General features: G+C 41.5%; 1 protein-coding gene and 1 long non-coding RNA gene across 2 annotated transcripts; one reads left to right on the top strand and one right to left on the bottom strand.

Annotated features, from left to right (window-relative positions):
* Positions 1-9,557: 9,557 nt before the first annotated feature.
* LOC144039066 (uncharacterized) lies at positions 9,558-11,239 on the bottom strand. Its single transcript, XR_013289336.1, has 2 exons — positions 11,161-11,239; positions 9,558-10,960 (listed from the first exon to the last, which is right to left on the bottom strand). It is a non-coding gene; the product is annotated as an uncharacterized LOC144039066 (long non-coding RNA).
* Positions 11,240-40,811: 29,572 nt separating this feature from the next.
* On the top strand, positions 40,812-141,338 carry LOC144043858 (myosin-7-like). The gene is made up of 44 exons (XM_077557937.1): positions 40,812-40,895; positions 41,860-42,003; positions 42,085-42,241; positions 46,325-46,352; positions 56,192-56,285; positions 56,398-56,490; positions 56,959-57,022; positions 58,728-58,826; positions 62,550-62,653; positions 65,715-65,853; positions 76,002-76,120; positions 76,195-76,344; positions 77,531-77,701; positions 90,271-90,450; positions 90,532-90,664; positions 96,405-96,481; positions 97,610-97,697; positions 99,141-99,258; positions 99,336-99,459; positions 99,522-99,658; positions 101,356-101,526; positions 101,595-101,679; positions 105,180-105,422; positions 105,497-105,673; positions 106,405-106,550; positions 106,621-106,711; positions 106,777-106,934; positions 107,000-107,231; positions 107,311-107,437; positions 110,594-110,712; positions 110,793-110,989; positions 112,088-112,271; positions 113,810-113,975; positions 114,050-114,174; positions 114,252-114,367; positions 116,715-116,901; positions 116,995-117,204; positions 117,946-118,071; positions 118,147-118,237; positions 118,322-118,401; positions 124,280-124,384; positions 139,317-139,412; positions 139,487-139,636; positions 140,664-141,338. Exons 1-44 carry the CDS (start codon positions 40,812-40,814, stop codon positions 140,673-140,675), a joined length of 5,697 nt encoding a protein of 1,898 aa, XP_077414063.1. The 3' UTR covers positions 140,676-141,338.
* The last annotated feature ends 2,841 nt before the right edge of the window (positions 141,339-144,179 follow it).

Raw genomic sequence — 144,179 nt, 5'->3', positions numbered from 1 at the left:
ATATATATATATATATATATATATATATATAAAATAAATAATTTGTGTGTGTGTGCATTGTAAGGAGCGTTGCGTATGATTCTTACTGCTTTTTCCTGGAGTACCATCTAAGGATGTAGGCGGCTTATATAGGTATTCCCCCAAATTTCAGCACAATAGGTCAAGTAAGGCAGGATCAGTGCGCAATAAATTATTTGAAGGGTCCTCTGATTTAACATATTTTGGGCTCTAACTAGAATAGATACTTTAAGCTTTCTAGTTGTGTTGTTGTTGTTGACTTATATGAGTATTCCATGTTAACAAGTGGATTGTTATTCCCAAAACCTTGTGATCTCTAACACGTTTGATATTCACATTGCTGACTTAAATGTTTGTTTCTTTAGGTCCTTGTTTACCAAATAAATTGTGTCTTGTTAAGATTTACTGACAGCTTGTTTGCATTAAACCATTGTTGCAGCTTGCACAATTCTTCGTTTACATTTTGCCTATCATTAAAAAGTGTATCCAAGATTTTTTGACAATTGTGGTAATATTGAAATTCTAAATGCGGTAACATTTTGATCTGACCTAAGCCTCCTATAAAATGTCTGTGTTTGACTTATGTTGTTACTGTGATGCCATACATAGTTAGTGAAAATCGGGAGGTGATCAGTAATATCATTAATCAGTAGACCACTCTGAGTCTCATTTAGCATGACATCGGTGAATATGTCATCTACTAGGGTGGCACTGTGGGTTGTAATTCTAGTCAGTTGTGTGATTAATGGGTGAAGCCCTAATGAGGGCATTGTATTAATGAAATCTTCCATATGTGCATTTTTGTTAGGGTTTAGCAAATCAATATTTATGTCACCACAGAGAAAGCCATGCTTGTTGCTAATTCTGGACAGTATTTTCTCTAAACATTCAGTGAAAAGTCCAACCTTGGAGTCCGGTGCATGGTAGATACAACTTATAATTATACTTTTACTTTTTGACAGAGAAAATTCAATCGTTCCATTCCATAAGATTTTCAACCTTAGTCGACATATTGTTTAATATATCAAACTTGATGTTGTTGTCGACAAACAGGGCGACTCCTCCTCCACCTTTGCCAGTTCTGTTTGTGCATACCATATTGTATCCTTGGAGATCGAAGTCGGAGCCTTTGTTATCTTTCATCCATGTTTCAGAAACAGCTATAATGTTGAATTTCTTGTCAAACGTTTGTATATAATCGCTGATGTGTTCAAAGTTATTGTAAAGGCTCCTGCTGTTGAAATGGATTAAAGAGAGTTTACCATCCAAATTGAATAATTTGTTGTATTGGTCTTCAGTGTAGTATTTTCATTTGTTCGATTTGTTGTTGTATTTTTATTTTTTTTAAATCAGGATCAAATATTCCATTTGGATCATCGAAAGAACAATCCTCCAATTGATCATCTAGATTCGGATGTGATGAGAGTATAGAGTATAGAGTCAGTTGATTGGGCCATATTTAATTTCCATAAGCTACCATTTCTTCTACGCTATTGTGTTTTAATGAGGATTTTGCAGTTTGCGGTCCAGGTCGTCACAATTTTCAGTTGATGTGCCTTTCTTGCTATTTCAGCATTCTTTTTGGTCAGGTTTTTATAAAAAAAAAAAATCTGTTTACCTTTGAGGCGAGACCCCTGTATAAGAAGTGCAATCTTGTTCTTCCTGTCGGTGAGCTTCATGAGGACCATTGGTAGTTTTCTCCCTCCAGATGGAAGCGGGTAGCACTGTTGAATGTGCTGCGATTCCCAATTCTTGCAGTTTGGCAATCACCTATTGTTTAACAGTTTTGTTGTCAGGATTCAGATCACAATCCTCCTCACTTCTTCGGGCCGCAGCTTGTGCGCGGCCAAACTTTAATCCCGGTGATGATGAGATCGTTGGTGCGTGCATTTTGATCAAGCCCTTGTGCTAGTTTCTCCAAGTCTGCAATGCGCCGATCTTTGTCTTTTATCGCCTTCAGTAGTTCCTGATTCTCAATCCGCAGCTTTTGGATTTCCTTCAGAAGGTCTCGATTTTGTTTTTGGATCAATTCCAGCATCTACATACTCATTTCGGATATGGTGCTCTCCAATTTTTGGATAGAAGACTTTAAGTCCTCCATCTCGCCCGCTCTTTTCCCACTAGGCATGTCCATCCATCCATTTTCTTGGCCGCTTTTCCTCACAAGGGTCGCGGGGGTGCTGGAGCCTATCCCAGCTGGCTTCGGGCAGTAGGCGGGGTACACCCTGAACTGGTTGCCAGCCAATCGCAGGGCACACAGAGACGAACAACCACACTCACAATCACACCTAGGGACAATTTAGAGTGTTCAATTAACCTGCCATGCATGTCTTTGGAATGTGGGAGGAAACCGGAGTACCCGGTGAAAACCCACGCAAGCACGGGGAGAACATGCAAACTCCACCCAGGAAGGCCGAAGCCCGGACTCGATCTCACGTCCTCTGCACTGGGAGGCGGACGTGCTAACCAGTCAGCCACCGTGCTCCACTAGGCATGTAAAAAAACAAAACAATGGAGTTGTTATTTTCAGCTGGCGCCGTGGGAGTGAACTCGCGGAATGATAAAATGCGTCCTACCTCTATCAGCCAGGAAGCGAAAAGCTTTGGACTAGAAGTCATTAAAAAAAATATATATATATATATCGTCTAAAATATATTTGCTGTATATTTTATTTTAGAAAACATAAGGGGAATTTTTTTTTTTAATTTAACCCACCCTAGGTGACCGCCTAGTTCGCCTATGCCGAGGGCTAGGCATGGGGAAGAAATAGTGCACTACACAAATAAACTTCTATTTAATTAACTAATTAAGCTGCTATTTTCTCAAATGCATTTGACCGTGCACATGAAGAAAATGTAGATGTTTTACATCCAACCTTAGTATTAGAAACAGGTAGTTAGTTGGTTTGGCGTAGTATCCACGAGGTACATAATTAACTTATTCCACCATTCCGGTATCAAATACTGCCCCTAATAGAACAAAAACTCATCAAAATTATGTCTATTCAAACTAAAAATAATCAAGGAATGACAAATAGAGGAGATGCTATAAAATTTGAAATATTCCGTTAACATTGACAGAAGGTACGTCAATCCATCAATGACATTTTAATGGTGAATTACTTGTTGACGGATGCCCAATACGAATGACAGACACCCATTTCGCTGAGGAAAGACAAATTGTGGATTCAAGATTACAATGTGGTTCGGCTTGAAATATTGGCGGATTGACGATGTCGAAAGGGCGTCCCGACTGTTGACGATTGCCAAATGACAGACGAGTTAAAATTCATTGATATGTCCACCTCTGAAAATCATTATAAACTAATATGTCAGGGTAAACAATTAGACAAAGAAGGCAGCAGCAGAAGAAAAGACTACTAAAACTAATGAATACTCAAATATTTTACTGAGGTTTTCTTTGTGATTTTTGAGAAATATTTTCTTTCATAATATTTGTGATTTTCAACACTTATTAACCACACTGAGATGCTATTTAACCTCATGTATGACATGGTCATCGATGTCAGTGATTTAAAAATAAATATTGGAAATCAGTGATTAAAAAATTGAAAAAGAATTACTTTAAAGTTTGACTCTAATAATTTATGGCATTATTTTAACTGAGTGTGCACGCACCCCTTTTCCCGAATTTTTGAAATGAAATTAAATGAATATCATACAGTTAGGTGTACTATTTTTAGAGATCTTAACTGTTTAAAAAGTTAATTTTTTTAATGATTCATTACATTTTGTTGACAATGTGGGGTTCTATAGCTTAGAAATGTCCAGCATTGGTGGGGTTTCAACTGATTTATCATTATATTTGGTTACTCTACTATGTATTTATCGAGTTTCAAGGCATTCAAGCCTTTGGTGGGTGCAAGAGGGCTACAAATCACGGACCATTTTGGACCTACTACTTCAGGCCACTGGCTGGAAAAAACCTAATACTATCCCACATCAATTTTGAGTCCACAGATCATGTGACCTGGAAGCTATTGAGCCCAAATTCAATTTTTTACGTATAAAACTTGAAATGTGACAGGCCCAGCACTACTCTCCAACACTGATTTTGAGTAAATTGATTGCATGACCTGGAACCTATTGAGCTAAAATGCAAATTTTCCATATAAAAATTCATAGAAAATATTGACAAGTGTGAAATTGAAATACAAGAGGTGTATCTCATGCGGGACACCCAGCTATTACTATACTTTACTCTCCCACATTGATTTTGAGCCCACAGGTCACATAACCTGGAAGCTATTGAGCTACAATGCTATTTTTTATGTATAACAATTTATAAAAAATATTGAAAGATGTGATTTTAAAAAGAGGGGTATCTCATGCAGGAGGCCCAGTACTAATGTCCCACACCAAATTTGAGTTCACAGGTCACATGACCTGGAAGCTATTGAGCTAAAGTACTTTTTTTTTTAAACTCTATTAACATTCATAGAAAATACAGTATTGAGAAGAAAAAAAGCGAAGTATCTCATGCGGGAGGCCCAGCAATACTATCCCACAATGATTTAAAGTAAATTGGTCACATGACCTGAAAGCTATCGAGCTGAAATGCAAATTTTTATGTATAAAAATTCATAGAAAATATTGAGAGAAATTTAATTGAAAAACAAAAAGCTTATTTCATGCGGCATTCCTAGTACTTTTTATCCCACCATGATTTCGAGTCGATAGGTCACAAAAAAAGGATTCGATTCCCAGGCCACTTTTTCTCCAATTCTGAACCCTGCCGAACTCTGGCGAAATGCAACTCAGTGAGATAGGGGCTTAAGAAAGCATGTAAGTAAATCGTTTTACAAACATGTAACATGAGCAGATCAGGAAACATGTCAATTTTCCTCACTCCGTATAGTTGCAAATGATTATGGTTAAATTATAACCCGCCTTCAGATTTTAGCAAAGAAAAAAACACCAAGTTGAGTTACACTGCTTGCAGACTAGTTTGTAGTTATAGTTACTTAGGTAGTATTATGTTCTATATGGCAACTTGTTACACATCACTACCTTCTAAAAATCAGAAGCTATCTAATTTCAAACACGTTTGGTTCTGCAACCCACAGATTGATTCTGACTGCTTTAAGTAGTCTCATGGGGGAGAGGCAGGGGCAAGATGGTATTCGTATGCTTGGTGGCATAGTGCCACTTGTTAATTATCGGCCCCCAAAGAGACCTGAAGCACTGGACCTAAAGAAAAACACCATGCCCCTGAGATGGTTGCTGGCCAGATTTGACTCTTCCCTGTTAAGCGCAGGAAAAGCCAAAGTCAGGGTTGGCAGATCAGTCTCTCCCCAACCAGTATCCTCACCATCACAAGACCACCACCACCACCAAAGGAGAAATGGTGATTGACTGCGGTGTGAGAACAGATGTCCATCCAGGGAAAAGCGACAAAGGTGCAGGCAGGCACTTCACAGAACACAAATGCATCTCTGCACCACCACCAAAGGAGAAATGGTGATTGACTGCGGTGTGAGAACAGATGTCCATCCAGGGAAAAGCGACAAAGGTGCAGGCACTTCACAGAACACAAATGCATCTCTGCCTTAACAAGGACAGCAACTGTTTTCATGCTTACCACATGGCATTGGGAAAAAAAAATCATTATGAGAAAAGAAAAAAAAGAGGCAGTTGTGCTTGTTGTTGTTTCTATGTGCCAGTTTCTATGCTTGCTGCTTTACATGAAATAAAGTTACAGAGAAAAGGTAGCAGAATGTGGTGGCCATGGCTCAGAGTGTAGAGACGTTTGACGGCCTGTTTTTTGGCATTACTACTTACACATTTTTCATCCAATTCACGTCATTCCAATTTCAAACTATTCCCAATATTCGGGCCATGGGCACTTTCATTTTTTTCATTCCCAAGATGTACCTTACCCTCAATTCCCCACTTTTATCCACTCATTCTTAATGGGAGATTCTGCATTTCACATTTACTTTCACATTTTTCATCCGATTCACTTCATTCCAACTTCAATATATTGCACCAATTCACGCCATGAGCTCTTTCATCTTTTTCAGTTCCAAATTTCACACTTTACCCACAATTCCCTATTTTATACCCTACTATTCCACAGTCATTCCCAATAGCAGATTCAACATTACACATCTACATCCTTTCAAAGTAACATTCAAAACATTTAACTCATTCATTTCACTTAAAGGATGAATATTCCCTATTTTATTCTTCACACCTTACTTTGTACCCTACTTCATATTTCACACCTTACCCCTTTCTGTTTTTTCCACTACAACTTCTACATTTATTTATCTATTCAAACCGTTCCAACTTTCAACTGTTCAGCTTTTACCTGCCGACGGCACTGACCACACATGCGACATTTCCCGCCACTGCCCCCTCCAATCATCTTGGCCAACTGATCAAGTACGCCCAGGATTCTCGCCCCCTCACCTGCCCGGGGTGGCGGCCATCTTGGCCAATTAATTAGTTATTCGCAGGATTCTCAATTTTTGTGAAGTGAAACTGAAAGTGAAAATAACTACAATTTCTGTAATGTCCCAAATGGTATCATTCATTGTATTATTTTTTATTTTTTTGAAAGGACATCTATTGAGGTATAGGTAAAGGGGAAAGCTTGAGAGGGTGCATAATACGCAAAGAAAATAATTTGACTTACGGATCCTGCCTCTAAGGCACATGTGTCAAGATCAGGTCATCGAGGGCCAGAGTTCTGCATGTTCTCGAGGTGTCTCTACTCCAACACACCTGATTCAATGATCAGGATCATTATCAGGCTTCTGTTGATAAGCTTAAATATGAATCAGCTGTGTTGAATGTGGGAAACCTTGAAAACATGCAGGACTCAGGCCTTCGAGGACTGAACTTTGACACCACTCCTCTAAGGCATCAGCTCTACCAAGTAGACATTTCATGAGATCTAAAATTATAAATAATAGTCGCAGCGTGGATCAGTTGTAGAGTGGTGCAATTTTTAACCCAATATCAGTTTTTGGCTATGTTTTAAAAGATTAATCTATTTTTTTTGTCATTAACAGTTAAAAACTATACTTTAATTAAAGGGAAAAAAAAACTTTTTACGAGAAAGTAAATTTGTTATTTCACAGTATTTTTCTGACGCCCCAGCTGCCGGAAAAAGCCCGTTGTTTTTTTACGATTAAAAAAACATGTATTTATTTTTTTTACAGTGAAGCAATAGTGGGAAATGGTCATGGCAGTGTGATGTGGAAGGACAACTTGTTCAAAGTGGACAAAATAAGAGGTGTAAAAAAAACAACATAAGAGTGAAAATGTGTGATATTTAAGAGGTGCCCTCTGGCTGTGGTGGCTGTGGCAATTACAACATATGACGGAATCAAGCACAAGAAAGCACTCACTATTGAATCCAGCTTTTAATAATCACACTTAATGTCTGTCGAGCAGCCATTTTGAGTTGTGCGATTGTGTTTAGCTATAGGTTGAAACTTTTATTGACAGGTGGGGAGGGATTGAGGGGACTAACTTGTGGCTCCACTGGTGTCTCTCATTCGCCTAAAATAAGTTTATGGCATTGTTTGGAGTACACTGTGCATGTGTGTGCGCAACTCATTTGCAGTATCATGTCAGTATTATCTGTGTAAAGCTTTCTCTTGCATGTTTTGCGGATAAGTAAATAGGTGGTAATGAACCAAGATAAAGCCCCAACGAAACAAAAGCTCTGTCCACCTAAGTTAAATATGTGACACGTTCTTCTAATAATAATGCATCAGATTTAAATAGCGCTTTTCTATTTAATGAAATAGTCAAAGACACTTTACAATGGAACGGATACATTATTTGTGCACTTACACATCCACACTGTGGTGCCGGTAAGCTACTAAAGTAGCCACAGCTGCCCTGGTGCAGGCTGACAGAAGCGAAGCTGCCAGTGTGCGCCTACAGCCTCTCCGGCTACCACCAAACATTCGCACCTTCCATATATACACCAGTGTGAGTAGCACTGGAGGCAATGTGTGTGAAGTGCTTTGCCCAAGGACCAGGGTTATTATAGTTTGGGAATTTTTCATTTTAGTTAGTTTTTATTTTATTTTGAGTTTTGTTTTTTAAATTGAGTTAGTTTTAATTAGTTTCAGGGTGAGTCAGTTAGTTATTAGTTTTAGTTATTTCATAAATGTTTAGTTTTAGTTAGTTTCAGTATTGTTTTTTTTTTTTTAAGTGTGTATTACTACTTGTGCGCAATATTTAAAAACACCATGGGAGCAACGTCATCTGAAGGTGCTTTTCTATTGGCTGCTGCTAGAGGACGTCATTTTTGTGTGACACACTTTCAAATGTCCTTATTCTGGTGAATTTAAAAATAAATCATCCCCAAAGGCTCATGCATGAAATGGATTAATAGAGACTAAAACAAAGGACATTTTTGCTAAACATAAAATGTAGTTTGTTAGTTTTAGTTTTTTAAAAAGCATTTATTCAAAAGCATTTATTCAGTTTTTATTTTATTTCGTTAACCAATTCGTTTTTTGAATTTTAGTTATATTTTTTCGTTAGTTTTAGTTAACTAAAATAACCTTGCCAAGGACACAACACATGACTTGAGAGCAGGGCTCGAACAGCCAACCTTCTGGTTACTGATCTAGCGTATCTACACCCTAAGCCACGGCCGCCACACTTTCTCATTCACTTCCTGTTTCATATCAAGCCCTAGTCCAGTATCCCTTTCAGGATTCTAGACTACCGGTCAATCGGGAAATATTCTGTTCCAACTGTGGCCATCATAAGTGTTTGAGTGTACAACCAATCATATAAAAAAAACAATTCACATGCTAGGAGTGCTGCTCTCACTGAGTGGCAAATGCTTGGGAACATGGTTTTGCCTGGATTCAAAAAAAGGTTGCAAACAATTTTACTTGTGGTAAACATTTTTTTTCTTGCCAATCCATTGCTTCGCCAACAGTGGCAAGTGTTTGAAAACCAGTAATTTGTAAAACAAGTTGCCAAAGTTGTTGTTTCGTTTTGCCAATGCTACAGACCAAGTAACCATGGTTTCAATATATGTGGACTTGTAACAAGTTTGAGCAATGCTAGTCTATTGCAATGGGTGTGTGTCGTATGTCATGTTTGGGTTCTGTTTTTCCTTGTGTGTGTCTCCCTTGGTCTTGTTAAGTGTAATCCTGCCCTTCCTCGTGTCAACCAATCAGTGCCCTCAGCCACTTGTGTCTTGCCCCAGGTGTGTCTTGTTGTGTCATTAGCGTGTGTGTATTTAGTCTCCTGTCTCCCCTCTGTCTGTGTCGGTTCATTGTCATTTCCCTCCCGTCATGCTACCAGTTTTTGCCTTGTTGTCCTTGTTTCCTGTTTTTTTTTTTTTTTTTTTTTTTTGCCATTTGGAGTTCGCTTTTGTACATCACCTTTGCCTCCTTGCCCGGCTTCCCTGCGACTGGATCCTCCACCAAACTTTGCCTTCTTGACATCGTAACTTAACTGGGCTTTATCAGATAATTGTAGATTTGGCTACAAGAGGGCAGAGACAGTAAATAAAGACCAGATTCAAAAGGTTGATTCAGGTGGACAATGTATTGACAAATTGTGATGAAGATAAACAAAATAAGCCAAAAAATAATTATTACAGAATTGCAGTCATTACAGGTTCACACAATGTGCTAGTGTTGCACGGGATACCGGTGCCTTTACCGTACCTCGATTATTTGGGCGGGGAAAACGACTCAGCATCCCCAAAAATTTTGAGCACCGGCACTTCAAAAAATAAATACAAGACAGCCCGCCAACGCTATTTTAAAAGGAGAGTACACATCCGCGCATGGCGGCCTGTCTACTGATATGCGGAAAATGCCTTAAGCGGCACCCCGCTTTCAGCTTGTGTGCGAGAGGGCTCAGGAAGATGGCTTCACACACTCAACACTGACAAGCTCACTGGCCGTGCACTCCTTGTTGAGAAGCATATCGAGCCAATTAAGGCTTCACGCACTGTAGACTGCAAGCACTCGTGCTAATTAAGTGTAGCGCTTGCTGGCCGTCCACTCCTCATTGATAAGTACAATGCTCAAAGTGTCTATGGAACTTTCTTACATGGCCGACAGCCACGGCAAGCTAACTGACATTTTGTAACAAGAGCAAATGTTTTTTCGCGGAGAAGCAGAAAACCCCCCCAATAACCACTCCTGGCCCTGCAGTGGAATCAAGGTGCGCTCAATGAACAGGCACACAGTAGAAAAATCACAGCTATGCATAGAAAACGCCCAGAGCGACAGGTAGTTACACTTCCCTAAAAAAAATAAGTCGAGTGTGAATTATTCTGTTCCCAGTTTGTAGTATTTGATTACACATTCGGCTAATGGGAGCGTAATGGAGAAGAGCAGAGGCATGCACAATCAAGCAACATTACATTAAGTTATGGGAGAAGTGCCACTGTATTACCAATATTTAAAACGGATAACAACAAATGCAGTCAAATACAGTACTTCAAGAATATGGCATGCAATGTAAAAGCAGATGCATACATAAATTAACATGTATAAATCCTAATATTTTGAATTAATAAAAAATAAAAGTAATTTTGCTGCTTTTGTCAAGGTACCGTTTCAGTACTGGTATCGAGGTATTTTAAGCAGGTATAGTATCAAAGTCAAAACTTTGGTATCGTGACAACAGTACAATGTGCACAATCACAGTCAACAAAATCATGAGTTTCTCCCTCGACCAGCAAGTTCTCTCGCGGTGAGCCTTTGGCTTGTGAGTTGCTTTCATTGCTGTACCAATGTGCAGATATCCAGAGAGGAAGGTTGAGTTATGGCAGCGCTCAATGTGAGAGAGAAGAAACAGGTTAAGGAGCCTCCTACCAGACCCTGTCCCCACGTCAATCATTGACTGACAGAGGGTGTTCTTGGGCTCCTGTCCTATATTCGTAGCCCACCATCAATGGAGTTGGCGTCAAGACACCTGGCCTGAATGAATCAAACAACTCCATCACAGTCATGATCTAACATTAGGCTAGCATTAGCATTCAAATCTATAACCTTCAGATCTTACATTTCAAAACATAAAAGGTTACACACGCGCACGCACAAATCCACAGACCATGTGTATCCTGGCAACACATTCTTTCATTAGCAAAAGTTAGCATTAGCAATAGCACAATGCTCACCAGTAGTGATGGGTCAAATGACACGGAAGCGCCGGCGCGTGTATCGCGCGCACAGAGGGGAAACCCCGTGTCGGCGCGCGTATCCCTTTAAGAAAAATCACATGACCAATCCAGTTCCTGTATCGCTTAGCTGCAAAGCGCCAAATTGTGTTTATAAACAAGCAAATGTGTCAAGTCGTTTGTGGGTTTTGTTGTATGGAGAGAATACTTCGGTTTGAGATTTGCATTGTAGTTTGTGTTTCGTTGGTTTTTGATATGGCATCATCTACTGAGAACATGGATCAACCGAGAAAGCAAAAGTTTTCTCCCGTATGGGATCATTTTGATCTTATTACTATTATATCAGCGAACAACACACAACGAACACAGGATCCGTTGCAGTACTGGCAAACTCAAAGACTGAATTACCCGAATCTTTACAAACTTGCGATGAAATGTTTATGTACTCCGTCATCGTCGGTACCGTGTGAAAGGGTTTCCTCTAAAGCAGGAGAAATTGTCTCAAAGAGACGAAATCGCCTCGGGCCAAACATGCTAAAGAAGCTGATGTTTCTTAATAAAAATGTGTAAATTAACCACGTCTGTCTCCACAGTCTTTATTGAAGTTGCCTGCAATGCTTTTTTAAATCCAGCAGATGTCACTATTAAGTGATACACTAACACCGTGTCAACACAGTTTAGGGATAGTGCCACACACCCCATGAGGCCTCATCTGCCCATCACTACTCACCAGTTCAGTGGATGTTAGAAAAATGCATAAACGGGTCTCAAACATAAATTGGTCTGGTTGGAAATGTCATGAAAGAACAGTTTAGGTACCAGAAAACCAAACGTGCTGCTGCTGCTGCTGCTGCTGCTGCTGCAAGTTATCTAAAGTCATGTCGGGGATGTGGTGAAGTGGGCGTGGCCAACCAGTCCCGCAAATAGCATGCACGCAAAGCAGAGACGAAGGGATTGAAGAAGCAGCAGATGTAGACTTTAGTGCGCCCGCCTGCTTAATTCCTGACCGTTGCATGCCATTTATGACCGGCCTGTGAACGAGTGCCCACCAATCAGCTGTGGCTGCAGTGGCGACCATGTGCCGAGGTGACCTTCGCCACTGGGTTAAAAAGTCAGATGATGCTCCTCACCATCCTCACTCTGCCAACGCTTGCACTTCATTTGCCACAGCACCCTGAGTACGCCGCCAACATCGTCGTCATCATCACCTTCATCTTGAACCTTTTGACCTGAACAGCAGCTTGAGGGTAAACATTTTTATGCCACTTACATACAACTTCTTAGGTAATGTAATATCGGTGGTTATAATAGTGGTGGTGTTTGATAGTGTTATGTTTTTGCAAAGCTTTGTTTATCAAATTAGTAGAAACATGTGTAAAAGCATTTCTTTTTGTTACAACATAGTGGAGACTTAAAGACAAATAGTGGCATAATAACCTGTGTAAAAATGACTCATGTAACAAAGTATGAGTGCCTATTAATATAATGTAGCGGTAAGTAAACGGTGTTGGGGGCTGCTCCTGTATAAAAGTGGTCTATTGAAGTAGTAACAACTGGTGTAATGATACAGTAAAAAAATGTGTAACAAAGTAGCAGCAACTCCAACCAGAGCTGGACACTTCAGTTAATCATCAATTCTTGTCGATGGCGATGCCCACCTTTCGTCAAGTGCTTCCGCATATTCTGCGAATGCCTCGCAAAAATACATGGAATGAGATGGACCATCTGTACTCACCTTGTTCGACGGACATAAACGTGCTTTATTCGGTGCTCAATCTGTGTATTTTTTTTAGGCTTCGTGTCATTGTTCACTCGCCGAAAGGTGGGCGTCGTTATCGACGGGAAGTAACGATTAACGGAAGTGTCCATCTCTGGTAATAACGATAGTGGTGTATGGAGGACCAAAAGTGCCAAAATTAAAAATAAATAAATGACTAAAAGTGAAAATAAAAACAGAAATAAAAAATGTAATTGAAAAATTAAATACAGAAAATAAATAAAAATATAAAGAAATATATATCTACCCATAAATAGATAAATAAAACTAAAAATAAATGCAAAAATTAAAAACGACTTGAGATTAAAAAATAAATATAAAAATAAATTTAGAAAATAAATACAAAAATAAATACATAAATAGAATTAAATATCAATCGGTAAATAAAAATGCTCTGCTCTCACATTTATTATTTCATGCTGCACACGCTCTGTCAGGTCAAAATGTTATTCAAATGAGGGGGCGATCCTAAGCGTGTCTTGGGTTGGACTCCACTGTTTTTGTTTTTGAATCTCGTTTTTTATTTATTTATGGATATATTTTATTTGTTATTTTCATTTATATTTATTTTTTGAATAATAGCTTTTATATCCATTTTCATTTTCACTTTTAGTCATTTATTCATTTATTTATTTTGGCAGTTTTGGTTCCTCATACTGGTGGTGTCTACATGCGTAAAGTTGTAGCAATGACTTGTGTAACAAAGTATTGTTAGTGGTGTGATAAAACCATATAATAAACTATTTAACAGCTCTCAAATTACGTTGTTTTTCATTGTTCCCCGCTCTGTTATTTTAATTAACTGTGATGTTAATGATATGGCATTTGTGTCACTTTTTTCTTCATTTTTTTCTTCTTTTTTTGGCTTTAAGGCTTCTTGCTAATGTATATATGGCTATTTACCCAGTCTGTAAACAAATTGTTACCAGTAAAATATGCATTGTTGCTGATTCTCCTACACAACTGAGAAACCAAGGCCACTTTTAAACTTATCAGTCACCAGCAGTTTGAGCTCTGTTGATTGTGGTTTGTATTTGTGTCAATCTATTCAAGCAACAGGAGAATTCCTCACCTCATCCTGCTGAAATCCCAACTAGAGCCCGCTTAAGACACCTAAAAAAAGAGAATGGCTTAGCATGTTGCTGGTTTGCATTCTCAGTGTGGCCTCATGGCTGCCACACAAAAGATGAAGCTGAGGTCAGCTGTCAGTGCTGTTGCTAAGCCATCTTATCCCAGTATCAAACCCTGATAGTGTCAGCATGCTAATTCTAGCCTCTTTCACATGGAATTCATTCAGCATTCACCAATGAAAACACAATAAATAACAGATATTGTTATTATTGATTTATTGCCTTGACACATTCAGTGAGGATCAAACGTTTAGGCACCCCAAGTAAACATTTGTATTATTGTGCATAAACAAGTGAAAACCCATGTTTGACTCCACGATACCTCCAGAAAGATCTGGCGGACACTGGAGTTGTGCTACACTATTCCAATAAAAAGAGATACTTGTACAAATATGGTCTTCCTAGAAGAGTCATGCGCGGAAAAGCAAATCTACGTCTTCGCCACAAAATTCGCAAATTAACATATACACAAGCCTGATTAAATTTGGAAACAAGTTCAACAAACAACTTCTTTTTCTTGGCTTATTTATGCACAGTATACATTTTTACCAACACGGCAACAATTGGAGAGTTAGAATTTCAGTGTTAAATTTTGGGGAGGTGATTTTTCACTAACAGAAGAGACTTTTTTTGAAAATTGGACTGTTAAAATTTGTGTCTTATCATTTCAGTTATACCATGAAGCCCAAAAAAAATACACATCCTTAGTCTTTGTATTTTCTCATAATCATAATAGTAATAATAATCATCAAAGTAATAATCATAAAAGTATTTGCCGTCAATGACGGGCCAATGTTACGTTAAATTAAATTATAACGCCATCCATGTCATGTGGCTATATAGCACAGTGGTTAGGGCCTCCGACTGGGCTTACAAGGTACCCTGTTTTCGATTCCGTCATGACAATCCTTTTTAAGCGTCAACTTTTAGGAAGGTCTGAGAAGAGTTATTGTCTATTCCTTTAGTGTTAACTAACTCTGCCAAGTGAGTTAAACATGAGTGAAATATTGTAGTGTGAAATAAATATGTTTACTTTATAAGGGTTTAACTCTAGAAAGCAAGGAGCTATATTAACTCAGAAAAAGTGTTCAAATAACTCTGTGGGAGTCAATTAGCACTAGCCTTTTTGCTGTATGGGGTGCCCAAACTTTCGATCTCCAATGTATACGAAAATGACAATATAAATAGTGTACTTAAGTAGTATGAAGTAACAGATATCACTTTACGGGTCCTTAGATGTCTCGCTTCTTGGATCTGAAGGACTTTGGAGAGGCTGCTCGATATCTTCGCCTCACCAACCTTGAACAACTGGCAGCCATAGCCCAGGCCTATGATGGTAATATTACACTCTCACGCAGTGTTACAAAATAATTGACAACCGCCGCAACTAAAGCAATTTCTTCAGCGAAGATGTCAAGTACAAATATGACAATTGCTAAAACGACAGAGTAAGTTGATATGACACCTTCATCACAACCATGACAACTACAGTAATGCAATATTCGACGATTTTCAACAACTCTATATTCTCAACTCAATATTATTAACTTAACTAACATTGTATTATTATATATTAGAGCTGTCAAACGACGTCACAGCCCTCATAGGAATGCCCCCTTCCGGACGGTGGACGGCAAAAGAACCACTTGCACAAGTGTTTGTGTGTGTCAGAAGAATTCAGATGCACAATCAAGCGACGGGATTGATGATGGGATATTGCCTTTTTCCCCCCTTTTTTTTTAAGGTGGCACTTTTTTTTTTAAAGATCGCGCCATGCGATCTACCAATACTACCTTCGATGCATTGACCACCCCTGCTCTAAAGTTGCTAGCCAAACACAATTTCCACCAGCCAATTTTTTTGCTATGCTACTCCAGACTTCCTCATACAAAACCACAGTTCTTCTCTGGGCACCCTGTTGTAAGCTTTCTCCAGATCTACAAAGACATAATGCAGCTCCTTCTGACATTCTCTGTACTTCTGTATCAACATCCTCAAAGCAAATACTGCATCTGTGGTACTATTTTTTGGCATGAAACCATACTGCTGCTCACAAATGTTCACCTCTGCCCTCAGTCTAGCTTTAACTACTCTTTCCCATAGCATCATTGTGTGGCTCATTAGCTTTATTCCTCTGTAGTTGCCACAACTCTACACGTCTCCCTTGTTCTTAAAAATGGGTACCAGCACACTTCTCCATTCCTCAGGCATCTTCTCACTATCTAAGATCCTGTTGAACAACCCAGTCATAAATTCTACTGCTACCTCTCCTAGACACTTCCATACCTCCACAGGTATATCATCAGGACCAAGTGCCTTTCCGCACTTCATCCTCTTCAATGCCCTTCTACTCTTCGTTCTCTCTCATTTCCTCATTCATCAAGTCTTCAAAGTACTCTTTCTATCTTCACTTCACAATATATAAATTGCAATATTTTATTCAGAATAGAACATAGAGAACAGGTCAAAAATTTAAACTGAGAAAATGTATCATTTCAAGGAAAAGTTTCTCAAGTTTAGAAATAGGAATGCTGTCCCATTCTTGTCTAATACGCGTCTCTCTAACTGTTCAACTGTCTTGGGCTTTCTTTGTTGCACCTTCCCCTTTATGATGCGCCAAACATGCTCTATAAGTGAAAGAAGTGGACTGCAGGCTGAAAGTGAACATGCCTGGATAGGAGCAAATGTTGTTCTCGAATCTGAATATACCTTTCCGTGCTGAAAACAACTTGGGTTGTCCTTGTCCTCTTTAGTCAGTATGATATAGCGCCCCAGTTTTCCACAAAGAACTTCGAATCGTGATTCGTCTGACTACACTCCATTTTAAATAACCCCTGGCCCAGAGAAACGCCTGCGCTTCTTGGTCTGCTTTAGAAATGGCTTCTTCTTTGTACTGTAGAGTTTCGCCTGGCATCGGCAGCTGGCACGGTGCATTGTGTTCACCCACAATGTTTTTTTTTGGGAAGTATTGCTGAGCCCTTTCTGTGATTTCCTTTACAGTAAGCATTCCTGTTTGCGATGCAGTGCCGTTTAAGGGCCTCTCCGAGAAGCTCTTTTTATACTCCAATCAAGTTGCCAATGGACCTCATTAGTGGTAACTGGTTTTCCAGCTGTTTTTTATAAGTTCAATTGACTTTTCCAGCCTTTTCTTGCTAACTTTTTTTAGATTTGTTGGCACCATGAAATTTACAATCAACATATTTTTCCCTTAAAATTATACATTTTCTCAGTTTAAACTTTTGACCTGTCATCTATGTTCTATTCTGAACAAAATATTGAAATTTGGCACTTCCGCATAATTGCATTCAGTTTTTATTCACAATTTGTATAGTGTCCTAACCTTTTTGGAATTGGGTTTGTGTGTGTATGTACAGTATATCAGTGACGTGCAGTGAACTCTAGGTTTGGGTAGGTAGGCAGTCGCAAATTGAGACGCACACACCAATTACAAATTTGTTTGTCGGCAGGCGAGTGTACAACGTATCCGATGGTGACCATAATATCATTTCCAAAAAACGAGGACACTCAGACTGACCTCGAGATCCTTGATACTCAGATACAAGATGACATACATTCAAACCATTTTAACACATGCCTCCTCTGTATGGGTAGAAAATAGAACCAAAAAAAACATTACTCTCTTTTGAAGTCTTACATTTTTTGCTCCGAAATCATTTTATTTATTTTTTTCACTTCGAGCAGGGTTTGTACCTATCGCCTCTGGTGCGGCAGCTCAACATTTGCCTCTCAGCTAAAGTTCTGGGCCACCATCACAGCCAGTGCGCGGTTTGCCAGCCACGGTAAACGTGTCAGTGCACTCCGCCTCCCATTTGCCGCACAACGAAAAACGGACAATTTCAAACCCGCCCGGACGCCCGGAAAGAATGTAATAGAGTGAATATCTCCCTGTAAAACAGCCTAATTCCTCACAAAATCATTCTAGCAATAGCAATGCCAAACATCATGTAAAGTGTAACAGCGAGTTAATCGAAGCACATCCACAAAGACCTTTTGTACCATTCTTTGTAAAAAGTATGAATAATTCTCTGTCCTTTACCTTACTGAAGATCCGGTAGCTAAGGCGTTGGTCTCTCATCCTTCAAAAGTTTATGTTTTTCCCTCAGAAGAAAGGCGTGAAAATAGTTTTCTATTCTCCAGAGTGGCGTTGTCTTACTGCCTTGCTGTACACTAAGTGTGTTTTGAAATCATGAATGCACTGTAATAACGTACATTCGACGTAAAAAGGCTGCGTAGCGATCTGCCTTTTTGTGTAAAGACCTTTTCTACTGGGAAACTGAGTATGCATGCGCGAACACACATCGGTACGCAGACAGGGCTGGGAAAAGCACAGTACCGGTGTGCCTTCAGGAGGATAATTTTTGCAGCATTTTTGCCTGCAGGCCAGATAAGTGTTGAGTCATTTTTAATTGAGGTATGAAAATCACCAAATGTTGACCATTTTTAACCTATAGGTAGTGTAGGCTTTCTGAAATGAAAGAAATAATTCAAATAAATAGAAAAAGCCAAATGGTTTCAACTTTCACTTCAGCCTGGGGGTTGGCTATTATTATATGTTAGAGCTGCCACCATTAAAATGAAAGTTTTACCCAAAATAAACTATTTTTTCTCAATGATTCCATTTAAACCTACGGCTAAATGGTTCCAGTTGTTGGACCCAGCCGTAACAAAATTTTACTGGAATAAAAAAAAAGCAAAGATTAGTCTATCTACTCTTCAGAAAAGTAAATCCAAAGGTGGTCTAGAGGCACCAAATTTTATGTACTACTATATAGCTAACCAGCTACAATATATCGTTCTATGGGCACAACCCAACAGAGACACTAACTGTTGGTTGGAACTAGAACAGAAGGATTGTAATAACCTCAGACTTCGAGATCTACTCTTTATTACAACATCGATTAAGCGTCATAATTGTTTTAAAAACCCAATGATTTCCGCCACCGTGACTGCCTGGTGGAAGGCACTAGAATTGACAAAAGCCCAAGTGGAGCCCTGTGGACTTTCTCCCCTATGGCATAACCCCGACTTTCAACTTAACAACCAACCATTTCATTTAGCTGTGTGGGAGCAGAAAGGAATTACACATCTCCACCATCTCTTCTCAGATAATATGTTTATATCATATACATCCTTGCTCCAAAAATACAATATAAAAAACGGAAATTTTTTACATTATCTACAAGTTAAAAATATGATAAAGAAAAAAATTCCAACACTTCGGGGTACGCTCCAACCGCCTGTTTTAGCTAAAGATATTAACAAGCTTTCTCCGACAACAACAAAAAAACTTTCAAAAATATATAAGTTACTTTCATATACTGATAAAATGTCTTTACCCATCTCGAAATGGGAGACAGACTTCTCTATAGCACCGGAACCTGACTTTTGGATTCAAGTTTGTGAAAACGCATTTAAAATGACAAAACACACAAATTTACAACTTATCCAATATAAAATTATTCACAGAACATACATTACTCAATATATGATGAAGAAAATGGGACTCTCAGACTCCGACATTTGTCTCCAATGCTTACAAAACACTACAGACACTTATGTTCATGCTTTATGGTTATGTACTCCGGTTATGTATTTCTGGACTAAAGTCTTAGAAAAACTTTCCGCTATTTTGGACTGTAGGATACCTTTATCTCCAAACTTGTGTTTGCTAGGTGACCTAACAACAACTGACTTACCACATAAACAATTTCAATCTACACTTGTAGCCCTTACTATCGCTAAAAAAACAATTCTTGTTAACTGGAAAAATAAACAAACTTTGAATATCGACCAATGGTCTAACCTCCTCATAAATCACATTTTAATGGAAAAAATATCTGCCTCAAATAAAAACCAAATATCAAAATTTATAGAAACATGGTCTACGTATATAGAATTTTTTAACCTAATTCTGGTTACTTAATTCTGTCTGTTAGCGAGAGCCACTACATCGTGATAACTTACATTGATGTTTCTGCATTTGGCAATTTATTATTATATTATATTATTAGTATGGGATTTTTTTTAATGGGCTTTAGGTGAACTGATGAATACACACGCTCGCACGCACGCACGCACACACACACGCACATACACATTCTCACCCACATACCAAAAAAATATATATACTGTATATATATATATATATATATATATATATATATATATATATATATATGTGTGTATATGTATATATATATATGTATATATATTTAAAAAAAAAAGTAGTAGATTTCATGGCTCAATGGGCAATAATAACTTTTAATTAATAAAATAACAGTCACTATGTCGTTCCACGTCACGTCCATTCAACAGTCATTTCCTTCCGCCGTCCCTCATAGGACAGTCATATAGGTTTAATTTGATTTTATTGTGTCGTTGAGTACACATAGTTCACCATATAAACTCAGCACTGATTTACGTAACATAATTGTCATTGATTGTCGTATTAATGGTATTACAGTTCCAACTGCAGTTATAATGCAGTAATCATGACAAAACGTTATTGTTATTATAAGTTTTATAATAAAATTGCATGAGGAAAATATAGGGGTAACTGCCTGTATACAGACACAAATATTAATAAATAAAAATGTCATTGTTACCACCATTTGGACCAGCATCATAATACAATAACATAGTGGAGATGAGTGTTCTTAAAAATGAGATAGAAGATTTATTCCTAAAAAAATCTAGTATTTATTATTGTAGGCCACTGCAACAAACACTGAATGCTTGAATGTAGGAAAATAAGTGTTAGTGTGATGATTACATTCGAATGTATTGAAAAATATTGAACAAAAATTATACTCAAATAAATGTTCAAAAGACAACATTGCCTAAACATTAAAGAACCTTAAAATAAGGCTAGTATTAGCACAGATACCTGGTACTCGCCCATCAATACTTACAAGTGTTGCATTTTATTAGGCACATGCATGTCAAAATAGCATTTTAAAAGACTGATACTTACTAATTTGGCCTGTAACATGTCGGCGCATTACATATGCAAAAATGTTGATCGCTGTTTTCCAAAATAAAAGCAGATATTTGCAAATATGCAAATTATGAGATTTAGATCATTTTAAATTAAACAAGATATCCAAATAATTATTGGAGTATCAAAATAATTATAAATGAATTTGGCAGTTGACTGGTTGTCAAGTAATCAAATAATCGTTGCACCAAATCGAACCGAATCAAATCATAATCCTACTGAACCCAATCGTTTCATTTTAAAAATCGAACCGTCCTTGTATCGGATCACACCGCATGCATCAAGATGCGTATCGAATCGTCTGGATGAGATTTACATCCCTAATATATATATATATATAGTATATAGTATAGTATATAGTATGTATATATATATATATATATATATATACTGTATATATATATATATATATATATACTGTATATATATATATATTCATGCAGTTAACAATTTATCAGTTTAGAACTGGCATTAACATTAACAAACAGCCTTCTTTAATGCATCAATGCCATTATCATACAAAAACTGTTGCGCAACTGTTTGATTGATGCTAATGATGACAAGCCAAGAGAGATGCTTCTGTCACATAGTGGACCTCAGCTACGTTTTATAATAAGCTGAATAACACACTAGAAATTATTTAAAAATTGATATCACATGTAGCTTACAAAATTTCATGTCAACGTATGTTAGAAGTTATTTAACTTGGCAAGTAATTCCACATCCACCAGTGTCTGTGTTGTCTTGAAAACATCCATCCATCCATTTTCTTAACCGCTTGTCCTCACAAGGGTCACGGGGGTTGCTGGAGCCTATCTCAGCTGGTTTTGGGTAGTAGGCGGGGTACACCCTGAACTGATTGCCAGCAGGTATTGAAAACACTACACACTAAACTAGGTTGCCTATGGGTGAAATTAGTTCCATCACACGATACCTCAATTCTAATAGTTGCTAGTTCAGCCAAACTAAATACCAAATGAAATCATCTTTTGTGGCTTAGCAAGAGGCTAGTAAATTAGGGTGACCAATATTCCCATTTCCCCAAAAAAGAGGACACTTGCTGACCTTGAAATTGTGGTACCAGTCACAGTTACACAGTGTACTTCACTTCCTTTTAGTTATGCAATGCCAACCGGACATTTTCATGAATTTATAAACCCCCGGGCGCCCGAACAGGACGTAAGAACATGGTCTGTCCTCCTAAATTTCCTCCCAAAAGAGGTGATTTGGTCACCCTAAATAAATAGCCAATAGCCAACTGTAACTCTCATCATGCACTCATAGAAATAGGCCTACCTTTTCTGTTTCTCCTCCCTTTTCTTTTTATAAACTTTTTTTGGGCACCTGATGGCTTCTTTTCCATTGTACTTTTGATCCATCATCTTCATTCAGTCTATAGTCGAGACTCTCAACATCATAGCTTGGCAACGCCGTCCGTTCATCCGCCAGAGTCATGTGACGTAAGTCTATCCCACTGACCTGAATATATGACCCGAATATATGACTGGATAGCCGATAGCCCATACACGCCCGTGCAAGCCGTTAAAGTCACAAGGCGGCCATCTTGTTCATACAATCTCGCGAGCAGACTACTGTATGAACTATACGGTATAAATACAGATGAGACATATACAACTCGTAGGCAGTTAGTATAAGGCCTGGGGCGGGGGGTTTGTGGCGGGGTGGTCACTATTTTTTAACAAGTAAAAAAATATAATTAATAAGTGGACTGTGGACGGTATGTGCTGCTTTGAAAACCCCCTTTTTCTTTTATCGCTCAGTTACTTAGACCCCAATATTAGATTTGACAGAGGCATATTTTGTTGAATTATAGTTTTAATTCATTAAATAAAAAAAATATACAAGTTTCCTCCTGTAAACATCATTAAGCATATAATTTATACATGCATTTAAGGCAAGTTAATATAGCCGCAAGGGGGCACAAGCCAGTGTCTTCTTGTGCCGGTCCCAAGCCCAAATACAGAGGGTTGTGTCAGGAAGGGCATCCGACGTAAAACTTTGGCCAAATCAAACATGCAAATCAAATACTATATATGACTTCCATACCGGATCGGTCGAGGCCCAGGTTAACAACGACCGCCATCGGTGTTGTTGACCTACAGGGTGCCGGTGGAACCTGGACTACTGTTGGTCGAAGAAGGAGAGGAGGATGCTGTGTTTGTAGGAAGAAAGAGAAGAGGAACACCAAGAGTCTGGGACTGAGAGCAGGGACTTTGAATGTTGGAACTATGATCGAACAATCTTTTCTAACTTTATTTTGACTTGACTGTAAATGAGTAATGGTCTCCAAACTAGGTGGATAAAATTACTTTTGGCGCATGTAGATATGACTTGTGCTAATATCATCACCATTCTCAAGATTCAATGATGTGTGCGGCGCCTGCAAATCTGCGTGAACTATTGTGCCCTAGCTGGACTATAAGTGATCCTGCGTTAAAATGCTTACATTAACCAGTATAGATTCATTAGAATAATTGCATAGTAGATCACATATTATTAATAAATGGCACAATACATTTGTTAAAACGTTGATTATTGATTAGCATACATGTCATTATGAATTAGCATTGATAATTGATTGATTGATTGTAATGACAAGTTATACCACTTAAACTTCAGGACTGTGCAGTGTGCAATGTATGTGTATATGTAAAGCGTCCAACAATTGCCTCCCTTATAACTTGCAAATTTGTTTCCAGGCCAGGGAATCGAAATATGATTTGAGAGGGAAACATGTATTTGTACAAAGTTGTATTAGAACTACACAAAAATTATTTTCGATCTCCTATACTGGTGTAAAACAATGGAATAATTTGGATTCTGGAGTAACTAACACAGGGACATTGGCTGGCTTTAGCTATACTGATGAAAATTTATAATTGTTGGCTATGATGACATGTGCATGCAAGGTCAAAATCTGGGTGAAAGCCCTGAACTGTAAACAAGGCTTGGTGTTTCTGGAAAAAAAATATATAAACATGGCTGAATGTGATATCTATGAACAAGGACAGATAGTCATTTGGGAACTGATACACCACTTGCGAATAGCAGCTGTTCTGACTACTGAAAAATTGACAACAAACTATACCAACAAACTGTACATCAATGTGGAACTAGTGAACTGGTCTTTAACTGCTCTTGACCAGAGCTTCTCTACGATGAGATCTGGACCTGGTCAACGCTCATGTTTGGGTGGAACAAAAATATTAAGGAATAGTAATTGTATTTTTAAAAAATCTGCTAATTTACTCTTTGCAATGGTGCGAGTAGAAGAAAATTGTAGTTATGTAGAGGGGCAAACCACCATTTAGGGGCAGTGTGGAGCCCTGCATATGCCAAGATTATTTGGAGTGTGTTTTGAGTGTGTTTTAACCACATTGTAAGAGCCATCTTATGTTATGAAGTAAATAATAATTATGTTTACCAAATAATTATTAACGGTTGCTGTACTACTCAAGTATAAAAGTAAATCATACCTGGTATATTGAGTCGCGTCCTCATGTCTTGTCATAGTTTGGCTTTCATCACTTTGTCGACTTGACATACTCTTTAACGGTAATATCATACAATGCCAGCTTCTCTTGAACCATAGAGACAAAGTCATCTTCTGGATCTCAGACATTGTACGTTCAAATGCGGAGGGTAATGATGTACAAAATGAGCGAAATGGTCCAGGATTTGCATCGCTTACTGTTTATCCACATTTTTCACTTCTTCATTTTTCTTGCCCTGTGCGCTGATTCGCAAGCTAACAGCCAATCAGAGTGATCAAACGTCATACCGAGCCGACGCCGATTCAACATGTCAAATCCGCAGAAAACGCCCCCAGACGCTAGCCAATGGAACCCAATGTTAATACAGTGATTTATACATTAATCAGATGGCGCATATCGACACCCGGATTCTTTCTGACTTCCGACGTCGGATTGGCGTATCGAGGCCTTGTCTCTTCTTAATCGCTGTCATGCCCGCAGTACTCTCCTCTCTCATCATTGCGGCATGGGACCGATGCCAGCCTCCCAAATCGCCCTCAACCCATCATCTTCCCATTACAATGACGACTATAAATCGACATTTACTGTACTTTTATGACACTCAACTACATCTACTGACTACATCAACTACTACTGTAGCCTACTACAACACTTAAGGGTGGACTACATTTACAATATTCTAACTACTACAATTACAGAACATAAAATTACTAATAATAATGTAGAGATGGCAACACAAACTATAACTACAACACTTCACATATACTACAAAAAATAAATAAAGGAAATGTAAGCAACAACAACTTTGAAGTCCTCACCAAAGATTATCAGAAACATCAAGTACAAACACCACAACAACTACATAATCCTGCGTGTTGTGCAGGCACAAAGCGTTTTTGGATGCTCGATGAAGTAGAAGCGTATGTTGAAGTGGAGGTCCGAGAACGGAATGGAGACAAAACTACTGTGGAGACAAAAGACGGACGGGTGAGTTACCTCAGATTTATTCATGTGTTTAATAATGGACAGTAGATATAGGATATTAATGAAAATGTTCATGTAAATATGCCAGATTATTAGCCATACCCTAGTTTCCATCTCTCATACCTTGTTTTAATGTTGCCAGGTTGAAATCCCTAGTTTTTAGGAAAAATGTGTTTAAAGTTTGGGTCCTTGCATCTTTCATAGGCAGGGATAGGCAAGTTCGGTCCTAGAGAGCCGCAGTCCTGCGTGTTTTCGGTGTCTCCTGCCTCCAACCCAGGTGTTTCAAATCATCAGCTCATAATTATGTTCTGCAGGAGCCTCTCAGCTGTGTTCGAGGAGGGAGACATAAAAATCATGCAGGATTGTGGCTCTCTAGGACCGAACTTGCCAACCAGTACCTTAGGAAAAAGATATTGATGCCAAATTTTCAGGAACTGTTAAAAGATCACTGGAAAGTCTATTCCAATCACACATAAGGACATTATCTGAGATTTTAACCCTTTAAAAGTTTAGGAAGTTTGACCTCTCCACAGATAAAATCAGCCTCAACTTTGAATTCAACTCAACTTTATTTATAAAACACTTTAAAACAAGCATTGCTGTTTACAAAGTGCTGTACATGGAACAGAAATCAGCCATGCAGTAAATATAAGTAAAAGGAGAACAAAACACACATTACAAGTATATAAAGTGTAAAGCAATACATGAATAAAAACAAGTAGGTAAGTGAATAAATAAACACATAAAATAAGCATTGAATTCATAACACACAATACGGAGACACCACAAAGCGCTGAGACAAAGCTAAGTCTCATGGTGAGCCAAAAGCCAAAGAATACAATGTGTGTTTTAAAAGTAGATAGAGCAGGAGATTGCCTAATATTTTGCGGAAGGTCGTTCCAAAGGGAGGGACCGGCAACTGCAAAGGCTCGATCCCCTCTAAGCTTCCCCTTTGTCCTTGGTACCTCCAGTTATGTCTGGTCTGCTGACCTGAGGCACCGGGCAGGTGCTTAGAGGTGCAGGAGCTCAGTGAGGTAAGGTGGGGCAAGACCATTTAGAGATTTACAAAGAAATAAAAGAATCTTAAATTGGACTCTAAATTGCATGGGCAGCCAATGAAGAGAAACCAGGATAGGGGTTATGTGCACCCTCTTTCGGGCACCAGTTAGGAGACGAGCAGCAGCATTTTGGACCAGCTGGAGACGCTTGAGGGAGGACTGGCTGATTCCAAGATACAATGCTTTACAGTAATCCAGCCGAGATGTAACGAAGGCATGGATTACTGTTTCTAAGTGCTGCTGAGATAGAAGTGTCTTTACCAGTGGTGTGGTGGTCCCTGGACAAGTGGATATACTCTAAATTGTACTTACTTTTTTTTATCGCTTCTAGAGAAACATCCTGTTTTAGAAACGGTGACATGTGAGGGAAAAGCCATAATTTATAATTACGCACAAATTACAATAGTAAAATGATCATGAATGAATTAGGAGCAGTTTGTAATGTAAAATGTATTTATTGTGAGGTAAACATGAATAATATGTTATCTACTATAAAATTAAATTACATCATATAAGTTAGTTAGGGCTATATTACTTTAAGTTATTGTATACAGTACACAACAACTTGGTTAACGTTACTTAGACTAAAAATAAGGTAAGGGGGGAGGGGCTTCATAGACATTGAGATAATCTCTGATTCTGGCATTTATTACAGTTTCATTCATCTAACATTGCAGTCTGGCATAACAGTCTTTGCACACTGGGTTAATTATACAATTACTGAAATAATTACAGGGGTTCCCTACTTCAGTGGTTCTCAAATCAGGGTACATGTACCCCTGTGGGTATGTGAAAGCACATCAGGGGACACATTAAAAATATATTTAAAAAGTATCATACATGCAAGAAATCCTCTTGGTTTATTCAATTTTTTTTTCCAGTTTCTGCTTTTATTTAAAGTTAACTTAATTATTTGTTTTGAAAACAAACCTGATCCAAAAGGAGGACTTATGTTGATAATTATTGCACAATTATGTATTTATTATTAAGACAATTATTTATTTTATTCTTTTTTTTGACCAATACTTAGTGGGACTGTGGCCAAAGTTAAAACCAGTTCCCAAATTAAAACCAGACACATGATGGCACAGCACTGTTTTGTTCATCTAAAATGCTGTTTTGTGGTACTAGGCTGAAAAGATATTTTGCATGTGGTACATCACTGAAAAAAGGTTGAGAACCACTGCCCTACATGATCCTAATCTAGCTACCTTAGGGCTAAAATTGTCAGTAAGGTGGGGGCTTTAGGACCCAGATGCGGGAAGGCAGGGCAAGGAGGGAGAGGTGCAGTCCAAAAAGACGTTTTAATATCTAATCAAAAAAAACCTAACTTCAAAATACAAAATAAACTGAACTAACAAAACAACTAAGGCGAGACTAACAACATGACATGGATCCCGATCAGGCGAAGAGGTCAGCGTGACGTGGCGAAAGACTTACGACAGTTGCAACAGCAAAAATGAACCGACACAGACAGGGGGGAGACAACCGACTAAATACACCAACACTAATGACATGACAAGACACACCTGGCTGAGGGCACTGATTGGATGACACATGAGGGTAATGGGGAAAGGTGGACACAATCAGGGTTGATACAGACACCACACGAGGAAGGGCAAGTGACCAGAAACGAGAGGAGTCAGACTTTTCACAATAAAACAGGAAATGACAAGACAAGGGGAAAACATGACAGGGAGTAAACAAGACTGAAAATAAACATGACAGAACCCCTCCGTCGAGGGACGGCTTCCAGACGTCCCTTAAAAAGTTCAAAAACAGGGCGGGCGGAGGGGGCGCAGAGGCGGGAACCTGACACATCCCTCCAGTCTAGTCCGGGGGACGTCCCGGACGCCAGACGAGGGGAGCCCGGCGGCGCCGATCTGGAGGGCGCACCGGACGCCACACCGGAATAGGACGGCCGTGGGATGAACATCTCCTGTCCACCCCCATGGGCCTGACGCCGCCATGGAAGAAGCGAAGAGACCCCGCACGAGAGCGGCCGAAGCCAGGAGGCCCGGGGCTGCAGAGGCGAGGACGCCCGGGGTCCTGAGGCTGCCGTGGAGGCGCGAGGACTTGAGGCTGCCGTGGAGGCGGCCGACGAGGCGCGAAGACTTGAGGCTGCCGTGGAGGCGGCCGACGAGGCGCGAAGACTCGAGGCTGCCGTGGAGTCCGGGGGCTGGCACGGAGGCGCGAAGACTCGAGGCTGCTGTGGAGTCCGGGGGCTGGCACGGAGCCCGGGGGCTGGCACGGAGCACGGGGGCTGGCACGGAGCCCGGGGGCTGCCGTGGAGTCCGGGGGCTGGCACGGAGCCCGGGGGCTGCCGTGGAGTCCGGGGGCTGGCACGGAGCCCGGGGGCTGCCGTGGAGCCCGGGGGCTGGCACGGAGCCGGGACGGGAACCTGGGGCTGCGCCGGCCGACGTGGTTCGGGGACTTTGGACATCGGCCGACGTGGTTCGGGGACTTTGGACATCGGCCGACGTGGTTCGGGGACTTTGGACATCGGCCGACGTGGTTCGGGGACTTTGGACATCGGCCGACGTGGTTCGGGGACTTTGGACATCGGCCGACGTGGTTCGGGGACTTCGGCCGACGTGGTTCGGGGACTTCGGCCGACGTGGTTCGGGGACTTCGGCCGACGTGGTTCGGGGACTTCGGCCGTCAGGTTCAGATGTAGACATTTATCAAATAAAGAGAGAAGAAGCATCTGGTTCCAAATTTATTACTCATGAGGACTCATGAGGAAGAGAAAACTGCAGCCTTAGTTTGATCGGTACAGAGTCTCTCTTGATTCATCATTCAAATAGTCCCCTTATATGTACTAATCGGGGCATCTGATTACATGACAGAAAGAGAAAAACAACTCCTATCTCACTTCACACTCTCTAATGCGGCATGCAAGTCCAGGGACCCTGGCGTTGACGTGCGTCACGTCTTCTTATCAGTTGTCCCCACTCGGCAGCTGAGTCGTCCACTTGCAACTTCACCAAATACAATAACACTCCTTTGCAATACATAGCAATCACAAACAGAAATTACTACACTATTACGTTGACTTGTGTTTCCCAAGAGGCAATTTACTTCAACACGGCAAATGTATAATAATCCTCCAAAATAATTCCTACATTTCCCTCCTGTTTATTCTACATTTGCCTCCAAAAATTTTTTCATCAAAAGAACTTTGATTTAAAGGTTTTATTTAGTTGAATCATTTACTGGATGACAAACTTAAACATTCCATCATGTCCCCTTTCTATGTTTTAAGTTTTAAGGTGTGTAAAACAGGACGGCAGGAGAAATTATCTCATCATTGGTTTGGTCATTAGTGTCCCCTCCATCACCACAATTTGCAGAAATAAGCAAAGGGTACATCTCTTGTAATTTAGAATTTGTGGGAGCGACGACGGTTGAGACAAGTCGGACGAGTAATGCGCGAATGCAGGGAATACAACAACATCCACACAGCACAAGAATTGAGGTGAACAGAGTCATAGAAATCATGACAGAAAATACCAAACTTTTATATTTGCTAAACGTTTTTTTTTCCCACCACTCGTCCCATGCTGAGGTGGACACACCTGAGTGTTCTTTCATCTTTCGATTCAGGGTGCGCAGGCCTTCAATGGCTCTCGTGAAGGACCCATCCGGAGATGTGTTGTTTGGTATAAATGTACAACACTGGTCCCCAAACATAGCGCAAACGCCACCTCACTCTGCCAGTAGCATGTCGACCGCAATGCGGTTCTGGAACGCCATGAGTGATGTTGCAGCCAATTGTTCTCTGACAGCTATAAATCCTTCTTCAGTATAATTCCCCAATTTTTGTACATTGTAATGGATGTAGTTGATTCGGTCTACATTTTTATTGGGTGTGACCCATATGAAAATAGATTCCCACCCCGCTGCAATTTGATTTGCCAACTTATACTCATCCGGAACGCCGCGAGGAACTCCAATTGCATCCAAATAGGTTGGTCCACCGTCCCACCAGGAAGCACGTCGCTTTCTTGAGAGATGGTGGAGGGGATCATGAGCTGAAACTGCTCTCTGAATATCCCCCAGTGTGGATGGAAAAATAAACACCGGTAACTGCAGAGACACCAATGCACAACCACCAGTTGCATCTATCAAAGAATCAAACAATTTGGTGAATGAATAGCCTTCACGGTCACAAAGACCACACAACATAGCACCCCAAATCTTATCCACGCAATAGCCATGTCGACCGAGAACCCCTAATTAGGTTAGGCATCTTGGAAAACTTCACTGACCGTAGGTATTTTCAGATTCTATATATCTGCTCCCACCTTTGAATCAGACTTTCGCTCACCCTCCCTGTTGGGTTTGTCGGTTGAGATGACCTTTTTACAATGCGTAAGATGTATCCAAGTGCTCCTTGCTTCAATCTTTATGGCCGTCGGCGTGGTCAGCAGCACTTGATGATGGCCTTCCCACTTTGGAGAATTCCAGTGCTTCTTTTTGAGGCTTCGGATCAGTACCCAGTCTCCTGGAGCTACTAGTTCTTCCTGTTGGAGAGAAGCACAATCGCCTTCTGGTAACTTCAATTCATCTCTTTTCTCTAATGTTTTTCGCATGTAATCGGCCAAACTGGCTTCGTTGCCACTGTTAATGATAATAAATAATAATAATAATAAAAAAAATTGAGAATAAATTAAAGCCATATGTCGTATACATTCTGTGTATCCGTCCTACCATTCCCCCTGTTGACACATGGGTCACACCATGTGTCAATATAGCGGCCCACTTATAAAGATTTTTATTTAATTTAATGTCACATTTTCTTCGATGGCTTTTTGTTTGTCATCCTGTTGGGAAGCTGATTTTTCTAGTCGTGTATTTTTTCTATTGTGGGGACAGTGCCTCAAAAAATGCCCTGTCTCCCCACAACACCAACAGGTGACTTCTTTTGGGCCTATGGCGTAGCCGCGCCCCTTGCCGGCGGGTCCCATTTTAAATTGAGGTCTACCCCTTCCTCGGCGCCTGTTCCTATTGTGGGGACAGTGCCTCGAAAAATGCCCTATCTCCCCACAACACCAACAGGCGACTTCCTTTCTTTGAAACATGACTGTGTTTTCCCCCATCTCTTTCTCTTTTTCCCATCTTTTATTTTTGGACTCTTTCTCGATTTTATCATTACCTTTATCTTCCCTCCTTTTTTGTGCCATTACCATCCAAAATTCTGTATCCTCGTATCCGTCTTTGCTCATTTTCTTATTATTTTTTTGTGTGGTTTTTATTTTATCTTGCAAGTTAAATATTTTTTGTGTATTAAGCTGGCCAGCAAATTCATATTTCGTTATCCACAAATTTAAATGTTTTGTTTTAGAAGAACATTGGTTTTCTACAAACTTGCAGTCCTTACATGTTAACTGTTGTTTCGGGTCTTTCTTGTTGGCTTTTTTGCTATTTGTTTTCTCCATGTTGGAGTCAGCGATTCTCTTAAAGAGATTAAACTGACTTTAAATCCCCGAACAAACAATAATGAGGTAGCGAACCTCCACTCACACCGAGGTAGCGAACCTCCACTCACACCCCCTCTTTATTTACGCGCGTAGGACACCGTTGCCCTCTTTTATAGACTCTCTCTGTCTCTCTTTTATAGACTCTCTGTCTCTTTACGCAACATTGACTAGTATTCTTACGGTTTTGATTCACCCCACTTTTATAGACTCCCTCTGTCTATTTCTCAGTCCCCTCTTCCCAGTTTCATAGACTCCCTCTGTCTATTTTTCAGTCCCCTCTTCCCAGTTTCCCCTCTTTCTTTTCCTCAGTTTTATAGACTCACTCTGTCTACTTCCCTGTTTTATAGACTCTCTCGCTGTCTTTTCTGTTTTATAGACTCACTCTGTCTTTTTTAGTTTTAAGTACGTACAGGACACCGTCGCCCTCTTCTCCACGGAGTTTAAACGCGCGTAGGACACCGTCGCCCTTAACTTTAAACGGACACTTATTTACCAAAAATCCGCCAATGAAAATATAAGTGTCCTACCAGTGTTGCCTTCTCTCTTCCTGGCTTGCTTCAACTTTCAGTCCCCAGAAACAGGGCCGAGGTCCAGTCCCAAAGGGACAGCTGCCGTGGCCACGGTCTTTCTTGGTCGTCGGCTCTGCCTCTGGGCACCTCCGGTATGTTGTAATCCGGCTTTGAAGGACCAATTTAAATGTCAGGTTCAGATGTAGACATTTATCAAATAAAGAGAGAGAAAGCATCTGGTTCCAAATTTATTACTCATGAGGAAGAGAAAACTGCAGCCTTAGTTTGATCGGTACAGAGTCTCTCTTGATTCATCATTCAAATAGTCCCCTTATATGTACTAATCGGGGCATCTGATTACATGACAGAAAGAGAAAAACAACTCCTATCTCACTTCACACTCTCTAATGCGGCATGCAAGTCCAGGGACCCTGGCGTTGACGTGAGTCACGTCTTCTTATCAGTTGTCCCCACTCGGCAGCTGAGTCGTCCACTTGCAACTTCACCAAATACAATAACACTCCTTTGCAATACATAGCAATCACAAACAGAAATTACTACACTATTACGTTGACTTGTGTTTCCCAAGAGGCAATTTACTTCAACACGGCAAATGTATAATAATACTCCAAAATAATTCCTACATCGGCTGACGTGGTTCGGGGACTTCGGCTGACGTGGTTCGGGGACTTCGGCTGACGTGGTTCGGGGACTTCGGCTGACGTGGTTCGGGGACTTCGGCTGACGTGGTTCGGGGACTTCGGCTGACGTGGTTCGGGGACTTCGGCTGACGTGGTTCGGGGACTTCGGCTGACGTGGTTCGGGGACTTCGGCTGACGTGGTTCGGGGACTTCGGCTGACGTGGTTCGGGGACTTCGGCTGACGTGGTTCGGGGACTTCGGCTGACGTGGTTCGGGGACTTCGGCTGACGTGGTTCGGGGACTTTGGACATTGGCTGACGTGGCACGATAGGGACTTGAGGCTGCGACGGTAGACCTGGCAGGATAGGGACTTGAGGCTGCGGCGGCAGTCCTGGCAGGAAAAGGGACATGAGGCTGCGGCGGCAGACCTGGCAGAGAGGCTTGAAGCTGTGGCGGCAGACCTGGCAGAGGACTTGAGGCAGCGGCGGCAAGCGTGGTAGGACAGGGACTTGAGGCTGCGGCTGAGCCGACACGGGGACCTGGGGCTGCGGCGGCAGACGTGGTAGGACAGGGACTTGAGGCTGCGGCTGAGCCGACACGGGGACCTGGAGCTGCGGCGGCAGACGTGGCTCGGGGAGTTGCGGCTGGCGACTCTGAGCGCCACCATCTGAAGCCCAACGACGCCCGACTCCCTCAATCAAAGAGGACAGCAGGTCCATTTGGGCGGCCATGGCGTGCTGGAGCTCCTCCTGGCGCGACAGGCGCGCCTCCTGATTCCCAATCATGGCTTTCAGCGCTCCCGCTGGGTCCTTCTCTGGTCGGTTCATTCTGTCAGTAAGGTAGGGGCTTTAGGACCCAGATGCGGAAAGGCAGGGCAAGGAGGCGCAGAGGTGCAGTCCAAAAAGACGTTTTAATATCTAATCAAAAAAAACCTAACTTCAAAATACAAAATAAACTGAACTAACAAAACATGAAGCTAAACATGACAAAACAACTAAGGCGAGACTAACAACATGACATGGATCCTGATCAGGCGAAGAGGTCAGCGTGACGTGGCGAAAGACTTACGACAGTTGCAACAGCAAAAATGAACCGACACAGACAGGGGGGAGACAACCGACTAAATACACCAACACTAATGACATGACAAGACACACCTGGCTGAGGGCACTGATTGGATGATACATGAGGGTAATGGGGAAAGGTGGACACAATCAGGGTTGACACAGACACCACACGAGGAAGGGCAAGTGACCAGAAACGAGAGGAGTCAGACTTTTCACAATAAAACAGGAAATGACAAGACAAGGGGAAAACATGACAGGGAGTAAACAAGACTGAAAATAAACATGACAAAAATATTTCATAGCATTAGCCTAGCCGAAACGCACAGTTTAACTATAATGTATTGGCGACAAAAACCTCCTCTGTACAGTGATATTGCCAGTAGTTTAAAAGTTAACAATGATTTATTTGGAAACAACTTTAAAACTTTGTTGTTTTTGTTTTGATGTTTTTATTGTATGTACAGTATGTTCGAATAGCCTGTATGCCGTCACTCTACTGGAAAGACGTTTATTTATTTTTGTCTCACTCACATTTACTATCATCTCGCAGGAGACGGAGCGACCTGTCAATCCTCAGCATGACCCGCCCTACTCATTCTCTGATAGGCGCATCAGTTCTCATGCCTTTAATAACCTAATAAGACAGCGAGTGCAGGCCAGCCACAGCCAGTTAGAGGCTGCGGAGGGTGGATCATGGCCACTAATCTATATATCGAGGGCCTGGGTCCTGCAAGTTTTGCATGTTGCCCTTCTCCAACACAGCTGATATATGATCAAGCTCTGCATAAGCCTGATAATGATCCTGTTGATTGGAATCAACTTGTGTTGGAAGTGAGAGACCTCCAAAACCTGCAGGACTCCGGCCCTCGAGGACCGAGATTGCCCGCTTCTGTATTACTGGATAGCCGATAGCAGAGCCGATCCAATAATATAGACAGATCAGTAGAGATGGGAAAATGAAGCCTTGTGACGCTTTTGAGGCTTTCGGCTGATTGCTTTGGAAAAAGAGTCGAAGCTTCAAAGCCCCATAAGATAGATCGTACCGGTGACATCTGGTGGTCAGCTGGAGTCATACCAGCTATAGTCTTCAAAGCCTGATTTTATATTCCAACATAACACCAGAACATTCAGTCTTACATTTGTGTCTGTCTAATGATCATCAGGTACACATGGAAGGTGAACATAAAGTGAACCAAATACCTACATGAGGGAATTGTGCTTGTGCAACAGTGAAAATAAAGCAAATACCAGTATGTACATGAGGGAATTGTGCTTGTGCCCAACTTTTTATATTTATTTGTTTTATAAGTTCTTATTCAAAAACAATATTTGCTCTATTGTGTTCGGCTTCAAGCGGCTTGTTCTCTGGCTGACAATTTCACCAGCCTTTGAGAAAATACTCTCACAGGGCACTGAAGATGCTGGTGTTGAGAGGTACTGCAGAGCCACTGGATACAGATGTGGGAATGTGGTTTTGTGGAGAAACCAATATTGTAGTGGCTTCTCCGTCCGGGGAAGCAGTTTGTCCTTCAAATATCTAGAAAAGAAAAATATGACAGATAATCATTTTTGCACTGGATTAATAAATCAAAGTAAAGATAGATAGGGAAATTTAGTTTCAGCAGCATAACATTACATTCATTACAACATAACAATAGTGCCACTTTTCATATCATATATGTATACTTTAAGTACCTCACCTCTGATTGTTATGCAATACTGAAACAATCAAGATATTATTATGGTTACCATGGACATACTGCAGGCTGTGATATTTTTAAATGTAGGTAACACAGCCAAGATTCCCAGCGACCTTTAAATCCTTTAAAGTTTTAACATTATTAAAAGTGATACAGTAATATTAATTCATTTTCTGTAAGCATTTATTATTGCAAATGTTGCGGTGAGCCATTTAGCAAAACTGTACAATAGTAAATACAACACTACAATGATGATGATAATGCTGATAATATACCATTTAATATTATGCCAAATAATTAAAATCTTACCTTTGTGGGTGACACAACGTCAAAGTGTTGCCAAACACGAGATCGTTTTCTTGCATTGGAATTCTCCATCCTAAAGCTCTCTCAAGTCAGTTTTCTCTCAAAAGGCTGTGGGCGCGGGGGAGTAGTGATGGGTCGTTCGCGAACGAGCCGGTACAAAGAGTCGGCTCGTTGAAGTGAACGATGAGAGCCGACTCCCTCCCTCAAGAGCCGGCTCCGTCATTTCCTTACTGTCTCCCTCACCCCCTCTCCCTCTCTCTCTCTACATATGTCGCTCTCTCTTTTTCACGTAAATTTGCCGCATGAGAGCCAAAAAGAGCCGGCTCTTTTCACTGAGCCGATCCAAATGAACCGGATCACCCAAAAGAGCCGAAAATCCCATCACTACGGGGGAGGCAGTGGTTGTTTCGGTGTCTCCTTTTAACAGCTGACACCGCGCCAAAACAATTGAATCAGTTATGTAATTTCCGGTATCTCATTAGCGCGAATGAAGCCCCATACGTCATCAGCACGTGATCACGGAGGTTTCATCGGGGCTTTTGATACATTGTTTCGAGCAGTCTGTCTCACTCGGCTGACACACGCTCCGGAGTCTCAGTGTCAAACGTCCCATCTCTACAGATCAGTGATCATGGCTGAATGGTGCGCAAAAACTGCGCATTCAGGAGGATTCAGAAGTGGGTATACGCAAAACTGAGGATTTAGAGGTGGGTATATGCCGTGTACCAGCGTATACTCTGGACTACACCACTGGTCTTTACCTTAGCCAGTTGCAAAATGAAAAAAGCTAGATTTGACAACAGCAGCAATTTGCCGGTCAAGTTTAAAGTCACTGTCCATCTTAACACCCAAGTTTGAGACTGTTGGCTTAAGATGAGAAGGGCCACTGGGACCAAAGACAATAGCAGTTTTTTTCTCGTTGAAGTTCAAGAAATTTAAAACCATCCTCACTACATCTGGTGATTGAGTTAACATAGTAATATCTATTTCTACACATGTATAACTAAATTCAAAACAGTTAAAATATAAATTGAAACAGTTAAATGTCAACAGTAACAAGAGAAAAAAAATTATTGCGGAGAAGCAAAAGAAAAAGCAACAATCACTCCTGCAGTGGACTCAAGGTATGTTCAATGAACAGGCACACAGTAGGAAATCACAGGTATGCATAGAAAAAGCCCAGATGCCTAACAGAGCAACAGGTTGTGACGCGTTTTTGACACTTCCCTAAAAAAAAAGTAGAGTGTAAATTATTTTGTTCAATTTGTAGTGTTTGATTACACATTTGACTAGTTGGGAGCGTAATGGAGAAGAGCAGAGACAGGCATGCACACACAAGCAATGTTTCATTGAGTCAATGGAATGCAAATGTATGACAATACTGTATGTAAAATGGGTGACATCAAATGCAGTCAAACACAGTACATCAAGACTATGGCATGCAATGTGAAAGCTCATACAGTATACAAGCTCATACATTAAATACAGTATATACAGTAGGGCTGGGACGATCCAATTCTGTCACGATCCAATCCGGATCCCGATACCTTGTCACACTATTTAAATATGATTAAAAAATAAGTTATTAACCTAAAGATGGCTTTTTAAGCCTTATTGACTCATTTAATCTCGTGCAATGTCTGTCTGGTCCCACACATGAAAAAGGTAATTCTTTCACCCTGCTCATGAGTCAAGACGTAGAATTTTTAACCCCCTCACTGCTGGTCAGTCCTCTGATGCCTTTGATGAGCTTCATATCCCCACTTCAAACACAGAGGAGCTCTGCTCGTGGTTCCACTCATGCTGCCTCAATATACTGCAGTGGCTCCATTCAATGCGGTCAAAAGTCAGACTTGAGCCCTAGTTCAATGAAAAGACGTGCAACCAAACGTGAATGCCGCAAAGCTGAACCAAGGTGGAAAAAAGACAAGTTGCAAGTCTCCTATCAAATCTTGAAAGACTGTTACCAGAACACCGTAAAACAGGCAAAAAAGGAACATCTGTCAAATTTTAATCAGGCAAACCGTCATAATCCACATGTACTATTCAAAACTATTGATTCGGTACTCAAACCTCCTCAGCCTACTTGCACAAACTCTTCTCCTGAAATGTGCAATAGTTTCCTTCAGTTTTTCATTGATAAGATTGCCAAAGCTAGAGCTCTCACCACCAACAACATCACCTCTGATCCCTAGATTCAGGTCTCTGACCCCTCCATTCAGGTCCTATGCTCGGTGTTCTTAATTCATTTGAAGCCATTTCCTTGAGCTCTTTAGAAGACGTTTTTGATTGTATGATTCTGTTCTCCCTCATTTCTTCAAAGAGGTTTTCCCAAGTATCGGTTAATCAGTTGTGGCTATTGTCAACAGTAGCCTGTCTTCTGACGTAGTCCCCAAACAACTTAAACATGCTGTGGTGCAACCACTGCTGAAGAAACCTGGACTAGATCAATGTGTGCTGTCAAATTTTCGGCCCATTTCTAAACTGCCTTTCATCTAAAAAAAAATTGGAAAAAGTGGTACACATGCAACGAAACCCTTCCTTGGACGAAAAACACATCTTGGAGGTTTTCCAGTCAGTTTTTAAGATGATGCATAGCACAGAGTCAGCCCTGTTACGAGTTTTTAATGACATCCTCCTGGCAAATGACACTGGAGACTATGTATGTCTCGTTCTGTTAGATATGACTGCAGCGTTTGATACAGTGGACCACAGTATTCTGTTTGTTTACAGCACCAGGTGGGCATGAGTGGTTTAGATCCTATTTGGCTGACAGAACGTTCTGTATTAGCCTTGGGTGCTCCGAGTCCCGCACTGCCCCACTGTCATATGGTGTTCCACAATGTTCTATTTTGGGGCCCCTACTTTTCTCATTGTACTTGCTGCCCTTTGCTCCATCCTAAGAAAACATGGAATTTATTTTTATTGCTATACGAATGACAGTCAGATCTATGTCCCGCTTAGTAAAAAGGACATGTTCTCATTGGATCTGCTAGCTGCTTGCTATATGCTAGCATCGAATATCCTCGTGTTAAATTAAGCTCCCGTTTGAAACAAAACACCATAGTCATGAATGTAGCAATTTCCAGCCAGTTGTAATTCTGAGGTCCGTTTTATGTACCAGAAAGCTTGCTTTAGATCAATAAAGACTCGGCAGCGATGCAGTAGTCAATATGATTGACTGTCGCGTCGCTAGAAGGATATGACGCATATCCTATGATGCACGCCGTAACCATGGACACAACCGTAACCATAGACGCCGCCATATTGGTGTAGCGTCGCTGGGAGTCTGGTGGCGCTCCCACCCTAGCACGCTATGCTGCGCTAAGGTTTGAAATAGTGTTTAAAGTAAATGTTCTGTGTTAATTATTTCTTTAGTTAGTGGTCTAGTTTTTTATGTGACATCGTGATTGTGCAGGACGTGGAATTACTCTCCTACATTGTGTGGCTTTGAAAGTGAAGGTCAATGAGATGATCTGCTTACAGAAAGTAAATTGTGAACTGTGCCACACTGCTTCGTGAGCGCCACGTTGGGTTTGCGCTCATGAGAGGGACCCAAATTTTTTTTTAAAAGGCGGACCAAACCGAATCTATAAAACTGATCCAGCCCTAATTTACACATGTACATTTATATTCATATTCTTACTGATGAGATCTGCATTTAGAGCTTCTCTCACACTAATTTCATACTTATTGGTACAACCATATGCCACACTATTGTGGCATTTACAATGGTATTCTTGCTGTAGAGGAAGAAAATAATGTGAAAAGTATGGAGCCAACTTCACTTCTTGCTTCAGCATGAGCATGATTTTTTACGTCTGTGCTGTATCAGCCTGCGAATCCACCTCAGATTCTGACCGTGGTCTTTTTTTAAGCTTTGAGCCACGACAACATGGTAGCATTGTCATTTAATTTTCTTAACTCAAGAACTATGGTTTTACACACGAGTTTGGGTCGGCTAGCATCGGGCTAGCATTATGTTTACAGCGGGTGACTTGAATTATGTATGTACACTTTTCTCGTAAAGCACAGATCTATTGGGGTAGTGGAGTAAGCGTGACTTCCATATTATATCATATCTTATTTTGTCAGCAAAAATGGCATTGTGCAATGACAGTTTTAACACTATACAGTTGTATAAAATATGTATACAAATTAATAATAATAATAATAATAATAATAATAATACAAAGAATCTGTGTACATCAGGTTGATGATGCTGGAGATGCTTGTTCATGTTTCTTGTGTTTCCTTTAACCAATTTTGGCCGGGGGCACATTGCCGCGTTTCTGACTTTGGGGCCGGGAGGGCGGATGTGTTTTGTTTAGTTCTTGGACTCTTGGCCGATGGGGTGCATCTAAGTGTGCACGACGCGGGGGTGGCGTGGGCCTCGTGACATTTCGTGGAGTTTTGTTAGGTCGTTTATGGCTGGCGGTGATTCGCGGCAGTTGTGGGGATGGATGGCGGTGAGGGGGCTTCTAGCCAGTCGGTTGACGGCTCAGCGCGCCGTCTGTCACTGTCATTTGATGTTTTTGCTCCCGCGGGTCTGTGTATGCAAAGAGGGCTTGAGTGGAATTCCGGGGGGTGCTGTGAGGCCCGTGTCGCCTCCCCGTGTGTGTTTTAATGCATTTCATCGGCTGGGGCAGGGCGGGATGACGTGTCCGCTTTCCTGGCTTTGGGGGTGGAGGGGTTCTGCTGCATGTGGGGGAAACGCCATGCGCTCCCGGTCAAAATGGGTTAACGTATGGTACATGTTTCAAGCAACGTTTACAGTAAAAGTTCTATTCGCAATGGAGCAACTGAATCCAATATAGTACGGCAGAATGAGCGGAGCAAAGAGCTGAGTTGTAAATGTAAATGTAAAGCTAATCAAAAGTCTCAATGAACCAACCGATGGTGACAGATTTAAAAATTAGACAGTTGTACTTAGTTGCGCTAGATTTAACTGCAACATAGGAACAATGCCATCAAAGAGCATAGCCATATGATCAGAAATTGCATTGCCAAAGATTTTTTAAATGTGACACCCGAGACCATAAGCAAGAATAAGGTCTAAAATATGTCCTAGTTCATGTGTCGAAAAAGTATGCACAAGTAGCTAGAGTCCTGAAATAATGATATTGTCTTCGTTTAGTAACAAATGTGTGAAATCTGGGTTTGTGTAGTTGAACACAAATCTGATATATTTGCAGGGAGCCGTAACTTATTCTGTTGTACAAAGGGTAATAAGTCGATACACAATTGAAGAGCATGGTTATGCTTGCCAACAGTATAGTTAGAAGATCTAAGTAATCTGTGAACATGTACTTTCATTTTTAACCTAACTATTCATGACATAATTGATTTCACCAACCCTCATTTTTCACTATAAGGGTCCCATATTGTCTTAGCCTGGTTTAATGCTTGAAATATCTTAAAATATTGTTGCTTTTTAAAAAGCAGGGTTTTTCTGAGTAAAATTGGTTATCAGCATGATTAACAGTTATTCTATGTCTTTCTTTTTTTCAGTTTGTCATTGTCAAGGAGGACAACCTGCAACCTACCAACCCCCCAAAGTTTGACATGATGGAGGACATTGCCATGTTGACGCATCTCAACGAGGCCTCTGTGCTCTTCAACCTGAGGCGCAGATACAGCATGTGGATGATCTATGTAAGATGACAATAATAATGTAAACATAATCATCATGAGCATAATAATCACAGTGCTGATGTGTCTGTGTGTCTGTGTCAGACCTACTCTGGCTTGTTCTGTGTGACTATCAATCCTTACAAATGGCTGCCGGTCTACTCAGACCAAGTGGTGGTGACTTACAAGGGACGCCGCCGCACCGAAGTGCCGCCACACATCTACGCCATTGCCGACAACTCCTACTGTGACATGCTGCAGAGTGAGTTGTCACCTTTTTCACAGCATCCATTCAGAAGCCTTTCGGGCATCTTTGTGCTCATTACAGTGGAAAGCCTGTTAAAATATGTTTTCTTCCATGATGATTGAGTCAAAGATTCATTACAGTCACCACAGTTGATAACGATTTAAACCCCAATTTCATCCATCCAATGACGTAAAAGCAGAATACAAAGATTTAGGGCTGACCCTCCCCAATGTGGCACCCTGAGGCAAGATTGTATATGGCGCCCTCCTCCACCTCCATCCATGATTTACATACACTTACTAAAGAAGTAAATGTCATCCAAATTTGTGACTTTTTCAAGACTGAGTGATAGCTCAGCTATCTTGCATTTGTACAGGTAGCGACAAATTGAATTGAATTGAAATTTATTGTCGCAGCACAGAGGTACAGAGAAACAAAAATCACTTAAACAGTCACAACCCATCCAAGAAACATGAAAAAAAAGACCAACAGGTGACAGAACGGGAAGCCTGGTGGGTCGCAAGAAGCTGCAAGTTACTTCGATGGAAAAAAATCTATATAAGGGGGCTGTGTTAACTGACAATATTTTTCTGAAGTGCTTCTGAGCTCATTTGTCAACACATCCTTTACCAGGGGTCACCAACGTGGTGCCCGAGGGCAACATGAGTAGCCCATGGGCCTATTCCAAAAATACCTCACATTGATGGGCCAGTGTGATTTTCTGGGATTGTTGTAGAAGTGATCATTTGGAAATGCAATCAATGGCTGAGATTTATCAGAATAGTGTTTTTTATTATTATTTGTCTGTTTCCTAATTATTGTTAGAAATAATTAATATGATCACAGTCTTCAAATAAAAGAATGCCAAGCATTGATAACTAGAGCTGTCACTAATTAATCCTTTTTTAATGATTATCTTTTCAATTAGTCCATTGATTGCTCGGGTAATTGTCCTGACCCTTGTTTGATAGCGGAATTTTTTGTGCCAACCATTTTATTTTTGGTCGACTTAAGCAATTTTTTTCTCCAGCTCTAATAATAAAATATAACAGATTTATTTCAGAAGTGTATATCACACTGGTAGCCCTTCACATGAATCTGCAGCCAAGAAGTAGCTCTCAACTTCAAAAAGATTGGTGATCCCTGCTTTACACAATGATGCTGGTTTTTAATGCAGTCCCAGGATCAAAGGTCACAGGCATTCAATGATGTTTTTTGGCCTTGCTACTTACATGCAGAGATTGCTCCAGATTCTCTGACTCTTTTGATGATACACCGTTCAAATTTGCTTAAAAAATTCAGCCATCTTGGGAAAATGTTGTATGATTCCACAATACTTACAGTTTTCACACAATATAATGTTTAATATAAAATTTTCCCCATTCATTTTCAATGGGACAGACATTGAACTTTTTCTAAGTCACCTTCCACGCCCACTTCTATACATATGTTCTATACATATCATCGTTACCAGGTGTCTGATACTGCTCAGTGGAGCACTTGGTAAAGTGCATGGTCCAGTAAAGTGCATAGTCCAGTAGCCAAGTGGTAGTGGGTTCAAATCCCATCTCTGACTGTAGAAATTGCAAATACTGTATATCCAGTGCGATTATGCTAAGTCAGGAGTCTCCACCCTTTTTTCCACCACAAGCTACTTTTAGAAAAGCAAAACTGCAGCGAGCTACTCATGTTTCACAACATTTATTTTATAGCCAAATTTTTTTTATTGCTTTTATTTCAAACACAACAACAAATCAACAGTGGTCATAAAATGCATACGTTGGCATATATAAAAAAATAATATATACCAAAATTATCCTGAATATGCAAGCGCAACATCTAAAAACCATTGCCTATTAAATATAATGTCGTCCCTGGTTGGCTGCTTTCTCGACCCATGGAGGTAAGCTACTAGTGCAGAGGTGGGCATCGAGGGCCGCAGTCCTGCAGGTTTTGCGTGTTGCCCTTCTCCAACACAGCTGATATATGATCAGCTCATCAGCAAGCTCTGCATAAACCTGATAACGATCCTGTTGATTGGAATCAGCTTGTGTTGGAAGTGAGAAACCTACAAAACCTGCAGGACTCCGGCCCTCGAGGACCGAGATTGCCCACCTCTGTACTAGTGGTAACCTTGCCAGCAAGCTGAATTCTCACGGTATTTGTCACAAAACCCGAGAATCCATCTTGTACTGTTACCACTGATTTGTTCGCAAACCGACCTTTTTTTGGTTGGACCAATCAGGTGTTGTTTAGGGCAGGCTATGAAGTTGTGACGAAATCAGGAAGCCCGAAGCCGTTACTTGGAAACAAACAATGAACCAAACATGGCGACAATGGTGGACAAATGCTGCAATTAATTCTGTTCTTGCAGAATTACTCACAGTTTCCTTTTTGAAGAAGAACAGCGAGAGGTGCTGCGTGCATTTTTAGCTGGTAAAGATGTTTGTGCTTTCCCCCCCCCCTACACCAACGACGACATTCACATTAGTTGCCGTGATTGGTCAAAACCAAAGTTTGGTAGGCATGCACAAGTTGGTGCATCATCCAATCAGCTCATAGTAATCTACAGAATGTGTCCTGCCTTTCCTGAGCAAATCAGTGGAGCGATCCCAGATTGATATTGTGTAGATTGTGTGTATATTGTGTCTTTGAGTGAATCGCAATTATCAACCTGTACTAGTGGTGCAACAGTTCACAAAATTAGCAAGTTAACATTTATTATTCACCACCATTTAATGCATTTACTTTAATGTTCAATGGCACATTCATTCAGCAAGACATCCTTCAATACCATTGCACAACACTTCAACAATGAGAGCAAGTCAGCTGTAGCTCAGTGGATAGTGCAGCAGCGCATGGACGAGTAAACAGGACCTGAGGATTCGATTCCCTCCTTCCACTTGTTGCAGTTCAAATCTTTTAGTTTTTGCTTTCATTTAATCATTTATCTACAATTGAGAATTTGTAATTTTCACACAATTTATCTTTCATTATCCTTCGTTTAACACATATTATGTTTAATTTAATGATCAATGACACATTCACGCTGGCATTCAGCAAGACATCCTTCAATACCATTACACAACGCTTCCCTGATTTCAGCAAGTCTGCTGTGCCTCAGTGGCCAGTGCGGCAGCATGTGTACCAGTAAACAAGGAGCAAAGGTTCAAATCCCATCTTTGACTGGTTGCAGTTCAAGTTTTCTTTTTTTAAATTTATCATACAACTCTAATTAATAATTAATAATATACTAATTTTCACATTAAATTATCTTTCGCTTTACTTTATAAGTATCTCACAAGCATTCCACATGCATTCAGCTTTTATTAGCATTCAGTGTTCAGCATTCCCACGCAATTTCACCAGAAATTGTACTTTGCCTAGTTTAGAATGAATTCTGAATCATCAACATACACACAGTCATGTGAAAAAAACATGCTGGTACGCACATATCGTGAATCCGATGGTGATTTTGCGTATATGCCCAACTTGTACGCAGAGTGCAAACATTCCTACACATTTGTTTGTGAATGAGGGCCAATGTTCTGAAACTGTTGGAATATTTGATCACATGGTTGTTTACAAAGTGGTGAATCGCACCTCACCTGTTTCCTTAACCTACTCACCCGTGGAATGCTTCAAACAGATGTTTTTGACAGATGCTTATAGGAGAAAATAGCTTTTGAATAAGCTGTTCCGTGTTGTGACTGATATGGAACTTTGACTCATGCATATGGAAGAAAACAACTTTTGGATAGTTTCCCACTGTTGTCAATGATGTGTAACACTCACATGAAGACTCATGTACAGTTTAATGTGCAGTATATACTGTACTTGCATTAAAAAAAATGGGCTTTTTAGGCATCCGCTGTCTTGACTATTTGGTAATGTTGACATCAAGACATGCATATGGAGGACAAGAAAGAAAATAGTTTTTGAATAGTGTTTGTTTGGAATAGAATTTGTAGTGACTGATAAGTAACGACTCCTTGACAATAGTTTACCTCATGCATAAACAACCAGGGGGGAAGCTGACCTCATTAATGGATAAAAAGCTTGAAGAGCTGATCGTTACACTCTGCACTTTTTCTACAGATCGTGAGAATCAGTCGATGCTCATCACGTAAGTCTTCACTCATCGCCCATTAGGGCTTTCTTTTTTCAACTAGCCATATTAATCACTAATGACAAATATCCTATGGTTATCACTCAAGGTGCCGTATCGATATGCTCCAAAATTTTATAAAGTACTCATTTAAATTAAATCTAATACTTAATTTGAATAATAAATGCATACAAAACAGCTATAACTTGGTATTAATAAACAAAGAAAGCTGCTAGTCGTAACCGCTAAGCCCGTATCACACTGAGTGGCAATCGTTTTGCTAGTTTGCGACCTTGAACGAACCCTGGCGAAAAATCAATATCCGCTACCTTCGCAACACAGGTAACATCATGTAACGTTTTCTTTTTGACCGACAGTTCACTCATCCAAACTATGGTGGTACCAGGGTTTAGAGGAATATGTTAAAAATTTATTTCAATACTGTACACTTATTAGTTAGTTACCTGTTAAAAAATGTAGTTAAACCCATTATATTAAAGTAAGGTGACGTAAATACTTTTAATTATTTGTGGATTAGCTTCCGGAAGCGCCCAGAAATCAAATTCAAAACCTCGGAACTGTGAGGCAGATGTGCTTGTTCACTGTGCTATGGCTGGATGGACGGACGGACAAACCAACTGACCGAGGGAAATTAGCTTTGCTTTTTCCATAACAAATTTGTTGTTATGAGTAACATGGAACAAAGAGAATACAATATAAAATAAATTTCAAGAAAAAAGTAGCACAAAAAAAATGGCCTTTGAAATTCTATTTTTGTATGAATTTATGTGAAAAAGAGATATTGAAATAAGCGATTCATAGTTGAATGGATATCAGGCTTGAAAAGTAAAATTGATTTGATATCGATTATTCTTTTCTTTTTTTTTAAACCCAGCCCTATAAAAATGTAATCCTACAAAATAATCCTTATTTTTAATAAATTACTTTGTGTTCTTTTTCTGTAACTGTAATAGAATACATTTGTTGTATCCTGAATATGTAACTGTCATGTTTAGATTCTGTTTTCCTTGTGTGTCTTCCTTGTTTTGTTAAGTGTGATCCTGCCCTTCCTTGTGTTATCCAATCAGTGCCCTCAGCCACTTGTGTCTTGCCCAGGTGTGTCTTGCCCAGGTGTGTCTTGTTGTGTCGTTAGTGTTTGTGTGTTTAGTCTGCTGTCTCCCCTCTGTCTGTGTGGGTTCATTGTTTTTCCCCATGTCATGCTGCCCGTTTTTTGCCTCGTCTTTTCCCCATGTCATGCTGCTTGTTTTGCCTTGTTGTTCCCCCCATGTTTTGGTTGTAGTTTAGACTTCCTCCCTTTTGGAGCGCTTTTAGTAGAGATGTTACAATGAAGCCTTGTGAAGCTTTTGAGGCTTTCGGCTGATTGATTTGGAAAAGGAGTCAAAGTTTCAAAGCCCCATAAGATAGATCATACTGGTGACATCTGGTGGTCAGCTGGAGTCATAGCAGCTATAATCTTCAAAGTGATTCGCCTGATTGATTTATATTCCGACATAACACCAGTACATTCAGTCTTACATTTGTGTCTGTCTAATGATCATCAGGTACACATGGAAGTGTTGCAATATTTTGACACTGTACCAGTACTATGGTTCAATGTGATGTCCTGTTACTCATTCGATTTTTATAAACATGATTTGGATATGACACAAGTGCGCTGTGAAGCCAGATGACAAGTATTTCAACATCAGTCTTTGGGAGATGTGACTGAGGGTCTTGGAGAAGCGCTTATAGCAACTCGGTGGAAAATACTTGGGTCAAGCCTGTATCTTCTACACACGATTTAAAAAATAATGCATGATTGGAAACTTTAAATGCATCATTGTGGGAGTACTTTTGTTGGAAACTGAAGGTATTATTTGATTACTATATTAAATGTAATCTTTGCGTGTTCGAAATAATTGCAGATGAGATCTGATGAAGAAGCTTCTTTTGCAAAAGATTTATTTTAGGAGCTCCTAAAAGACACAAGACATGCTTACATTCAAAGGTGATGTTAAGCCTCGAGTGTGTCCATATGAAAACACACAGTCGCTTTATAGATGAAAAAAGCATACTCCTCCTCTGAGGCTGGACAAAGGGTTAGCAATTATAATAGACAGACAAGTGATTTACTGACATGTTTACTCCAGTTTCGTCCAAAGCCGGAAATATATGATTAGACAGGTACTACCATGCGACCTAGACTCCCTCAGACCCACAGTGTTATCACCCTGAGAACTTGAGAACATGCCTCCCATGTGCATTCCTATCTCATCAGCTGGAAGGGAGTGAAAAGTGTTATTCATTACAATACACAGTTATATGTCCAATATATTTCACACAAACATTATCACAGTTATATGGCATCTATATACTATAAGTAGATTTATAAACAGTAAAAATATGCATAGAAAATGTTAAATGTCTTCAAAACATACCGAATAACTAACTTTTCCAGGTGAACATAAAGTGAAGCAAATATCTACATGAGGGAATTGTGCGCCTGACACCGCGCCAAAAGGTTTGTCAGTTACGTAATTTCCGGTATCTCATTAGCGCGCATAAAGCCGCATACGTCATCAGCACGTGATCACGGAGGTTTCATCGGGGCAAACGTCCCATCTCTAGCTTTTAGTTTAACTTTTTTGGGCTTGGGGACCCAAATGCGGGAAGACAGGGCGAGGAGGCAGAGGTTCAAAAAAAGGGATTTTAATTACTACAAAAGGTGTTCAAAGTTAAACTAAAAGCGCTCCAAAAGGGAGGAAGTCTAAACTACAACCAAAACATGGGGGGGAACAACAAGGGAAAACGAGCAGCATGACATGGGGAAAAGACGAGGCAAAAAACGGACAGCATGACATGGGGAAAAACAATGAACCCACACAGACAGAGGGGAGACAGCAGACTAAACACACAAACACTAACGACACACCTGGGCAAGACACAAGTGTCTGAGGGCACTGATTGGATAACACGAGGAAGGGCAGGATCACACTTAACAAGACAAGGAAGACACACAAGGAAAACAGAATCTAAACATGACAGTAACGAAGGTTCATGTATTTCATTACTACCCAAGCCTGGATGTAAGATAGCATCTGTTGATTTTTGGAGGGTGCTATTATACTGTATAACAACAATGCAATTAAAGGGTTATTCCTCTTGATAGGAGATTTTTCTTTATCTAGGGGCATATTCTCCCGGGTGCTTAAGTCAGAAATGGTGCGCTGCTGTACACTTTTTTGGCCGAGAAGATTATTCCACTGACTTATTTATATCAATTACACACCTTCATGAAACGTACGCATTATGGGTGTTAAAAAAATAGATTCTGCAATATATTGCGATATTACAGCATGCAATTCTTGTATCGATTCAATATGTGGCTGAATCGATGTTTAAACATAAATTTTTTATGGAAATATTCAACAAAACGTCTTACTAGGGGTTAGGGTTCACACTTTAAAGACGGATAAATGTTAAGGCCTAGATACACCAATCTGACGTTACCAGCAAATTTGATATGGCGTCGAGGCATTTGATCACTGTGATTGGCTGTTAGCTAAGTGAATTAGCGCACGGGGCAAGAAGAGGAAGAGACGAACGCGGATAAACGGTACTCAACTCAACCTTATGGTTTTTGAGGACAGCACACATGAATATTAAAGTCCCACATAAAGAGGATATGACCATATTTCAGGGGGTAGGTGTCGGTCACATTTGGCCGACATCGGATTGGTTTATCTCGGCCTTTATATTAACTAATTTAATCTCAGCTATTTTCATTGGAGCAAACCCTTCAATACCAGTAGTTATACTGATTTTTGACTGATCTTGCAAACCCCACAGAATATTGTGTTCTATTGTTAAATAAACATGGAGCCTAACACAAGAAAAATTTGACAAAAAGTGAATTTCTATCTTCTTTCCGTTCTTTAGCTATCAGTGTTAGAATAGGAGGATCCTTTGTTGAAATTTTTTAGCGCATGCGCAATGGTTGAGTGGCAGAAAACTGGCTGTATAGACACAGCGTATATGAAGAAAGTTAGCAGGCGAAATTGCAGCTAGTTAAGCACTTTAATGGCCGAAGGGTGGAGGAGGTTTACGGAGAAGCTTAATGTATGTATTGGCGACAAAAATGAAACTATTGAAGGCCCATATGAGACGTGGGATGATGAAAAAATTTAGTCCGGCTCACCTGTTTCCTGGCCACACATCTGCTTTGGGGACATTTACTCTTATTTAATACAAAGTCCTGTGCAAATCTAGGTAATTATTCTTCATTGAAGTGTTCTTTGTGGTGCCAAAGGGAAGGCGGGTCTATCGCATTACAGTTAAGTTTGTGGAAGTACGTCACTCCAAAAGCATCCCCCCATCACACTCAACAATCATTAGTTCCATAGGGGAATAATGTCAACAAGCAGCACACCTTATTCTTTATTTATTTTTGGAAATACAGTGACTTCAGTACAGTGACACTTGTCTTGTGATGTGAGAATTTCAATGGAATCTGGTCTCTCATTAACAACTAAATATCACAGCTTAAACAATTCTTCTTTTCAAATCCAGTCTTGGACAAACATGCAGTCATGTTACGTAGTATTAGCTTACTAGCATTGTAGCACCTTTAATGCAGCTGTCAGGATAGGACTTAACAACTATAGCTACTGCGTACACAAGTGAGGTCGGCAGGTATCAAAACACAGATGCAGAATGCAATATTTATTCGGATAAGATAAACAATATGTGGACACTGAAGGCATTATTTGATTACTTTATTAAGTGTAATCTTTTGCGTGTTCAAATAAATCAGAATTGAGATCTCATGAAAAAGTTTCCCTTGCAAGGATTTTATTAAGAGCTCTTAAGACACAGGAAAAAAGCTTACATTCGAAAGGTGATGTTAAGCTTACAGTGTGTCGAATATGGAAACACACAGTCGCTTTATACTAGTACAAAAGATTCTCCCCCCCTTAGACTTGACAAAGAATTAGTGTTCTTAATAAGCAGAAATGATGATACTGATACGATTATCTCAGCTCCCCACCAGCCTCGGAGAAATGATGTAGACAGGCTTTGACCTTTGGACCTTCAGTTTTTACGACCAAATGACTAATGACATGAGAACTTGACAACTTTTAAAACATACACATTCTTATCTCAAGAGCTGGCAGGGAGTGAGAGGTTCCAATATATTTCACAAAATCATTATCACAGTGTTATTCATTTAACTACACATAGTTATATGGCGGCAGCACGGTGGCTGACTGGTTAGCACGTCCGCCTCCCAGTGCAGAGGACGTGAGATCGAGTCCGGGCTTCGGCCTTCCTGGGTGGAGTTTGCATGTTCTCCCCGTGCTTGCGTGGGTTTTCACCGGGTACTCCGGCTTCCTCCCACATTCCAAAGACATGCATGGCAGGTTAATTGAACACTCCAAATTGTCCATAGGTGTGATTGTGAGTATGGTTGTTCGTCTCTGTGTGCCCTGCGATTGGCTGGCAACCAGTTCAGGGTGTACCCCGCCTACTGCCCAAAGCCAGCTGGGATAGGCTCCAGCACCCCCGCGACCCTTGTGAGGAAGAAGCGGTCAAGAAAATGGATGGATGGATGGATAGTTATATGGCATCTATATACCTATAAGTAAATTCAAAAACAGTAAAAATATAAATTGAAAATGTTAAATGTCAACAACACTCAAGTGAAAAACTAGGCACAAAAATATATTTTTCTCATTTATTGGAATCCATAATACAATTCTGCTACTCGTTGCCTTTTGATCCTTCGTTCGTAACGCTTGACGGCTTTTTCTTTAGCCTATTAATTTACGGATCCAGGATAGCCCATTTCAAGACAAGGAACAAGTCGATCGCGCTTTGGAACACCTGAATAAGACCGCAAAACAATATGACTCAGCGGATTTTATAATGCACAAAACCGATTTATTATTTCTATAAATCCTCTTCAAATAACAAATATATACAGACGCTCCCCAACTTACGAACGAGTTACGTTCTGGACGATCGTTCGTAAGGTGAATTCGTTCGTAAGTTGCTTCAGTGCTATATATTGTATTATAATTTATGTTTAAAGCCTATATAAGTATATTAAAGGTTTATATAAGTATGTTTAAGGTTTGTACTGAAAAAAACATTTAATAAAATGGAGAGAATACGTACAGTACTGTACTGTACTATGTACAGTATGTTAGAGAGAGAGAGCGAGAGACACACACAGTATGTACATGTACGTAATAAGATAAATAAAATGAAGTTTAACTTACTTTTGGAAGATGTACTCGATGCTTAAGGAGATGATGGAGGAGGAGGAAGAGGAGGATTTTATATCATGAGAGGGTCTTCGTCATCGCTGGAATGCGCTTTAAAAGTTACTTCCTCCTTCATGGGGACAGGCGTTTCTTCCTCTTCCTCCTCGACACGTTGCTGAGCCTCCAATGCTGGGTGAGCTCTCACAGCGCCAAGCGTCGGTATTAGCGGCGGAAAGAAGCACTACTCGGAAAAAGGCGCGCATACAAAATCTAACTTACAGCATCTCTTTCCGAACATTTTTCGACATACTGTACGCGCAGACATGTTCGTATGTACCGTTGTTCGTAACTCGAATGTTCGTAAGTAGGGGAGCGTCTGTAGTCACAAGTACTTACCGGCGCAGCCATTTCTTTGATTTTTCGGTGGGAATGCGATAAAAAAATATTTTTATTGGGCCCAGGACGGGCCGTACAATTGATGGCACAACAAGAATGAACCATCTGCTTCTCTTTATCCTCCTCCAAATGTGCAAAACCATCAAACAACGTGTAGAACACATTTCTTGCCACACAGTTTGCCGTGATGCAACGCGCGAAACATAAGCAATACGTCACACAGGATCCTCCTATAGGCTATAGCTAAGTTTGGTCAAAATTCCAATTCCTGACAAGAAAACGTAGAAAAAGAGCCTTTGGTAAAACAAAACATTTCAAGCACAACTTTAATTTGTTTCTTTTGTGACAGCTCCACTATCTAAATAATGTTTTCCCGATATAAAACAGCATTTCAAAAAAGGGCTTTAGATAACAAAATATCAGTTTATTGCACATAAAATTTTGGGGGGAGCTGATCTGACTCCAGCACTGCCGCAGCATCCAGTGGTCATTCCTTGACGTGCAGCAACTCGATCGCCGCTGTCATGCTTTGATGCGCCGATGAGGATGTTTTGTTGTTGTTGTTTTTTAGCCAAAAAACAATCCTCCAGGGTCAACTGTTTTGTTCTGCCCAGTATGTCATCTGGAATGAAAGGAGATAAGGAGACTTGGTGGTGGAATGAGGAGGTGCGTAAGTGGATCCAGAGAAAGACATTAGCTAAGAAGAAGTGGGACACTGAGAGGCCTGAAGAAAGTAGACAGGAGTACAGGGAAGTGCAGCGTAAGGTGAAAGTAGAAGTGGCAAAGGGCAAACAAGGGGCTTACAATGACTTGTATGCTAGGTTGACAGTAAGGAGGGAGACTCTTATCTATACAGGTTGGCAAGGCAAAGAGACAGAGATGGGAAGGACGTGCCGCAGGTTAGGGTAATAAAGGAAAGGGATGGTGTGTTGACAGATGGCAATAGTGTGATGGGAAGATGGAAAGAGTACTTTGAAGAGTTGATGAATGAGGAAAATAAAAGAGAGAAAGAAGAGTAGAAGATGTGACTGTTGTGGACCAAGAAGTAGCAAAGATTAGTAAGAATGAAGTGAGAAGGGCATTGAAGAAAATGAAGAAAAGGCACTCGGTGTGTTGGTGTCCATTTTTAAGAACAAGGGAGACGAGCAGAGTTGTGGCAACTACAGAGAAATAAAACTGATGAGCCACACAATGAAGCTATGGGAAAGAGTAGTTGAAGCTAGACTGAGAGCAGAGGTCAACATTTGTGAGCAGCAGTATGGTTTCATGCCAAAAAAGAGTAACACAGATGCAGTATTTGCTTTGAGGATGTTGATAGAGAACTACAGAAGGAGCTGCATTGTGTCTTTGTAGAGCTGGAGAAAGCTTATGGCAGGGTGCCCAGAGAGGAACTGTGGTTTTGTATGAGGATGTTTGGAGTGGCAGAGAAGTATGTTCAAGTGGTGCAGGACATGTATGAGGACTGTAAGACAGTGGTGAGGTGTGCTGTAGGTGTGACGGAGGAGTTCAAAGTGGAGGTGGGACTACATCAGGGATCAGCTCTGAGCACCTTCTTGTTCGCTATGGTAATGGACAGGATGACAGACGAGGTTAGACAGGAATCTCCATGGACTATGATGTTTGCTGATGACATTGTGATCTGTAGTGAGAGCAGGGAACAGGTGGAGGAGAAACTAGAGGCGTGGAGGTTTGCCCTGGAAAGGAGGGGAATGAAGGTTAGCCGTAGCCAGATGGAGTATCTGTGTGTGAATGGGAGGAACCCAAGTGGAAGAGTGAGATGACAGGGAGAAGAGACCAAGAAGGTGAAGGAGTTTAAGTATTTAGGTACAACAGTCCAGAGCAATGGAGAGAGTGGAAAAAAAGTGAAGAACCGTGTGCAGGCAGGCTGGAACGAGTGGAGAAAAGTGTCAGGTGTGATGTGTGACAGAAGAGTTTCGGCTAAAATGAAAGGAAAGGTTTATAAACTGTGGTGAGACCAGCAATGTTGTTTGGTCTCGAGACAGTGCCACTGAAGAAAAGACAGGAGGCAGAGCTGGAGGTGGGAGAGATGAAGATGCTGAGGTTCTCTTCGGGAGGATTTAGGATTTATCAACCCCGCAAAGGACGTCAGATCCTGCTGATTCGCGCTAGGCTAGGCTAAGCTAGGCTGGGCGCTGGGGTACCTCCGACGCTACTGCTGAGTCCCGGCGGGCGCCTCAGCTGCATCCGTGGGCAGAAAAGGAAACACGCCCGCAGCCGGATCCGCGGGGTGGACTCGAAGCACAGCCATAGTATCAAGTGTGTATCATGTTTCGATGTGGCTGCCCGGATGCAAAGTGCAGCACAGCAGCAGAAAGCGTGCAACGCATCTACTTTATATCCATTTCGCCACACGAAATGCTCACTTTACACATAGTGCAAGTTGCACCGTCTCCGCTTTACACGTTAAAGATGATAATTTATTATCATCTACTTCCAAATTTCATGGCACTATTTCCTTGCTTAGCCCCGCCGCTTGATGACATCATGCACATAGTGTCACTGTAGCAAAGTGACTCCATGCCGCACACTGTGTGGAAAAATGAAGTCTCACTCTGTGCCACCGCGCAACTCCAGATCTAATAAAAAAGTTATAAAAAAAATAACCTCATATATTTATCCGAGTCCTGATTGAGAGACAACGTCCGATTCCGATCGAGTCAGGAACCACGTGATTAGGCCCATTTCTGATCAAGTGATCGGATCAGGACATCCCTACTATAAACATCCATCCATCCATCCTGCGAGAGAGGGGTACACCCTGAACTGATCGCCAGCCAATCGCAGGGGGGCTATAATAACCAATCAACTAATTTACCCTTTGCTCAATTGCTCTGCCTTTGTCAAATGCCGTAAAATAGTTTACTAGTGACGCCATCAGAGAACTCGTTGGCTATTGCCACCCGGAAGTACAAGTCAGGTCATGGTACAAATGTCCTATTGTCAACAACTAACACAACTTAAATGTTAACGAAGACCAATTGAAGCAATTCTTTAAAATGGAGCAAGTGAGCTTTCTAGATGTTTGCATCAGATTCTACAAGAGAGATACGAGGAAATTGTGGAGAATGTTTTGCATGTTTTTCCAGTTTTGAAGTTGGGAAAATGTATCATAAAGATAATGGATTTTTCTCAGTGTTCCTCTTGTCATCGTTTTGTTGTTGTTGCTGTCATTAGCGGCGAGTCGGGTGCAGGAAAAACTGTCAACACAAAGCGAGTGATCCAGTACTTCGCCATCATCACCGCTCTTGGTGAAACAGTGAAGAAAGGAGTATGTTGTCTTCCATTCATTCCAAAATGTCTGATGAGCATGTGATCCGTGTTACAACATTGTGACGCTATCTATGACACTGTGATCATCACATCCGTTTGTGTGTTCTCAGGGATCGTTGGAGGACCAGATCATCGAAGCCAATCCTGCCATGGAGGCCTTTGGAAACGCCAAAACCATTCGCAATGACAACTCCTCCCGCTTTGTGAGTGCGACCACCGCCACTGACTAGAAAGTTCCCCTTATTATGACCACTGATGAGCAACTGACACCTTTTGCTAAGATCTGGCCCCCTTTTACAGTAGGATGTTGAAAACTACAGCCATCAAATCATTATCAGATGTGGAAAACCAATCAAGACACAAGGCTAACATATTTATAACATTGCAAAGGTGTCAAAGCAATACTACTAGCTCCCTGTTTACAATTCAGTCAGAGTTGAGCTGCTTAACTTCCATGTTGATGCCAGATGAGGTGCTTGAGTTAGAATACCTCCCTAGTGAGGCCCTAGGAGATGACCCGCTGGAAAGACTGTATTGCCTGGCTGGACTGAGAATGCCTTGGGATTCCCCCGAAAAAGTTGGATGATGTGGCTGGGGAGAGAGTCTGGGCTTCCCTAATGAAGCTGCTGGTTTATTTGTTGTAGTGAGTCTGTGTTGTCCATTGTCCACAGGGGAAATTCATCAGAATTCACTTTGGGCCGACAGGAAGGTTGGCATCGGCTGATATCGACATTTGTAAGTTCACTTTGTGACTCTTTGAAATATTCTTATGTGACAAGGAAAGATTCAAATACATATTTTGTATTTGTTGAAACTGAATATTTGATTTTTTTCATCAAAATTTTAAAATGTTTCAAAATGAAATAGAATCAGTATTATTTATATTAGGGATGGAACGGTTCATAAAATCCACGATTCCATTAAAAAAAATTCAAAAATAAAAGCAATATTGTATTTCAATAAAGTACAATTTCGACTTTCCATTGAAGAGCGTTTTGCTTCTGAGGCACAATTCTCGTAATGTCCCGTCTCGCGGGACCTCGCAGTTCCACTCATGATGTTTACGGAATACAGACGCCCAGAGTTCCTAATATTACTTAAAACATCTCCTTCCCCTCATCGGGCGGGTACGGGCATTTGGTGTTGGTGTTGTGTGTGCACGCGCTTATAACTCCTGTTATGGTACGGACGGATGGATTTCAATGACGAGGTGTGCCGTATGTAAATCGTTTCCTCCTTGCCCGTGGCAACGGCCATTTATCATGCAACGATATGGGACATGCATTGAACGGCGGCATATTGACTCCATAGCTGAATCGCTTTGTGCTTAAAAAGACTTTGTTATCCCCTCTGGAAGCAGCTCCGACACGAAAGCAAGTGGCCCCGTACTTCCTACTTCCTTTCCTCCGTGCTGGGCGGGAGTGACATGAATGCGCAAAAAGTTTCCATTACACTTTTGCGAAATACTTCGACACGTCTCAAAAACCACCTCATGAGAGTGTAAAAACCTTTTTGCGATATTTGAGAGTTTTTTCGAAAATCACGTGTTTCCATTACCGGCCTGCTTATGCGCAACTTGCCTTTTGCACAAAACTGAGGGTAATGGAAAAGCGCCTACAGAGTGAATACCCGCTTGTTTTGTCAGGTTGAGAGGGGCTGGTGTTTGGAGAGCAGAATGAGGAATGGAGGAAAACACCACTTCGGTGATGTTTTTGGTGAGAAATTAGCATTCTAACATGGCTAAAAGCTCCAAAAAGTCAATTTTATACATTACTGTCCCTTTAAAGTAAGCCAGGTACCAGCTGCCAAACCCATTTCCAGTTACCAGCCAGGCACTCGTTGGTAATGCTAACAGCTAGCTGGCTAGCCAGTAGCCACTTACGTCGGAGACTTCTGCCGTATCGTACAATGACGGCTTAATTAATTAGCAGTCTCTTAAGCATCCTAAATTAGCAATTGAATATGAGTTTGGGATAGCGTTGAGTTAATGTCGGTCACAACATTAATGTAAATCAAAACTGCGATAAAGAAATCCTAAACATCTAAAAGGGAATTCAAGCTTGCCATCACGGCACGATGTGGGGCAATTTAAAAGTAAAAGTCTACTGCTATTTGCATTGCTGTCAATATATTATTTGGTAAATTTTATTTTGATGTTCACCTTAGTGTATGCCGCATCTTACGTTGAGTATGTTTCAGCTTCCTTGACATGTCTGAATGGTGTCGAGACAAGCGGTAGAAAAAAAAATCATTATTTGAGGATTAATTTCCCCCAAGTTGCCAAAATGCTCTCCCATACATTTGACATACATGATGAACAAGGCGTTTCAACTTCTTCTGCTGCTATTATCGTGAATGTGGACTGATCATGTTGCTTTCGTGTGAATGTTTCGGATCCTATATATTTCAATGACTTTGACTCTTTTTGGATCCTCATCAGACCTTCTGGAAAAGTCCAGAGTGGTATTTCAGCAGCCAGGAGAGAGAGGCTACCACATCTTCTACCAGATTCTGTCCAATCAAAAGCCAGAACTACAAGGTAGCCGCACTCACTGGCTGGACAATACACACTCATATTGTCCCTGCAAACTTAGCATGCTGCAAAAAAAGCTTTCTAGAACATGTTGTGTAAAAAACAAAACATATTTGCTATACGGGCTATTCGGTCCCTGTACGACCGATGTCAGAGTTTGGTCCGCATTGCCGGCAGTAATACGAATTTGTTTCCTTTGAGGGTTGGGCTCCGCCATGGTTGCCCTTTGTCACCGATTCTGTTCATAACTTTTATGGACAGAATTTCTAGGCGTAGCCGAAGCGTTGAGGGGGTCCGGTTTGGTAGCCTCAACATTGCATCTCTGCTTTTTGCAGATGATGTGGTGCTGTTGGCTTCTTCAAGCCGTGATCTCCAGCTCTCACTGGAGCAGTTCGCAGCCGAGTGTGAAGCGGTTGGGATGAGGATCAGCACCTCCAAATCCGAGACCATGGTCCTCAGTCGGAAAAGGGTGGAGTGCTCTCTCCGGGTCGGGGATGCGATCCTGCCCCAAGTGGAGGAGTTGTGGTGAAGAAGGAGCTAAGCCGAAAGGCAAAGCTTTTGATTTACCGGTCGATCTACGTTTCTGCCCTCACCTATGGTCACGAGCTGTGGGTTGTGACCGAAAGAACAAGATCCCGGATACAAGCGGCCGAAATGAGTTTCCTCCGCAGGGTAGCCGGGCTCTCTCTTAGAGATAGGGTGAGAAGCTCGGTCATCCGGGAGGGACTCAGCGTCGATCCGCTACTCCTCCACGTTGAGAGGAACCAGTTGAGGTGGCTCGGGCATCTGGTTCGGATGCCTCCTGGACGCCTCCCTGGGGAGGTGTTCCGGTCATGTCCTACCGGCGGGAGGCCCCGGGGACGACCCAGGACACGCTGGAGAGACTACGTCTCTCGGCTGGCCTGGAAACGCCTTGGGATCCCGTCGAAGGAGCTGGGTGAAGTGGCTGGGGAGAGGGAAGTCTGGGCTTCCCCGTTAAAGCTGCTGCCCCCACGACCCGACCGGATAAGCGGAATTGACGACGACGACAACATATTTGCTCAGAGAATCCATCCAGCCATCCACGACCATTCAAACTTTCATTCACACAGTTACTCAGTGGAAAGTGAACCCATGCGACCTACACTGAAGCTAGGTGTTATGCCACTCCACCATTAATAACATTACTGAGAAGGATATCTGAAACAAATCTTTTAAAGGCAAAAGGGCTTGCACAGAGAGCTGAGTATTGTTCATTCGGTCATCTTACCGATTCGACATGTCATCATCATTGCTCTCTCTCTCTTTTTTCTTATTTTTCTTTTTGTTTTGTATGTGCGTGAGTATGTGTGGGTGTGGGTGTGCCTATGTGCGTGTGTGTGAGAGTGTGCTCATTAATTCACCTAAACCTATTAAAAATCCCATACCATTCACCTAAACCGAATACTTCAGAATTCAGCTAGTGTCGTGAAGTTGTCAGGAGACCCAAGGAAGGATCAAAAAAAGAAACAAAAGTGAAATCTATCACCGACCAGACATCACTTACTACCCCCGGGTTACCAACCACAATCTTTCACCAACCCCAGAAAAATCTAAATTCCAAAAAATTAGGGAGACCTCAAGAGACCAAAGGAAAGACTGAGGAAAGGAAGAAAGGAAAGATGAAGCAGAGTGAGATCCACAGACATCAGCCTCCACCGATTCAACGACCAGAGGAAGAAGCAGATTGTGTTTGAATTTCAGTAGATGCTGGTGTGGTGGATCTGGCATGCATGAAAACCTCCACCAAAGAGGGTAGCCGTCGACCCCGGCCAGGACAGAGCAAGCACAACCCCCCAGGGCCCCCCAGGCCGCGGCAGCGCCAAGGCACAACCCCTGGGCCCCGCAGGGGCCACCGGCCGGAGAGCAAACCCAGGAGCACCCCCCACCCCAAAACGGCCCACGCCCCAAGCCCGACGCAGTAGAACGGGGCACGGCAGGCCCACCAGGCACCCCACCGGCATTTTTTAGGAACTTCGACCATAGAGCTCAGTAACTCACGTCTTACCCATTCATGGCCAAACTGAAAGTCCAACAGAAATGGATTTCAATCCAACTTCAGACTACCGGGAGATGACGATTTCACGACGCAGTGCACCAGTCCTCATAGGAAATGTGGTCTTCATAAAAATAAAAATAAACACTACCGCTTTTGTTTTGCTGCTTTAATACCTTTAAAAACTCATTTTGCCACTTGCTGTCGACGGAAGACATCACCCATGCTCAGGAAACAGGTAGTGACCAATCATGTTTCAGTTTGCTGACAAACCCAGAAAACTGGTGAGCCATGATTGGTCGTTACCTATTTCCTCAGCACGGGTGATGTCATCTTCAGTCGACCATAAGTGAAAAAATGTGTTTTTAAAACTATTAATTGTACATGAAAAATAATTAAGTATTCAAATGAATTCTTGACAAAACATAAAAATAACTTTTTTACTCCTGAAAATGTCTCAATGAGTCAAGTATCCTTTTAAAAGTAAGGCTCCCCGACTCAATCAGGACTGAGCTCCATCTCCCCAGCGAAGGATGGTGTCCCAGGTGTGTGGGAGCATGTAAGCCCTTTAATCTCTGTTGATGGTCCTCTCTCCACGTCTTCTTATTTCAATGGCCTCCTTTATCCATCTCTTGAACATAACGGTTTCTGAATTGTGATGACTCCATTGTCCCAGTCCAATGATGTGGTTGTGTCTTCTGCAGTAGTCTGTTATGGCTGATTTGACGTTTTTTTGTTCTACTTTTTGTTTTTGTGTTCTGGTAAAATGTCCTGTTGTTTCCTTTTTGCATTTTGTTTGATATTCTTTTCATTCATTTCATTTCATGATTTGTTGTATGGTTTGATGACTCGACGAATCAGGGCTCCATTGAAGTGGACTTTTTACTGTAGTGGCCATGCCAGGTGAAACTACATTGCATTGATATAACTACCTCAAATCAGCTGTCCTGGAACAGAAAACGCAGAGATTCCTCTCTCAGTGTATGTCAACTTGCTGTTCAGGGTTAGTCTTGATATTTGTTGAACATGCTTTGTGAAATAGACCCCTGATGTCCAGAAGAGGTATTAGTCGGTGTGTGTGGGTTTCCTGTAAATTCAGATTTTGATGCTGCTATCATCATTGTGATGTACTGTATGTTCAGGTCTCGTGGCACTTTTATCAGTCAAAAGAACGGCTATTCATATATAAAAAAACAAAAAAACAAAATGCTGCCAGGATGTATACAGAGAAGCATCTGAACATTACTCACCAGCATATGATCTTCCTACGCTGCAAAAAAACAACTTTAAAAGTAACTTGATCGTGATTATTTTCTATTGCTCGCTAATGTGGCTACAACTTAACAGTGTATCAGAACGTGCTGAACCACACTGCCTAAGTGGCCAAATCGTGAACAACATAAACAGCGTTCCCAATAAAGGCACATACAAACAAGGGCAAGACAGGATAAAATAATTTAAATAAAATCGATATGAGGACATTTTATATAGATTCTGAATCATAGAAAATGAGAATCGTGATTCTTATGAGAATCAATTTTTTGGGCACACCCGTAATATATAATATGGTGTAAATTGTTTCTAAGTGACTGTAGGATTTCAATATGTAATGTGTGCAATATGTTCACAATCATTCCTATAGGTTACTTAATAATGTGTTACAATATGTTCTCTGCAACTTTTTATACATTACGTGTACGTCTCTCATGTTTTAGACATGCTGCTGGTGACCAAGAACCCATACGACTACCACTTTTGCTCGCAAGGCGTCACCACTGTGGCCAGCATCAAGGATGGCGAGGAACTGGAACTGACCGATGTAAGGAAAACTGAAGTTCACTGTGAAAACCTGTGAGAATAAAAAAATCCTATTATCAAGTATTCATAATCTGAAGTTGCTACTTTAGTTAATGATGGAGTTCTTTGCTTTTGTAAGAGAATTACTAATCCACTCAGTAAACACAAATGATTCGGCAGAAATTGAATTTCAAGACAACAAATTTATTTAGTAAACACACATATATCAGTCACAGCCTAACCTATTAATGAAATGGAATAAAAATGTGAATCAAAGATAAAAAGAAAACTTGCAACCTAACTAACTAAGATAAGAAAAAAGGTAGATGGGGGATAAAGATGGAAGCGTTTGACCTGTCAATTATTTTATGTTTGAATAAAAGCGTTGCACCAGTGGTATATGGTCAGATTGCAATGCAGGCGCAACTTACGGACTGGTTCAGTCGCACGGGAGAGAGAGAGACTCGAGCGTCGATCCTTGGTTAAATGCTGGAATGCTGCACCAGGTCTCCGGTTGGTGGCGAGGTGCACGCGCGGCGTGGAGGCCGCGGCAGGTCCTTTGCTGGCGCACGTCGGGCCGTAGCTCCGCTCCGTCTGTGCGCATGAAGCAGACTTGCTCGACTGAGACCAAGCTTTTGGGATAGTATTTGATAATTTTTGGATCAGAATTGATGCTTCATTTATCATTCTGAACACATTTCAAACATTACCGTGATCATAAAGTTATTGAATCCGCTAAGCTTACTAATTAGCTAAACTTAGGTGGCTACAGAAATTACACACATCATTAATTTGAGATAGACATACAGGTTGTGTACAAAGATAAACAACAGGAATTATTTGATGTCAGTCAAGTACTGTACATAGAGTCCGTGTATGTCCCGAATTATGTAGACTTCAGATTAATTAGGAGCAGCAGGATTCTTGAGGATAACCGATAGCGACCGCTGGAGGGCAATGTTGTACCATATAACTTCCCAGGGGCATTGTTTAAAAAAAAACACATAGCTAATTTCTGTGGATAGACCAGACTATAAAAGATGGTGTGGGGACTGCTTATCAGACAGGATTTCAGGTCTGTCGGAGCTGTGATATGCGTTTCCTGGGGGTTATAAAACAAAGTCCAGTCCCTGCTGGGGGGAAACTCAAAGAGTCCTTTTGAACTGAAAACACAGAGTTAAGACACGCACACACATTCCCCAGGGGGAAATGTTTAAAAAGGCACATAAATTGGAAAAAAATTGAGGGTGACGGGCAATATTAGTTACAAAGGTAAGATTTATTATATGATCGTTGCTTATGTCACGATTTTCTTCTGAAGATTTTAAGCCTACCTTTGGGCTGTTACTTCTGTTTAATTACTTTTGTTAACCCTCTCCAGGCAAGTACTGCATATTTGAAACAACTAATTGCTTATCCCCTAATTAATCCACATTCATATTTTTTTTTTTTACTCAAAAGTGCCACTGCAGACCTTCGTTGTGCAACAAAAGGTTTCCTAATAGCTCACTAGATGGCAAGCTGTCTCACTTTCAAAATATCTGTCTTCATGGCTTCACTGAAATGGATTTTCTAGGCATTAATTTCATGTAGATATCAACCTATCTCCTTTATTTTGAAACCATTTATGCATAAGATGCCTCAATAGAATATAGAAATAGAGTAAATGCCAATTTGTAGGTTTTATCTCCTCTAGGTTTTACCCCAGAGGCAGCTGTTTTTCATTGTTTATAGGTTTATTTTCCCATCACCAGTGTTTACTTATTACTTTGAGGTCTCAATGATGATAATGAAATAATTTGTAGTGAAGTTACACACCATCAGAGGCAGATTTGATCAAAAGTAATATTAGTAAAAGTAATAATAATCATAACCAGACTAGACGTTAGACTACTAGACTGATTCGATCATTTTCCCATTCATGCTGATAAATATGGATGATGCAGACTGCAAGAATGGTTACACGCAAATGCAAAGTAGTTTTGTGCTTTACAAAGGACAAAAAAAAATATTGGACCACCGCCTGAAGAAGTGACATTCAGACATGGCCTTCTCAATTAGGATTTGAGATGTTGGTGTAGCATTATTGGTATTATAGTTTGATGCAAGGGGATCAAAAGTTATTGTTATTTTTTTAAATTTTGTTCCTACTATTGTACGTTTTCAAATTTTTTACTTACCAAGTTGTTTTTGTTGTTATTCTGCCACTAACCTTACCTTAACCTTTACTAACCGGCATTTTGTAACATTGTTTTGAAACCTGCTATGCAAATATAGTTAGTGTTTATACCAGTCTTCAGCGTTTTTACCACACCGAGCCAATGCTGCAAATCTGCAACAGCCCAATGTAAAATAACAATAATAATAATAAAAACATTGTTATGCTGTATGCACTCTAGATAAATCCCAATAATACTACTTTTGTTATTTAATGTGAATTTCATGTGCATTTTACATAATCGTTTTTATTTATGTGAATGCTGTTGCTGTTGTTTAGACTTGAGTGCATAGACAAATGTTAAAATATGTTTTGGTGGGCAATTGTCATTCCAGACAAATAGCTTTATCATGTATGGCTAATTTAGATATTTAAAAATAAATGAATATTGTTTAGCCATTATTTCAAATAATACAATGGCTTTTTAGTGTGAATTCTCACGGAATTTGTGAGTTCACTAACCCATGAGAATCCATCTTGTACCGAGTCCGCTGATTTTCACCGATACATACCACTACCAATCACAAAGCGGTATTGTGTCTGGGGACAGGATATGCGGCTGTGACGAAAACAAGAAACGCCGAGGTCATAGGAAATGAATAAACCTAACTTGGATGAATGCATGGACGTTGCATTTAATTCTGTTCTCGAAAAATTACTCGTTTTTTTTTTTCAACAGACATGCATGGCAGTTTAATTGACCACTCTAAATTGTCCCTAAGTTTGATTGCGATTGTGAGTGTGGATGGTTGTTCGTCTGTGTTGCTATTGGCTGGCAACCAGTTCAGAGTGAACCCCGCCTACTTCCCATTTGCGCTCCTGATGATGATGATGATGATGACGACGACAATGTCACTTCTTACAGCACGCTATGGACACACTGGGCTTCACACCTGAGGAAAAGTCCGGCTGCTACAAGCTTGTCGGTGCCATCATGCACTTTGGCAACATGAAGTTCAAGAAGAAGCAACGAGAGGAGCAGGCTGAAGCGGACGGCACAGAAAGTACTACATCTTTCTTTCAACTCAACATCATTTCTTGTTCATCCCTTAAAAGGAGACATTTCTTGCACATTTTCACATTCTAAAAATTAACCAGGTCTCGATAAAAGTTTTCTTGTGTTAAGATACCCAAAACATATAACGTTATAGTACTCTAACCTTTAAAGTTGACCTTAATTTGATGTCCAACTGTCACGGCACCAATTGAAGAGTTCTGTTGAACTTCTACTGGTCCTTTTATCTTTAATGCTTGCAAAATTATACTAACAGTCACCACCACAAGACTTTATATTCTCAGTTGAAATACTGTATTTAATGGATGCTAGAAATATCGAGAAACGGCTGTGGAGCCCTTTTCTGCCAGATGCAGAAGATGGTCTGTCCTCTCCAAAATGATCCCATTCTTATACTGCCTGAGCCGCACCCATGTAGGAGCGCAGCAAAGCCTAAACAATGTGTTGATATCTTCCAATGTGTGACTACCCGGACTTCACTGTTTTCCAGAGGTAAGTGTGCAGGTAGATGAGAAGATAGAGTCAGGACAAAGGTCACAGCGACACAGGTCACCACTCATGTGCCAAAGAGGCCTTATCTAACAACAACAAGGAGCTAAACATTAAAATTCCCCTGAAAGCTTAATATCAGTAACTTTTTGTGAGTTATTAATGTTCAGTGTGTAAACCCTAATAATCTGTGCTTGATTTGTTCATTCATATTTTTAAAACTCAACAGACACTAAAAAAGATAATGACTTATTTTCTAAATTTTTGTGGCAAAACCCAAAATGAAAAAAAAAATGGATAAGGACTCGTTTTCTGACTTCCAATATTGAGCACAAATGGGGGGGACCGAATATTGCCGATTTGGAAGGGTTTGTTAAATTTGGATATTGTCATTTGCCGCAGGTTTTGCGAAACACAGAATAAGGAATGACAGCAGAAGCGTCATCACAAGCCGCTCTAAAAAAGAAAGTGTGCCGCCCGCAACTCCACCCACCGCGCATCTACGAGCTTGTTTTGTTGAGTACACAGACTTACATATGAATATACATAAGGCCATGAATGAGTGTCGCGAAGCAGAGCTAGCATTAAAACATCAACCTTTTATTTTCAGGGTTAAATTGAACATAATTTTATAAATACAGGTGAAAGGAGTCACTGTGGTAACTTGAAAGCCAGAAATAAAAATATTATTGGTACTATCAAAATAGTTTAGAAGATAATACCTAACTCTTCAGGTTACTAGTAGTAGCCCATTCTGATTAAAAGCTCATGACAATAACATTTAAAAACATGTTTAACATTTAGTCTTTACATTTTATGAAACACAGCCCAAAGCAGGAGGTATATTTGGGAGAGATAGGTCACCTACCAAACAATCTTTATAGCTAGCCTTTCTGTTGTGTCCCTGTAAACATTTTACGTCCGTCCGTCTTCTTCCGCTTATCCGGGGTCGGGTCGCGGGGGCAGCAGCTTTAGCAGGGAAGCCCAGACTTCCCTCTCCCCAGCCACTTCAGCCAGCTCATCCGACGGGACCCCAAGGCGTTCCCAGGACAGCCGAGAGACATAGTCTCTCCAGCGTGTCCTGGGTCGTCCCCGGGGCCTCCTGCCGGTAGGACATGCCCGGAACACCTCCCCAGGGAGGCGTCCAGGAGGCATCCGAACCAGATGCCCGAGCCACCTCAACTGGTTCCTCTCAACGTGGAGGAGCAGCGACTCGACGCTGAGTCCCTCTCGGATGACCGAGCTTCTCACCCTATCTCTAAGGGAGAGCCCGGCTACCCTGCGGAGGAAACTCATTTCGGCCGCTTGTATCCGGGATCTTGTTCTTTCGGTCACGACCCACAGCTCGTGACCATAGGTGAGGGTAGGAACGTAGATCGACCGGTAAATCGAGAGCTTTGCCTTTCGGCTCAGCTCCTTCTTCACCACAACGGACCGATACAGCGTCCGCATCACTGCAGACGCTGCACCGATCCGCCTGTCGATCTCCCGCTCTAACCTACCCTCACTCGTGAACAAGACCCCAAGATACTTGAACTCCTCCACTTGGGGCAGGACCTCCTCCCCGACCCGGAGAGGGCACTCCACCCTTTTCCGACTGAGGACCATGGTCTCGGATTTGGAGGTGCTGATCCTCATCCCAACCGCTTCACACTCGGCTGCGAACCACTCCAGTGAGAGCTGGAGGTCACGGCTTGAAGAAGCCAACAGCACCACATCATCTGCAAAAAGCAGAGATGCAATGCTGAGGCCACCAAACCGGACCCCCTCAACGCCTCGGCTACGCCTAGAAATTCTGTCCATAAAAGTTATGAACAGAATCGGTGACAAAGGGCAACCTTGGCGGAGTCCAACCCTCACCGGAAACAAATTCGACTTACTGCCGTCAATGCGGACCAGGCTCTGACATCGGTCGTACAGGGACCGAATAGCCCGTATCAGGGGGCTCGGTAACCCATACTCCCGAAGCACCCCCCACAGAACTCCCCGAGGGACAAGGTCAAACGCCTTCTCCAAGTCCACAAAGCACATGTGGACTGGTTGGGCGAATTCCCACGCACCCTTGAGGACCCTGCTGAGGGTGTAGAGCTGGTCCACTGTTCCACGGCCGGGACGAAAACCACACTGCTCCTCCTGGATCCGAGATTCGACCTCCCGACGGACCCTCCTCTCCAGCACCCCTGAATAGACCTTACCTGGGAGGCTGAGGAGTGTGATCCCTCTAAAGTTGGAACACACCCTCCGGTCCCCCTTCTTAAAAAGGGGAACCACCACCCCGGTCTGCCAATCCAGAGGCACCGTCCCCGATGTCCACGCGATGCTGCAGAGACGTGTCAACCACGACAGCCCCACAACATCCAGAGCCTTTAGGAACTCCGGGCGGATCTCATCCACCCCCGAGGCCCTGCCACCGAGAAGCTTTCCAACCACCTCGGCGACTTCGACCCCAGAAATAGGGGAGCCTACCTCAGAGTCCCCAGACCCTGCTTCCTCAAAGGAAGGCGTGTTGGTGGAATTGAGGAGGTCTTCGAAGTACTCTCCCCACCGGTTCACGACGTCCCGAGTCGAGGTCAACAGCACTCCGTCTCCACTATACACAGTGTTAACGGTGCACTGCTTTCCTCTCCTGAGACGCCGGATGGTGGACCAGAATTTCCTCGAAGCCGTCCGGAAGTCGTTTTCCATGGCCTCACCGAACTCCTCCCATGTCCGAGTTTTTGCCTCAGCGACCGCCAAAGCCGCATTCCGATTGGCCAGCCGGTACCCGTCAGCAGCCTCCGGAGTCCCACAGGCCAAAAAGGCCCGATAGGACTCCTTCTTCAGCTTGACGGCATCCCTTACCGCTGGTGTCCACCAGCGGGTTCGAGGATTGCCGCCACGACAGGCACCAACCACCTTACGGCCACAGCTCCGATCGGCCGCCTCAACAATTGAAGCGCGGAACATGGTCCACTCGGACTCAATGTCCCCCGCCTGCCCCGGGACAATGGAGAAGCTCTGCCGGAGATGGGCGCTGAAACTCTTTCTGACAGGGGATTCTGCCAGACGTTCCCAGCAGACCCTCACAGTACGTTTGGGCCTGCCTGGTCGGACCGGCATCTTACCCCGCCATCGGAGCCAACACACCACCAGGTGGTGATCAGTTGACAGCTCCGCCCCTCTCTTAACCCGAGTGTCCAACACATACGGCCGCAAGTCCGATGACACGACTACAAAGTCGATCATCGAACTACGGCCTAGGGTGTCCTGGTGCCAGGTGCACATATGGACACTCTTGTGTTTGAACATGGTGTTCGTTATGGACAGTCCGTGGCGAGCACAGAAGTCCAATAACAAAACACCACTCGGGTTTCGATCGGGGGGGCCATTCCTCCCAATCACGCCCCTCCAGGTCTCACTGTCATTACCCACGTGAGCGTTAAAGTCCCCCAGTAGAACGAGGGAGTCCCCAGGGAGTGCGCTCTCCAGCACACCATCCAAGGACTCCAGAAAGGGTGGGTACTCTGAGCTGCTGTTCGGTGCATAAGCACAAACAACAGTCATGACCCGTCCCCCCACCCGAAGGCGGAGGGAGGCTACCATCTCATTCACCGGGGTAAACCCCAACGTACAGGCGGCTAGCTGGGGGGCAATGAGTATGCCCACACCTGCTCTGCGCCTCTCACCGTGGGCAACTCCAGAGTGGAAGAGGGTCCAGCCCCTCTCGAGAGGATTGGTACCAGAACCCAAGCCGTGTGTGGAGGTGAGTCCGACTATATCTAGTCGGAACTTCTCAGCCTCGCACACCAGCTCGAGCTCCTTCCCTGTCAGAGAGGTGACATTCCATGTCCCCAGAGCTAGCTTCAGTAGCCGGGGGTCAGACCGCCAAGGCCCCCGCCTTTGGCTGCCACCCAACTCACTGCGCACCGACCCCTTTGGCCCCTTCCACCGGTGGTGAGCCCATGGGAAGGGGGACCCATGTTGCCTTTTCGGGCTGTGCCTGGCCGGTCCCCATGGGTATAGGCCCGGCCACCAGACGCTCGCCTTCGAGCCCCACCTCCAGGCCTAGCTCCAGAGGGGGGCCCCGGTGACCGGGCAAGGGAAACGAAGGTCCAAGGTTTGTGTTCGTCATTGGGGTCGTTTGAGCCATGCTTTGTCTGGTCCCTCACCTAGGACCTGTTTGCCTTGGGTAGCTCCCAGGCTCATTGGGACACGCAAACCCCTCCACCACGATAAGGTGATGACTCACGGAGGGGTGTAAACATTTTACATACTGTACAAAATAAATTACTTCAGAGTTTCACATAAAGCAGAAAGTGAACACCAAGTGGATGTATACAGAGCCACGTGCACGTTTGTCACACACACATGCTGTTGAATGGCAACGGTGGTTGCTAACAAGTGTTTCATTAAATTTGACGTGTTACCTCCCCCTTGCATGCAAAGGTTTTACTACACCTGTTGCATGTTGCACTCCCAAAGCCATCCTTCTGCGATGAAAATTGAATCCAAACATTCGACCATTTTGTACTTGAAGTCATTTTCCTGCGTACTCGCACACACACAGAAAGAGGCGTTTCATGTTGAGAACCCCCCCAAAAACCTAGCTATCAGTGCGGTATCGGCATCGGCCGATACTTTTTTGCAAGTTCACCCACTTAAAAAATATGGAGGGGTCTGAAATTTTCCTCATAGGTCATAGTCACAATCTAAAATAAAAAATCTGAAAATCACATTGTATGATTTTTAAAGAATTTATTTGTATGGTAGTGCTGAAAATAAGTATTTCAACATGTGAGAAAATAAAGGTTATTATATATTTAGTACAGAAGCCTTTGTTTACAATTACAGAGGTCAAATCTTTCTTTACCAGGTTTGTACACAATGCAGGAGGAATTTTGGCCCACTCAGTTTCAGCTCCCTCCAAAGATTTTCCTTTGATTTTAGGTCTAGAGACTGGCTATAGGACACTTCAAAACCTTGATTTGCTTCTTACGGAGCCACTTCTTGTTTATACTGGCTGTGTGCTTTGGTTCATTGTCATTTTGGAAGACCCAACCACGACTCATCTTCAATGCTCCACTGAGGGAAGGGAGGTTGTTGACCGAAATACATTTATCTCTCACGTTTATCTTCTCCTTGATACAGCGCAGTCATCCTGTCCCCTCTGCAGAAAAGCAACCCCAAAGCATGACGCTTCTACCTCCATGCTTCACAGTAGGGATGGTGTTCTGGAAATGGTATTTGTCCTCTTTCTTCCTCCAAACATGGCAAGTGGAGTTAAGACCAAAAAATTGTATTATGGTCTCATTTGACCGCATTACTTTCTCTAATGATTCCTCTGGATCATCTAGAGGCTCTTTGCCAAACTTCAAACGAGCCAGGATATGTGCTGACTTAAGCAGGGGAACCTTGCGTGCAATGTAAGATTTTATACCATGACGTCTTAGTGTATTAGCCAAAGATGGGAAAAGTACTGACATTCTGTACTTGAGTAAAAGTACAATTACTGCATAAAAAAAATGACTTTGGTAAAAGTACTCATTCACATAATTACTCAAGTAAAAGTAAAAAAGTACAGGCTCTAAAATGTACTTCACAAGTAAAAGTAAAAAGTACTTTTACCGGATGTTTCCTCCTCGTGTCATATAATTTGAGGACCATTAAACTTAAAAGATCATCACTTAACAAACCCTTAAAACTGACAAAATCGCCTCATGCAACTTTTTTTAAACTCCTCTAAATGGTGCCCTTGGTTTAAAGATGCAGTGGAAATTAAGTTTCCACTGCATCAACCAAGAATGCCATTTAGAGGAGTTAAAAATATGTGTTGCTTTGTGAAATCTAAATGGAACCAAGCTGGTCTATTACGCTAATATAGCATTTATTGCTAGACTAATGTCATTAACCCACTGATCTCAATATATGACTGGATAGCCGATAGGTCAAGACTTTTGAAGCCGCTAGGCCGCCATATTGCTTCTCCCAAGAAACATTTCTCGGCTTACGATCCTATACATTTACAGTATCAAAGTTGGAGAACATTTGAGACAGTACTTAGTAGAAACAGCATGATTTATGATGTTGATTTATTTGTTAAACATAAACAAGAGGACTTCAGACATTTACAACTTGCCTTAAATACATGTATAAATGATATGCTTAATGATGTTTAAAGGCGGAAACTTTTTTTTTTTTTAAATTAAAGAATTATGACTGTAATTCAACAAAAGATGTCTCTGCCAAATCTAACATTGGGGTTTAAGGAACTGAGGGCTAAAATAAAAAGGGGGTCTTCAAAGCAGCACATACCGTCCACTTGTTCACTTATTTATTTATTTTTTACTTGTTATAAAATAGTGACCACCGCACCACAACCCCAAAACCCCCACCCCCCCACCCCCATACTCGGCCCTACATTAACTGCCTACAAGCTGTATTTGTCTAATCTGTACGTATACCGTATAATTTATACAGTTGTCGGCTCGGGCTATCGGCTATCCAGTCATATATTCAGATCAGTGCATTAACCAGGGCCAAACTAACGAAAGGGTAATGATTATTTAGCTTTACTGTACCATACCTCGATAAGTTGTTTCAGATTGGACGGGGAATTCTTGCAGGCGGCTAGCTTGTGGTCTTTAAATTAGAACACAATGCGTTCGCCATGAATTGTTCTTCAAGCCGACCAAGGTGAACATTTCCCGTGTAAGGCCATGGGTGGGCGGACTGGGTAGCCAGCCGACTCGCTAGCTCCTTTTGAGTCGAGTCCATAATGTTTGACAGTTTCAATCTCGTTTCAATTTCGACATTTTCCATCGCATCATCTCTTAGGTTGAGATAGAGCCTATAACAAGCGGGGATGTCTGGGACCGTGTGTAACGCTTCATATGATTGGCCAAGCCAGAAACATTGACTGGAGTTTTTGCGCTCCTCTTTTTAATTGTCGTGCATGTAAAACAAATAAAAAACGAGCAACGACCCTCTGTTTTGAAAATGTATGGAATAAAAAGTACAGATACTGTTTTAATGTAACGGATAAAAATAAAAAGTATTCTAAAAAATAAATACCCACTGAATTACAAAGTACTGGAAAAATACTCAAGTATAGTAACAAAGTATTTGTACTTAGTTACTTCCCATCTCTGGTATTTGGAAGAGTAACCTTTGAATCAATGGTCTCAGTTCCCCTATCAGGTCATTGAGCAGCTGCTCCTGTTTAGTTCTGGGCTGATTCCTCGCCTTTCTTAGCATCACTGATACCCTACAAATGTTTATCTTTTTTCACCAAGCTGCTTGGCAATTGCCCCAAAGCCCATTTCACCCTTGTCTACCATTTTGTCACTGGTGTCTTTTGACAGCTCTTTGGTTTTACCCATGGTAGCCGTCTGACCGATTGTAAGGTGCACATGTGATTTTATGCACCTAACAATCTCAAAAAAGTGCTGCTAAATTAGATTAATAAGTAGATCGGAGGTGGACTTTTTGAAGACACAGTAACAGGTCTTTAAGGGCCAGAATTTTTGCTGATTGGCACATGTTCAAATACTTATTTCCAGCACTAACATATGAATACATTCTTTATAATTCATGCAATATGATTTCATGAGTTTTTATTTTTGATTGTGTCTCTCACAGTGGACATACACCGATGAGGAAAATTTAAGACCCCTTCATAATTTCTAAGTGGGTTATTTCTGGAGTTAATCTAGACTAAAATGCATCATTTGAATTGAGAAGAAAGCGACTGCCATGACTGAACTGGGTAAAAGGAGACTGGCTGCCATGACTGGTCTGAGCGAGAGGGGGCTGGCTGCCATGACTGAACTGAGCGCGAGGGGGCTGGCTTGACTGTAACCAAAGATTGGCTTGACTGAGACCAGGGGCTAGCTTGACTGTGATCGGGGCTGGCATGAGCATGGGCAACTAGGCAGCACTTGGGAAGCTTGGCGGAACTTTGTAGAACATGGAGACAGGAAGGAGACGTGGACAACTTTGTAGAATAGGAGACTTGAAGGAAACGAGAATGACTGGACGGTGCCAAGGGTGATGTGCCAAAGAATATTTAACTACGACGTGGACTACTGTACTGAGACGAAGATGACAAACGGTGACGTGGACGACTGGACTTAGATAAAGGGTGACTTACTATGACAAGGCTTGACTGGGGACGAAAAACAAGCGCAAGGCTTCCAAAACGTAGCTCTGACATCAACATCTGACATAAACAATGATCCCACACTGACTGGACAAAGACAACAGACTAAGGCCCCGTCCACACGAAAGCCAGTTTCAATGTATCCTCACAAGTTTCTTACGGCGCGGTTTCGGAGCTTGAAACCGTTCACTTTTGAAACCGGGCTACAGAGTGGAAAGATTTCAAAACGCGCCCCGTACGCATCCGTCTGGACACTATACGCAGGATAATCCTCCAGTGATGACGTAATGGTCGCTGCTCGATGACGACGCGTTGTCGCAGATTGATGACGTATGTGCCAATTCTCGCGTTACTGCGTGCGAACCGACAGTCAGTCAACAACAATGGCGGATAGCCGTGTCGTAGTCGTTTTGCGCAGCCTTAGCTTGCTTATGCAGCAAAATATTTTGCTTCTTTATTCCCTCGTTCAACAAGCGGTGTTGTACTTGAATCACCCGCCATTGTCACTTCTTCTGTGTTTGTCTTTTTCATGTTGTTTTCGATACACGCAAAGCCATGTTTGTTCTGTAGATTGCAATAAAGTTATTTAAAAAAAAAAGTGTTCATCTTCTTCGCTGATGCTTCTTCTACGCTTTCCGTTAACTCTCTGTGGCTGCGCTACAGCGCCATTCCAGACTTGGCATATACATTACAGCCGTTAAGCATCCTCAGCATCTTGTTTTGAACACATGCAAGTCTTGAAAATGCTTCTGTGTGTACGAGATTTGTTTGAGGAACGAAGCCGGCTTTGCTTCCATCTGGACGGGGCCTAAATACACCAACACTAATAAAAAACATCTAGGAAACACAATAGGGTGAGGGCACTGATTGGTCAAACACAATGGGAAGGGGAAAGACACACAGGTGGACGTAATCAGACATAACGAGACATGGGAAACACATTGGAACACAAGACAAACGCAACAAACCCACCCCCCCACCCCCCAAAAAAAAAACTCTACAAAACTGAAACACGACATTTCTGATGTTTGCCACAGAATAAACTGCATGAAAATTGCTTAAAATTTCAGCAAGTTGTGATACATATTTTTTTTTCTTATGGCGCTCATGCCCTAAGTCTCAATAGAAATAAAGGAGGTTCCCGTGAGTCATTTGAAAGCTTCCTTCAAGTTTCCTTCCGGGTTTAGAAAAGCAGACGAAAATATCACAATTTTTTCCCCTTAAAAAAACAAAAACAAAAGAAAGTCTTTTTAATTTTTGTTTTGTTCTGTTTTGGAAAAAATGAATGAACAAATGCTAAACAAATCTTTAATCATTTTAAACATTAGATATTCAATTTTCATATATTTTATTTTTTGGGAAGGGATTACTAGTTTTGGACAGAAGTCAAAGACACATTTTGGCAAGTTTTCGTGGGCGATCTATGATCTTTGAAATTTCCGATTAACTTTTTAGTAACTTTTTTAACGAGATCTGATGCTCGCTACAATGTTGCTAACCCGTCCGTGCAGGTGTGGACAAGGCGGCCTACTTAATGGGTATCAATTCTGCTGACCTGCTTAAGGGCCTCCTGAATCCTCGAGTCAAAGTAGGCAATGAGTTCATCGTAAAAGGACAGACAGTGGAGCAGGTAACTTTCTCAGTTGCTGTGAGTGCATGCATAAGCATCCCATGTATGTCATGTGAACTGGTGGCTATGTGCAGGTGTACTTTGCAGTGGCGGCTCTGGCCAAGGCTACGTACGACCGCATGTTCAAGTGGCTGGTGACCCGCATCAATGTGTCCTTGTACACGGCAATACCTCGGCAATACTTCATTGGCGTGCTGGACATTGCCGGCTTTGAGATTTTTGAGGTACACAAGACATGTGATATTGTATGCTGTTGGAGGTGGTCACTAGAGGATGACACATAAGTGGATTTTGGCTCCCACTCCCGTTCCAATTGCGAGTGAGTGTTTAAAACAAATAGTCCATCTTTCTCCAGCTCCCACAGAGATTTATCTGTCGCAGTCGTGAGCCAAAATGTTTACAGAATCCCACTTCCATTTCTTTGTAATAGTATCAATAATAATGCATTATATTTATAGGCGCCTTCCTCGACACTCAAGGATCCTTGGGGCACACCTGAGGTAACAGAGGAGGGGGCAGATTTAAAGGACTTGAGTTGAATTAATTGAGTGCGGCAAAAGAGGTAGAATGGGTGTGTGGGTAATGCCAATGGAACATAGTCTGTTGAGGAAGATGGTGTGACTGATTGTGCTGAAGGTCGCACTCAGGTCGAGGAGGATGAGGATAGTGAGAATTCCAGAATCAGCTGCCATGAGGAGGTCATCTGTGATTTTGATGAGGGCTGTTTCAGTGCTATAAAGTGGGTGGAAACCAGACTGGAACTGTTCATACAGATGGTTTTAGGATAGGTGAGAATGGAGTAGAGCAGCAACTGATTTTTCAAGGATTTTGGATATGAAGGGGAGGTTGGAGATAGGACGGAAGTTCTTGGAAGCTGTATTTATTATGTGAGATTTAATTAATCAGTAAACATGATTTTGTTTCTCATACCAGGTGATTCAACCAGATTGTGCCCACTCTTTAATAAGATCCATAGAACAATCCAATCCTATTATCTTTCCCTTTCAATTACCTATCATGACATGGTAAATATATATATATCAGATTTTAAAATCTGCATGTTTGCTATATTGCGTCCAGGGGGGAAAGGATTGTTTTCCTCAAATGCAAAAACCCCAATTGGACACAATGCTAGCTGTATCTATGCAAAGTTGAACTTGATGCTTAGGAGAAATGACCAAATATAAATTTGATATTAGTTGAAATAAGATAAAATATCAAATCATGGTTTCTAGTCCTGTCCACTCCCATTGTCATAGTTTCTGATTTCCATCTGCTTACATTTATGCTAAACCTTGGGATTAATGGTGAAATTTACTTCCATCCGGTGGAATCCAGCAGGACCAATTTGACCTGTGAGAATCTCGAAAAAAATGTCAGCCTCACTCACTTTTTTTGTTTCTTCTACAGTTGAATAGTTTTGAGCAGCTGTGCATCAACTTTACCAATGAGAAGTTGCAGCAGTACTTCAACCACCACATGTTCATCCTGGAGCAGGAGGAGTACAAAATAGAGGGCATCGAGTGGACATTTATTGACTTTGGTCTGGACCTGCAACCCTGCATCGACCTCATTGAGAAGGTGTTTTTACCTAACCATGTCTTGTTTTTGTTCGTACTTCTGGACCTCATTCACCGTGTCTTAATTTTGTGTCCTAACTAAGCTTTACACTATCAGGATTTTTGGGGCCGATCAAAATCATGGATCAACGAGTTTGTTTGATCTTTATTTTGGGGGGGCAATTGGCTTCGCGCATTCAGGATTTTTGGGGTCAATCAGCAAGTTTGGAAAAAAATGATACCAATTCAAACTGTGGCGTGTTCACACTAAAGGGACGATACAAGCTGACTTCAGCTTCAGAATATGCACGAGAGGGTGCCGTGGGCCTCGTAGTATGTCCTGAAATTTTATTCGAGCGTTTATGGTTGATGGAGATTCGCGGGAGTTATGAAATAAATGAAGCAATTGAAGCGGCGCAGGAGGAATTCGAATCAGGGTAACGAGTTGACAGTAACATATTGTTCAGAAATATGTTTGTAGATAATGAGGATGTTGTAAATTTTGACGGCTTTGTAACGGAATGGACGACAAATTATTACCACTCGATTCCCTGAGGTTATTGCAACTGCGCTTCAGTGTTGAAGGTAAATATATTTGGAGATAGATACACAGATACAACATTTGTTTGGTGATTTAAAACTATATATATTGATGGTCTATAATAATAAACTTAGGTGTGTGTGAATTACACAGGTGTAAGCTCTGAAAAGCTTTTGGAATTATGCTTCTATCTGCTTCAGGAGCTGAGATATCAATTATTTTTAATATTGTTGAATTTCCAGGAAAACTTCAGGTTTTTAGGGGTAACTCAAAAGTCACCCTTAGGTTTTAGAGGCATGTTTTGCCAGGCGTTTTAGGCCCGAATGGGTTAAACAACTTGTATATTTACTCTACAGTCTAACCCCTGCCATAGCGCAAATCCATGTCTAACTAACACCCATTGTATAGAGATCCGGACGTTGACGTCTCGCGTCTTTTGGCAGCATAAAAAACGTGTTTGCCACATTGAGTAAACAGCAAACGGCACAATGATAACAATGATAGACAGCTGTTGTGGACCAGCTGCCACAATGAGAAGAGGCAGAAAAAGGATTGAGCATTTTCCAGGCTACCAAAAGAGGAATCAATGCATAGGCAATGGAGCACAGCTGCCATAAAAAAGAAACAAGATGGAGGATTTGGGATCCTCTCATTGCTTGTGTAGAAATCACCTCATATCAGTTGAGTCAATTACTGAATCTGTTAGTCATATAGGTGTAGCTCGATTGTATAGTTATCAAATTAAGGCAAAAGACGTGATCAGGCACATGGTGGCTGAATCAGCAGATGCTGAACTGTTGCCACACGCAAAATGTTGGGGAAATAATCTGTTTCGTTTCTTTGTGCTGTTACGGTTTAATATATATTACACAGTTGAATTTAATAACTGACAACCACCATAAAGAAGACTTTTTACGGCATAAATGACGGCGGCCGCGGCCCAATTAGCAGCTGCTAAGTTGCTAACATACCTAAATAACACTGCAAGACTTGCGTGAAACTGCTAACTTTGGGGGCATTTTGACAACACATAAAGGGGAAATAAATCTGGATTATGCAAATTTGTAAAGCCTTTGTATGATCAGATTTGAAAGCACTCAGCGGTGTAAGAGAGAAGGTACTAATTCCACATAGCAGGCGTCGCCGAGTTGAAAAAAAAAAGCACTCCTGACACTTCATCAGCAATGGTAATATCATCCAACCTGCCCACCTCGCGCATGTATGTCATGTCTTTTTCATCAAAGTGACTGTCAATGCTCTTTGGCGGAAAGTGAAGGTGTTATTTGATCACTATATTAAGTGTAATCTTTGCGTGTTCAAAATAATTGGATAAGAGATCTGATGAAGAAGCCTTCTTTGCAAAGAGAATTTATTTTAGGAGCTCCTAAAAGACACAAGATTTAATGCTTACATTCTAATGTGATGTTAAGCCTCGAGTGTGTCAATATGAAAACACACAGTCGTTTTATAGATGAAAAAAGCATTCTCCTCCTCTGAGGCTGGACAAAGGGTTAGTAATTATAATAGACGGACAAGTGATTTACTGACATGTTTACTCCAGTTCTCCGTCCAAAGCCGGAAATATATGATTAGACAGGTAATGCCATGCGACCTAGACTCCCTCAGACCCACAGTGTTATCTCCATGAGAACTTGAGAACTTGACTCCCATGTACATTCCTATCTCACCAGCTGCAGGGAGTGAAAACGTTGCAATATACTTCACAACAACATCATCACAGTTATATTCATTACAATACACAGTTATATTCCAATATATGTTTATAAGTAAATTCATAAACAGTAAAAATATGAATAGAAAATGTTAAATGTCTTCAGTCCCTCAATGAACAAATATATTTGTTCAAATAAGACATTAGATCCCTTAAAAATAGTCTAGAGAAAAATTCCAGCCGGATCTTCATCTGATGTCGCCACCGCGGTCATAGCTTTAGAAGTTACAGATTCTACCATCATATAAGACGACTTGTTTTGTACATCTTGTTTTTCAATGGCTGTGGCAATAAGCCGCGTGCACAACAATCTCAAACAAGGAATGCAGCAACAACCGCAGGTTGTCAAAAAAGCTGCAAATACGGATACGGAAATTAAAATTGATGAAACCAAATTTTTATATCTTCCAAAAGCATCCATCCAGTTATCCCAAATTGACGTATCGATACCGGACTGCTCTTTTATTTTTTTTTATTAAGTGTTCGGAGTCCCTCAATGGCATTGGTTAAACTTCCATCCGGTGCAGTGTTATTAGGAATAAAAGTACAACATTGTTCTCCGAACATTGAACAAACACCACCCCTTTCTGCAAGTAACATATCAAGGGCTATTCGATTCTGATTTAGTCATTTTAGGTTGTTCTGTCTTACTCATAGTTTTATCAATTAAAATTGGAAAATAGGGATCAGTTCCAGAGAACCATGCCCACAGCATTAGGCCATAACAAAAGGTGTTATTTATGGTTACATTAGGTGGCCGGATATTACCATCAGGAAGAACAAAAGTTAATTCGAATTGATTTCCCATTCTACTCAATGTTACTCTCTTGCTAAAGTAAACTGCCTCCCCACTGGAACCTGACGGCCAGTATCGGCCACTTTGGGTGGTAATGAAAGTGCTCCAGTCTAGTCGTAAAACACTACCTGTCAAATACCACCAGTACTTGAGCCAAAGGCCCCCCTTCGTCGGCCCCCCCACTACTAAATCCCTTCAAAGATTTAATGGGGAGTTTGACAGATGTGTTTGTGTTAGAAGCAACGGTCAGGACAATTGAGTTATTATACGCCTAGTTCATTATCCACGGGATTTGTGTGGAAATAACATTTCTTTTATCACGGTGTGTTGTATTCAAACTCACGTCAAGGGGTTTCATGAAAAACCAAAATGGCACAACAATTAACAAGAGAAAAATCGTCACAATGCAGCAATTAGTAGCAAAGTTCTTCATCGAAGCCATCTTGAGAAGAAGTTCTTTTGTCGAAGGAGAAGGATGTTTGTCAGTCGTTGGTTGTTGTTTTTTTTTTTAGAGGCATTGTCAGCCTTTTTCCGAACCCTGGCTCACTGCCAGAGATCGCAGGAAAGGTCACGGGACTTCATTCCCAGTGTGACTCTATCCTTGTGGATTGATGAAAAGGGGCATGTGACTCAAATCACCATTGAGTGATTTCCCCCTTTCAAACAGCAGATTGACACTTGATCAGCTTTGCCCATGGAAAAGGCACTCCAGTGAATCTCCTCTCAGGACCTCCTCCGCGTGCAGCTTCCCCCCCTTGGACTGCTTGTCAGGTAGACACTGGAAACGGTGTGGTTTTGGATCCGTCAGATGGCTCCAACTGGTGTGGGCGTAGATCATCAGATGGTTGCCCTTGGTGGCAGCGTTGAACCAGAAACAGCCGGCCTTGTAGATGAGAGATGATACCAAGTATCCCCTTTTCGATACAAGCGCACCGCACAGGATGTACGCTCCTTGACCTTAAATGGACCTAACCAACGAGGACAAGACCATTTCCGTTTAGTTACTTTCAACCACACATATTCACAATCATTTATTTTTGAAGGAACTTCTGGTTGGTTATCTGTTAGCTTAGAGAATGTAGACACTATCTCTTTAATTACTGGGGGCCTCTCAACGAGTGACTCTCCCAGCGGAACATTGGGGGCGGGAAACGGCCTGTTTTTATGACCCTCAAAAGGAGTCCAGCCTTTTTATATCATATGAAGTTTTTGTTTTTTCAAATGGGTTTGTCTAATCCAATATTCCTAAGAAGCCCTTATGATAGTAGATAATGATTAATCAAATATTTTACCATGATATTTACTGTTTAAGATTTAGCATAAATGTGCTTTTTATCATACATCAAATTTCTGTATTTTTTTTACGCTGGTTTTTATTATAGCAGTGTAAATTATTTAAAAAAACATCATCTTAACCCAAAACTGTTCATGTCCGGCCGGGCCATAAACAGTCTGAGAAGAGATTTATATATATTTATACCTTTAATAAACACTGCAGTCCTGCAGTTCATTTTTACAACTTGTCTCATAAAATAATGTCCACCAGGTGTCCCAATGTTCCTTCCACACCTAAATGGCAAATTCCATGGGCTCTAGAAATTATACTTTTCAATTGTTTCTGAAATTGAATATACTTACCTTATTTTCACCATGAGTTGTCTTTGCCAGCACTTATTTTTCCTCCCATGGTCAAAATCCGAACACCTCAATTCTCCACCTGTGAATTCATTCACTCACATACTATAGAAGTATCACCTCATTCAGACTAACTTATAGTCCTATATTGATTTAATTCAAAGAGGAAAAAACAAAAACAAAACAGACACCTTGTGTCCTGTTGATAAGAAAAAACAAATTGGGGCAATTTGGCCAACACCAAGACTACAGAAGCAGATCCTGCTTAGCTTGCAACAACAATTCATAAAAACAAAACCTTGAGGCGCAAATTTGAATCCTGTCCAGGCAACCCAGAGTGAGGAAAAAAACAAACTAACTGTAAAGTAAGATAAAAGATCAGAATATCTACTTCAAATAAACCAAAAAGTAATCTTAAAATGCTAATTATCCTCCCCTTTTCTACAGAGTAGCGGGGCTTGTAAAACACAGTAGGCAACTTTGCAGATCATGACCCAATTAAAAAATCACAGTGCTGCGACCTTAATCAAAAATTAAAAATTTAACCAGCAAATTCGCCGTAAGTGTTCCACATCTGAGTCCAATCCAGAAGCTTAATTTAAAAGGAAAATGGGCAAAAAATTAGAAGACCAAATTCAACAAGTATCAAACAACGGAAAATATAGTATTAAAGATTAGAATAAATTTTATACTACCCTAATTCACATAAGCCGTTCTCAATTTCCGAAACTGCGTTGCTATAGATTACATCTCCTTTTCCGACACAGTACAGAGTGCAAACTGTACTCAAACAGACCAAAATATGACTCAAGGGGCCAATCTCAGATGACTCGAACTTTGAGTCCACAACTAGAGTTCATATTCCTTCCTGTCCTTGTAGATAGCAGTTTATGCAGGGCAAAGTTCAAAGCAGGCCTTAGCTGTCACTGGAGACCCCTGACAGTTTCATCAGGACGGCTGTGATGAGAGTTTGAGATGTCTGCTCAAAGAGTTGATGGACATTTTGCTCAGATAAATCATAAGAGTCATTGAACAGTCACAGGGCGAGTGGATTTACAGTATACCATCCTTTTCGCAGTCTGTGTGATCACTTCCCCCCCGAAAGTGACCATTGTTCAGTTCGCCGTTCACTCTGTGCACCAAGCAGAGCAGTAGCATTCCCAACAGCCAGGTTATTCCAGCACGTTGGAGACACCCAAGAACAACACCTCTCGTCAAAGACTGAACCTGCCTGAAACACTTATACACTCGGAACAGACAGAGGGAGATGAGATCATAGCAAGAGATTTATATGCTTGTTATAATTCAAAAATAATAATTTTCTCAAAAAATATGTATTTTGTAGTTTCATCTAAATGTGTTTATTTATACATTATAGCAAGTAGTAGTACTATATTTACGCATATGTCTACCATAGACTTCTTCTTCATTATATGTTACCTCAAATTATGCTTAAAATGTGACAACTCCCAGTCGGCACCCTCATGGGAAGTTCTCAAGTGTCAGGACTGACACACAAAATGGCCGACTTCAAATTCTGGAAAGGGACTCAGAGACAGAACAAAGGTTAAATCATTTTCACACCTACGAATGAGTCATGAGAGATGTAGGGGGAAAAAATCAAAAATCAAAAGTATTTTTTCAATTAAAATTTGGTTTTATTACCCATTCAACTATATTAAAATTTGGTTTTATTACTCATTCAACCATAAAAAACACAGACCTGATTTTTTTTAAAAATAATATGGAGAGTGGCCTGTAGTTAACACCTAGACCTCTATATCCTTCCGCATTCTTTTCTTACCCAAAAAAGAAAAACTCCCATTACAGGACACATTGCCCTCTGACTCCTATTTTCCACACAAATCCCCCCTCGTCCCATTTAAGACACAGGGAAGGAGCAGAAAAAAGGGGGGGAATCATATTCAAAACCTATTTTTTCCTACATTACTATACAAAAACAAACGCCATTATCACACCAGTCTTTTCTACTCAAAAACAACACCAAATATACAGTTAAAGATTTTAAAGAAAAACAAATGAAATATCCATCCACACATTTCTTATTCACAATTACAGATTCAGTTAACTCCCAAACCACCCGGATAGCCCCTTTCTTTATCTAGGTCTCATTCAATTACTCAACAATTCTCTCAACTTTTCAAACTTTTGTGGCACATACGCACACACATACCAACTAGAAAAATCCCCATTATAATCACACAATTGACCCAAGTCATTTTATAACAAAAACATTCCCTCCAAATCACACAAGTCACACATGCTCCAAACATTTCACCAACTGGGCCCAACAAACACTCACACACAACACAAACTCCTCAACTTAATTCAGTGGCGTCTCACTTGTTAAACCAATTCAAGAGGCCATAATTCTCACCGCAACGTTGCTCATTTCTCCTCCAAAAAATAAAATAACCACAGACGAACACAAACATCTCCGAAGTGCATGGACTTACTGTAAAATACACCGTTACTTCGTCGAATAATAACATCACCACGTACGTATAGCTCAAATGTCGACTTATTCGCGCACAATCCATTGCAACGTTACGGCCGCGACACAGACACGTCGCGCACATTGTAAGACAAACAACGAAAAACCGCGTGGCCACAACACACCATGGAGCTTAACAAACAAACGCGTACACTCACCAATTCATTTCTAAACCAAGACCTCTCGCTTGGTTCAAATTTTCCCCGCGAGTCATCTCTCACAGCCAACACTTCATCCAATTTATGTTCCAACTTCTAAACAGATGCGGCTGCCCGCAGCTAACTCATCCTCAGCCTTAAAAACAGATTCGCGCGGTAGCGTCTTACCAAAAACTCATCTCCTGCGCATGGTAACTCGTACGCTAGCAGAGCCGCTAGCTTAGCATCAGCCTCCTTGTTCTCAAAATCACTTAACACTGCCATCCGCGCAACTTTCACAGAGCTACCCAACGATAACATTCTAGCACAAACCAACATTTGGTCCACGACTTTATATTGTATAGATGTGTTTTTCACTGAGGTAATCAGCGTCTGGCGCTGTTTTACACAAGCAAGTTCTACAGACTTCATTAATGCAATCAGACATGTCTCAGATTTTAACGGTGGGAACCAACCTTTATCACAATTAGTGCGTATCCATTCATTTAAAAGATTTTTCATCTTCCGCCGTCGCCGTGGTGGGAGCGCGTCGGCCATGACGAGCGTTGCTGCAGTTGTCTGCTCGCTTAGCAACAAGCCCTGGCTATGGACCGGAAGTTTATGCAAATCAAACCATTCTGAGTCTCGGTCAAATATGTCGTCCATTATATGTAGTAATTTGGTCGTTTATAATATTTATAAAGTCAGTGACGTCTCACTTATGATACTACAATACAACAGATCAAAACTATTCCCATTAATCCCCCCAAAAAATTATTATATATATATATTTTTTTATTTTTTTATTTTTTATTTTTTGAAAAAGAAAAAGAAAAAACGAAACAGAAATTAAATATCTTTTTGCGCGACTTAATAAATACTTATCCGGATCTTCGCGGGCGGCTTCTTCACAGCTCTCACTTCCAATGTGAATGATACCACACGAGCGGCTTAATTCGACACAACACACACACCCCGAGGAATTATGTCCCACGGTTTTTAATAATTATCCACAGCACACACACCGTGTGAATGATACCACACGGGCGGCTTATCCTCTCCGCTCACTCCGTAAAATTATGCGGAGGGCTTATTCATACCAAAATAAAAATAAAAACATGACAGCCTATTCCACCGCGGAACAAATCTCATATGCCGTTTCCGAACAGCGGAGCGCTCCCACTTGACGTCACTTCCGTATTCAACGGGCCAACCCATGCATGGTTCAATGTCGTAGTAATTTTCAAAATCGAGGACTTTCGCGTCCCTCCGTAACAAATACGACTTTAAAAACCCCCTAACTTGTTCACAGATCTCAAATACAATTTAGCACAGACGTAATGCAGCTTTGAGTAATCCCAAACAAGCAGAATTTCTCTACGTGGATAATTTGTCTACTCACCTTGTTAATATTTGCGCATTTAGAAATTCAGTTGTTCCAAGATCATCACAGCTGTTGCAAAAACTTCTCAATTTGTCGCCGTCGGAGGTCACCATTTGAAGGTGTTATTTGATCACTATATTAAGTGTAATCTTTGCGTGTTTAAAATAATTGGATAAGAGATCTGATGAAGAAGCCTTCTTTGCAAAGAGAATTTATTTTAGGAGCTCCTAAAAGACACAAGATTTAATGCTTGCATTCTAATGTGATGTTAAGCCTTGAGTGTGTCAATATGAAAACACACAGTCGTTTTATAGATGAAAAAAGCATACTCCTCCTCTGAGGCTGGACAAAGGGTTAGTAATTATAATAGACAGACAAGTGATTTACTGACATGTTTACTCCAGTTCTCCGTCCAAAGCCGGAAATATATGATTAGACAGGTAATGCCATGCGACCTAGACTCCCTCAGACCCACAGTGTTATCTCCATGAGAACTTGAGAACTTGACTCCCATGTACATTCCTATCTCACCAGCTGCAGGGAGTGAAAAAGTTGCAATATACTTCACAACAACATCATCACAGTTATATTCATTACAATACACAGTGTTGGAATTTATTGCTATATTAATATAAACTTAAGTTAATAATCTGACTCCAATTTGTGACCTTACCAAACTACCACCCATCCAACAATAGCATGCTCGTTCTGCAATAGAAAGGTATCAGGAAGCCGGCATTTTCACACACGAGTGGATTTATTCGTAACACTCAAATCTAATACATAACAGCTGGGGTCCCGGGTCCCTATCAACACAATTCTATACGTCTCTGTCTCAAGCAGCCAACGTAGTCTCTTCCGAGTTGCCCCAGTGAATAGTTATACTACACAATATTTAAATGACACAGAAACAAAGGCATCCTGACATTATTCTATTGGCTATGTGTTTTCTGCAGTTTAACTTTAGCTTGCTTTTCATTGGCCGATCTTCATCCGCAGCGTCACTGGGTGGCTTCTCCTGTTTTGTACTTTTCCGCCCAGGTGTAAAACAAATGTGGTTTACAACCTACTCTGACCTTATCGCGGCTCTGCATCTCCCCCTGCAATTAGCATCCTTTGTTCTGCAACATTCCATTCCTAAAACTCCCACTTGCACAAACTCTTAGATTCCTTTCACAGTTATATTCCAATATATGTTTATAAGTAAATTCATAAACAGTAAAAATATGAATAGAAAATGTTAAATGTCTTCAAAAGTTGACGGATAAAAGTTTTAGCCCTCCTCGACGGAGTCTATTAACACTGCGCCGCTACTTTCCTGCCACAGGGGGGGCGTGTTCAGAGAAACGTGACATCTGGATCTCGATTGACACCCATTGGAATGCATTGGATTTAAAAAAGTAAACTATATTAACAAAAATGCTGATAAACAATAAACAGTGTTCTAAACATGTAATGTTTACATGTGTACAGCATCTCTTTCTCAGACATTAATGAGAAAAAAAAGCATGAGCATTGCTAGTCATTCAGGTGGGTTTTTTAACTTTATATACTATTGCTATCTTGGTTCAACACGTTCATACGCTTAACTTACCAGTTACGTGGCTACATATTGCTGCTGCCGAAACCGGCTGTTTTTGTCCACTATTTCTCTGCACAAGATGCTGTGTAAAGCCCTTTGGCTCCAGCAAAAATTCCCCCCTATCTAAGCAAACGATTATTGACATTCTAAGTAATCGTGTCCTGAGAATAGCTCAACTCAATGTTCGATATGATCGTAGTATCTCTCGTATCCTCGCAAAAGTTTTGTGCATGTGTTGTCTGTGTTAGTTCAAACAACACGCCTATCTGCTAGTTTAATCTGTTATTGGCTGAATGTGCGTGGCTGGAAGTTAACTACTGGCATGGCTGGAAGTTACTTACAGTGAGAGATGAAAGTTATTTGGAAGTAGAACTGCAGCTCTGAAGGGACCTCGCAGCCAGGTCCACTTTGAGGCACTTGCACGTTGGGATACTCTGGCATGAAAACGGTTCAGGGGTGAAAAAGTCGCACTGGGACCAAAATTCAAGTCAATCTGATAATATATGCGGAAGTAGTTCTTTAAAATGTGTCCTCTATAATAGGCCAATAATTAAGCGAAATTTTAAAGCAAATCCAAAATGGTTGACTTCATGTTGGGTTTTACATATTGCTTTAAGAGACTCTTTTGTAGCTCTTGGGCTGTTTCATATGCCTCACCTCCAACTTTCCGTAGAGCTAGGTTTAAGTAGAGAAGAAGTAGAGAGTAAGAAGTTTGCTTTGTTGAAAAATTTTCTGGGGCATTACTGAGCCTTTTTTTAATTTTATTTTTTAATCTCACCATGAACTATTAAAATATTGATTCAGGCCAGGCTTCATGTGTGTGAAAAATTTCAGGAGTTTTCATCCACGTTAAGGCCATGTAAGTTTTTTGGCTAACCATTCCCACGACAACAGAATTTCACAGCACGACCACTGTGGTGAAAAATAAGTTTGTTGATCTCTTCAGTCTTGTAATGCCATCAAATACAGTATGTGAATTTTGAGAAGTTAGGACAATCTGGGTCAAGTTACAGTATCTTTTATTGTCATGGTGGATCATCAGTCTTTGCAGCACTGTAATGACCACGCCCTGTGCCAAAAAGTCACCATTTTCTGAAGCATGATCAACATCTTAAGACTCTTCTGACAAATTTTCAAACCAACTAGAACCGTTCAACGGCAGATAAAAATGTTTAAAAAAATACAAATACAAAAAGAGAGAGACATTTGTTGCCACTATTTGTTGTCACAGCTATATTTATAACCAAATATTGTCATATAGATACCTTCAGGTCATGACTATTAACACACATGTGAAGTTTGGGATTTTTTGTAGTATGTACACGGAAGTTATTATTCCTCCTTTGTGGCAAAGCAAAAATTAAACGCAATATTTAATGCCCCGCGCCCGTCATATAGCATTTTTTAAAACTCAAGACTTTTTTTCCCAGATGTCGGTCTTGAGATGGTACAGCTCAAGTTTGAAATCAATCGGATTAATCATCTAAAACAGGGGTGTCAAACGCACAGCCGGCCCGTGGGCCAGATGAGGCCCGCAAGGGGGTTTAATCTGGCCCACAAGATGATCTTGTAAAGTAACAAAATGAGTAATGTTGGACCAATTAATCAACATATAAATTTGTAATTTCACAAGCAATCCTCAGATGACCAATGCAACTTTTGACCTGGATGTCATTATAAGTTAATGGTTTGGTGAAAAAATAAATAAAAACATAGACCAACGTAATTAAAAAATAAACTTGCTGATATGACACACATTCAGCTACTGGTAACACAAACACATATGACTACTTTCACAACGTCGGAAACTTCGGTTTTCTTCTATTATAATGTTTTAAGGGGAAAACAATTGGTTCTTTGGCAGATTATTTTTGTCGATGTTTGAAGAGCAATAATCGGCCGATTATAATTGGCGGCTGCTTAATCGGTCGTGCCCTAATACTAATGTCATTACTTAACATCATGTGCAAATGTAATGCCAGAAAATCATGTTAACATTGTGTCCTAATGTCAGCTCCTATTGTCATTTCCTAATGTCATGTTCAAACACCTAGTACCCTACTAACATCATGTCCTTTCACTGCGTCCTAGCATTTTGTCCTTATGTTGTATCCGAACGTCTAGTCCAGAAGTTGAACATGCTACACGTTTTTCTTTTGAGAAGAAAATATGTTGTTAGAATCACGACCACATTCTGAGGAAATCTTTTATGCTAGCCAATAAAAGCTAATCAAATGATGACTATTATTAATGTCTCCTGTTTGTGCAGCCCATGGGAATCGTGTCTATCATGGAGGAGGAGTGTATGTTCCCCAAAGCCACAGACCTCAGTTTCAAGACCAAACTGTATGACAACCATCTAGGAAAGTCGCCCAACTTCCAAAGACCACGGCTGGACAAGAAGCGCAAATATGAGGCACACTTTGAAGTTGTCCACTACGCCGGAGTGGTATGTCTCCACCTCCACTGCATGCATCCCAGGGATGGGAAGCGTCCTGTGCTAATGATGTTAATGCTGTCCTGTGTGCAGGTTCCCTACAACATCATTGGGTGGTTGGACAAGAACAGAGACCCTCTCAATGAGACTGTGGTGCTTTTGTTCCAAAAGTCCTCCAGCAAACTAATGGCTGCACTGTTTGAGAACTATATCACCTCTGAGACAGGTAGCGTGGGCCCTACTGCAAACAATCAAGCACATAATATTTGCTACTGGGACACACCGCTTAGTCAATGAATCAAGTTAATCGAGTGTTGGCAATGCCCCCTCCCCCCTAATTTTTTACTATCTGCTAGTACACCTCTCCAGAAGAGCGAATAATCCTTGTGCAGTTTCTGACAATGAGAGCACCACGCCCATATGAAATTATATATGATTTATATATGACAAGCATCATATATTTCTTACATAAATTGAGTAGAATGATCCTTATAAGGGCTGTATATATCTTATAAAATATCTGTGCAATTATGGCCCGTTTCATATAAAAAATAACCCATAAACCATATATGGGATTTTCAAACTCTTATGTGAATGTTATATACAGTATGTGCTATCTAAATGTTTTATATATATAATATAAATAACTATTTTAAAAAAATGTATATATTCATTTTATAGGAATGTATTTATTTAGTAAGTCACATACATTTTATAGGAATGTATTTATTTAGTAAGTCACATACATTTAATATCTAATTTTCTAAAAAATATTTTAGGCAATTTATATATGTTTTTAATTTGTTAGTAACACTCTTAAAAGTTGACTTCTAAAAAATATGATTACCATGACAGGGATTAGACCCAGAGTAACTTGTAAAGTGTGAGAACCTAACCACTGAGCTATCCAGCAACGTTGTAAAGACATCAACCTGTCATAAAGTTTTTCTAATACACAGACTGAGAAGAACTGTCTGCTCGGTCCATTTATTTTGTCCAGGCTTCATACTACTAATAATAACTGAAATGTTTACCCAGGGCCGGCCCTAGGTGACTTGGTGCTCTAGGCGAAAGTGTAGATTGTCGCTCCCCCAGACAACTACAAGTAATACAAATAAATAGCATAAATACAGTGCAATACAACTGTTTAGTGCAATTTGTGCTGACATTAACTACAAAATATTTTAAAACTATGTACAATATATTTGTGTAAAATACATATAAAAAGTAATAAAAAATAATGAGGTCAATGACGGACGGCCATTTTGTTAACAATTGACGGAAAACTTCGAAAAATTTACGAAAATTAACGCTATTTTGATGTTTATTTTTATAGACAATTCTGATTGACTGACATCCATACCTCTACCCTGGGCCCATTTTTCCTCCTCCTTTCGCCGCTTTCTTAATGCAGTACCTGAGGGCTTGGACCTTTTCATTGTAAAGGTTTTTGATGTATAGACAACAACATAAGCGACCCATTCATCTATTAATAGCGCTAACACTCTGAGATGATGCGCGACCCCTCCTCCTACCTTTCACTGTAAACAGCAGCAGCAGGTCAGATTCAGGGTGCCATGTCATGATCTCATATTTATTTGGACTAGAAGTCATAAAAAAAAACTATTATTATATAAAATATATATGCGGTATAATATAACATATATAAATAATGTAATGTAAAAATGTATAAAATAAAATTTTAATATATGCTCTATAACATTTTGTAGCATCCTCAGTTGAAATAAAGGTGGTCTCTCCAACTGATGGTTCCCAACATTTATTAAACCTTCCTCTTTGTGTGAACACACTGTAAGAGCTACAATACAAATAATTAATAACGCAAACGGTATGTTTTGTGTATCATTTTATCATATTTAAGCCAGGGTATTTAACTAGGGTGACGATATTCCCATTTCCAGGACAATTGCCCCGGCCATGAAATTGTGGTACCAGTCGCAGTTACACAGTGTACTTCACCTCCTATTTGTCACGCAATGCCAACCGGACAGTTTCATGAATTTATAAAAACAACAGGACGTAAGAAAATGGTCTGTCCTCCCAAAAAAGGACATATACATACATATACTATAAATTAATTGCCTTAAATTATTACCTTTTACTACATTTTAACCTTGCCTGTTGCCTTTATAAATACCTTAAAACAAAAATAAACCATATGGAAATACAGATTATTATTCAATAAAACAGAATCTTGTGCAATAGTATTGCTAAATATTTACCAAGGTGCGTTAGCACACTCCAGTGGACGAAAACGGTAACGTTTTACTATGCAGTAAATGACACAATGAACATTAGTTAAACAATGAAACATTGCTCCAATAAGAACCTCGTTCCCTTCTCAGCCAAGTGTTAAAGAATCGTTCACTGAATTTGTTGTAAACTTCAGTTTTCTCTGATTTCCTGTGGCGCGCACACGTCTTCTCTGCACTTGGAAGACAGCGCTACTCCTAGACCTTTTCCTGTATCCTTCAAAATAAAAGTATAAACTATATTATAATAGCACAATAATACAACACAATTCTGCAATACAAAAAAAATAAAAATAAGAGCAGGGTCATTTACATATTTTACTTTAGAAAACCTGAGGGTGAAAAATATTTTTTATCTTTTTTTTTTGCCCTGCAATTTTGCGCTTCCTCCACTAGATGGCGCCCTAGGCGACCGCCTAGTTTGCCTATGCCCTGGGCATGCCCTGTGTTTACCCAAACTTAAACAGTCCAGTTTTTGCAGGAAAGTCTCTTCTGTGAGAGAAAAATGACTTCATGTGCCCAAATGTCAATGTTTCCTGTGACAAGGGAGAAGAAAGAATATGTCTCCTGGAGAAGGCAGGGCTTAATTACATCCCTGCAGTTTTAATCTGTAACTGTGAAATAACACCTACATTGGACACTGACACAACGTCACAGTTTTAGAACCCAGAGATAGAGGTTGAGGCTAAAGCAGCTTTTATTAAACAAAACAAAAGTTCCTCGTTGAGAGGGAGAAAACAAAAGCTATTCAAAATTAAACTAAAGGCGCTCCAAAAGGGAGGAAGTCTAAACTACAATCAAAACAAAAAAATCACTCATTAACTAAAACAATACTGTGGCTATTCAAAGTTACAAACCAAAGTTCTCTCAAGGAACAGGGCAACAAGGCTGTGGACGGTAACTGGCTTTAGTGGCTATGACGAAAACACTTAGGCACAAGACAGGGGAGACGCAGACCATTTAACACATGAGGGTAATGGGAAACAGGTGGACACAATCAAGAATCAGGGTTGACACTGACACCACACGAGGAAGAGCAAGTGACCTGAAACGAGAGGAGTCCGAATTTTCAAAATAAAACAGGAAATGACAAGACAACCTCACCGCGGTGTGACAGTACCCCTCCCTCTAGGGCCGACTCCTGACGGTCCAGGCTGGTCAGGATGATCCCTATAGAAGTCCTCAATTAGAGAGTCATCCGTAATGAAGCGGGAAGGAATCCACTGTCTCTCCTCGGGCCCATACCCCTCCCAGTCCACCAAGAACTGCCTGCCCCGGCCCCGATTGCGGACGGCCAGTAGTCGCTTCACTTTGTAGACGGGACCCCCATCCACAATCACAGGAGGCGGCGGGGGCGAAGGAGCCGGAACCAGGGAACTCTCCCTGACTGGCTTGACTTGGCTAACGTGGAACGTTGGGTGAACACGAAGGGACCGAGGCAGGCGAAGACGGACAGCGGCCGGGTTGATCACCTTAGAGATGGGGTACAGGCCCACAAACCGTGGTGCCAACTTTTGGCATGGCACCTTCAAGTGAAGGTTTTTGGAGGACAGCCACACTTTATCCCCCGGCTGGTATGCTGGAGCAGGTCTCCTCTTCCGATCAGCTGCTCGCTTGCCTCTGTCCCTCTGGCGCTCCAGTACCCGCCGAGCGGCTGCCCAGATGCGATGGTAGCGACGGACCAAGGCATGGGCAGAAGGAACAGAGGCCTCAGACTCCAGGTTATCACAAAAGGGGGGATAGTAGCCAAAAACGCATTTGAATGGGGTGAGTCCTGTGGCAGAGGTAGGCAGGGAGTTATGGGCAAGCTCAACCCAGACCAGGTGATTGCTCCACGTTGCAGGATTCTGGGAGACAAGGCACCGTAGACCGGTTTCTAACTGTTGGTTGAAGCGTTCAGCCTAACCTCAGGGTGGTACCCTGAGGTTAGGCTGGCTTTGGCGCCGATTAAGCGGCAAAACTCCCTCCAGAAACGAGACACAAACTGGGGCCCCCTGTCCGACACAATGTCTCTAGGGAACCCATGAACTCGAAAGACGTGGTTAATCATGACCTCAGCCGTTTTCTTGGCTGGGGGAAGTTTAGGCAAGGCTATGAATCTGACCATTTTAGAAAATCTGTCGACTACAGTGAGAACTGTGGTTTTACCTCGGGAGATGGGGAGTCCTGTGACAAAATCCAGGGATATTTCTGCCCATGGTCTGGAAGGAATGGGAAGGGGCTGCAGCAGGCCCATGCGCGATCTGGTGGATGTCTTATTTCGGGCACATACCGAGCAGGTCTCGATGTACTCCCGGACCTCCGGCTCCATGGCCACCAGAATCGCTGGGAGATGGCGTACATTGTCCGTCGGACTCCCGGATGACAGGAAAGAAGCGAGGTGTGGGCCCAATGGATCACCTGTGGGCGCAGCTGCACTGGGACAAATAGTCTATTAAGCGGGCATCCATTTGGTGGGGTTGGCTCATATAAACCACAGCGGTCTTGAAAATAGTATTTTTTAAATAGATTTTTTCAAGCTGTAATATATAGAACTATTTTCTTAAAATTAGAGCTGTCAAACGATAATTTTTTTAAATCAGGTTAATCACATCTTTGAATTTTGATTAATCAAGATTAATCGCTTAACAAAAAAGGCTTTTTTCTCAACATTTTTTTCCTGCCAAATTTGAAGAGCACCGGGTTATGTGTTAATTCTTTTGACATTTAATGTTATGAGGACGTCTTCAACATTTTTTGATCCACTGCACACGCTCATCCTCCTCTTTTTCTAATCAGTTAATTACTTGCATAATTGAAAATTGAAAAAAATTACCCCAATATTTTGACATGAACAAATATTCTAAAGGCAAACATTTATTAAATGCTTTACTTTAATGCATGTAATTATGTTTATTGCTCGAACTATGCTACCTTAAACGTAGCCATCCGCTGTCACGCTAAAGGATCATATATGGCCAAAATTAATAGTGTGATTAAGCTGAGTTAATACATGATTAACGCGATAGTTTCTTGTGATTAATTAATCAGTTAGCGCTTTAACTTTGACAGCACTACTTAAAATACATGCATATTCATTTACTGTTGACCATCTTAGCCTGAGTGTCAAGCAGGGAGATAACAGGTCCCATTTTTAATTGTCTTTGACCCAGCTAGGAACTGAACTAGTGTCTGAGGGCAGACACTCTACCACCAATAGACCACTGAGCGGGTAGTGCATTCCTGGCAAGAGGAAAAATGAGCTTAGTAAATCTAACGAATCGAACGAACGGATTTTTACAATTTTTTTACTTACAATAAAGAGCTATATTTCACTTTTGTGATTGTTTTCAGACTTGTATTTTTTCCAGTTATCTTATTACTGTACAAGATTCTGCAAAATCTTAAAATAAGAAAAGTCCCCAGTTCAGGGCCTTTGATGTTGGTTAGTCATCTTAAAATGTGGAAAATGTTTGTTTTAAGCCTCCCAGTACTCAAAACTGGCTGTTACCACTCAAGACTGCTTGATCAAATAAGATCATTAAGTAATAAGTATCTTAAAATAAGCAGAATGAGCTTGCCTGACAGTTTTATTTTAAGTAAAAATAACTTGTCTAAGCAAAATAAGGAAATTTAGGAATTTTGATCTTACTTAAGATTTTGGTTTGTGCAGTGTGAGTGTAAGGCAAGGATCTGATTTGACTCTGGTTTCAGCCTCTGATCCTAAGCGTGAGACCAAACACAGGAAGAGGAAGGCAGCTTCCTTCCAGACTGTCGCACAGCTTCATAAGGTGAATGAGTGGCATTGATGCATGAGTGACCCGAGTGATGCATGAGTGACTCAAAAGCCGGTTTACATGGAGACTTTTAGTTATTCCGATTTAAATCATTCCGAATGAAGACGTGTGGTCACCTGTTTACATGTGACGTGATCCATTCCGATCTGCCTTTTACATCGTCCTCTTTGTTAATCAGATCAGCCCCGTTACGGTACGCGCGGATATCAATCATGTGATTTATCAAGATGGAGTTCATTTGTCATTTCAGAACAGTAGTTGTGATAGTGACACTTGAATTGAAGCACGATCTTGAAAAAAAAACAAGTTCCAAGTACTTTAAAATAAGTTTTACCCTCGAAGACCAGCTCTTGGAAAGAAGTGCGGAAACGACATTGTCACGACGCATAACAGATGCAGACTGGCCATTGCGATTGAACTGTTTAGATGACGCTTGTTCAGATTGACAAAAGGAATATACCACCCCTGTGATTTCAAATGAAATTATATTAAGATTCAACCTTTTCATTCCAATTGAGGTTTTAGTATGGAGCATTTTTATTCCGTTTGGTCATTCGGATTCGTTCTATTCGGAATACATGGCTCAATGTAAACCCGGTTAATGAGTCACATGAACTCACAAATTGGTATTACTGCATCCCTCTCTGTCAGTCACATGATCACGAGTCAGTCACCTGATTATATAGTATATCAAATGACTCACATGAGCAAGTCACATGATCACAAAATACTATTTTCTTTGTCTTCCTAACTGACAATGTACAATCATTTTTGAAGTTCTTATAAATTAAAAGAAGTAGTGTTTCTAATAGATTTCCTATAGTTTGTTTTTCTTACGAAATTGTTTTATAGGATTATCTGTTATCCAAGGTTTCCCTTTCGATTAATTAATCGTGTGTGTTTATTTATGGTATTGATCAAAGGACAGCTATTCTCTATACCGTAATTGAATTAAAGATTAGCAAAAATAACTGATAGGATTTATTAACAACCTGTGAACATCATCCCAGGACACCACAGACATTGAGAACTTAAAGGACTCCACATTTTGTTGAGTAAATTTACTAAATTTGACTGTACACATCATGCTCTTGTTTTCTTGAATGTGTGTTTTGTCAACAGGAGAACCTCAACAAGCTGATGGCAAACCTCCGGAACACAAAGCCACATTTTGTCCGCTGCATCATCCCTAATGAGAGCAAGACCCCTGGTGAGCTGACACCCACCAACACACCAACATGTTAAAAAAGACTCAGCCTTAACAGTGACCTTTTTAAACTCTCAGTTACACTTAGCTGAATGCTAACAATATTAGCGTTTTCTAGAGCTGTTCAATAACACTTTTTTTTTCAGACCAATACAGTACGATTATTCAACTTGAGTAGTTAGTCACCGATGCGGAAACCATGTAGCAATACCACTAGAACTTTTGAGACATAAAATTTCCACACACAAAAAAATTACAGATAATTTTAAAGAAAGACCTACTGTATATATCCCAATATAAAAAAAATCCTTAAAATTATATGAAATCAATGGCAATTTTCTATCTTTTTTCCAATTGTTCATACAATATCTATTTTGTATTGAACACACAATATAATTAATTAAAATTAATTAATGAATTAACGAATTAATTAATTAATTAATAGTCCTGTGTAAAGAAAAGATCCCCATCAAAATGTGTGGTTGTACAACTTCTTTTCAAGGGATACGGTGAAGCGCAATGTAAATAAATGAAAACACAAATTGGCGACTAAATCATGTGTTACAATAGTAATTAATATTTGTTGGAAAACAAACAGCCATGGCTCATTGAAGTGTAGCTTTGGTTAGTGATAGCGATTTATAATTTTTGTTTTTCTTTTTGTCCATGAAAATGCCTTCACATCAAAATGGCCATTAGCACTAAAATGTTTGGGGTCCTTTCTTTATTTAAAAATATCTGTGTGTGCATATGTTTGTGCAGTGTGCATTGTTGAAATGTCACTTCTAGGTAAATAATAATGTTCTGTGATATGTATACAAACACGTGCACTCTTCCTCTGGACACGGGCTGTGAATTTGATCCAACGAAGGTTGAATTGAAATGCATACGTTGTGTTTCCTATTAATTGTTTATCTTAAATGTGGATTGTCTTTGCAAATAATAGCAATAATCATAATTCTAGGGATGCTTGATAAACTTTTTAATAGTAATACATGGTGCCAATTTAAATCAATAGGTGTGTGTGCGTGTGTGTGTGTGTCCAGAGGAAGAGTGTTTGCATACATACCACTGGGGGGAGGGGGTATGTTTTTTAAGAACCAATTATGGCTCACCTGTTTTCTGATTTTGGTCATGTGATGTTCACGAGCTGCGCCGAAAAAAAGTTTTGAGTCAAATGTTTTTTTTTGTTTTGTTTTGTTTTTTGCTTTAACCCGTGACCTAAATTTAGCCGTAGGGAACAGCACAATCCAACCTGTGACAAGGAGTCTTCACCCATGGTGATAGACAATTCTTTGCCATAGAGGTATTATGATAAACCTGAGAGACTGATTGTATTCTGCAACCTTTTAAAAGAATATTGTGTTCTACTGTATGAAAGGTTGCACTCATTATCCATGAAATGTATTTGATTCAGTGAAATTCACATTGTTTGTTTTTCTTCAGGCCTCATGGATCCCTTCATGGTCTTGCAGCAGCTTAGGTGTAACGGGGTCCTGGAGGGCATCCGCATCTGCAGGAAGGGTTTTCCAAACAGGATCTTGTATGCTGAGTTCAAACAGCGGTGAGCATCATGGGGGACCTCATTTGATTTGTTTGTCAGATGTGAGCTTCACCATGTGACCACACTCCCAATCTCAGCTATCGTATCCTGAACCCCTCTGCCATTCCTGAGGACTCCTTTGTGGACAGTGTTAAGGCTGTGGAGAAGCTTCTGGGCTCGCTGGATATTGACCACAGCCAGTACAAGTTTGGACAAACCAAAGTATGACAGCAATGTTGTCAGAGTCCACATTGGATGTGTCTTCATCTTCTTCCCACCTGCAGGTGTTCTTCAAGGCAGGTCTGCTAGGTCAACTGGAGGACATGAGGGACACTCGCCTGTCTCAGATCCTTACCACGGTCCAGGCCATGAGTCGAGGGAAGCTGATGAGGATGGAGAGAGATAAGATGATGCTACAAAGGTCTCTGTGCTGACAATAACAATCATCAATCATTTCATTTAAAATCAAAATCATTACAATACTGTTATGGATTGAGGTGTGCGGATCCCAAAAACGCAGACGCTGATAAAAACTTTACGAAAAAATATTTACAACAAAAAGAAAAACTGCATACAATTAAAAAGTAGAAACAGAAAACCCTTCCCAAATGGCAAGGAGCAAAAATTGTAACAAAAAGTGCTCGCAAAAAAATGTGGGCGTCTGATTAACAAAAATCGCTTGCCGAAAAAGTGCAAGGGAAATTAAGCAAGTACTTACAAAAATCCAAAATCTATGTGAGGTATCAAGACAAGGTCGAGGCAAAGCGAGGTAACGAGGAACAGGGAGTCAAGACGAAGCATTGGATCATAGAGGTGAGCAAGGACGAATAGTCTGACAATTGACGAGCAGTTTCAGCTGCCTTTTAAAGCTCTTTACACAAATTCACTACTTCCTCAACTCAATACCACTCCTTCATTTCCTGTCGTTCATGAGTAGACAAACTGGTTAATCCAGGTGTGCCTGACCTCAGTAACCACGACGACAATCTTAATACAGTATAGTGGAAATGGGAAGCTTAAACACATTCCATTTAATCCCCCAACCCAGATAATTTTTTTTTTTTTTTTTTAAACATTTCCTTTATCGATTAAAGTCATGATAAAGTGTACCTCTGGTTCCCCATTTTGAGGTATTGATGGGGAAATATAAAAAATATATATTTATTTAAAATATAAAATAATATTTATTATTAAGGATGTTTGATACCACTTTTTTTGAGACCGATAACGATACTTAAATCTTCAGTACTCACCGATTTAATTTCCCCAAAAAATCAAAGACATAAAGACCTATATATCTTAAATATAGCAAATTCCCTTAAAATTGCTTGAAATGAACGGTAATTATATTTTTTCAATTAATAAAAGTCATAAAAGTCATTTTGCATATAGCAATGAATTAAAAAAAAAAAAAACAGTCAGTGACGATATACTTTATAACATACAAAGATTTGTCTGCACTTCAGAGCTAATTAAATTGTTGAGTACAACTGAAAACGTACAGTATGTGCTCTCTTACCTGAGCCTCCTGTGGCAGTCAATAAATGCAAAAAACATTTCAGCCTTTAGTTCCTGACCGAAAAACGGCCACAAGAGCGGGGGTCGATACCAGTATTGATATCCCTCGCAAGTTCCGATACCGTGAAATGTGTCCTGGTATCGGCCCGATACCAATACCTGGTATCGGTACTCGCCCATCCCTCTTTATTATTATTTATTTAAACGTAAAGGAAATAACCTTACCTGACAGACAGGCTTGTATACGGCAGGAGATTACTTACTTGGCACACTCATCACACCTGGCAAAAAACAACAACAACATATTCATATATAAAGGTTTATTGTGCCATTTTTAAAAACATTCACATTCCAATGTGGAAGTACCCCAACGTGCAAGTACCCCAAAGTGTCCCGGGCTGCGAGGGCCCTTTATAGTTGTTTGCAGCTCTAGTTGTCACATTTTTTAAACTATGGACCCTTAAGAGTGAAATTTTGATCCACTGTATGTTTTGGGTTATGTAAAATATGTTATGTGGATTAACCCAGTCCAAGAGCCTTGATTACATTTTGGAAAGACGTTTCTTTTTGTTGTTGTTGTTTCACATGGGCTTGTTTCAGGGACGCGGTGATGATAATCCAGCTCAACCTGCGCTCGTTCTTTACTGTGCGCACATGGCCATGGATGATGTTGTTCTACAAGCTAATGCCCTTGTTGAAGAGTGCTCAGGTGGAAAAGGAATTGGCCTCCCTCAACGAAGATTTCAGCAAGCTCAAGGAGGCCTTTGACAGGTGCCGACATCCTTCAGCTGCACCTCATTTGACCCCATCAAACTATTTTTGTCTATCTCCTTCTTCAGGTCCGAGTGTAAGCGAAATGAGGCCGAGGAGCATCAGGTGATGCTGGTCCTAGAGAAGAATGACTTGTACTTATTACTCCTAGCCGTAAGTGACAATAATCATCAAATATATAAATTGTTCATCACCTCCTTTTGGCTAAAAAAAAATAGAATAGAATAGAACTCAACTCAGCACAACACAACACAATACAACATAATTGTAACCCAAAACATTTGAGGTGATGTTTCCCATTGAAATGAATGGACATGCAGTTAATCTTTTCCAGCCCCAAAAGTAAGTTATACTTAAATGTCTTTATTTTTGAATCAATGAGTGGATAAAAGTAAATCAAGTACAATATAGATATAAGTAAAAACATTATTATGAAGAAATGACACTAAATAAACATGATAACTGCTGGGGTTAGGGGTTAGGCTTTACCTTTAACCAGAGGCAATTCTAGGATCAGAGGTTTAGGGGTGCTATAAAGACATTGGTGGTAAAGGTAAAAAACTTTTCACAAATCCTGGTGAAAGTAAGGAACACATAATTCCACTCAACTAGACAGACATACCCTGTGATTGGACTCATCTGCGTTTGTAAGCAAAAGCATAGATGGGAGGGGTCGAGGTGGACTAATTGATTATTTCAATCAAAGTGTACTGTATTTTTGTTGTTTAAGTAATACTTTAAAACTCTATGGTTTATATACACAGTCAAAATATATCTATATATATATACTCTAAAATTTTGGGGGTGCTATTGTTCACTTTAAACCTAAAGCACCCCAAAAAAAAAGGGCTAAATACACATCTGCCTTTAAAGTAGTACTAAGGAACTTTTCAACCTTAATAAAATATTTTCATAACTCTTCTGATGAAACATCGACTTAAAACTAGTTAAATGGTACCATTGCCGTGGCCTGAGGAGGTCTGTATCATTTTTACTGGCACAAAACAACTTTGAGGAGGATGGTGGGACACTACCACACAAAAAAATCCAAATATGCTGACTGCTTTATGGCATACATCACTTCCCCCTTTCCCCATTCGTTACAAAGTCGGAAGTCAATTTGACTGTTGTGCGCTCAAAAACGACGCAATGCGCTTGCCCTCATGGGAAATGTCGTCTTCCTTCAGGCATAACATTACCGCTTTTGTCCATATGGCACCCCCATAATCAACTTAAACTGAAAGTTGCTTGGTGTTGCTTTAACTAAGAAAGTGAAAATGGAGGACTACAGCTCCACGATAGGGATTGTCACAATTACGCCTAAACTACTATTTTTTAGAACAGCACACTGCACATTTGCGGTAGCCATTTTGCTTTTGGACAGACAACTGAGCGGTACACAGTCTGGGAAGTGTATTGTATTAGCCAAAATTTGTGAACCGTGAACCGACTCCCTATTTCATCATAAATATCCTCAACCGAAATATTATGGTTACAACAAACCTCTGCCGGTGTGTGACTGGCGATATGGTGACCGTAATCAAATGAAGGGAGTTTTCTTCAAACCTTTTTCCAAAGCCCGGGAGGATTCCAAAGAAATGTCTACGCTGGGTTCAAGCATGTAAGCGGCAGGGATTTACGTGAAAAATGTCACTGAATACACCTATATGTGCTCTCTACATTTCCTCGGTGGAAATGGACCAGGAGCTGAAAATCCAGACCCAATAAAAGCGACTGAAACATCAGTGAAGGTATGTTTATTGTCTGCTTTCTCAGTAACTAGCCTTGCTACAACGTGCTAGCCACTATGGCCACCACATCATGGTGAATTGTAAATGCATCAAAAAGTCTTCAAGTTTACCTACGGAGAAAACTGTTGCTTAGATGTGAAAATTAACATAAAGTATCAGAGTTATAGAACCTTATTGGATGTTTTCAAAGATAATCTATGACCAGAAGTGGACAGTACGAGGTACACTAATGTAGCTGAGTAACTTTTTTTTTTTGAGTCGCTTTCTCATTCCATGTTTTTTTTCTTGTACTTGAGTAACATTATATTTAAGTATCTGTACATTTACTTATTTATCATTAAAAATAATAAAACATATTCACTGTGAGTAAATCTTTAAGCGGCTACAGGCATTTTAACAAGAACTTTAATACTCTACATTATTATTATTTTTTTTAATATTACAGGCTTTTTACAATCAAAACCGACCACAAAAGTAAAACCCCCAACTCTAAGTGATGAAGATACTGCTGAAACATCAGTGAAAAAGAGGACACGCCATCTACAAGCAGATCTAGCTGCCAAGGGACAGGGGATGAGACATCTGATCTTCAAATCAATGCACAAGCACAAAATGGATGCATAAACAGCCCTTCTCGACCCTTCATCAAATAAAACGATTCAAATGCACAATGTTAAGAATCCTTATTTGTTAGACTTGACCCCCACTTTGATACAGGTTTGATGTCATACCATGTGCCACCGTCTATAGATGGATCAATAGGTACCAGAAGCTTTTGATTGACTGCTGCGCGCATCTTTGCAAACAGAAAGAATGAATGGGTCAACATATTCATACAATAAAAAATAATCATAACTTCCTAGCTGGGTCATTATCAAAACACAGTCATTGGCATTATCCTTCAAAGGTTAATTTTTACCATTGTCTTATTCGGCAGGAAAAAAGTAAAAAAAAATTAACATCGTAAATTCTTGTAAATAATAAGCACAGACATTGTTCATGAATGTTTCCATTGGTTTTATTTTTCTTTGGCTTTGATATATTGAAGCCGAATGTGTATGTTTACAATTGGTAAGAAAGATAATTTGAATATCGCTGCAAAACATGTTTTTAAGAAACTTGGGTATACTGTACTAATCTGGATACAAAACTAATTGTAAATAAATAAAAACTGCAAATATATAATGAGGAACTAACATCTTGTGAAAGGGTGTCGAGTTTCATATATGTCAGTGTTTGTGTCGGTATATGATTAGATCAATATCCTTGGTGAATAGGATGTTAAGAGGAAGCAAAAGAAGAGCCATTTGTGGTGCTATCAGCGGATGCAGTGAATTCTTAGGGGATTTGGCCCTTAGTGCATGCCATCTATTTATTGATCGGTCAGTCCATCCATCCGTCTAGCTCTAGCAGGAGGCTGGGTATCATTGTCCGACCAGCCCTAGCCTTTAGCCTAGCATGGGGCATTCACCTGGGTTCAGCTTCCCCTTTTGGTGTATCAAAGCCTCCCTGGAGTTGCAAGAGCGAACAGTGTTGAACTTCTAATAGGATGAAACCTGGCAATTATGTGAAATTATGATTATTGGCGATATACTGCAGCATCTGTCTGGTGTTAGCAGTGCTATTTGCAAAGTTTTAAAATGTATGCATTGCAAAAAATTTACAAAAGTGGAAAAATGAAGAAAAGCCAGCATTTGTGTGCGTGGATAGCAAACATGCTCACATAGGTCAGGCGGGGGTGCCACAATGTTTGAGGTTAATAGCCTAGTATGTATGGTCCCAAGCATGCTGCCTGTATTTGACCGCTGATTAGCACTATTAGCATGAATGGTTCTACGCAATCAGTCAGGCTGAGATTGGCAGTTAATCAGTCCCTTAGGTTAACAATATTGGTACACACAGGAGCAAGACAACCTTGCCGACGCAGAGGAACGCTGCAACCAGTTGATCCAGTCCAAGATCAGCTTGGAGTCTAAGCTGAAGGAGATGCATGAGCGTCTGGAGGATGAGGAAGAAGTGAACACTAAGCTTACCTCCAAGAAACGTGTCCTGGAGGATGAGGTGGTTGTCCTTCGGAAGGACGTGGATGACCTGGAAATAACCCTGGCCAAGGTGGAGAAGGACAGGCACATCATTGAGAACAAGGTTGGCCACAGCAGGAACAAATTTTCATTCTGTCCAAAAGTTCTCTGAGCATCTTTTCTGTGATCTGGGAGCAGGTGAAGAACCTTTCCCAGGAAATGTGTGTCCTGGATGAGTCCATTGTAGCCCTGAACAGGGAGAAAGTGGCCTTGCAGGAAGCTCATCAACAAGCTCTCAATGACCGCCAGGCTCAGGAGGACAAAGTCAACATTTTAACCAAGGCCAAGGGCAGACTGGAGCAACACGTGGATAGTGTAAGACCAGAATCGCACAGACACTATACCTTGAACATGGAGCTAACGCTCCCGAATTCCCTCTGTCCCAGTGCAACCGAATGAGTAATGGGTAACTGAGTGAATTGTTGAAATATGGTGAAGGTCCTAAGTCACACAAATGAAATATGACTAAAGAATGAATGGTTGAATTATGGCGAAGGGCTAACGTGTTGCACTAACACGAAGGACAGTGGATGACCACACACACAAACACAAGAGGTACAGGGACTGACTAACACAACTACACAGACAGACAGCTGGCCACACAGTCAGATATCCAGCCAAGCAACTGAGGCCCCGTCCAGACGAAAGCAAAGCCTGCTTCGTTCCTCAAACAAATCTCGTACACACAGAAGCATTTCAAAACTTGCGTGTGTCCAAAAGAAGACGCCAAGGACATTTAACAGCTGTAATGTATATGCGAAGTCTGGAGTGGCGCAGTCACAGGGAGTTAACGGAAAGCGTAGAAGAAGAACACTTTTTTTCTAACTATTGCAATCTACCGAACAAACATGGCGTTGCATGTATCAAAACAAAAACAGCAGTTGGTGGCACTGCTGAACCCAATTTGGCAATCAGGGCTCCTCTCTTGTAGGAATTGGTGGACCGAGTCGGGAGAGAGGGCCATCAATCAGGGAGGAGCACACACAGACACAAGAAAAACAAATAAACGGCCACAAAACATCATGGACCGTAACACTATCCTGCAGGTAGAGAACTCCTTGGAGCAGGAGAAGCGGGTGCGGTCCGAGCTGGAAAAAAACAAGAGAAAGCTAGAGGCTGCGCTTAAACTGTCCCAGGACTCTGTGAGGGACCTAGAGGACCAAAAGAAGGAGATGGAGGAGAGAATGAATAAGTAGGAAAAAACACCGGTAACATTGTTTAAAGTGGCAAGTTATTGTGTGGCATTATGTTGGTGTCGACAGGAAAGATTTTGAGTTGGGTCAGCTTCAGTCAAAATTGGAGGATGAAGAGAGCCTGGTGGCTCAGTTGCAGAAGAGGATCAAAGAGCTTCAGGTCAGTCACGTCATTCATATGTCCACCAGTCAAAGCGAACTAACAAATGGCAATTGTTCCTGCAGACTCGCATTGAGGAGCTGGAAGAAGCACTGGAGGCAGAGCATGCATGGCGATCTAAGGCAGAGCGTCAGAGGAACGATGTTGCCCGGGAGTTGGAGGAACTTGGAGAGAAGCTGGAGGAGGCGGGAGGAGCTTCTGCTGCTCAGATTGCTCTCAACAAGTGTGTCCAAGCCTCTTTGAAGAAACCACCACTGCATAATTCTCACTGTTTTCATGCCGCAACAGGAAGCGTGAAACTGACTTCCTGAAGCTGCGACGAGAGTTGGAGGAGGCAGGGCTTCATCATGAGACTACAGCTGCCGCGCTGAGAAAGAAGCACGCTGATGCAGTAGCGGAGCTCACCGAGCAGATTGAAGCGCTACAAAGAGCCAAGCAGAAAACAGAGAAGGAGAAGGCGGAGTTTCGGCTGGAGGCAGATGACATGGCTGCCAACCTTGAGCAGCTTTCTAGGGCCAAGGTGACAACATGGCCGCCAACCTATCTTCGACCAGCCAAGAATCACCGCAGTCTGTTAAAAGATTTAGTGTTGTTTGCAGGGAGCCATGGAAAAGATGTGCCGAGTCTATGCGGACCAGCTCGTTGAGAGTCATAGCAGAACTGACAATCTGCAGCGCCAGCTCACTGAGATGTCAGCACAGAAGTCGCGCACTGTTGCTGAAGCGGGTAAGTACACAGTTAGTGGAGCTCAAAATCCAAGTATAGTTTTCATGGCCCTCAGAGAAGTTTGAAATGGGAATGAGAATAGAAGCCAAGACCGGAATAGAAGAGCCGGGGACAGTTAGGACAGGGGACTGTAGGAGTGTGGCAAGCACCGGAATTAAATTTCAGATTCTTGAAGTTTCCTTTTTCTTCTGCGCTCCTCAAGGATGTTTACTGGAAGCTTTCAGCTGTTCTAGCTTCCGAGAGGCATGAGGCTTTACAAGCCAGGTTGTTTTGAATCAGGGGTTCCCAGGTTTTCAGATCAATACCGAAGTCGGGCAGCATTCACTTCATCTGGTCTTTGAAACATTTCTTGGGATCACCCCTCTTTCTTTAAACCCATGGTGATGTGAGAGTACAGAATCTGCTTTGGGAGACGGGTGGGAGGCATATGCAGGATGTGTCCAAGCCAGTGTAGTTGATGTCGTTTGATGATGTCTCGAAGGTTGAGAGGCCAAATTTTTAAGGACTATCGTTGGAATAGAGGTCCTTCCAAGTGATGTTAGATACTACTGAGTTTCTGCTGATGGAATCTCACGAGGCATAGAGTCCGAGACTTGTACAGCAAGCAGGGTAGCGATCATTGCCGCACGGTAAGCATTAACTTTGGTGCACTTTTTGATGCCACGATTTAGAAGCACTCAATGTGAAAGACGTCTGTTTGAGATGTCCGCATTAAGGCTACAAGTTTCATCCAGAAAGCGGCAAAGGTAGGGAAACAAGGTGACTTATTTAACTTTCTCCATTGATGGTAATCCGGAAGGGTGGATTTGGAACTCCGAGTGGGTAAAAGGCCAGAGTTTTTGGTTTTATTGATGTTCATGGAGAAACCAAAGCTTTGGTAGGCTCTCACAAAAGAGTGAGTGATTGACTGAAGAGCAGATAGATCCCTGGCAGGGGCAGCGTTATCATCTGCATATTGGAGTTCAATGATGTAGGTGGGCGATGTTTTGCTGAGAGACTTAATCTGGTGCAGATTGAAGAGCCCACCATCGAAGCGGTAGCGGCTCCTGATCATGTCATCAGAATTCCGATCAGTCAACACAGCCCTGTTTCCCACCACATTCAATGGGAAATGTTTCTGAGGGCGGAACATGGAATGAGACACAGCCATTCATGCCTTTGTGGAAGTTCTTGACAAGCTCCATAAAATGATCAGGGCAGCCGAATTTCCTCAGTGTATTTTACAAAGCAGCTCTTGGGACAGAGTCAAAGGCTCTCTCAAGGTCGAAGAAGATGACGAACATTGGTCTTTGTTGCTCTTGAGCTTTTTCAAGCAGTTGGCGAGTGACAAAGTTCGTGTAAGATGTTCCACAGTTTTCACCAAAACCACTTTGAGACTCTGCAATGATGTAGAGCTGCGCCTCCGTATTTGAACACTTCAGCAGGGATGCCTTCAAGACCACAGGACTTATGATTCTTAGCACTCTTAAATAGCGTCCAACAACTCAGCCCAGGTGGGCGTATTGGAAAGCCATTATTGTGTGGGCAGAGTTGGAAGGTTAATTGTGCAGTCAGGCTGGGCTCTCGAAAGTCGGTTCAAGAGCTACTGGCAGTGCTATTACCACCGGTGGATGATGGCGTCATTGTCGCTAAGAAGCATTTGGTTGTCCGCTTTCAGAGGTGTTCGAGCAGATCTTCAAGGGCTATACTGTAGATGGCTTTGGTTGCTTGATAAAAGTCACAAAGATGGTGTTGATCAGCATAGCCTTGTATTTATTTGGGTTTTGTATCCCACCAGCAATTTTTTATGTCACAAACCTGGATCTTAGGTCCTTAAAAAGGTTCCTTGGTTTTGGATAGAGGATCATTTTCCCATGAAAGCCTGGCTTTGTTTTGGGAATTTATGAGATCCAGGATGGGCCAATCTGCATGACATCTTTTGAGGAGTCCTATTTCACCCTTGGACACATTTTGAATCATTGTCTCCAGGTTTTTCCAGTTGGGAATAGGGTTGTTTTTGATTAGGTCAACGGTGGAGAGGTTCTCTTCAAGTTTCCGGACATCCTGCTCAAACCAAGACACAGATGACCATTTGCGTTGGACTTCCCCATGCCGTGCTTGCCAATGATTCCCTTGGAAAGAGTTCCATCAGTGCCAACACATGCTTTGAAATCACTGAGGAGCTTGTCCGAGTTAGGGATGGACAAGGGCCTTCCCCAAGATATGGGGGAGCAGTGCTGATCCAAAAAAGGCCTGCTCTGTAGCAGAGGTAGCTGCCGAATCTCCATACTGCTGTTCGGGTCATGGGAGAGATGACCATCTCTGTCTCCAGTTGTGCATCTAAGGAGCTAGCAACTTCCAGATAATCAATTTTGCCCCCATCTCTCCGCAGCATAGGCAGTGAACAAAAGAGAAAGCGAAGAAGGGGTGAAAGAGCTTCTGGCGATGGGCCATGGAGCTAGTCGCTGAAAGTGTGTGATGCACTTAAAGCCGACAGTGACCAACCAGACTCATCCGCTGGTTAAGAGCGATGAGTCTGATTTCCAGGCATTATGTCTTCACTTTATTTGCATGCAATGTAGCTGGCATTTTGACCCATTCCTTCATGCAGAACTCTACAGCAGTGACGTTTTGGGGCTGTCGCCCAGCAACACGGAATTTCAACTCCTCCAGAGATTTTCTATGGAATTGTGGTCTGGAGACTGGCGAGGCCACTCCAGGATTTTGAAATGCTTCTTACGGAGCCACTTCTTCGTTGCCTGGGCAGTGTGTTTGGGATCATTGTAATGCTGGAAGACCCAGCTACGTTACATCTTCAATGTACTCATTCATACTGTAGAAGGTTTTGGCTCAAATTCTCAATAAACATGGCCCCATTCATTCCGCATCAATCATTTAAACCCCTTTGCAGAAAAGCAACCCCAAAGCATGACGTTTCCACACCATTTCTTCACAGTACATGTGGTGTTCTTGGGATACGGCTCAGTATTCTTCTTCCTCCAAACACACCGAGTAAAATTTGTACCAATAAGCTCCAATTTGGTTTCATCTGACCACATGATACAGTATTCTCCCAATGCTTTTTTGGTCATGACTGTTGCTATGTAGTCCTTGGTGATGGTGTAGATCTTCTTTTGCATATCCAAGATATGTTGACAGTTTCCTGTTACCTGGCAGCCGAGTACAGTCGTCGCCTGGAGGAGCGTGAGGCGCTGAGTAGTCAACTGCAGCGATCCAAAGCTGAACTCTGTCATAACCTGGAAGACATGAAAAGGCAGCTGGAGGAGGAGAGCAAAGTAACCTTTTTAATATTGCTTGTTTGATGAACCAGTCAATAGCAGACAGAAAGGTTGTGAACCCCATTTCTCTCTTTCAGGCCCGGATGGCACTGGTGCAGGCGGTGCAGGGATCCCGCCTCGACTGCTGTCTGCTGAAGGAGCAACTGGAGTCAGAGCAAGAGTCCAAGGCAGAGCTGCAGAGGGTGTTGTCCAATGCCAACAACCAGATGGTGCAGTGGAGGACCAAGTACGAGATGGACGCCATGCTGAAGATTGAAGAGCTGGAAGATACAAAGTAAAACTACTTCGTTTTTGTTGTTCCCATTGTAACCAATTCAGATACAGGTATAGATAGTTTGCTATCAGCATAAATGCTTCACTGATAGTTCAGTGGTACACATGGTTGATTTCCCTTCAACACGTTTGGGTTCACTTCTGAAGTGAATGTGTAAGGAGTCAATCCCAGCTGATTATACACTGGACTGGTCACCAGCAGGGCTGGACTGACATTCTTTTACTTAGACCAGCCTCTCTTGACTCATTTGCTCCCAAAAACGTATAACTTTCTATTTTAAATATTGCCATGGTCCCAAAAACACGTTTTTTATGCTAGAGCATACTTGCTTTGATGCAGCCTCTGACCTGAAAAGGTCTCTTAAAGCAATGGTAGTTATTGCCCTCCCAAAAGATGGCCAGCAGGTGGCAGCAGGGTATAAGCAATCAACCATGGCCGTGTTGCAAACAAGCTCTTTTTGCCAGTGTTTTCAACAGGTCTGTGAATAATGAAGAAACTTAGTTATATTCTAATTGCTTCAAAATGGAAACTGACACAAATATACTTTTTGCTGAGAAGAAGAGACTCTAATCGTTCTCTTGGTAGGCTCCATGTTTTTATAGCAATAGAACACAATATTCTGTGGGCCTTACAAAATCAGTCAAAATCCAGTAAAACAGCTGGGAGTGAAGGGAGTTGCTTTAGTGAAAATGGCTGTGAGTGAATGAGTTAATAAGTGGCGCGCAACCAACTATGATTCTGAAAAGCTATAATAAGCCACTTGTATCAGGCTAAAAACAGCGATGAGAAAGCCCTCAAGCAAAGCAACTATAAATTGTCCATCCCTGCATTACATCTCCTCAGTAGCTGCCCAAATGCTCTGGTTGATGAGGAGAACAGAGTATGCAGTAAAAATGGATGGATGGACAGACAAATGGCTGGAACATTCCTTTACTTACTTTTTGTCCTGGAAAATGTTACCTCAGGTAGTAACATGTTAACATGTAACAGTTAGCTAATTGCAGTCCTCTTTGAAACCTGCGAAGAGCATGGAATCAAATAATTGATTTTTGAAAGAAAAGTTAAATCCAGTCCTGAAAATGGTACATTTGTTTGCAGGAAAAAGCTGGTTGTCAAAGTTCAGGCAGCGCTAGAAGCTGCCGAGGCATCTCAGGCCAAAAACTCCTCCTTGGAGAAAACCAAACTACGTCTGCAGATGGAGATTGAGGACATGGGGGTGGAGTTGGAACGCTCCAACACTTCCATTCTGGCTCTTGACAAGAAGCAACGCCATCTGGACAAGGTCACAATAATGCACAGTAGGGGTGTGCTCAAAAAATGGGTACAGAAATACACAAATATTGTTGTGGGCCTCTTTAAAATTAACATATCAATGGAGGCATTCATAAAGTTTCCCAGAGCATCTCTGAAGGATGTTCCTTGTGCAGTGCAAACACATTTTGACCAGACTGGGCACTGCGGCTGAACTGGAAGCCCTCCTAACAATAGAAGATGAAAACATCTTTTGCCAGCCAACATAATAAAAATCTAATCTAGGTATACTGTACATATGTCAGTTTTCATAAAAATGTACCTTATTTTCACAACCATAAGGTGCACCATATTAAAAGGAGCAGTCTCACTTACGGGTGCTATTTCTGTATTTAACATTGTATTATTGGGTGCAGGCATGGTAAAACATACGGTTGATTAAAACATGCTGTAGCATGCTTTCACGCTAAAACATATGCTAGCATATGTTTTTAAAAAGGCAGCGGAGCAAAACTCGTTTGTATGTGCTTTATTGAAGTATTTAACAATGTAAACAATGAATTTGGTTGTATTTGAAGTATTTAACTATGTACTCACGTTTACTTTTGATCAATCCTCATCCACAAATCCCTCAAAGTCCTCATCTTCTGAAATGAACAGCTGGGCAAGTTCTCCATCAAACACACCAGGTTCCCTCTAGTCATTGCAGTATTGTCAGAGTCAGTCTCGTTCCCGTACGGCTCCTTAGAAATGATGCCAGGTTTTGCGAACGCTCGAACAAGTAGGCACGTTAGCCCAAACATGCATGTTGGAAAAATTGTATAATAAGTTATCACATGAATGAGCACTTTACTATTTCCAAACATGCAAAATCCACTCACAAATTGTGGTGTAAATCGCTCTTTTCAAGGGAAAGCACCAAGACGTCCATGCAGGACCCAAATGCAGGGAGGCAGGAGAACCACGGCAGGGAAGCATACTGAACACAATTTATTTAACAAAACCACTAACAGGGGAACTGGATAAAACTCTAAATAAACAAAACCAATAAAGTTATGAAAAGACCACAAATCAAAGAAACAACAAAACACAAGAGTGGTGACAGCGACAATGGTCCAACCAAGACTGAACGAAACCAGCAAACTAAATACAAGCCAACTGACGAGACAACGAGAGACACCTGGACAAGACACAAGTGGCTGGGGGAGATGATTGGATGACACAAGGGAACAGGATGACGACTACAGGTGCAAACAAAACCTAACAAGCAAGACAGGACACCAATCATAACAACCTCATTATTAGGTGTAGCATAGATTTTTGAGAAAATGTTATTATGGTCGTGAAAATACGTTATTAAAGTTATGTAAAATATCGGGATACGTATCACCTTGAGGCCATATATCAGGATACACGTGTAACGCGATACGTATTGTATTGTGATCCCTCTATCAGGATACGAATTGTATCGTGAGGTTGTTGGCAACACTCAACTCTAATGCACAGGTGTGTCAATGTCAGGGAGTCTCTACAAACTCCTGCTTAGCTGCTGTGTTGGTTGTCCTTCAGCTGTTGAGCGAGTGGAAGCAGAGGTTGGAGGATAGTCAGTTGGAGCTGGAGGCCTCCCAGACAGAGTCACGCAATCTCAGCACGGAGCTTTTTAAACTGAAGAACATATACCAAGAAGCTCTGGATCATCTGGAGACGGTCAAATGTGAAAACAAGAACCTTCAAGGTCGCATGCTGGTTGCCAACAGATGAGCTGTTTCTTGAAGAGTCATGTCCAACGTTATTTCCAATTGATTGCAGATGAGATTCTAGACCTGACCGAGCAGATCGGTCATGGTGGCAAGACCATCCACAAGCTTGAGAGGGTGAAAAAATTTCTGGATGTGGAGAAGAGCGACATCAAAGCTGCCTTGGAGGAGGCAGAGGTGAGTGACCTCCTTCCAGCCATCTATGAATTTCCTTGTCAAGGTGGTATTTACACAGCTGTCCTTGCCTCATTCAGGGATCTCTTGAGAATGAGGAGAGCAAAACTCAGAGAGTCCAAATGGAACTTCAGCAGACCAGGATGGAGATTGAGCACAAGATTGCAGAGAAAGAGGAAGAGATTGACAGCCTCAGGTGAACTCAGTTTTGAGACCCTTCCGCCTTTATAAGATTTTCATCTTTGTTGTTTTTCATTTTGATGTTAATGAGTTATTACTGTATTTGTTAACATGTACAGTATGTCACATGACTTCTATTATACATTTTTTTATTTAGCATGTTCACCAGCACAGCTAGCATTTATAATATGATCATTAGACTAATTCTATATGTTCATCTGCATGTCCGTTATTGTTATACACTACTCACAAAAAGTCAGGATCAACCCAAAATTCACTATAACCTTTACAGGTGAGCATAATTTGACATTGTCTGGACTTTTGAATGCACATGTCAAACTGTTGTTTCAGTACATTTTGCACACCTTTTCATTCTCAAGATGGGAGTTTAATGACAAAACCCACAACAGGTGTTTTTGAACTATTCTAATTATGTAAGTTTATAAGCATGGTTAATGCCATGTTTATCAGCATATTCACCAATGTGAAAAGTGCTATATGGTTGGCATGTTTACTAGCACATCTAATGCAATAGTGTGGCAGTTAATATGCTGTATAGTGTAGGGTGACCAAACGTCCCTTTTTTTGCCCAGACATGTCCACTTTCTTACATCCTGTCCGGGCATCCGTTTTTGTTTTTTTTTTTTTTATAAATTCATGAATAGATCTGGTTTTTATTGCTTGACCAGAGAGAGGTGGAGTTCACCGTGTTGTGACCACGACTGCTCGATCAAGTCAATCATGAGCAGTGTAGGGGGGAAAGAGAGGCGGCTTTTTTTGTGCATTATTCCTGTTGTACATATAAAAAAAAACTATTTTCTTTTTAAGTAAAAAAGTAGGTCAGCTTTTTACTTACCTCACTTCCTGAGCGTTCAAATAAGGTCCTGTCGTTTCGACTTTACGGCGCCCGTGCCTCATCCGTAGCACCTTCCTTTTCGTTAATTTCCCACAGTAATCACGGCATTTTAAAGTTGTGTTGTTGTTACCTCCAGCAACGGACGTCCACGGACGGCTCGCCATCAGGTGCGTCACATATCTGTGAAATGTGGAAAATAAAGGTACTAAATGACACCTTAGCCAAATAAAAGTTAGTTTGTCTGAAAGAAGACACTCGTGACTACAAAATGTGAGAATTTGACGTCTAGTGACAAAAGATTGTGGCCATGGTGACGAGTTGAAGTGAAATTTTTTCAAATACATTATTTGGTTCCCGGCACTGGATGGCTAATTAGCCAACAGAGTGTGTGAGAAAGCTAATTCAGTCACTGTCTTTGAACACGCACAGGTGGGGGAGCTTTCATTCCTTAAAAAAGATTTCGACACTGAGCTAAAGATGGGAAAAATTCCTACAAAATGAGCTAAAATTTGTATCGGTCGGATAACGTATGCGCGCACAGCGTGTCTTGGAAAAAGGTGCTTGATGTGTGATCTTCTCTTCCCTTTTCCCATTCATTCCCAATGGGAGTTAATTTGGGAGTTTTTTGGGAATAGCGTCGCCATGATAACTGGGAATTCTTAGAAAAATAATAGCGCAGCGAGTCAGATCGAGCCGCATCGTTTGATACCTCATTTGTGCCGGTGCGATGTACGGTACGGGCCGCATTTTTGCGGAAAAATCGCTGGAATAATAAAAAAATAAAAATAAAATAAACCACTCTCCTCGGTAGAATAACAATATGTGCCTGCTTGCGAAGCGCGGAGCAGCAGCTTCGCCGCAAGCAGTCCCATAATAACGACAATAATAAACCACTGTCCTAGGTAGAATAACAATATGTGCCTGCTTGCTTCGCTGCTGCTCCGCAAGCAGTCCCATAATAATAAACCACTGTCCTAGGTAGAATAACAATATGTGCCTGCTTGCTCCGCAAGCAGTCCCATAATAACAGCAATAAACCACTGTCCTAGGTAAAATAACAATATGTGCCTGCTTGCGAAGCGCGGAGCAGCAGCGAAGCCATAGTTTGAGTAAACTGGAGGCCAGGCTGGGCGTCCTCTTTTTTTGGAAATCAAAATATGGTCATCCGAGTATAGTGTGGTCAGTAGTGTGGATGATATATTTATTTGTTCATTACTAGGGTTATCATAGCAACTACAAGTTTGCTTTTTTAACATGTTGAGTAGTCTGGCTAAGATTATGTTCTCATTAGAATGTTTACTTTTGTGGCTAACACCAATAGCATGGGATCCCACATTGATCTACCAATCCAGGGTTTAATCCTCCATTTGCCAGCACTTATACTGTTCAATGGGGACTTTGTATTCACTTGCTGCATAGCATAGCCAATATTATATACTGTATTTGTTAGCAGGCTCAGAAACGTGCCAGTAGACTAGGGTGCCTGAGTCACTGTGTCATCCACCAGGCGGAGTCACCAACGCTCGCAGGAGGCCATGCAGGCCAGTCTAGAGGCAGAGATTCGCACTCGCAGTGAAGCGGTGCGTTTGCGCAAGAAGTTCGAGTCAGACCTGACTGAGATGGACATTCAACTTGCTCATGCCAACAAGCGAGCGTCTGAGAGCCAGAAAACAGCCACTCTGCTGCATGCTCAGGTATGCCGCCAACATGGCCACTCATACGCAAGCCTTCTGTAGATTTGTCACAGTCAATATGGGGGGCAGATGCTAATACCTGTTGCACTGCAGGTGAAAGGTCAGCAAGTGGAGCTGGAAGACAAGGCACAGCTGGCCAATCAGCTGAGAGAACAAGTGGTACTGCTGGAGCGTCGCTGCATGCTGATGGCGGATGAGGGTGAGGAGCTACGGGGCGCCTTGGAGCAAGCCAACCGCAGCCGCAAGATCGCTGAACACGAGTTAGTGGAGGTGGCAGAGAGAGCCAACATGCTGACCACACAGGTACTTACGATTGATTCTTGACTGATTCGATGACTTATTTAACTCATTCACTCCCAGCCATTTTTACTGAAGCATCCCCCTTTGCTCCTGGCTGTTTTACTGGATTTGGACAGATTTTGCAAGGCCCACAAATATTCTGTTCTATTGCTATAAAAACATGGAACCTACCAAAAGGAAGATTGAAGTCTCTTCTTTCATCAGAAAAAAAAGTATATTTGGATCTGTTTCCTTTTGCAGCAATTAGCATTAGAATATAGCTAAGTTTCATCATTATTCACAAATCTGTTAAAAACACTGGGGAAAAGAGCTTGTTGCAACATGGCCCTGGCTGATCTCTTATACTCTGCTGCCACCTGCTGGTCGTTTTTTGTAATAAGTACCATTGCTTAGAGCCACCTCATCATGTCAGAAGCTGTATCTAAGCCTTCTATATGCTCTAACACAATTATTATTATTTTTTTAATGTAGAAATACGTTTTTGGGAGTGCAGGACAAAGTTTTAAAAAACGTATTTATACGTTTTGAGGTTTTAACGAGTTCATGTTTAATTGATCATTTGATTAATTCCTCCTTTTTTTGATTGACCAGTCACTTGATTGATAGTGTGATCATTTGATGGTGTGATGGTCTGATAAGTTAAACGATTGATTGCTTGATGGACAGATCATTTGATTGTGTTATGGACTGATGGAATGTTTGATCGTTTAATTGATGGATGTATTGATATGTGGTGTCGGTTAGAATGCAGGTCTGGTAAGCCACAAGAAGAAGCTGGAGGGGGACGTGTGTCATCTGACAAGCGAAGTGGACGAGGCGCTGGCGGGGAGTTGCAGCATGGAGGAGAAAGCCAGAAAGGCCATCACTGATGTGAGTGCTTGCCTTGACTTTTTCACCTGCAACCCTTGCGCTCCAACATGAACATGTCGTGGCAAACACCCGCAGGCGGCCACAGTGGCGGAGGAGCTGAAGAGGGAGCAGGACAGCAGCAGCATGCTTGACAGGATGAAGAAGAACATGGAAGTCACCATCAAAGGTTGGATCGCTGCCTTCCCCTTTTAGCACCAGGAGGATTTGTTTCACCAAAACTAACCGGGTGTATGCGTGTGTGGGTATGCAGAGCTGCAAGTGAAACTGGATGAGACGGAACAGATGGCGCAAAAGGGCGGCAAGAAGGAAATTTACAAGCTGGAGACACGAGTCAGTTCAACACTGTTACATGCTACACCTTACACCTGATGCAATTCAACTTAGACCTACACAGACATGTTTTCAAGCCAATGGTGCATTTAGTATAGACGCTATGTTTCTTTAAACTAATAAACAGACTCTTATTATTCCTCAAGCAAATATCACCTATAAATAGTGTTGGGAATAACGGCGTATAAACTAATGGCGTTAGGTAACTCCGTTCTTTTTTCATAAACGGACTAATCTAAATAATTATTCTCCCCATATTTGAAACACTGTTATCGTTATTGTATGTGAAATGCGTTGCGTTACAATGTATTTATTAGTTTCAATATATTTTTTAGGCTCAAAGTAAGCTTACAAGACAAATTTAATGAATTATTATTATTATTATCATTATCATCATCATTATTATTATTATTATTATTATTATTATTATTATTATTATATGATATTTCATTACAAAGTGAGGATTTGTGTGAATAAATATTCACAAAAATAAATGAAAACACCCTATATAGCCTGGACATAATTTGAATTCCTTGTATACAAATATAATAATATTATTAATAATAATAATAATAATAACATAAAAATCCAAATGATTCAATAATAAAAAATAATAATAATAAGTAGTGAAAATAGTTACTTTGCCTAGTAACAAGTTACTTTTATTATGAAGTAATTCAATTACTAATTCAGTTACTTTTTTAGGCAAATAAAGAGGAACTCTAACTAATTACTTTTTAAAGTAACGTTCCCAAAACTGCTTATGAAGTAAGTAAAAATTTTTCGAGACATCTGCAAAAGAGTGTTTCGATTCAAAAAAATGCTTGAGGATTTTTTTTCTACCTCAGTTACCTGTTTATTTGGCGTGCATGGTCAGAAAGACAGTAAAGCCATGACGGTAACACGGAGTATAGGAAGGCCAACGTTTAGATGAAATATTCCCAATTACAGTACACAGTAAATTCTGTAGAGAAAATTTGACTCTGTTTAGAGTGGGACCTAATAGACTCAGTTTTAGAGTAATATTTATACTTAGAAGAGAGTAAAATAAAGAATTGGAAAAAAAAATAAAGTCACTCAAAGGTTGAGGAACAAACTCACGACCTTCAGCTTGGGAGACAGCTAATCTACTCCCTGAGCCACACAGCTCCTGCTGTGTGTTACTATATCACTCATGTCAGCTGGAATCATTGTAACGCCAAACGATGTTTTTGGTCTCCTATTAGACATAAGCAAACAGTAGGAGGGGCATAGTCCGTCCGTCCGTCCGTCTTCTTCCGCTTATCCGGGGTCGGTTCGCGGGGGCAGCAGCTTTAGCAGGGAAGCCCAGACTTCCCTCTCCCCAGCCACTTCAGCCAGCTCATCCGACGGGACCCCAAGGCGTTCCCAGGACAGCCGAGAGACATAGTCTCTCCAGCGTGTCCTGGGTCGTCCCCGGGGCCTCCTGCCGGTAGGACATGCCCGGAACACCTCCCCAGGGAGGCGTCCAGGAGGCATCCGAACCAGATGCCCGAGCCACCTCAACTGGTTCCTCTCAACGTGGAGGAGCAGCGACTCGACGCTGAGTCCCTCTCGGATGACCGAGCTTCTCACCCTATCTCTAAGGGAGAGCCGGCTCCCCTGCGGAGGAAACTCATTTCGGCCGCTTGTATCCGGGATCTTATTCTTTCGGTCACGACCCACAGCTCGTGACCATAGGTGAGGGTAGGAACGTAGATCGACCGGTAAATCGAGAGCTTTGCCTTTCGGCTCAGCTCCTTCTTCACCACAACGGACCGATGCAGCGTCCGCATCACTGCAGACGCTGCACCGATCCGCATCACTGCAGACGCTGCACCGATCCGCCTGTCGATCTCCCGCTCTAACCTACCCTCACTCGTGAACAAGACCCCAAGATACTTGAACTCCTCCACTTGGGGCAGGACCTCCTCCCCGACCCGGAGAGGGCACTCCACCCTTTTCCGACTGAGGACCATGGTCTCGGATTTGGAGGTGCTGATCCTCATCCCAACCGCTTCACACTCGGCTGCGAACCACTCCAGTGAGAGCTGGAGGTCACGGCTTGAAGAAGCCAACAGCACCACATCATCTGCAAAAAGCAGAGATGCAATGCTGAGGCCACCAAACCGGACCCCCTCAACGCCTCGGCTACGCCTAGAAATTCTGTCCATAAAAGTTATGAACAGAATCGGTGACAAAGGGCAACCTTGGCGGAGTCCAACCCTCACGGAAACAAATTCGACTTACTGCCGGCAATGCGGACCAGACTCTGACATCGGTCGTACAGGGACCGAATGGCCCGTATCAGGGGGCTCGGTAACCCATACTCCCGAAGCACCCCCCACAGAACTCCCCGAGGTACACGGTCAAACGCCTTCTCCAAGTCCACAAAGCACATGTGGACTGGTTGGGCGAATTCCCACGCACCCTCGAGGATCCTGCTGAGGGTGTAGAGCTGGTCCACTGTTCCACGGCCGGGACGAAAACCACACTGCTCCTCCTGGATCCGAGATTCGACCTCCCGACGGACCCTCCTCTCCAGCACCCCTGAATAGACCTTACCTGGGAGGCTGAGGAGTGTGATCCCTCTAAAGTTGGAACACACCCTCCGGTCCCCCTTCTTAAAAAGGGGAACCACCACCCCGGTCTGCCAATCCAGAGGCACCGTCCCCGATGTCCACGCGATGCTGCAGAGACGTGTCAACCACGACAGCCCCACAACATCCAGAGCCTTCAGGAACTCCGGGCGGATCTCATCCACCCCCGAGGCCCTGCCACCGAGAAGCTTTCCAACCACCTCGGCGACTTCGACCCCAGAGATAGGGGAGCCCACCTCAGAGTCCCCAGACCCTGCTTCCTCAAAGGAAGGCGTGTTGGTGGAATTGAGGAGGTCTTCGAAGTACTCTCCCCACCGGTTCACGACGTCCCGAGTCGAGGTCAACAGCACTCTGTCTCCACTATACACAGTGTTAACGGTGCACTGCTTTCCTCTCCTGAGACACCGGATGGTGGACCAGAATTTCCTCGAAGCCGTCCGGAAGTCGTTTTCCATGGCCTCACCGAACTCCTCCCATGCCCGAGTTTTTGCCTCAGCGACCGCCAAAGCCGCATTCCGCTTGGCCAGCCGGTACCCGTCAGCAGCCTCCGGAGTCCCACAGGCCAAAAAGGCCCGATAGGACTCCTTCTTCAGCTTGACGGCATCCCTTACCGCTGGTGTCCACCAGCGGGTTCGAGGATTGCCGCCACGACAGGCACCAACCACCTTACGGCCACAGCTCCGATCGGCCGCCTCAACAATTGAAGCGCGGAACATGGTCCACTCGGACTCAATGTCCCCCGCCTCCCCCGGGACAATGGAGAAGCTCTGCCGGAGATGGGCGTTGAAACTCTTTCTGACAGGGGATTCTACCAGACGTTCCCAGCAGACCCTCACAGTACGTTTGGGCCTGCCTGGTCGGACCGGCATCTTACCCCGCCATCGGAGCCAACACACCACCAGGTGGTGATCAGTTGACAGCTCCGCCCCTCTCTTAACCCGAGTGTCCAACACATACGGCCGCAAGTCCGATGACACGACTACAAAGTCGATCATCGAACTACGGCCTAGAGTGTCCTGGTGCCAGGTGCACATATGGACACTCTTGTGCTTGAACATGGTGTTCGTTATGGACAGTCCGTGGCGAGCACAGAAGTCCAATAACAAAACACCACTCGGGTTTCGATCGGGGGGGCCATTCCTCCCAATCACGCCCCTCCAGTTCTCACTGTCATTACCCACGTGAGCGTTGAAGTCCCCCAGTAGAACGAGGGAGTCTCCAGGGGGTGCGCTCTCCAGCACACCCTCCAAGGACTCCAGAAAGGGTGGGTACTCTGAGCTGCTGTTCGGTGCATAAGCACAAACAACAGTCATGACCCGTCCCCCCACCCGAAGGTGGAGGGAGGCTACCCTCTCATTCACCGGGGTAAACCCCAACGTACAGGCGGCTAGCTGGGGGGCAATGAGTATGCCCACACCTGCTCTGCGCCTCTCACCGTGGGCAACTCCAGAGTGGAAGAGGGTCCAGCCCCTCTCGAGAGGATTGGTACCAGAACCCAAGCCGTGTGTGGAGGTGAGTCCGACTATATCTAGTCGGAACTTCTCAGCCTCGCACACCAGTTCGAGCTCCTTCCCTGTCAGAGAGGTGACATTCCTTGTCCCCAGAGCTAGCTTCAGTAGCCGGGGGTCAGACCGCCAAGGCCCCCGCCTTTGGCTGCCACCCAACTCACTGCGCACCCGACCCCTTTGGCCCCTTCCACCGGTGGTGAGCCCATGGGAAGGGGGACCCACGTTGCCTTTTCGGGCTGTGCCCGGCCGGTCCCCATGGGTATAGGCCCGGCCACCAGATGCTCGCCTTCGAGCCCCACCTCCAGGCCTAGCTCCAGAGGGGGGCCCCGGTGACCCGCGTCCGGGCAAGGGAAACGAAAATCCAAGGTTTGTACTCGTCATTGGGGTCGTTTGAGCCATGCTTTGTCTGGTCCCTCACCTAGGACCTGTTTGCCTTGGGTGGCCCTACCAGGGGCATGAAGCCCCGGACAACATAGCTCCCAGGCTCATTGGGACACGCAAACCCCTCCACCACGATAAGGTGATGACTCACGGAGGGGGCATAGCTCAGTGTGAAAGTCTCCCAAGCTGGAGGTTGTGAGTTCGTTCCTGAACCCTTGAGTGACTTTTGTTTTGTTTTTCAAGTCTTTATTTTACTCTGTTTTGAGTGTAAATATTACTCTAAAACTGAGTCTGTTTAGTCCCATTCTAAACAGAGTCAAATTTACACAGCAGAATTTACTGTGTACAACAGACATCAGTGCCTTAGTACGCTTTTCTTTTGAAGTTGTTCGTGCCAGTGGTAAATGGTACTTACAAGGCCCTCAAAGCGCTTTACATTCGACTACCCATCCATCTACTGATGACGCAGTATCAGGAGCAATTGGGGGTTCAGTATCTTGCTCAAGGATACTTTGACATGGTCACAATGGCATGGGCTCAAACCCACAACCTCTGGATTGGGAGACGACCATCATACCACTGAGCAACACCGCCCCAACCCAGTGGGTGGTGGCATGACAGCTGATTTGACTCATCAACTATTTGTGACTGGCTCCGACAAAAGGGTTTGCATGTCAGCGACATTAGTTTCTAGTTGGCGTCTCGTCTTGAGTGATTGTGAATTTGGCTAATTGAAGCCCTACTGTAAATCTCAGCTCGGTGACTCAAGGTCAGACCAAATTGTTGTCGGGCTGCAGGGTTTGGATGTTTCCCTGCTCCAAGACACCTGTTTCCTATGAACAGGATCGTTATCAGGCTTATGCAGAGCTTGCTGATGAGCTTCAGGTGTGTTGGAGAGAAACATCCAAAACCTGCAGGACTCCAAATTTGGACGCCACTGCCCTAGATGAGGAACTGTGGCTGGACACTTAACCCTTATGTCCACTCTCGTCCATATTTCTGCTACAGCCAGCAGATGAAGGCTGTCTCCACGACAACGAGACGATATGCCTGGCTCAGCTGTGAAGGACACTGATATGCATACACATTCCTTTCTTTCAACGCCTTTGTTATTGTCCAAATTCGTCAAACTACATTTATAAGGAACTGCAAGATCTCAACTTCAATGAGTTGATTTCTACAATTATTCAGATGGTTTGACGCACACTGATGTCTTATTTATGAACAAAATACGATGAGATCCTCCACAGTGGAGCCTTTGCCTGGATCAAATCCAACAAAATCATGTAACACCACCTACACCACAACTTAAACCTGGTCTTAAGTCTGGTATACTTTCTGTCACCAAAGTGTCAGGTGTGTAATAGAAAACATCACACCTTATGCGTTCAGGTGCATGGCCTTCAGACGGAGCTAAACATGGAGCAGAAGAAGCGTGATGAGTACCAGAAAGGCGTCCGGCGCTACGAGAGGAAGCTGAAAGAGATCACCTGCCAGGTTGCATGCACGCACGCACGCACGCACGCACTCACTCACACACACACACACACACACACACACACACACACACACACGCACACACGCACACACACACGTGATCTTCACGATGATAGTAAAAACCCAGAAAATGGTCCCCATGATGCCCGCGCACACACACGCACACGCACGCCCGCACGCGCGCATGCGCGCACACACAGAGACACAGAGACAGCGTGAAATGACGAAAGATTTTTGTAGTCAACTATAATGTGATGAAAGTCAAGTAGAACTAACAATTAATTATGGGACTGCTTTGCGTAGCAAGCAGCACATATTACTATTCCTAGAAAAATGGGCTTATTATGGGACTGCTTTGCGTAGCAAGCAAGCAGCAGCGAAGCATATTGTTATTCTACCTAGGACAGTGGTTTATTATTTATTATGGGACTGCTTGCGGAGCAGCAGCTTCGCTGCTGCTTGCGAAGCAAGCAGGCACATATTGTTATCCTACCTAGGACAGTGGTTTATTTTTTATTTTTTTTTTTATTATTCCAGCGATTTTTCCGCTAAAATGCGGCCCGTACCGTACATCGCACCGGCACAAATGAGGTATCAAACGATGCGGCTCGATCTGACTCGCTGCGCTATTATTTAAGCTTTAAGCTTTAAGCTCGGACAAGTCGGACCAACTCGCCTATCTCTGCCATGTTAATTTCAGGCGCCTTCCTCTCTCCATTTCTGATAAATCATAAGTTTTCAACCTGCTCTCATTTGGTCATTTTTTATCCGATTAAGAAAATGAGAACATGCTCGTGTTCCCCAAACCCTTGCCGTTCTAACGAGCCATTTCTTGAATCTGTATCTTCAACCGTTAAGTCGTGAGAGGCTCTTCTTTGAGGTGTGCGTCTCTCATTCAATCTCAATGCAATGTAGGTGCGTGACGTCACTTCAACTCGTCACCATGGCCACAATCTTTGCTCACTAGACATCAAATTCTCACATTTTGTAGTCACGAGTGTCTTCTTTCAGACAAACTAACTTTTATTTGGCTAAGGTGTCATTTAGTACCTTTATTTTCACCTTAAGCATCTTGAACCGTTAAATCGTGAGAGGCTTGGTGCGTGACGTCTCTCCAATGTGTTAGTCCAATGCGTGTGCGTCAATGTGCATGTTTCTTAAAGGGACAGAAAGATACTTTTACTTTATGGTGATTATGCCTAACTTCCACATTTCTTGACCGATTTCAATCGTTTGAATTTTAAACTGTTCAGCTCATTTCCATTTTTTAAAATACATTTTCAAAAATAACACATTATTATTATTTTTTTTTTTTTCTATTAAATGTAATGGATTGGCAATTGATTAGGTACACCCTGGATTATCGCCACTCTGCCCACCCAGGGGGGCGGCGGCCATCTTGGCCAATTAATTAGGTACACCAAGGATTCGCTCCCCTCCGCCCACCCAGGGCGGAGGCCATCTTGGCCAATTGATTAGGTACGCCCAGGATTCTTGCCACTCCGCTCGCCCAGGGCGGCGGCCATCTTGGCCAATTAAATAGGTACACCCAGGATTCTCGCCACTACGCTCGCCCAGGGCGGCGGCCATCTTGGCCAATTGATTAGGTACGCCCAGGATTCTTGCCACTCCGCTCGCCCAGGGCGGCGGCCATCTTGGCCAATTAATTAGGTACACCCAGGATTCTCGCCACTACGCTCGCCCAGGGCGGCGGCCATCTTGGACAATTAATTAGGTACACCCAGGATTCTTGCCACTACGCTCGCTCAGGGCGGCGGCCATCTTGGCCAATTTATTAGGTACGCCCAGGATTACCGCCACTCCGCTCGCCCAGGGCGGCGGCCATTTTAGCCAATTAATTAGGTGTGTACCTAATTAATCCCCACTCTGCCCACCCAGGGCGGCGGCCATCTTGGCCAATTAATTAGGTACGGCAAGGACTCTCTCCCCCTTTCCCACCCGGGTCGGCGGCCATCTTGGCCAATTAATTAGGTACGGCAAGGACTCTCTCCCCCTCGCCCACCCGGGTCGGCGGCCATCTTAGCCAATTGACTACTACTAAAATTACTACAAGTACTACTAATCCTACTACTTCTGTTTGTACTTGCTTACTACTTACATACATACATACATATATACTACTACTACTATGTCTACAAGTACTACATACATGCGTGTTTCCACCTTGCAAAAGACAGCAATTCCACATTTCTTGAGCGATTCCAGTGGTTTAAATTTTAAACTGTTCAGCTCATTACCAAAGAGTCAGCAGTCCCATTCAAAATTTCCGCGGGAATTTTTCTAGTATTACTATTATTATTTCATCTTCCACGATTTTTCCGCAAAAATTCAGCCCGTACCGGGACAAATGAGGTATCAAACGATGCGGCTCCATCTGACTCGCTGCGCTATTATTTTTCTAAGATTTCCGAGTTACCATGGCGACGCTATTCCCAAATTAAGTCCCCATTGGGAATGAATGGGAAAACGAAAGTGATCAAATCAAATCAAGCAGCTTTTTTTTTAGGTACGCCAAGGACTCTCTCCCCCTCGACCACCCGGGTCGGCGGCCATCTTGGCCAATTGATTAGGTATTCCCAGGATTCTCGCCACTCCGCTCGCCCAGGGCGACGGCCATCTTGGCCAATTCATTAGCTACGCCAAGGATTCTCGCCACTTCGCTCGCTCAGGGCGGCGGCCATTTTGGCCAATTGATTAGGTACGCCCAGGATTCTCGCCACTCCGCTCGCCCAGGGCGGCGGCCATTTTGGCCAATTAATTAGCGTCGCCAAGGATTCTCTCCCCTCCGCCCATCCGGGGCGGCGGCCATTTTGGCCAATTGATTAGGTACGCCCAGGATTCTCGCCACTCTGCTCGCCCAGGGCGGCGGCCATTTTGGCCAATTGATTAGGTATCTAAGTGCTACTACTATACTACTACTACTACTATGTCTACAAGTACTACATACAGTACATGCGTGTTTCCACCTTGCAAGAGTCAGCAGTCCCATTCAAAATTTCTGCGGGAATTTTTCTAGTTGCGGTTATTATATCATCTTCCACGGATTTTTCCGCTTAAATGCGGCCCGTACCGTAGATCGCACCGGGACAAATGAGGTATCAAACGATGCGGCTCGATCTGACTCGGTGCGGCATTACTTTTCTAGGAATTCCGAGTTACCATGGCGACGCAATTCCCCAAAAACTCCCAAAAAACTCCCATAGGAAATGAATGGAGAAAGGGGGAACAAATTACAGATCAAGCACCTTTTTCCAAGACACGCTGCGCACGCATACGTTATCCGACCGATACGAATTTTAGCTCATTTTGTAGGAATTTTTCCCATCTTTAGCTCAGTGTCAAAATCTTTTTTAAGGAATGTAATCTCTCCCCTCTGTGCGGGTTCAAAGACAGTGAGCAAACAGCAGACAAATAGCCTTCTCCCATTGTTGTGTATTGCAAGTGCCAGAGTGGAGCAATTAACTTTAGAGTGGCGGGAACAAATAAATGTACTTCCAAAAGTTTCACTTCAACTCGTCACCATGGCCACAATCTTTGCTCACGAGACATCAAATTCTCACATTTTGTAGTCACGAGTGCCTTCTCATTTGGCTAAGGTGTCATTTAGTACCTTTATTTTCACTTTATGCGAGGACAAGTCGGACGAACTCGCCTATCTCTTCCATGTTAAATTCAGGCGCCTTTCGCTCTTCATTTGTGATAAATCATAAGTTTTCAACCTGCTCTCATTTGGTCATTTCTCATCCGATAAAAAAAATGACAACATGCTCGTGTTCCCCAAACCCTTGCCGTTCTAACAAGCCATTTCTTGAATCTGTATCTCGAATCGTTAAGTCGTGAGAGGCTTTTGTTCAAGGGGTGCGTCTCTCATACAATCTCAATGGAATGTGGGGCGCGTGACGGCTCCAAGTCAAAAATGTGTGTGCGCTCTTAAAGTGACAGTGAGATATTTTTAGTTGATGTTGATTATGGTTAACTTCCACATTTCTTGAGCGATTCCAGTCGTTTAAATTTTAAACTGTTCAGCTCATTTACAAAGTCAAATGTGTGTGCGTGAAAGTGTATTTTTCTTAAAGGGACAGTGAGATATTTTTAGTTGATGTTGATTATGGTTAACTTCCACATTTCTTGAGCGATTCCAGTGGTTTGAATTTTAAACTGTTCAGCTCATTTACAAGAGTCAGCAGTCCCATTCAAAATTTCCGCGGGAATTTTTCTAGTTAAAAATACAACTCTCCATCACACGAAATGTAATTGTACAGTAATTTATTTCACTTGTTCTTTGATTGTATTTGAGTATAGAAATGAATATTTTGCAAGTGACCGCACATGTGATCTAATTTTGTTGTCATGACACACTCAAGCAACCCAGCACATACACCGCAGACACCATATTGGCAACGAAGATGGAGCTACGCGCCACTGCCCTCATTCCTTGCCACTAGTCCCATATTAATATTTTAAGACTAATTGCACGCAGAATAGCCGAGGCTAGCAAGGCTAACTGCTATTTTTACCCGCAACTACTTTATTTTCATACTTCCAGACCTGAGAAGACAAGACTAAGTGGCCTTGTTGAACGGCAGAGGTGTCAAATCCAGGTCTAGAAAGTAAAAACGCTGCCAGTTTGGCTTTAGTCACATGTGCTGCCATAAATCAGCTTGTTTACCTGATGATTGAATAGAGCAGTGATACTCACTACTCTTTCCACATTAGCCACATTGGCAAAGTCAAGGGGGGAGCCAGCCACTTTAGCGCCAAGCTAAATCAAATCATCGGACCCCTACAACAAGCTAGACAACAAGCTGGAACACAGACGCTGAAACATGGAAAAACATGGAACCTACCAAAAGAAAGATTAGAGTCTCTTCTTTCATCAGAAAAAAAGTATATTTGTATCTGTTTGCAGCAATTAGCATTAGAATGTAGCTAAGTTTCATCATTATTTACAAACCTGTTGAAAACACTGGGGAAAAGAGCTTGTTGCAACATGGCCCTGGATGATCTCTTATACTCTGCTGCCACCTGCTGGCCGTTTTTGTAATAACTGCCATTGCTTTAAGCGACCTCTTCACATCAAAAGCTGTATGTAAGCTCTAGCATAAAAAATAAAATTGAGAGTACAGGACAAAGTATTAAAAAACATATTTATACGTTTTTTTGGTTTGAATGAGTTAATGGGAAGTCTGTATACATTCCCTACCCACTGTACGTCAGCACCTTCGCCCCCAACCGGTCTCTTGGTGATTAGCTTGTGATTGAGAGAGGCAAACCGTTGTTTTATATGTCGTAAAGATTGACAGTGACTGCAAATACGATATTTGGAATATATTTTATTGTAACAAAACAGGTAAATTATTTTATGCAATTTCAAAAGAAGAAATTTGCTTTTATGTGAGCATTATTTTGTGCAACTCATAGTTCAGTAGCTTTTATGGAGAGGTTTGTCTCAGAATTACTCAAGCAATGGAGTGGCATGGCTCAGTAGTAAAGTGATCATCTTCCAACCCAGAGGATGCGGGTCCTCAGCCCTTTTGGTCGAACACTGAACCCTAATTTGCTCCTAGTGGACCTGGCAGCGCCCTGCATGGCATTAGCCAACCACTGGTGTATGCGTGCTTTATAAAAAAACATTCAATTTACAGATATATGCGCAATTTTAACATGTTTTTCACATTCACATATATGTGCAATTTACATGTTTTTTAAATGGTATACAGTATGTGCATTTAATGGCTTAGTATTTGTAAATATTCAATTCAGACAGAGGTCGCATTGCAAAATTTCGGATACGTATCCGATCTTGAACCACATATGAAAGTACTATGGGGTATTAGGACCACATATAAATGTATTTTTTTTTAGAAGGCGGGGGCAATATTCAGAGAAAATAACTTGCAAGAAAAAACTCATAAATTTGCCACTTTATAAAGTGGCAAATTTACTACTCGGATGTGTGTGCCAATACTTTTCTGTCGGGTTTTCAAATAGAGGTAGTAATGTCTTTAACCATATCATATTAAACATTTTCACTTCGAAGCGTTGGGTACTGCCAGCGACAAAGACGCTTCGCTGCACTGCCTGCCCCAGGCTGAAATGAAAGTTGAAACCGTTTGCCTTTTTCTATTTATTTTAATTATTTCTTTCATTTCAGAAGGCCTGCACTACCTATAGGTTTAAAAGTGACAACATTTGGTGATTTTCATACCTAAATTAAAAATGACTCATTACTTCTTCTAGCCTGTGAAGGAATATTTTGATTTCTATATTAAGTGTAATCTTTGCGTGTTCAAATAATTGTATTCAGGATCTGATGAAGAAGGTTCCTTGCAAGGATTTATTTAGAAGCTTCTAAAGACACAGTCAGGACACCCACCTCTGAATGCAACGTGGAGCCCCCAAGTGTGTAACAATCTACAGAACATCGACTCATTTATACTCAAAAGATAAAAGGTTCCTCTTCCCCTCCTAAGTTGATTAAAGGACAGACATGTCGACTCCTAGTGAACAAATGTGTGATGTTATTAGTAAGCAGACGTTTACATACAGACATGTCGATTCCAGGTTAAACAAAGGTGTAATGTTATTAGTAAACAGACATTTACATACAGTTCCCCTTCTTGACTGGGGGAACAAATGCAATTAGGATCTAACCCCAGACTTTTAGTCTCTAATGACAAAAGGCTCTGATAACATCATGCACATTCCTATCTTCAATAGCTTTGAGGGTGAGAGGATAAAATAAAGTTCACAAAATCACCATCCCACTGTATTATTTTAAATACTCATGATTATATCACATCTATATGCTTTATAAGTAAATCCAAAAACAGTAAAATTATAAATTGAAAATATTAAATGTCTTCAGTCCTACCATTGAACTTCTATAAGTTCAAAAACTGGACATTTAATCCCACAATAGTCTAGAGAGAAAGTCCAACGCGAATCTTGAACGTCGCAAAATGAAGCAAAGTTTATGTGTGGAGTTTAGAAATAAGAATAGCAGGTGAGAGAGAGAGAGAGAGAGAGAGAGAGAGAGAGAGAGAGAGAGAGAGAGAGAGAAAGATAGATAGAGGGGCTTAGCAGTCAAAATTCAGTTTGGTTCATTAAAAAATTCGGTGGAAGGGGCATAATAAATGTGAGGCATAACACTATGTGATGTGGTTAAGTGTCACGACGCAATAGCAGATGTGTCCGTCCCTCGAAGCCATCTCGTGATGAAGGTCTTTGTTGAATGAAAAGTGCGTTCGACAGTTGGTCAATTTTTTTTTAAAAAAAAGAGGCGTTTGTCAGCCTCTTTCTGAACCTGGCACTCCTCAACAGCCAGAGATTCAAAAATTGACACACTCTGGGATCACTATTTGGGAAAAAGTGATCCAATCATGAAATGATGCTCAGGGAAAAGCACTTGAACGAATCTTCTTTCAGCAACCTCCTCCGCGTGCCCAGGGAAAAGCCACTCCAAACGGGTGTGGTGGGATCCGTTAGATGGCTCCAATTGGTGTGGGCGTAGATCAGCAGATGGTTGCCCTTGGTGGCAGCGTTGAGCCAGAACTAGAGCTAGAACCAGAACCAGAACCAGAACCAGAGCCAGAGCCAGAGCCAGAGCCAGAGCCAGAGCCAGAGCCAGAGCCAGCCTTAAATGGACCTAACCACCTGGAAAAAAACATTCACGTTTAGTTACTTTCAACCACACATATTCACAATCATTTATTTTTGAAGGCACATCTGTTTAGCTTATCTGTTAGCTTAGAGATTGTAGACACTATCTCCTTAATTACTGGGGGCCTCTCAACGTGTGACTCTCCCAGCGGAACATCGGGGGTGGGAAATGGCCTGTTTTTATGACCCTCAAAAGGAGTCCAGCCTTTTTATATCTTATGAAGTGTTTGTTTTTTCAAATGGGTTCGTCTGATCCAATATTCCTAGGAAACCCTTATGATGGTAGATAATGATTAATCAAATATTTTACCATGATATTTACTGTTGTAGATTTAGCATAAATGTGCTCTTTGTCATACATCTAATTTCTGTATTTTTTATCGCTGTTTTTTTATTATAGCAGTGTAAATCATTTAAAAACAACATCATCTTAACTCAGAACTATTCATGTCCGGTCGGGCCATAAACAGTCTGAGAAGAGATTTATATATATACTTATACCTTTAATAAACACTGCAGTCCTGAAGTTCATTTTTAACAACTTGTCTCATGAAAAAATGTTACCCAGGTGTCTCAATGTTCCTTCCACACCTAAATGGCATATTCCATGGGCTCTAGAAATTATACTTTTCAATTGTTTCTGAGATGGAACATACTTACCGTATTTCTGCTATAAGGGTCGTCTTTTGTCATCTTTGTAGAACTTACTTTCCTCCAACTCCCATCCTCTCCATTCTCTGCCTGTAAATTCCTCACACCAAACTTCATTCTCACATCAGACTTCCTTTTGATACACAGACAGACCAGTCATTCTCACATCAGACTTCCTTTTCAACCATACACAGACAGACCAGTCATTCCCCCATCTGATAAAGTTCAATTTTGATCATTTCAGACCTGAATGTGAAAACTGCAGCCGCTTCCAAATTGCTGCTTCAAAGAGGAAAAAACAGACACCTTGTGTCCTGTAAATTAGAAAAACAACCAAATTGGGACAATTTGGCCAACACCAGAACTACAAGAAGATCTCCAGCTGAGCTAGCCAGGAGCCATAAAAACAAAAGTCTTTGAGGCAAGAGTTTGTAATGTAAATTTGAATCCTGTTCAGGCAACTTAAAGTGGGAAAAACAACTCAAGCAGATGTAAATTAAGATACTGCAGCGGAGGACTTTAAAAACTTTAAAACAGCCCCATTAATCTATTGCAGGTCACAAATCTTCCAAATATCTGCCATCTCAACTAGTAAAAGAAACGAGTTATAATCAGAAAAACAAGACAAAACCCCTACTTTAAACCAACCAAAAAGTATTCTTAAAATGCTAATTAACCTCACCTCTTTTACAGAGTAGGTGGGGGCTTGTAAAACACAGCAGGGAACTTTGCCTTTGTGCATTCCCCGTGGAATCCAAAGATCAGTGCTGTTGAGCTTAATCAAAATTAAAAATTTAACCAGCAAATTCGCCGTAAGTGTTCCACATCTGAGTCCAATCTAGAAGCTAAAGTTATAAAAGAGAAATGGGGAAAAAAAATTAGAAGGCCAAATTCAACAAGCATCAAACAACGGAAAATATAGTATTAAAGATTAAAATAAATTTTATACTACCCTAATTCACATAAGCTGTTCTCAATTTCCGAAACTGCGTTGCTATAGATCACATCTTCCCTTCTGACATAGTACAGAGTGCAAATGTCTACAAACAGAATACAACATACGACCTCAGATGAAACTCAGATGATTCCAGAACTTTGAGTTCACAACTGGAGTTCATATTCCTTCCTGTCCTTGTAGATAGCAGTTTATGCAGGGCAAAGTTCAAAGCGGGCACTGGGCTTTGTGCACTGGAGTTCTCAGGAAAAGTTCATCATGGCAGAATCGATGATAATCCTGTCTGCTCAAAAAGTTGCTGGACATTATGCTCAAACAATGCATAAGAGTCATTGAACAGTCACAGGACGAGCGGATTTACAGTGTACCATTCTTTTCGCAGTCCGTGTGGACACCCCCCCCCCCCCCGAAAGTGACCATTGTTCAGTTCGCCGTCCACTCTGAACATCAAGCAGAGCAGGAGAATGCTGTCCATTCCATTTCCAGCACTTTTTGGTTGAGTCACCCAAGTGAAACACCTTTCAGTCAAAGATTGAACCTGCTCGAAACATTACACCTCGTAACAGACAGAGGAAGAGAACACTGCTTGTTGTCATAGCAAGAGAACACTGCTTGTTGTCATTCAATTTCCAAGAAAAAATAAAATAAAAAATTCCCCCAAAATATTTTGTTTTTCAAACTATTTTTAATTTATTCATTTATTTATTTTGTGGTTTTATTTGAATTTGATCACTACACTATAGCAAGTAGTAGTACTATATTTACGCATATGTCTACCATAGACATCTTCATTACGTGTTACCTCAAATTTAAGAAAATGTGACAGCTGTCAGTCACCCTGGCCACTTGGAGGAAAGCCCTCTCCAGACTTCTAGAATGGGACTCAGATAAGGACAAAGGTTAAATCATTTTCACACCTACGAATAAGTTATCAGAGATGCAGGGGAAATATAAAAATCAAAAATGAAAAGTCTATTTCAATTAAAATTTGGTTTTATTACTTATTCAACTATATTAAAATTTGGTTTTATTACTCATTCAACTATAAAACACACAAATCTGATTTTAAAAATAATATGAAGAGTGGCCTGTAGTTAACACCTAGACCTCTATATCCTTCCGCATTCTTCTTTTACCTAGAAAAGAGAAAAACTCCCATTACAGGACACATTGCCCTCTGACTCCTATTTCACACACAACAGACTACAAGTCTCCCAAATGGAGACAATGGGAGAGAGGAATAAACTTATCACACCCCCCTCCCCACAGGAGACAAAGAGGAGAGAGAGAGAAGGGGGGGGCGGAAGAAAAACTTATCATACACACTCCCCTGTCCTTTTTATCTAGTTTAATTTAATTTTAACAGACAACAGTACAAATCACCACCTTCTTAAAACAGCAGCTCACGGCCCCCATCTTCACATTTCACACATGCTTCACATATTCACAGTTTCAACTCACCAAACTAGACCCAGAACACACTCACACACAACACAAACTCCTCAACTTAATTCAGTGGCGTCTCACTTGTTGAACCAATTCAAGAGACCATAATTCTCACCGTCACGTTGCTCATTTCTCCTCCAAAAAATAAAATAACTACAGACGAACACAAACCTCTCCGAAGTGTGCGGACTCACTTGTAAAATACACCATTACTTCGTCTAATAATAACTTCACCACGTACGTATACACGTCGCGCACATTGTAAGACAAACAACGAAAAAAAACGCGTGGCCACAACACATCATGGAGCTTAACAAACAAACGCGTACACTCAACAATTCATTTCTAAGCCAAGAGATCTCGCTTGGTTCAAATTTTCCCCGCGGGTCATCTCTCATAGTCCACTTCATCCAATTTATGTTCCAATTTCTTAACAGATGCGGCTGCCCGCAGCTAACTCATCCTTAGCCTTAAAAACAGATTCGCGCGGTAGCGTCTTACCAAAAACTCATCTCCTGTGCATGGCAACTCGTACGCTGGAAGAGCCGCTAGCTTAGCATCAGCCTCCTTGTTCTCAAAATCACTTAACACCGCCATCCGCGCAACTTTCACAGAGCTACCCAACGCTAACATTCTAGCACAAACCAACATTTGGTCCACGACCTTACATTGTCTAACTTTTCTTCCATTCGGAGAAACTATAGATGTGTTTTTCACTGAGGTAATCAGCATCTGGCGCTGTTTACACAATCAAATTCCACGAACACACCACATTTCTCAACGGTGAGAACCAACCACTATCACAATTAGTGCGCATTCATTCATATAAAAGAGTTTCATACTTACGTTGACGCCGTGGTGGAAATGCGTCCAGCATCATGAACCCTACAGCCTTCACTGTTCGCTTAGCGACCACTTTTCTATCGACCGGAAGTGTATGCATCCATCCTTATTTACGGTCGAAATCTTTCGTCCATAATATGTAGTAATTAGTCGTTTTTAATATTTATAAAGTCAGTGACGTCTCACTTATGATACTACAATATAACAGATCAAAACTATTCTCATTAATCCCCCCCAAAAAAATTATTATTATTATTTTTTTTTTTTTTCAGAAAAATACAAACAAGACGAAAATAAAACAGATATTAAATACCTTCTGTGCGACTTTAATAAATATATCCAGGATCTTCACGGGCATCTTATATCACACAGCACTTGAACCGTAGAAATATACGGCAGGCTTTATATCACTCCACACACCGTAGCGATATACGGGCGTTTAATTCAGCAATCACTACGCGTGATCAACGCGAGCTGCTTATTTCACAACACACATCAGCACACACTTAGTGCGATCACCACTAGCTGCTTATAACACCACAACAACAGAAACAGCCTATTCCTCCGTGGTACTCAATGTCTTATGCCGTTTCAAACGGCAAAGCGCTCCGACTTGACGTCACTTCCGTAAACACGGGGCATCTTTATGCGCGACTTAATAAAAACTTATCCAGGATCTTCGCGGCTTCTTCACAGCTCTCACTCCGATGTGAATGATATCACACGAGCGGCTTGTTTTAACACAACACACACACACCGAGGAATTATGTCCCTCGGTTTAGTAATTCCACACAGCACACACCTTGTGTGAATGATACCACACGGGCGGCTAATCCACTCCGCACGCCCCGTAGAATTATACGGACGGCTTATTCATACGAAAAAATGAAAAAGACAGCCTATTCCACCGCGGAAAAAACTCCCATGCATGGTTCAATGTCATAGTAATTTTCAAAATCGAGGACTTTCGCGTCCCTCCGTAACAAATACTACTTTAACCCCCCTAACTTGTTCACAGATCCCAAATACAACTTAGCACAGACGAAATGCAACTGTATTGATCCTAAACAACCAGAGTTTCTCTACGTGGATAAAATGTCCACTCACCTTGTTAATATTTTTGCGCTTTAGAAATCCGGTGTGCAGGACCAATCACAGCTGTTGCAAAAACGTCTCAATATGTCCACGTCAGGGCGTCACCATTTTGAAGGAATATTTTGATTACTATATTAAGTGTAATCTTTGCGTGTCCAAATAATTGTATTCAGGATCTGATGAAGAAGGTTCCTTGCAAGGATTTATTTAGAAGCTTCTAAAGACACAGTCAGGACACCCACCTCTGAATGCCATGTGGAGCCCCCAAGTGTGTAACAATCTACAGAACATCGACTCATTTATACTCAAAAGATAAAAGGTTCCTCTTCCCCTCCTAAGTTGATTAAAGGACAGACATGTCGACTCCTAGTGAACAAATGTGTGATGTTATTAGTAAGCAGACGTTTACATACAGACATGTCGATTCCAGGTTAAACAAAGGTGTAATGTTATTAGTAAACAGACATTTACATACAGTTCCCCTTCTTGACTGGGGGAACAAATGCAATTAGGATCTAACCCCAGACTTTTAGTCTCTAATGACAAAAGGCTCTGATAACATCATGCACATTCCTATCTTCAATAGCTTTGAGGGTGAGAGGATAAAATAAAGTTCACAAAATCACCATCCCACTGTATTATTTTAAATACTCATGATTATATCACATCTATATGCTTTATAAGTAAATCCAAAAACAGTAAAATTATAAATTGAAAATATTAAATGTCTTCACCTGCAGGCAAAAATGCTACAAAAAATTATCCTCCTGAAGGTACACCGCTATTGTGCTTTTCCCAGCCCTGTCCGCGTAGCGATGTGTGTTCGCGCAGGCATAGTCAGTTTCCCAGTAGAAAAGTCCTTTATGCAAATAGGCAGATCGCTACGCAGTCTTTTTACGTCTCTGTATGATTCCTATACGAACGTACGTTCGCACAGTGCATTTGTGAATTCAAAACACACGTAGTGCACAGCAAAGCGGTAAAATGACGCCACTCTAGAGAATATAAAACTATTTTTACGCCTTTCTTTTGAGGAAAAACGTCAGCTTTTGAAGGATGGGAGACCAACGCCTTAGCTACCGGATCTTCAGCAAAGTAAGGGACAAAGAATTATTCGTACTTTTCACAAAGAATGGTACAAAAGGAAAGATTGGCTTTGTCGATGTGCTTCGATTAACTGGCTGTTTGACTTTACATGCTGTTTGGCGTTGCTATTGCTGGCTTGATTTTGTAAGGAATTAGGCTGTGATTCAGGGAGATACATACTTACTTTATTACATTTTTTCCGGGCGTCCGGGCGGGTTTGAAATGGTCCGTTGTGCGACAAATGGGAGGCGGAGTGCAGGCAGACCGCGCACTGGCTGTGACGATGGTCCAGATCTTAAGCTGAATGGCAAATGTTGAGCTGCCGCACCGGAGGAGATGGGTACGAACTCCGCTCGAAGTAAAATTTAAAATAAATAAAATAAAATGCAGAGCAAAAAATATAAGACTTATAAAGAGAGTAATGTTTGTTTGTTTTTTGTTTGTTTTGAGGCATATGTTAAAATAGTTTGAATGTATGGCATCTTGTATCTGAGTATCCAGTATCTCGAGGTTGGGCTGAGTGTCCTCTTCTTTTGGAAATAAAAATATGGTTACCCTAGGATACGGTGTACACTCGCCTGCCGACACAAATTTGTAATTGGTGTGTGCATGTCAATTTACGACTGCCTGCCTACCCGAACTTAGAGCTTACTGCACGTCACTGATGTTTCCAGAATTATTATTTACACATTCATACATTTTGGTATCTTTTCTGTACAAGTAACCAAATTGATGTGTCGAATCTGCTGCTCTTTTGTCATTCACTTGCATTTATGCTAGCTTCTGATTGGTTAGTGTTAGTCAGCTGATAGGGGATCAGGAAGTGTTGTCGCTCTCGCTGCCGTGTATGACGTGTAAAGTTTAAATTAAGAATGAATCTGTCTCCATCCTACCTTTTCATTGTATAAACAGTGTCCCATTAACCACCAATGAATCCTCACATTAGACAATAGCTACGCTACGTGTATTTCGCGTAAGTTTCTGAGTTTTTAGTGGCAAATTTGCGAGTTTTTGTCTCCGAATATTGACCCCGCCCTCTAAGAAAAATATATTTATACGTGGACCTAATACGCCGTCGTATGAAAGTGAGCCAGGTCGGATTTGAAAAAAAATGGAATTGAGTAGTTCTGTCATTTGTCTACATTGTGAAAGTAGCCTGTGTGTGTGTTTCAGTCCGAGGAGGACCGCGAGACACTATTGAGGATGCAGAAAGTCATAGAGAAACTTCAAAGTAAAGTCAAAAGTTACAAGCGACAAGCCGAGAGCGCTGTAAGTGGACTCAATCTCCTCTACGCCGCCACCATCTGTTCATGAAAAAAGTATAAGTGGTGTGTGTCATTTAGGAGGAGCAAGTGAACTGCGCCTCCATGCGCTTCTGCAAGGTGCAGCATGAGCTCGACGATGCTGAAGAGAGAGCCGACATCGCTGAAACCGCCGCCAACAAGCTGCGGATTCGAACGCGCCAGCACGTTAATTTCAACAACGTTGCTCTGGTGAGTCAGGCACAAAACTCCTACCTAGTGTAGCACTAACCGTGGTTAGAAAACCACTACAAACGTACTGAAAACCTTTCTTTACTTTTGATGTTTATTTGCAAGCTTGCATCTCATTCGTTAATACCCGCAGTCGGCTTTCTGTCTTGTTGCTTGTCTACCATTTTTTCGCTCCAAATTTGTTTTAACTCATTCACTCCAAGTTATTTTCACTGAAGCAACCCCCTTCGCTACCGCCTGTTTTACTGGATTTTAACTGATTTTGCAAGGCCCACAGAATATTGTGTTCTAATGCTATAAAAACATGGAACCTACCAAAAGAAAGATTACAGTATTTTCTTTCATCAGGAAAAAAGTATATTTGTATCTGTTTGCAGCAATTAGCATTAGAATATAGTTTCTTCATTATTCACAGACCTGTTGAAAACAAAAAGACAAAAAGAGCTTGTTGCAACATGGCCCTGGCTGATCACATTATACTCTGCTGCTACCTGCTGGCCGTTTTTTGTAAAAAAAAACTACTCTTGCTTTAAGACACCCCCTCAGGTCAGAAGCTGCATTCAAAGCCTTCTGGATGCTATAGCATTAAAAAAAAAGCATAAAAAAACGTATAAATACGTTTTTTAAATACTTTGTCCTTCACTTCCTGGGTTTGAATGAGTTAATAAAATTAACACTGAATTTTTCATGACACAATACATACTGCCCTCTAGTGGATAGTTGCACTTATTTTATTATTGCCATTTTGTGCTGTTTATGTCAATTTCTTCTACATTATTTTCCAATTTCCCGGTTAGCTACTGTTTAAGTTGAATGTTCATTTGCATGCCAGGTGTGTTGTTTACCTTTTACAGCATTCCCATTAACATGTTGTAGCATTGTTTATATTTCATTTACATCAGGGGATATACGTTTATGTGACATACTCTTTTGCATGTAAGTTAGTGTTGGTCACAGATTTGTTTACCTTTTATTTTCACTAGGGTGTTAGCTAGTGTTGCTTACATATTTTTGTGTGTTCTTGCAGACTTCGGAATGAACAGCTGCCACTGCATTTGTGGGTCAACGTTGACTTGCCCTTTATACTCATGCATGTGTTTGTGCTAGTGCTACAATTGGATTAGCATCTTAGTTTTCAGTTGTATTGTAATTTTTGCAGTTCATTATTGGTGGTTGTCGTAGTTTTTGTTTCATTATGTTTATTTTGATTGTATAAATTGCATGTTGTTTTGTTTTATATGTTCATGTTAATTCGCATGTTGGCTTGTTTTGCGAATCCATTATGTTCATTAGCGTGTTTGTGTCATACGTGCTAGGTCTGTTGCACTTGCTCAGGGCAATTGTGCTCTGAATTGCTACATCACTATGGACCATAGCAGAACCACAGAGCCCTAAACACACAGACACCGATTGTAAGATGCCTGTGAATGTTCTCATTCAACCAGGTTCATTTATTTCCTTCTCAGGACATTGAATTAATCAGACTGGACTGTTGTGGTTATCTTAGAAGGTGTTTTTCCTTTCATCCGAGTAGACTTCCTCAGTTTATTTTCAAGGCTAGTTAGGACAGCATTATCCTGGGTATAGGTGTATGGAAACCCAACTACTTTTTGACTTTTACTGTTTGTTGTGTTATATCATCTGCATTTGTCCCCAAAAAATAAAATAAAAAATTGTTCTTAAAAAATCGATAAAAACAGGATATATACGCTTTGTTTGTTTTGTGAACATAAAACATTTGCATCAGTATATTCATACACCATATGAAACATCATCTAACACACTGATAAACATATCACTGGCATCGGGCCAAAACCTCATAAGTCACAATTTTATTAAATTAAAATGTTTCCAAAAATCTATACTATTGGTCAGTCCACACTTGTGTGTGCTATTTTTTTTTTTAGATATTATTGACCAATCCAAAGTGTGGAAAATGGTTTACTCTCTTTGATGACGTAATGTTAATGGGCAAAAAAAAAAAACTGCCGTTTTTGGGGTCTCCTGAAAACGGACTATTTTGGAGTGTCGGGGTTACATTTAAATCTTCCTCAAATTATGCAACTCCGTGAGACAGGAATCAAGGACCACACCTAAGTTTGTCTTTCTGCAGATAGGAGAAAGTTAATGCCCTCAGCACCAAAATACTTTCTGCCTCCACCTCCCTGCTCTGCGTATTTATTCACAAGTTTAGAAGGCGGAACAAAAGGCGGTACTAAACTCACAATGATAAAAAAAGAAAAAGATGCATCTGGTGTTTTTGTGGGTTTAGCATTTCAATTGCAGCAAATAATAAAGTGCTTATTCATGTGATAACTTATTATACAATTTTTCCAACATGGAGTTACAAGGTTTCAGCCTGACACCAGCAATATGCAACATCAGGTAACATACATTAATCCTTTGCAATATCAATCACACATTTTTTATTTTGCCATCAAAACTTTAGTCATGTTCACAATCACAGACATACGAGTTACAGCATTGGCATCGTACGACCAGCTCGAGCATCATCAAAACATGATCGGTCAGGAACGATGTCACATTTCAAACAGAACAAGCTGCAGTCTTATTGGTGTCCATTTGTAAACAGGTGCTGATCCCACTTGGCACTGGCATTGTTGTGGTAACTAAAACAACAAGAAATAAGTACTGTACTTGGCCACTACAATTGACTCTATGCACACAGAATTTCCGCAGGTGTGATCACTAGCTGATCAAACTCTTTAAACATATACTCGCAGTTGCTAAAACACCGTAAATAACACATTGCTTTGAATTGCTCCAATTAACCAGATGTGAGCCATTTGCTGTTTGACAATAAGTACATTTTATTTATATAGCACCTCTCACAGACAAAAAGTCACAAAGTGCTTCACAGGTAAAATTACACAGATAAAAACAATCAAATAGAAAAAACAAAATGAATCAAAGTAAAGGTAAAAAAAAACATTCTATGATATAGTGACATCTAGTGGTCACTAAATTTTAATCTAAATAAAATTACTACAAATGATAATATGGGTACTAAAAAAGTATTGGATTTATACATAAGAAAGTATTGACGTTGGTGCATGCATTAGAATTATTTCAATTTGAAATTATATGCCGCAACAGCAAGTCACTCACATGATTTGATGAAATTCTGTGATGATATAAATTAAAGGCAATGTTAAAAAGGCTGTGAAAAAGTTTGTTTTTGCATATTTATCACTCGCAAAGGTTTCATTTCATCAAACCAATTTTAATATCACACTGAGACAACCCAAGGATATATAAAATACAGTTTCTAAATGATCTCATTTGCCAAGGAGGGTCAAAAATACAAAGCTATCTGACCCTATGTGAAAAAGTAATTGCCCCCTGAACCTAATAGCGAGTTGTGTCACCTTTGGCAGCAATAACTGAAATCAACGTTTGCGATAATTGCTGATGAGTCTATCACACCTCTGTGGAGGAATTTCAAACCACTTGTCTTTGCAGATTTTTTTTAAATTGAACAACTGTTTCAAACATACAAAGCTGTACCAAGGACAAATATATACAAAAATGATGTTTTTTGTTATAGCACACTACAAAATTCTATGAGGAACCAGTATACATTGAAAATAAAATACACAATAAAATAAAATAAAAAAGTTAGGGCTTTTCACATAACATGTATTAAGCAATTGTACAAATAAGTTTAATAGCATTCCTATTTTTCATCAGTCTAAGGCTCTTTGAAAAAGAAACAAACTCGTTGTGAAAATTGCAGAAATTTGGTTGGTGTGTGTCGCTTAGATGGATAAACCCCATTCATAACTTTAAAGAATACTTCTTTGGCTTTGGGAATGATTGGAAATTTCAAATATTTAGTTCTTAATTGGCAAATAGTGTCTTTAAAAAAAGATTTTAGGGTAGAATTTCTATAAGACAAGACTAGATATGAAATATTGTTAAATAATGTTCTCAATACCTTGTTTTTTCATTTCCTTAGTTACAATTCCCAACCCGAAAGAACTGGAAGACATGATTGTTGGCGCAGGGCCACTTAAAATGCCTCGGATCAAACCAATAAATGACTTAGGGATGGTGTTAGATATTGAGTAAAACTTTATATAGCTTATATTTGCAACAAAAAGTGTTATAAGACAGAAATCTCCCTGACTGTCAACCAAATGCAACACTGATCAAATGCCCTCTTTCTCATTAAACAGAGATTTGTATTTAATTGTGATGTATCTGTTGTTCCAAATTAGTGTATTGTGTGGGGTGAAGTTATGATTGCATAGAAGTTTCCAGTATAAAAGGACCTGTTGGTGAAACTGTGATGATTTGATAGGGATTTGAACATTGAAATCACGTTTTAGTAAAAATTCTATTCCACTAAGTTTCTCAAATGATTTGTTGGGGATATGATACCAGAGCGAATTGTCATTTAGGAAAGATTTCAACCAGTTGATTTTCAGGGTTCTATTTATAAATTCAAAGTCAATAGCTTGAAGGCCACCATCTTTGTATTCTTTAATTATTACAATTTTTATATAATGAACTTATTCCC

The sequence above is a fragment of the Vanacampus margaritifer genome, chromosome 1 (assembly GCF_051991255.1).
Source record: "Vanacampus margaritifer isolate UIUO_Vmar chromosome 1, RoL_Vmar_1.0, whole genome shotgun sequence".
NCBI classification, from domain to species: Eukaryota; Metazoa; Chordata; class Actinopteri; order Syngnathiformes; family Syngnathidae; genus Vanacampus; species Vanacampus margaritifer.
The sequence above is the reverse complement of the archived record's forward strand: the minus strand, read 5'-3'. Positions and strand labels throughout refer to the sequence as shown.

Coding starts and splice junctions, on each gene's coding strand:
- LOC144043858 (XM_077557937.1), top strand. CDS start 40,812: ATGGCGGTGAGGGGGCTTCTAGCCAGTCGGTTGACGGCTCAGCGCGCC. Junction 106,935..106,999: donor GCTCAGATTGCTCTCAACAA/GTGTGTCCAAGC, acceptor ATGCCGCAACAG/GAAGCGTGAAACTGACTTCC. Junction 116,902..116,994: donor CCACTCTGCTGCATGCTCAG/GTATGCCGCCAA, acceptor GTTGCACTGCAG/GTGAAAGGTCAGCAAGTGGA.